This window comes from Drosophila obscura, unplaced genomic scaffold (genome assembly GCF_018151105.1).
Source record: "Drosophila obscura isolate BZ-5 IFL unplaced genomic scaffold, ASM1815110v1 contig_14, whole genome shotgun sequence".
In the NCBI taxonomy this organism is placed as follows: Eukaryota; Metazoa; Arthropoda; class Insecta; order Diptera; family Drosophilidae; genus Drosophila; species Drosophila obscura.
In genome coordinates this window covers 1253704-1391431 of record NW_024542724.1, presented here as the reverse complement: position 1 = coordinate 1391431, position 137728 = coordinate 1253704, and the positions used below count along the sequence as shown (strand labels likewise).

General features: G+C 42.5%; 20 protein-coding genes and 1 long non-coding RNA gene across 43 annotated transcripts; 8 read left to right on the top strand and 13 right to left on the bottom strand.

Moving 5' to 3' along the window:
- Positions 1-21941: 21941 nt before the first annotated feature.
- On the bottom strand, positions 21942-23512 carry LOC111075184 (beta-1,4-glucuronyltransferase 1). Its single transcript, XM_022368306.2, has one exon. The coding sequence runs from the start codon at positions 23478-23480 to the stop codon at positions 22266-22268; it is 1215 nt and encodes a 404-aa protein (XP_022223998.2). The 5' UTR covers positions 23481-23512; the 3' UTR covers positions 21942-22265.
- Positions 23513-40964: 17452 nt separating this feature from the next.
- Positions 40965-56981, bottom strand: LOC111075163 (multidrug resistance-associated protein 1). Of its 17 annotated transcripts, none has more exons than XM_041596312.1 (13): positions 56873-56981; positions 54049-54174; positions 52435-53952; positions 52220-52357; positions 51916-52062; positions 50482-50566; positions 49606-50425; positions 49157-49533; positions 48192-48412; positions 42956-43173; positions 42382-42888; positions 41941-42322; positions 40965-41884 (listed from the first exon to the last, which is right to left on the bottom strand). In XM_041596312.1, the coding sequence occupies exons 2-13, from the start codon at positions 54100-54102 to the stop codon at positions 41693-41695; spliced, it is 4659 nt and encodes a 1552-aa protein (XP_041452246.1). In that variant the 5' UTR covers positions 54103-54174; positions 56873-56981; the 3' UTR covers positions 40965-41692. The 17 variants fall into 17 exon arrangements, with proteins under 17 accessions (XP_041452246.1, XP_041452248.1, XP_041452245.1 ...); XM_041596314.1 differs by lacking the exon at positions 48192-48412 and adding an exon at positions 47727-47947; XM_041596311.1 differs by lacking the exon at positions 48192-48412 and adding an exon at positions 46760-46980.
- Positions 54602-63531, top strand: LOC111081799 (PIH1 domain-containing protein 1-like). The gene is made up of 5 exons (XM_022377947.2): positions 54602-54803; positions 54905-55019; positions 62499-63124; positions 63187-63330; positions 63402-63531. The coding sequence occupies exons 1-5, from the start codon at positions 54735-54737 to the stop codon at positions 63435-63437; spliced, it is 990 nt and encodes a 329-aa protein (XP_022233639.2). The 5' UTR covers positions 54602-54734; the 3' UTR covers positions 63438-63531.
- Positions 63532-64195: 664 nt separating this feature from the next.
- LOC111075168 (nucleoside diphosphate-linked moiety X motif 19-like) lies at positions 64196-65674 on the bottom strand. The gene is made up of 4 exons (XM_022368294.2): positions 65547-65674; positions 65276-65487; positions 64869-65211; positions 64196-64796 (listed from the first exon to the last, which is right to left on the bottom strand). Exons 1-4 carry the CDS (start codon positions 65640-65642, stop codon positions 64392-64394), a joined length of 1056 nt encoding a protein of 351 aa, XP_022223986.2. The 5' UTR covers positions 65643-65674; the 3' UTR covers positions 64196-64391.
- Positions 65675-65678: 4 nt separating this feature from the next.
- Positions 65679-66964, top strand: LOC111075167 (nucleoside diphosphate-linked moiety X motif 19-like). Its single transcript, XM_041596317.1, has 2 exons — positions 65679-65867; positions 65926-66964. Exons 1-2 carry the CDS (start codon positions 65772-65774, stop codon positions 66919-66921), a joined length of 1092 nt encoding a protein of 363 aa, XP_041452251.1. The 5' UTR covers positions 65679-65771; the 3' UTR covers positions 66922-66964.
- LOC111075166 (cytoplasmic tRNA 2-thiolation protein 2-like) lies at positions 66936-68251 on the bottom strand. Its single transcript, XM_022368293.2, has one exon. It carries the CDS (start codon positions 68177-68179, stop codon positions 66962-66964), a length of 1218 nt encoding a protein of 405 aa, XP_022223985.2. The 5' UTR covers positions 68180-68251; the 3' UTR covers positions 66936-66961.
- A 246-nt stretch (positions 68252-68497) lies between these two features.
- On the bottom strand, positions 68498-69846 carry LOC111075183. The gene is made up of 3 exons (XM_022368305.2): positions 69552-69846; positions 69282-69495; positions 68498-69214 (listed from the first exon to the last, which is right to left on the bottom strand). The coding sequence occupies exons 1-3, from the start codon at positions 69802-69804 to the stop codon at positions 68647-68649; spliced, it is 1035 nt and encodes a 344-aa protein (XP_022223997.2). The 5' UTR covers positions 69805-69846; the 3' UTR covers positions 68498-68646.
- A 3004-nt stretch (positions 69847-72850) lies between these two features.
- On the top strand, positions 72851-76067 carry LOC111075149 (putative uncharacterized protein DDB_G0286901). 2 transcript variants are annotated; one of them, XM_022368273.2, is made up of 4 exons: positions 72852-73546; positions 73610-74750; positions 74812-75680; positions 75757-76067. In XM_022368273.2, the coding sequence occupies exons 1-4, from the start codon at positions 72986-72988 to the stop codon at positions 75811-75813; spliced, it is 2628 nt and encodes an 875-aa protein (XP_022223965.2). In that variant the 5' UTR covers positions 72852-72985; the 3' UTR covers positions 75814-76067. The 2 variants fall into 2 exon arrangements, with proteins under 2 accessions (XP_022223964.2, XP_022223965.2); XM_022368272.2 differs by having other exon boundaries at positions 72851-74750.
- A 236-nt stretch (positions 76068-76303) lies between these two features.
- Positions 76304-77367, bottom strand: LOC111075152 (phosphatidylethanolamine-binding protein homolog F40A3.3). Its single transcript, XM_022368275.2, has one exon. It carries the CDS (start codon positions 77270-77272, stop codon positions 76508-76510), a length of 765 nt encoding a protein of 254 aa, XP_022223967.2. The 5' UTR covers positions 77273-77367; the 3' UTR covers positions 76304-76507.
- A 73-nt stretch (positions 77368-77440) lies between these two features.
- On the bottom strand, positions 77441-78966 carry LOC111075150 (magnesium transporter NIPA2). The gene is made up of 2 exons (XM_022368274.2): positions 78632-78966; positions 77441-78561 (listed from the first exon to the last, which is right to left on the bottom strand). Exons 1-2 carry the CDS (start codon positions 78897-78899, stop codon positions 77705-77707), a joined length of 1125 nt encoding a protein of 374 aa, XP_022223966.2. The 5' UTR covers positions 78900-78966; the 3' UTR covers positions 77441-77704.
- Positions 78967-79133: 167 nt separating this feature from the next.
- On the top strand, positions 79134-82178 carry LOC111075176 (ATPase family protein 2 homolog). Its single transcript, XM_022368301.2, has 3 exons — positions 79134-79739; positions 79801-80286; positions 80343-82178. Exons 1-3 carry the CDS (start codon positions 79232-79234, stop codon positions 81848-81850), a joined length of 2502 nt encoding a protein of 833 aa, XP_022223993.2. The 5' UTR covers positions 79134-79231; the 3' UTR covers positions 81851-82178.
- A 2014-nt stretch (positions 82179-84192) lies between these two features.
- LOC111075159 (thiamine transporter 1) lies at positions 84193-85971 on the top strand. The gene is made up of 2 exons (XM_022368284.2): positions 84193-85154; positions 85223-85971. Exons 1-2 carry the CDS (start codon positions 84396-84398, stop codon positions 85772-85774), a joined length of 1311 nt encoding a protein of 436 aa, XP_022223976.1. The 5' UTR covers positions 84193-84395; the 3' UTR covers positions 85775-85971.
- Positions 85972-86429: 458 nt separating this feature from the next.
- On the bottom strand, positions 86430-90016 carry LOC111075153 (PRKCA-binding protein). Of its 3 annotated transcripts, XM_022368276.2 has the most exons (4): positions 89899-90016; positions 89541-89753; positions 88830-88941; positions 86430-87831 (listed from the first exon to the last, which is right to left on the bottom strand). In XM_022368276.2, exons 1-4 carry the CDS (start codon positions 89943-89945, stop codon positions 86473-86475), a joined length of 1731 nt encoding a protein of 576 aa, XP_022223968.2. In that variant the 5' UTR covers positions 89946-90016; the 3' UTR covers positions 86430-86472. The 3 variants fall into 3 exon arrangements, with proteins under 3 accessions (XP_022223968.2, XP_022223970.2, XP_022223969.2); XM_022368278.2 differs by lacking the exon at positions 89541-89753 and having other exon boundaries at positions 89899-90014; XM_022368277.2 differs by lacking the exons at positions 89541-89753; positions 89899-90016 and adding an exon at positions 89084-89274 and having other exon boundaries at positions 86431-87831.
- Positions 87869-88848, top strand: LOC111075155. The gene has a single exon (XM_022368280.2). The coding sequence runs from the start codon at positions 87953-87955 to the stop codon at positions 88760-88762; it is 810 nt and encodes a 269-aa protein (XP_022223972.1). The 5' UTR covers positions 87869-87952; the 3' UTR covers positions 88763-88848.
- A 35-nt stretch (positions 90017-90051) lies between the features above and the next one.
- Positions 90052-91185, top strand: LOC111075156 (intraflagellar transport protein 43 homolog). The gene is made up of 5 exons (XM_022368281.2): positions 90052-90166; positions 90225-90454; positions 90514-90537; positions 90601-90720; positions 90778-91185. The coding sequence occupies exons 1-5, from the start codon at positions 90080-90082 to the stop codon at positions 91040-91042; spliced, it is 726 nt and encodes a 241-aa protein (XP_022223973.1). The 5' UTR covers positions 90052-90079; the 3' UTR covers positions 91043-91185.
- LOC111075158 (PITH domain-containing protein GA19395) lies at positions 91093-92043 on the bottom strand. The gene is made up of 3 exons (XM_022368283.2): positions 91642-92043; positions 91386-91576; positions 91093-91327 (listed from the first exon to the last, which is right to left on the bottom strand). Exons 1-3 carry the CDS (start codon positions 91959-91961, stop codon positions 91203-91205), a joined length of 636 nt encoding a protein of 211 aa, XP_022223975.2. The 5' UTR covers positions 91962-92043; the 3' UTR covers positions 91093-91202.
- A 253-nt stretch (positions 92044-92296) lies between these two features.
- On the top strand, positions 92297-94736 carry LOC111075154 (T-complex protein 1 subunit delta). Its single transcript, XM_022368279.2, has 5 exons — positions 92297-92526; positions 92841-93493; positions 93558-93697; positions 93757-94441; positions 94505-94736. The coding sequence occupies exons 1-5, from the start codon at positions 92421-92423 to the stop codon at positions 94520-94522; spliced, it is 1602 nt and encodes a 533-aa protein (XP_022223971.1). The 5' UTR covers positions 92297-92420; the 3' UTR covers positions 94523-94736.
- Positions 94737-95304: 568 nt separating this feature from the next.
- Positions 95305-96583, bottom strand: LOC111075162. The gene is made up of 2 exons (XM_022368287.2): positions 96344-96583; positions 95305-96285 (listed from the first exon to the last, which is right to left on the bottom strand). Exons 1-2 carry the CDS (start codon positions 96549-96551, stop codon positions 95423-95425), a joined length of 1071 nt encoding a protein of 356 aa, XP_022223979.2. The 5' UTR covers positions 96552-96583; the 3' UTR covers positions 95305-95422.
- A 5008-nt stretch (positions 96584-101591) lies between these two features.
- LOC121405516 lies at positions 101592-102295 on the bottom strand. Its single transcript, XM_041596331.1, has one exon. The coding sequence runs from the start codon at positions 102182-102184 to the stop codon at positions 101693-101695; it is 492 nt and encodes a 163-aa protein (XP_041452265.1). The 5' UTR covers positions 102185-102295; the 3' UTR covers positions 101592-101692.
- Positions 102296-103767: 1472 nt separating this feature from the next.
- On the bottom strand, positions 103768-112131 carry LOC111075180. Of its 2 annotated transcripts, XR_002607899.2 has the most exons (3): positions 111976-112116; positions 110137-110312; positions 103768-103991 (listed from the first exon to the last, which is right to left on the bottom strand). It is a non-coding gene; the product is annotated as an uncharacterized LOC111075180 (long non-coding RNA). The 2 variants fall into 2 exon arrangements; XR_002607896.2 differs by lacking the exon at positions 103768-103991 and having other exon boundaries at positions 110093-110312; positions 111976-112131.
- Positions 112132-127833: 15702 nt separating this feature from the next.
- Positions 127834-128650, bottom strand: LOC111075173. 3 transcript variants are annotated; one of them, XM_022368298.2, is made up of 2 exons: positions 128357-128650; positions 127834-128083 (listed from the first exon to the last, which is right to left on the bottom strand). In XM_022368298.2, exons 1-2 carry the CDS (start codon positions 128603-128605, stop codon positions 127880-127882), a joined length of 453 nt encoding a protein of 150 aa, XP_022223990.2. In that variant the 5' UTR covers positions 128606-128650; the 3' UTR covers positions 127834-127879. The 3 variants fall into 3 exon arrangements, with proteins under 3 accessions (XP_022223990.2, XP_022223989.2, XP_022223991.2); XM_022368297.2 differs by having other exon boundaries at positions 128273-128648; XM_022368299.2 differs by having other exon boundaries at positions 128438-128646.
- Between the last annotated feature and the right edge of the window lie 9078 nt (positions 128651-137728).

The following is a 137728-nucleotide window of genomic DNA, read 5'->3' as shown; positions in this document are numbered from 1 at the left end:
AATTCCTCAACCAACAACCCAAAAATTTCCTCGGCCAAGAATATTCAGCATAAAACTCAAAACGCAAATGGTAAACGTAATCGAATTCCCCGGCAATGATTTAACCAAAAATTGCATGTCCGTGTTCTAATTTGGGTTAAGCAAAATTGATATTTTAGTTTTTGCGCTCATTAGTGGCTAGCACACTCACTGACAACTGAAATGAACTGCTAATTGGGTCTAATAACCAAGTTATCTGCCACCAGATTCATTATAGTCCACATCCCATAATAGGTATCAGTTGATTATATATTTTTGCAATTTATTCAACATTAATTAGGAAATTATATTCTACAAATGTAAAGTATTTAGATTGTATCGATTTCGGTGACTGACAAAAAGGGGTTTATCAAACTATTTTCATTGATAAATAATTGCTGATTAGATGAAAGTCAATTCCAGAAGCAAAACAACGCAGAAAGTTTAACTTATGTTGTGGCTTTATGTAGCCGATATTTTTGATTGCATTGTTAAACACACATAATATTCAATTTAATTGCAAACACAACTGATGGTTACGGGTATACTATAATGCTACAGAGACTTAAACTGGAACTTGAGGAATCGATACATAATCATATTTCCTCACCCATTGATTGACTCGAACAGCTTTTGGCTCTTGTGCCCCAAATCTTGTTGCTTGCTTGGTGGCAATGTAAAGCGATTATTTCGCCTTTGCTGCCAGTTAGCCAACAGCACAAGCAACATATAATATTTCAGCTTCACATGAAGCGTTATATTAGCACGGACATATAGAGATAGAGACAGAAATACACAGAGTGAAAGAGAGAGAGCGACTATATATGTATGTATGTACACATATATATATGAGGTGGAAGTGTCCGCAAGCAAAGCGAGGCAACGAGGCAGCATCAACTAATCGCCTAATGGTCACTTTGCAGATAATTACCAAGGCTTATAGTTGCTTGTAGGATTAGGGCGCGGCGAAAAGGAAAACGCCAAATAAGGATGAACACGAGACAGTCGGAGACCAGCAGGACGACTCAAAATTAGCGAAGGCACAGGCTTGGGAGTATGACCAGGGCCACGATGAGGAGTGGGACGGTACCAAGAGCAGGATGAGGAATGGCTGTCCGGAATAGGACTAGACTGAGACTGAGACTCCGACTGGGAGTGGGAGTGGGAGTAAGAAGCTCTTGGCATTCGCGCATGCAACAAGCAACCAAAAGGGTCATAACTAAGCATAGGACACCAAAGGAAAAGCGGTGGAAAAGCAAAGGAAAAACGCTGAAAAAAAAGAGGCCAAAGAAAAGGAAACAAGAAAAAAAAAAATAAGGAGGTCAGAGCGCGAAGCTTTTCATACCCTTGCAGATGTAATGTTTTTTTGATTGGAAAATCTTTCGATTTTCAAACGATGATTTCATAAGCTAGACACATGTGTATATAAATCCATGATCCGATCTTTAGCTCGGTGTATCTTCAAGACATAGGCGCAAGTCCCTGTGGAAGGGTATGCAAAAAGGAACACGAGCACAAAGCACACGGACATAAAGCCGACCAGAATGAATGCTCCAAATGAGTGTAAATGAAGGAGGTGGAGCCCTCAAAGTGCAAACGAAGTGTTTAGGCTCGCTCTATCTCCATCTATATCTGCCTCTCTCTCTCTCCTCTCTCTCTATCTTTGCCACTCTCTATCCCCCTTCTCCAGGGACATCTGCCAATCTGTAGGAGCCGTCTAACTAAACCCAATTAGGTCACATTAGGATTTGCGTGGTTTAATTAACTCAAATTGGTTGCATGGACTGCAAATACGCCCAACTGTGCTGTGCGCCACATGAAGGCCAGGCCAGCAGCCAGTTCGGAGTTGTCTTGGCCAAAATCTATTTCCATTTCCTTATCAGAGCTCCTGCGCTGGGGAAATATCGGGTAAGCTCGAAACACAAGAAGTGGGCAGGTTGTGGTGTGCAGGCAGTTACTTTAATAAGATGGTTGGATGGTACACCAGAAGCTCAGGGAGGTATAATATATCTTATGTGTCTTTAAATGAATAAAGCTCAAAGCAGAGACAACCAGATTTATGAATAACTTAAGAGTTTTTATTTCTAAGCTTCTCAAAGATATTCCAAATTATGCAGAACTTCCATTCACTTCGCTGTAAGAACGAGAATTTTAATTGCTTTAACCTCTTTAAGCTGCTTGGCCTAAAATCTATTGACTCCTACATATATGTACTACCTTTGGAGCTTTGCCCCATAATAAAAACTGTGAGTTTTTCTTGCAATTTTTTTTGCAATTGTGCTGCACGTGGCTTACTGGTGGGTGGATTTGGCTGGTGGTTGAACGGTAGCTACAGCTACTGGCTTCAGTAACCGCCACCGACAAAGGCAACACCGAAAAACTACTCGAGAAACAACTGGGCAAAGTGGACTTGAAAAAGTTCGAGCACTTGAGCGTCGTCAGCATGTGTAATAAAGGTTATTTATGTATATTTTATCGCCCCACCCATTGGATTCAGCTCCTTTGCCACCACACCACGCACTCGAGCCTTGGAGATTGGCCCGGCCAACTTGTTTGAGTAGTTTTAGCCAGGTCTAAGATTTATTTTGGCCATGCTAGCTTGCCAATTAGATGAATGAAAAGTTGCTCATATAAATGCTAATTCCCGGGCAGAGAGCGAACAAAAAGAAAGGAATACTTTTGGCCAAATTGCAATTGCAATTTATGCTTCGTCTTGGGGGTTGGAGGGAACTCCCACTCGCAGCTCATTACGAACGGAGTGAAATAAATTAAAATTCAAACGGTGACATGAAATTAAGCTCAAGGACCGCATGGACCCGAGCACCTTGTGGCGCAATGTCGAAACGGAAGTAATAAGTGATAAAACGGAAAGACAAAGACAAAGTCGTTCACACAGTTGGAGATGGGAGATGGGAGATGGAGATGGAGGCGGAGACAAAGAAGCTGTTGGAGGCCGAGGCACGCCCATTCCGGATGCGCATGCAGTGGCAGAACTATTGCCAAAGCTAATCGCAACGTGACGGTCTAAAAAAAAAGAGATCTCCCTCCTGATGCTAGTCGGTGGGTTTAAGAGGTGGCGAATTGACATGCAGCAATCGACCTTTATTAAAAAGTTTTTTTTTTCTGTGCCCCCCACCCCAAAAACCTCACAAAAAACTAGACAAAATGTTAGCTCTGAGGAACGAAACATAAGATACCCTTACAGATCCATCATAGAGTTTGGTTGGTTTATCTCCAGAAATATTCTTTCCTTAGGAGCTATAGGGATCAGAATACTTTGGAATTCGATTGAAGTACCAGTGCATAACCATAACAAGGATCAGGACTATAATATAATATTGAAAAACTTCCCTCTCTGCGTGGCAAGCAACTCAAAAATCTGGCTATATCCACTGCAAGGGTATAAAGAGAGACGACACACAAATGGAAAAGCGGCCCACAAGACGCAATATATATGAGAGGAAACTTCCACTAGCTCTCCTGCACCCTGAACTCCACCCACACATACTCGTACGAGTATCTGAGGGTGACCCCTCGGGGCGCTGCTGGCAAACCAATAGAAAAATGTTTGTTTGCCGCAGTCGGGAGCAGCAGTTGTCGTTGTTCTCTGACTTCCAGAATTCAGGACCACGACCAGGACCCCGAACGATGACAAAAGCTTATTGACAGATTATTCAACTGTTGGCACATATTGCCGCCATAGTTTGGTACCATTGGGCAACGGGTGGCATGCCACCAACAACAGCAACTACCGCATCGACTGGGGCAAGGACAACAAATCAACGGCCAACATCGTACAAATCGACAAGCGTTTCAAGCAAATAATTAAAAAAGTTGCCAATATTAAAACCGAGTCGCCCACCCACCAGAACCACAGGCCACCAGAAATAAGCGTTCAAGATGGAAAGAAACGTATTATCATACATATATGTACTTGGATGGGGTACAAATGCTTTTTTGATGCCCTCCAGCTCCAGTAAGAATATTCTCAATTTTTGCAATCGAAATAAGTTCCATTAAAGTATTTTAATATTAAAAAGTCAGAGGTATGAGAACATCAACACACATACATATTTCCAATATTTTTCAGTTTTCTACAATTAGTAGAATATTCTGGCATCTTTAAGCTAGACACTTTTTGATACTTAAACACACAAAAACTAATCAAAAATATTGCTTAATATACCACAAATTGTTAAGCTTTTTACTGTTCTCCACACTTTGTGGCCTGTTTTATTTTATGCAGCTCAATAAATCCATTCCAGTGGCTTCTACTTAATTGCACATCACTAGCAGGGTATCCACAAGTCTTTTACCCACCACATAGCCTTTTAAAGTCCCTCAAAGAAAATTCTGTTATTCCTACTGAGCCATTCGGTGCTTGGTGTTATAATCGGTCAATTGCTGTGGCCGGGGACATCAACTGTCTTCTCCCCTTCGCCCGAGGCGAAGTGTCTGTGCGACCCACCTTCCCCCAGTTTCAGTTCCCATCCCAAACCGAATCCCAGTTTAGTCGCAGTCGCAGTCTCAGTCCCAGCACGGTCTCAAACATCCCAGCTCCCTATCTCCCCACACACTGCAAGCACTCAAACACATGCGGGAAAAGCTTTCAACTGCCTTATTGCTTCTCTGAAGCTGAAGTTTTACTATAAAATATAATATCTCTCAGTATATGTACATATATATGTGCATATAAAACAATATGAGATATATTCGGTATTTGATGTAATACTCTATTGAATGGCAAGTGTAGGCTGGGCAGGGATTTTGTTATCATTATTTTTTTTAAAGAAAACTCTCAGAAAACTGCTAGATATGTAAAAGTATTTTAACATGTACTTATAACTTCATCCTTTTGTATTTGAAACTCATTTATTTTGACTATTTCCGAGTAATTCTACTAGAGTATTTCCACTTCATTATGGTTCTCCTCCCTCACGTATCATGCAATCATTTCAATCTTGTGTGTATATTTGTTTATGTGGGCGAGATAGTATATATCGTCGATTGTTTTGGCATATTGCGCAATATTTGCTGAAGCAACATTGATGCAGTGGCAACTATGTTGAGACGAGGCGAGGGGAGGCCTTCATCTTTCCGACCACTTGGCGAATGCTTAATATGCAACTGCAACTCAAACAGACACACACACACATGCACATACGTGTGAGCAAAGAAACTGCAGGTTCGGTACATGCCCATTCCTCTTCTGGTTCTTGTTCTTGTTCCCATTCTTGACAGTCACTTTGAAATTGGGTTGATGTATGAGCAAAATCTAATAAGCATTAGGCAGTAGTATCTTACCAGCGTCTGCCTCTATATCATCCTCTGCCTCTGCGGACCATAGGTTCATGGACCACAAAAGCCCAAAGAGCAAATGCACAAAACCAAAAACCAATGAAAGAATAGCGAACAAAAAAAAAAAATATAGAGAGAAACCAAAATAAATGAAGGAAATTCAAACAGTTTTTCCGAGAGTTGCCAAAACCGTTTTCTTCTGACCAGCAAACACACACACACACACACACACTCGTACTCACACTGAAAATTTAAGAGAGAGAAAAACAGCGTGAGCGGGCTAGTGAGAGTGAGAGAGAGAGAGAGAGAGAAAAGCGAAGAGGAACGAGTGAACCAGTGAAAAACAAATCAAGTTGAAGTTTTCTCATTTCCATAACTAATGCAAAAATCCAATTTCTTATGCAAACATAAAATTTTCCACTCGCAATGGGCTGGTGCTTTGCGATGCCAAAAGTGGGAGGGAGCGGTGTGGTGTGGTGTGGTATGGAAATGGAGTGGGGACGGGGGCGGGCAGTGATATGGGTAGGGGCATGCATGCATACTATAAAATTCAGGTCAAGCAAACCATAAAATCATTCATCATTTTCGTGTAAGTGTTGGGCTACACACGTACAAACAAAAACACTCACAGATACACTCACGCATACACACATGAATCTTAGAATTCTCACCAGCCATCAGAGTGTATGTGTGTGTGTGTCTATGGGGTGTGTGTGGGTTGCTGGTTCCTGGTATCCTGTGGTGGCTTTAAAAAAAACGGCCGACGTTCGCATTTCCACAATAAAAATCAAGAAGGAACCACAAAGAAACACAAGCCCAACCCATGAATACTCCCAATATAAAACAAAATAAAAATAATAATAATAATGAAGGCTCCCACCCCAATGTCTGTGTGTAAAAGAGAGACAGGTGACAAGCGGCCTAGACCACACTCACACTCCCAACCAGGACGTCACACAAAGCCATTTGCATACACTGAAAAAAAGACATTGGAAGGAAATTTACTTTGCCTGTAGCTCTCTAAGCTGATGGACTATTTTCTATATATATTAAATATGCATACCAAATGGTTTTTTATTTAAGTATAAATGTTCTTAAAATTGCAGAAAATGGAATTATATTTATGATTTTTTTTTGCTATGTGTAGACGGATGAAATCGAGAGGGAGGCAAGGGATAAGTGTCAAAAGAATTTGGCAATGCCTCGCTCGTTTCGCACTCACTCTCCTGCCCTCTATATGGCCGTCACTCTCTCGCTTCTATGCCCATTTTTTATGCGTGTGTTTGTTTTAATGGCAAATAGGTTCCAATCTCCCACACTCCATAGACGGGAAAGGAGCTTCCCCCTGTTTCGACCCTGCCTGCGTAGGCAATTTAAGCTTTGCTGACTCGACCGCCAAAGAAATTCCCTCGCTGTCTCTGACTTCATTCCACTCCCCCCCATCTATGTCTCTCAATCACCGTCTCTTTCTCGCTTCTTAATTTTTATTTTTGTATGCCGCCCTCACATACTTATTTATCAGAATTTATTGGTGTCTACCTCAGAGAATAGATAAAAAAAAAAAAGGAGAAGAGAAGACCGCGCCGTAGAAAACGGAGCCAAAGAAAAGCATAATAAAAGTTCAATTTAAATTCGTTTAGAATTTTTCTATTCGCCTTTTGCTATCTTAATTGCCGTCAATATTGCCCACAAATCAAATAAATTATACTCGTACTCGGAATTCGCCCGTTGCCAACAATACGATACTCTCAACTAAATTGAAAATTGCCTTTTTTCGATCTAAATAAATCTTGTTTTAACTGATACAAAATTAAAGCGAGAAATGTCCTTATGGACCAACTTAAATTGCGAAACAAAATGCTGCGCATTGTTTTTTTAACCACAAAAGGATACATTTCTGTTGGCTTCCAAATTGAAACGATTTCAATTGTTGCTTTTGAGACCCACAGAGATTGTACCCACAACCAAAGAACATTTTACCAACATCCTGAAGACGTCAGACTAACAATTGTTCAACTAATAAGTGGTCAATATCTACCACAAGTTTTCATATTTAATTAAAAATTGCCCATTAATTGATGGAGAAGCTCGTGTAAAGTGAGCTTTAAGTCGGTTAGTTAATTCATTTTACTAGATACCGTTGGTTAATTGCATTTGCTTCATTGGCTTTGAAGTCTCGGCGATATTACTACATGGCCACAATTCAATTATTTTATTAGACAAAAGGGGGCCTAAGAAGCAATTGCTTTGATTGCCGACGGCACTAACCGCAGTACAGCAGGCTGTGCCCGGATTCCACCCATCGCCCCAACCATCAAACATCGACCGCAACTATAAGGATGAAAGCTGGGTGTGGAGGGTGTGGAGGTCGTCGAAGACTGATAGCAGAAATGCGTTTTAAATATGAAATGCTGTAGACAGACTTTTGAGTGAGCTGCACGGACAATAACCGACAAGAGGCCTTGGTTGCCTGGCTACTCCATCTCTCTCTTTCTATCGTTCTGTGACCCCTCTCCTTCTATCCGTATCCACCCGTCTCACTCTATGTATGGGCTCCCAAATTCAACCGCTACGCTGATGACAGCAATTAAACAGAAAATGCCAGGCCAGAAAATGCTCAAGAATTTGTGGTACAAAAATTCAATTAATTTTTGCCCCAACTTTCAAAAGGGATTTCAGTGGAGTGGAGTGGAGTGGAGTGGAGTGGAGGGGCTCTCGTGGCCCTCGTGGTATAGGACAAGGACATTGTTGAGTGCCTTGCTTGGTGGTTAGCGGTTGGAAAACTATAATAAATTATTGTACGACATTTTCTCCCCTTGATTAGCCTGACATCAAGGATTCTCCACTCCACTTCTCCTCTTTCCATGCCCATTAAATTTCACCAACAAAATTAAATAAATTACTTTCCAGGAAGTCTCGCCTTTCTTTGTATCGATGGGAGCAGCGTTAGCAGCAATTGACCAAAATAGTGGCCACATATTGCACATCAGAAGCTAACATACCAGTATACATATATATTTCATCGGGCAAGTTTCGCTCCATCTCGTGTGGAGGCTATAAAATTAAGTTATAAACTTGCTCGTGTAAAAAAGATATGGAAACTCTAACCGTAATTGCTTCATTGTGTTACACAATTATAGCCAGAAGAGGGAACTGAAGAGTTGTGAGTGTGAGCATGTGACTCTGGCTGGGACCTCATTAGATTGCTAGAAAGTTAATAAGTTGGTTGCATGGCTGCACTTCTGCCATTGATCAAATTATTTGACTTTCATTTAGTAATTAGTTGGTTTTGTTTGCTATAGGGGTTCCACGTTGAATATTGCGTATACAAAAATGCATATGAAAAGAATAAAAATACAAAGGGAAGCGACTTTTACATAGCAATTCAGTAGAGCAGGTTTGGCTGAATTGAATCCCTTTTATATTTATATAAATAGTTTGGACGCTTTAATATAATAATCTTAGCTTGAAAATTAAATGTGAATTATTAAATCTGAAAGATCACCTTCGGTACCCACCCTCTTCTCCCAATCTAGAACAAACAATTTTGTGAAAATATCCCGGCAATTACCTTGCATCATCAGCTGCTTACTAGCAAAGTACAGTCACGCTCTGAGGCAATCTTTGCGCTCCGTTTTGAGCACTACAAATTGGTATAAGGAGCGTCAACAGAGAGTGAGAGAGACAGCGAGAGAGAGAGGGGCAAAGAAATCGGCGAGGAGCTTGGGGGACCGATGGCGGCTTGACTGCAACAAAGTGTTTGCTGTCGTCTCCGTCATCTCAGTCGCTGATGCTCCACTTTACGCATATGCAAAACATTTAAGTGCAGCCGGCAAAGAGCAAAGCAAAGCCTCAAAACATACTCCCATCCGCAGAGCCCAGTCTCAAACCATTCCCTCAAAAACCCACCCAACCCGAACCCCATTCGCAATTCCAAACCCCAGACTCACACCCATTCCGCATCGCATACCAATCTCCATTGCCTTCCCAAAAACAGCTCCCACCAAGCTCCATTCCATGCACATTCCCAACCTTCATACCATATCAGCACCGGAAGAAATAGCTCAGCCTCATTTCCATATATCTTCATATAAGTCTGAAATAAATAATAAAATTAACTAATAACTAAATGATAAATGATATTCCCTGATATTCCAAATTTCCCTGATTCCAAGGCCAGTCTTCCTTTACTCACCGACACATAGTTTAATTTTTATAACAATATATTTTTTCTCAGTGCATCTCCGTTTCCCACCAAAAACTGAAACCCCCCCATCTCCGGGCAACCCCAATTCCACCACGCACTCAAAAATGTTAACCGTCTTATTTTTGCCACGCTGATGATGACGAGGCTGCCACCACTGCGTGCCTCCTCTCGTGTGCTGCTCCTCTGCTTGCCACAGTCTCTGCCTCTGCCTCCTCTGTCACTACATTCCTCCTCGCCTCCTCTGCTGCTGCATTGCGTCTGCAGCACACATTTCAAGTGCTGCACAAACATTTGCCGAGTGAAACGAAGCGTGGCAAGGCGGGGGTAAGGTGCCACGACGCCTAAATGTATGCAGCATATAATTATTGATGGAGTGCGAGTGTTAGAGCAGGCCTGAAAATGATGAGTAGTCCCACACACACACACACACCGACAGAGAGGGACTATATAGAGAGAGCTGGAAAGAGAGGGAAGGACTCTGCTAGTTAATTTTGTTAGCAGGTGCTCCAGACATTTGCATATGTTTGTGGTTCATTGCAAGTGCGAATCCATTAACATCAAGTGAAGCATTAGATGGAATACAACATACTTTTCGAAGCAGGGGAAGACATTCTCGCCAGAGACTGATGGAGCAAGATATAGAAAGAGGTTGAGAGTGAGGGTGGCTGATGCCGAAACATGCCTGGTTATAATTTTCTCATTAGTCGCGCCAAAAGAATTTCTATATACCACAAAAGCAATAAATCCACAGAGGCCCTCCAAAAAAGAAAACAGGAAGAGATTCCAATGAAATTCTAAAGGCAAGCCAAATGTGAGAGGGTGTAGGTGTAGGAGTCGGGGCAGGGAATGAAGGGGAGTGAGAAAAAGTCAATATAAGGAAATTAATTTCCCAAGACCAGAAGCGAAACCAATGAAAGACAAAACCGAAAGTCGATCAACTGCCGTCGATGGCTTTGATACCCTTAAAGATTATATGGCGATTATATGGCAGCTATATGCACTTCATTCTATTAGTATCTGATTGTATCTGATTTAGTGTACAAACCTGTGCCCAATCTTGTAATATCCCCAGAAAGTGTATACCAATGAAAGGGTGTGAGAGAGACAATCTTAAGGATTGGCGACCAACACATAAAATTCAATTAACCCGCAAACACACACGTACACACACACACGCTGAAAGGCAGGGGAAAAGGGAGGGTGACTGCATGTAGAGAGTGGGGCTGGCACCCCCGCTGTAGCACTTGTCAGCTCACTTGAAGGAGTTACTTGGACCGGCTAACACACATACTTACACCCCCAGACACACACACACACACATAAAAGCAATTGAAAGAACATGCGAAAAACAATAAAAAGAAATTAAGGTAAAGTAGCCAACGAAGGGCTGGACACAGGAAGCAAACTAAAGGGGGGATGGATGGTAGACAGTTGGCAAAGGGAATCATTGAATCATTTAATTAGCGTTTAGATTGTACATACACACGTACACAACCATATGGAGCTTATTGAAAATGTACATGCACTCAGAAAAAAGGAACGATCTGAAAGTAAAAGATCTGAGTCATCAGAGTGTGAATAATTCATATTAAAACATTTCCCTAATATATTAATATTTCGCCTTTCCCCTTTCCTATAAAAAATTAATTACTTCAAACAGGATCACATAAATAACAAGCAGCATCCAAAATGTGTCTTTCGTTCATTTATTCCTTATTAAAAATTCAGTCTAGGCTCATTACAGTGTCCCCCTTACGGCAGGCTTTTTTCAGACCTCTTCCACATTACTAGTGCAAAAACCAGCTCAGAATTTCAGGGCACGAAGGGAGCTAAGACACCCAACCCAAAGTAGGCGACACTTGTAGCACTTCTGTGCAGCTTTGGGACAAAGTGGTTTTATTTTGAGAATGTAGACTTCTTTTGATAACAACTAAAGTGGGAACGATCTATTTACAGAAAAAAGCATTTGGTTTTGAGGTTCGGCCCTCCTTCTTTCTGCAAGTGTATTCGGGGATGTGTGGAAAAGGGACAACCACTAGCAGCAGAACCATTTTCAATTAGTTTGCCAACCAATTTATGCGGCTACTACAAGAAACGAGGCAAAATAATGAAAGAAAGCGGATAACATGGGAATGGGTCTCCACGACATGTGTGTGTGTGTGTGTGTGTGTTTGGGTCTGTCTGTCCCACTGTCCATGGGTGTTGGAAAAATAAATTCAATGTTTTCGTCACATTTTCAGTTAAAGGAAGGACGAACCGGACCAGACGACTCTCTCTCTCTCTCTAGCCAAAAAGGATGAAAACCACAAAAACCATCGGCAACTACAAATAGGCCCAGCGGGCGGCTGCTGAAGACCCAACTCTGGAGCCCCGTTCGGAGCCAAAACCACTACAAGCCAAATAAAATGTGTTCGTCTTTCTTTGGCTCAGCACTTTTAATACGAGTATATATATATAAAAATACGTATAATACTCGTATACATTTTCCTTCCGAGCTCAGCGGGAAATAAAGAGGCAGACAGAGACAAGCACACAAAGTAGCCGCGGGCATTTCACAAAAGAGTACAAATTATTGATTTATTTGCAATGGTTTCATTACTCACCCACAACTCCCTGCAGTCTCTCTCTCTCTCACCCACCAGATGCGAGATCGTTTCTATAATAAAAATCCAACAACGAAATAAAGCAAAAGAGCATCCTTTAACAATTATTATTCAACATTTACAGACAGATGTGTGGCATTGATTATTGAGATTAATGGGAGAGAAAATTTCAGTTAAATTTGTCGGAAAATTTCTGAAAAATTACTAGTATCAGATCTTTTATTGAGGAAACTTGAAGTGGAATGGTGAAATTCGTTGGCGAAATAATTCAGGTATTTTAAATGAGCCAAACAAATTTACGCATTTCGAATGGTATTATTTTAAAGTTTATTCGTATTTAAAGTGCCATTCCATTTAAAATTTAAAAAGAGAAAGAAAGATTTATTAAATGCTTTAAAACTTGGTACTAAGAGAAACAGAGACAATCATGCATATCATTAATTTTTTTTATTTTATTTTAGGCCTTTAATAATTTCATTTCACTTCTATGCTCAGACACAACCTTATTCCTCAAGGAATTAATATAAAACCATTAATAAAGCCAAATTTACGATTGATTTCTGTACCATATATAACCAGAAATGATGTGTTGCTTTGTGGATCGAAGCTTAGATACCCTAATTTTTAAGATATTATTATAATTATTGAGTTTGATTATAATATGAGTTAATTAAATAATCAGTTATTGGCAGTAAAAACAAGTTTTTGCGAACTAGTAAACTAAATATATCAACCTCAGCTAAACTTCTTGATTTTCACCAACCGTTAATTTTTAATAGTAAGTAACTAAAAATAAAAATACCTTATTATCAATATGAACTAGTGTCTTAGATAAAATAATTTTTTTTTAATGTATACTTAACCATACAAGGGTATTTTCTTTTCGTGGTGGCAACCCCCAAACATTAAACTAAAGATTTGAAAAAATTTTGTAATTTTATTAATTAACAAAGAACATAATAAGGAGGTGTCCGCTTGAAAAAACAAAAACCAAATTTTGATCAAATCTTGGACCAGCCTAATGTCTATACGTCTTGGTACCTTCAGTAGATATGTTACAAAACTACTGAGAAATTGTATTATACCCTCTTTGAAAGGGCTCACAAATTTTAAAAATAATTTATATACTTATGTTTGCACATACCCGTACTCAAACATCGTACATCGGTCCGGGCCGGGCCGGTCCTGTCCGTTCTGTATAATGTGCATATGTAAAGTACAGAAATACAAAAATCCAACAAGCCAATCATATGCAATGGCTACATAATAAATAATGTCAACACTTATGGCTGGGAGTCCGATTTCCCGATGTGCCGGTGTCCCGGTGTCCTGGAGTCCCTGGATGTTGATGGGTGGCAAATCATATATACACAGTATTATATATGCATTGGCTGGTCAATTGAAATGGAATTGGATTCTGTCAAGGCGTATATCGATAGTGCAGGGATGAATTGCTCTGGGTTCGATGGTGTGGATAGAGTGTACGTAGTGTGGGCCGTGCGGCAGGTCAGTTCAATTCATCGTTGTCATCGCAGTTGAATGACACAAATTTTTATTGCCTTTTCAACGTTGGATGGACATGCGGGAATATTAATATACATAGTATGTATATACATATGTACATCCTCGACGAATATGTAGTTGACCATTCGATTGCTCGTACATCAGGTCAAAGCACTCACTGTACTTGTACGTGAGACATTGCGTGTGCAGCAGACCAAACCGCAGACAATAATGTACAATAATTATATAATAGAGCTATTACCTGAACACAAAATTGCCTTCGTCAAGGCTCTAACCAAAACTCTCGACCACAATTCAAAAATTTCTTTGATAGGTTTTCGATGCGAATTATGGGCTGGAGATACGATAGGCCGACTGCAGCCCTCTAAGCGGACAGCGAAAAAATGAACCAAAAAAAAGAAAGTCGAGAATTTAAGGAAAGGCGAACCCAAAAACTGTCACAGCAAATATTTGTCGACGTCCCATCCGAAATGTGCCGGAATCAGTCAGACGTAGCTTAAGAGCGGCCCCAACATACACACACACATACACACACACGTGGCATAGCATGGAGGAAAAGGACTCCAGGCAGGACCTGGGATCGGGTTTGGCATCGAGAATGGGAATGGGACCACCGCCAGATGAAGGCAAAAGACCGCACTAAAGCTATTTTAACAAGGAAAGGGACTGGAAACAACAGCAGCAGCAGGCAGACGAAAGGAGAAGAAGGAGCTGCAAAAACTCCATTTACGCTTGCTTAGTTCCTTTTAGTATAAAGTTTAAGCTTAATCCAGCATAAAATCAACTGGTAAATTTTGTATGTCCCCTCGCCAGGGTTTCCGGGTCCAACTCCTCCATCAAAAAGATTAAAGAGTTAAATGTTAAACCCGTGGAGAGTCGCAACGAATCGAGCCTGAAACTATGCATTCGCTTTGATTATGGTTATAGAGGTTCATTCATTCATGACGTCTCTCTTACTTCCTATTTCTGTATCTCTCTCTGCTTTTATCACTCCATCGTAAGCCAGTTATGATGAGAAGGACATGTGATATAATCAATTGGCTTACAGTAAATTTGTCGATTCAGACACGCCTTAGCTCAGAGAGCTAAGCTTTAGGCACTGCGAGAAATCAGCAGTCGTCGCCCTAAGCAACTATAAATATGGACCTTTCTATAATACAGATAAAATACCTAAATACAAATTAATAAAATCTTATTAAACGGAATTTTAAATGTATCTTTAAAGAGCGTTGATGCATTGTATACATATTGTATATAGCGAAGCTAATGCATAGATATTATGATAAGTAATGCCAAGATACAGTCAGAGTAGTTAGAGATAAGATGCAACTATTAATTTGGCTTATGGAGAACAAGATAAGATTGGTTTAAATTTACTGATAAGGAACAGTAGTCTACCAAAAACGCCATAAAATGCAGATAAGACACAGATAGTACCAAGAACATCACATTGAATATTTTTAGTGCACGTGGAATAAAAATTTAATGCTACGGTAAAGTGCCACAACCAAATAAATATAAACAAAAAATAAATGAAATTCTTTAAAAATTAATGAGAACTTATATTAATTTTTGTTCTTCAAATTTTTAAAACGCCACTTAGTTGTGAGTCTTAAAATAGAATGCAAAATTTCCAAAAAACTTTCTTCTAGTGTATGCGTTGGCTGTGTACATATGGATGCGTCCAGGTGCGTATAGCTGATGGCGGAAACACGTCTGCCGGCCATTTTGTTTGGAATGTGAAATCAAACCGGAAATGTTAAAATATGCAGCGTGCTTCTGACTCTTGACTCAACCACTCCGTTCGGCTGTTGGGCCATTTGCATTGTGCTTGCACTACCACTGCCACGGCTATGGATGATTTTGTGGATGTTGGCTGGTGTCGACAGGCAACCAACCAACCAGCCAGGCAGGCAGGCAGAACGGCAGGCAGGCGGCAGAACGTCAGCAACAGGCCACATTAAATGTCATCTGCAAAATGCCACAAATTTCTATTTCTCGATTTAAAATAAAATACAAAATACAAATACAAAAGCACTTGAACCGCTCTCCAACTGAACAACCATCCGGTCTCGCTGTGTTATTGTTTTCTGGCTACGAAGATAACCGGAGAAGAGAAGAGAATCAGCTCAGAGCTGAGCTGGCTTGAACACAAAAACAATCAACTCACTTGAAAGATAAATGCGAACACCGAAATTAAATTATGGACTAATCTTGAGCATATGTATAGAATATATATGCGTATGTTGTGTATGCTCTCCCATAGAAGGCATTTCACTTGGAAAATATAAACTTAGCCCATAACAAGGAATGCATTCGAATGGATAACTGTTTGCTTGAATGGATTCAATTGGGGGTAAATGTGAACAAGTTGTGCTTAAATGTTAGTCAACGCTTTGGTTGTTAAATGCAACCAGTTGAAGGTAGTTATCAGACATGGAACACGTATGGTACAGTGGAATATTTCAATTAATTTATTTGGAAATATTATTGTATTCATATGAATGACTTGGGTCCCTCTTAATTCCCCTAAGTATTTTACTTAATTCAAAAGTTTCGCTTTATTTTCAAGTACAAGTATTTTTATAATGAAAGGAAAAATATATATTCTTTAATCCTTCTATGATATCCATTCTCTTCATTATACATTCCATTATTCCCATATCTTTTAATGAAATATCTTCAAGACTTTTCCCTTTTCTGGATTTGATTGCAAACTCCCATTTGTGGTTCTTCGTTTGTCAACCTGTACAGACAGGTTTCTGTCCCCGTGCCTGGGATTTCTTCATCTAATTTATCAATACCCCCCATTTCAAGTATAAATATCTTTTTATTTCTAGATCATTTTTGCACCTTTCTATGACTCTATCATCCATCTATTACCTCCCCCTTTTCTATGTTTCTCTATGTGTATACACAGGTAAATATAATTTTCTTTTGGAAAAAAAAACTCTCAACTTTCTGGGGTCCGTTGATCTCCCTTCCAGCAGCATGCAGAAAGCGTCAAAAGTTCAAACTGGCTTGGATGTTGTAGTTATTTTTTGCTCATTTTTTTCCTTTGCTTTTGGCATTATAAACTGATTTATTGGTTCATTTCCAGGCGCCTGTGTGAAGGACTAAGTGCAGGTACGAGTAGCAACGGCAGACTGGGTATAGGATAGGTGGCAGGGTGCCAAAGGTAGACAAAGTAAATTAGATTTGGCATGGCTCCGCTGCCTTGATGATGATGCATGCGACAAGTGAGTTAAATTTCCAGAAGGAAAGGCAGCGCGATGAGGAGAAGGAGAAGGAAGTGTTTACTCAGCCAGCAGTGCAGCAGGCAGAAACAATAAGAGCAACAGACGACGGAGTGGGGCGCCGAGTAACTTTAAGCCGATATCAAATCTTTCAATAATTAATATGGTACACAGCCACCATCCAGCCCACACACACACACACACACACCAACAGTGGAAGGAAGTGGAAGGGAGCAGAGACTGGGCTGAAAAAGCAGAGACCCTGGCTCATAAATAAACACAGAGCGTTTCAGTTGGTAAAGTTTTCCCTGCCGCACACGCTCGCACACGTCAGCACGTGTTCATTTCCGGCTACAGCATTTACCGTGCATATCCTGGCTGCTTTTCCCGGCATCCTTGGCCAGCCATTGCTTCTGTTGCGTTGCCTTGTTGCTTGTTGCCTGTTCCTGTCGTTGTTGTGGCCCTGGCTCTGGCTCCGGCTCTGGCTCTGACTCTAAGCCGTCCTCCATCGATACAACAAGCTTTCAGATTTAATTTTAATTAGGTGCTATTGAATTTATAAATTTTTCAGCTGCTGTCGCCGTTCCGAACCCCGAACCCCGAAGCCCTTCGTCCTGGGTACCCACCGCACACACAAAACTTTTACCGCCATTGCCAAAAAGTTTGCGTCAGATTCGGAGAATGGTGAGTCGGAGTCCCCTTGAGGAAGGTCTGCCTGCCGCTGTTGCCTGCCTGCCTGTTGCCTGACACTAATAACAATAATCGCAAATTGTATTTTCATGAATTTTCAACTCATAATTACTAATATTTCAATATAGCTGCACACACATACACAAATACAAAATATATATAAATACATACATATGTATATACAAATCTGGATACGCCCCGACACCAAACCATCGAAACCTGGAATGGCGCATAATTAAAATTTGTTGTCCACGCAGTCAGAGGGATAGGGTGTGAGGTGTGTGGGGTGTGGGAAGACTTGTTGGGATTGGGTCTGGGGGATTTACCTTTTACAATGAATAACAATGAACAATGTACATTAATTTTCCGTATTAATTGTTTATTTGCGCTGGCCGCATATTAAAATGTCTGCTAATCAATACACCCATTAAACCCCATTCGAAATAGATTATTTTTTTCGTTGCTTGGTTTGAGGGAAGCTCCATCAGGGAATGACTAATTGAATTTTTAAAGGATCCTTAAAGTAAGAAAGTTCTGCTACAATTTATGGATTAGAGGAGTGCCAATGCCAGTCCATAAGAAAATGGAGCAGCAATTTCTGGCAAGCGCCGCTTATTGAATGTGTCCCATACAACTCGTAGGGTGCTTGGAGATGCTGCTACTAGAGTGTTGAAGATTACTTCTAGTCGGACTCTGTACGCAGGCTCTGTGACTGCTACAGAGTGATTCAGTGGATCCTTTTACATATACTTTAAACATTTTGCAGAGATGACAGGCGCTCATATTGTGGCTTACACACCCACAAGGTATCAATGGAGGCTGAGTGGATCTGTGAGGTGTGAGATGTGAGATGAACGAATTGTATTTCATAAAGGAGTACGAATGGGCGCTGATCCGCAGTACGAGTAGCATATAGCCTTCGACAAGGAGACCCAAGCCTATGCCGTGTATGCTTAGACTATGAACTCCTTATCCGCGACAACTCTTTCGTGCTGCACATGTCATTCAACTTATCTAAATGCTGGCTAAAACTAAAACAGAGAAGAGTAACACTCTCATGCGGTACCGAAACGTGGAAAAGCCAATCGTACGGGTTGCATTCTTTATTTAAAATGTTGCCAATAGTGCTAAAACTGCACCAACAAGGCTATAATATTGCATTGTTGTAGTACAGATAAATATCTTTCGGAATTTCCTGCAATCAGTACCAATCAGTACCCCGAACCATGTTCAGACAATGAAACTCTCTGGCACAGAGCATTTAGCATTCGTAGTGCCGCGGGGCACACCAACGATTCCCCGGCATCCATCAATGTTTGCTTAACTTTTTTTTGTGCTGTACTCGCAGTCAAAAGCAACAACTGGACGTAGGACGTACGTACTTGCCCACATCAATAGTGCCATATAAAATATGAACTGCAAACCTAAATAAATATTTATTATTTGCTGCATTCTTGTCCGTCCGGTCTCGGTGCCCGCTGGGAGGGAGCATTTTTAGCTTAATTGAATATCAATTCATTTTAAAATGCGCGCAATAAACGGGGAGAGGTTAGATGGGGTCCCGTACTCGTAAAAAGGAAAACTAACAGAGCTGAGGCCTTTATGATTTCCGCAGCGTGTAGGGTTTCGGTCGAGGGGGTTCTGGCAAAAGTTTATGGAATATTTATAGCGCAAATTATTAGCATACAAAATGCAATTGATGCCCTCCAGTGATTAATTAAAATGTTTCCGAGCGCATATAAATTCATATTGTTTATTGCGGTTCCTGCAGACACACACTCACACAGATGGTCATATGTACATATGTATATATATGTGACTGACTGCGTGTGTGGGCAATAGTTTGGCGGGGTCATTCGCCATTTTGTGGTTCACTGCACGCCATATTTGCGGTTAGAACAAGTGTCCGGAATGATAGAGCTCTTAATACCCTAGAAAGCTACAAAAAACCAATCGGATTTTGAGCTTTGATTATTATCTCAATGCTAAACTAAACGATTATACTTGCTACAGCTCTGTGAATTTTTTTTACCTATCTCTAAAGGCCTGATAACCCTGTTTGGCTTGGCATCCCAGAGTATTCTAGACCAGGCTGAGCTATCCTTGCGGTCTGTCTGTCTTTCGAGCTCTATAAAGTTGGAAATTCCTTATGAAATTCTCTGACCAACATGAATATACACATACCATAAAAAGTGACCAGACCAGGGCGGGACGATGGGCGACTATCTACGAGAATGTCCCATCCCATCCCGTGCCCGTCACAGTGACATGGCAACTTGGCGAAACAAAGTGAGACGAAAGTTTTCGCAAAAAGACAAATGACCCTTAAAGTTGAAACTAACAGTGACTAAATGGAGACAAGAGCAAAAAATTTGTGTGTACTCATGGCGGAAGGATAAGAACAGAAGAAGATCTAGGATTTTGGGTCTGGTCTGGGTGGCAGTGGGTAGTGGATGGGTGGATGGATGAATGGATGGATGGATGGATGAAGGAGTAACAGAAAACGAAAGCAGCTGAAGCAGCATGAAAATCTTTTAATTGCTGCCACCAGTAGCCAAGCAAGAGAAAGCCTTCCATTTGTCTTCCAGCCAACTGCTGACGTTGTTGGATCCACTACTACTACCACAAAAAGAGATGCCCAATGCGATTAAGTCGAGTGTGTGTGAAAGAGAAAGAAAGATAGGGAGAGACAGAGACAGAGAGTGTGTGTGTGTGTGTGTTGTGCCGAAGAGAACAGAGCTTGGGGCCGCGTGAAATTGCAAAACTGTTTCACCTGAATGCATGGGGCAATGTGCCAGCTGCCCACCCGCCCATACAGAACAGAGTCCATCTGAACCCATCTTCTGGACAATAAGACAATGCCAGAAACATAAACAAGAAACTGGTTAGAGAGTGGTCCATTGTAGAGTCACAGAATGGGACTGCTTATGGCGAATAGTCGACAATGGATGTACCTTGTCAGTTGTCTGTCTGCTGTTTGTCTGGCCTAGCTCGGAAACAATTGATGGCTATCGTGCAAGCAAGATGCCACTCGTACACATGTATTTTATCTACTACATGTGGTGCTTGTTTCCAAGTATTAAAATCTGTACACCAATCATTTTTCTATCGCTGCAGATGCTGTTACGTCGCTCTATCCTCTCAGCATTTTTTGATTTGATTATCAAAACGCTATTCATTTTTAAATCTTTATTTCTTTAAGGACCGAGAACGCATTGTATATTAACTTACAGCTAAAACACTTAGGGGTCACCGAAAAGACTCGAAAAGGCTGCTCGACCCAAGATGCCCCATCAGCGGCCTTTTGGACTGACCACAAAAGAGCCCAAGAGCCGTTCAATAAAGTCCTGCCCCACAGAAACCTCTCATTTTCTCAGCTACCTCCTTTGTTAGAGAGTATAAAAAACTAAAAAAAAAAAAAAATCTAGAAAACGAAACAAGCAAAACAGGGGAAACACACAAAAGTAGCAGGAAAAACACTATACACAAAAAAAAATACAAGAAAAATACAACAAAAATGTAAAAGAACAGAGTAAAAAATGAACAGAAGAGGAAAACTTCAAACAATGGGCAGCCGTCAAAGTGAGCGATTGTTGGAACGTGTCGGGGCATCAATAGAGAGGACAAATCCAAGTGGACACCGAACAAGGGGGCTCTAATTCCCCAAATGCCAGCTGGAACTGAAAAATGGTCAGCAACTGCCGGGGAGAGATCAGTAGTCGTCCATGGTGTGCAAAATTAGCCCCGTCCGCAATTCAGGAAGTCCACATAGCATAGTTCTTGATGATGGACAAACTGTGGGCTACATACATCCAACCCCACCCCCCCATCAGCCACCATCCCCTCCTGGGAACCATTTGCGGCATCAATTTTCAATTTGACTATGCAAAGATGCGAGGGCGAGAGACTCTTTTATGCCATAGAAATCGTTACAGAAACTTTCTTAAGATGTTGCCAGTTGGCAGCAACCAGCAACCAGCTACCAGGACCACCCGAGGGCATCAAAAGCAGGGCTTAAGCAAACATGCCACAATGAATGAATATCCTTTTTATTCAAATGCAGATGGCACAAGGCAGATGGAAGACGCAGAGATAGCAGAGATGCAAGATGGATGGGGCCGTGCCGTGCCGTGCCGTGCCGGTGGTGCCGAGAAAACATCTTAAGAAAATTGTAATTTTGATGTCAAACAGCGATTAAAAGCAACGAGATTACCTGATGCATATTGCATGAATGCATTTATTGTGTTTGCCCAACGCCTTCTGTCTACGCTCCGCTCCGCTCCATCCCCATTCCCCCATCCTCATGCAAAGAGGGGAATCGCATCACACCAAATGCAGACATCGTTGAGCTCATTTGCACTTTGACGCGTTCTCATCGCCCGGGTATCCTCTGGCATGATGGCATGACACGACATGCCCTGGTGTGGCACAGGACGAAACTGCAGCGTCAGCCAGGTGCTGCGAGTGCAGCTGCCAGGCGCCACTGACGCCAATGACGATGTTAACGAGTCCACAAAACATCACTCGCCAAACCATCCACGAACTATTAACAAACACTCCCCATTGTGGGGCAGACAGCCCCAACCCAATCGATGCAAATAGGCAAAAGGCAGAGCTACTATATTGCGCAGTTTTGAAGTTAAATAGTGCACGAAAGATCTGATCTAGCTAGAGATTGCTCTTCGATTCCTATGGCAAGCAGCCCGTACGACTGCCGTAAATGATGCGCATCTCTCGAAAGAATCTCATGCGGATAACCGACTCTGTTCTGAGAGCCAGCTCGTGACGTTCGGGACTATCCAAGCTGAGCTTAATGCCAGGCTTGTGCACCAGAAAGGAGTTGTCCAATATGTGAAACTCATAGCCCAGAGCACACATGGCATAGGCTTGGGTCATCTTATCGCTCATGCGCTCCCAGCTCAGGCGCTCATCGTACGGCGGATCGTTGGTGGTGCCAATGAAAATGGGCTCCCAGCGGTTCTCCCTGCCAATCCGCACGCCCTTGTGAAAGACATTCAGTTCATCCGAGACGCTGGCATTGATCCACTCCTCCAGCTTGGGTCCCTTGTGGCAGTGGGGGCAGATGTTCATGTGGAAGGGCACCGCCTGAGAGCTCCACAACATGCTCTGCAGCTCCAGCTTGTTGCTGGGTACCGTCGCATCGGACTCCACCTCAAAGATGCGCAGCACATAGACCACAGGTACCAGTGACTTTACCGTGGATCTGTACGTGGGTCGTCCGAGCATATTAAAGAACCTGGGCACCAGGTCCGGCGTGGGATACAGCTCGATGTCCGAGGCCAGAACGAAGTAGGTGAGCGATGCCTCCCGGGCCACATTCCGGCCAGTGTTGACGGGATAGTCGAGGTCTTTCTGCGAGCGATAGGTCTTGTTCCAGGCCATCACCTGGTAAGGTGGCGGCCTAGTGCAGTCCAACTTCCGTGCGAGGTACGTCTCTGCCTTGAGCATTACCTTGGGCGTGTGTGCGACTTCGAAGTAGATGTGAAAACTGGTCAGACCTCGCACCAAGTCCCGACCACCATCACACTGTAGTAGCCACAGGATGCTCTCGATGGTGGGCTCCCAGTCCGTTCCGGGTGCGTACATAGCCAGACTCAAAGGCGATCGCCAACGCTCCAGCAGCGGCACCAAATTATCCAAATACCTATAGTCCGCATGGGTTGTATAGGTAACGTTCGATGAGCAGCGCATGCGGCCATGATCCGCCTGAATAAAGTTCTCCAACACCCAGAAATTTCGACGCAATCTGTTTTCGGATTTATACTCCCGATCTTTACAATTTAGAAGCTTGCCGAGGATCACCTGATCCCGATCATTCAGATTGGCATTGGAGGTAAAAATCTGATCAAGAAATAGGCAAACAAATGCTAAAATTATGTACATATTTAATAATATCTGAGTTAAGAATCAGTTCAGTTTACTTTTCTACGATTTCTTTGCAATAGTAAATTACTTTTGGATCTTCTCGTTATATCAACAAAAACAAAAAAATTTTAAATTGCCATTTTCATTTGATAATTGCCAAATTATTATCTTCAGTACTTCATGGCTGTCTGACTGTATATATGTGTGTATATGAATTCATATATTACTCACACTGCCTGCTTTGCCCTAAGGTCACCAACCTTACAGTTAGTTACATTAAAGTCCATTGAAATACGACCATAGGCAAAACATCCTACAAAATCGTTGGTATTGCTATTTGTTATTCTTATTCTTTTCATTCCTGCAGTGTTGCTTTTCAGTTCGTGTACCCAAAAAATCCAGAAAGATCAGGTTCTACTAAGAACGTTCCCAAAAAAAACCAAGATGAAAGCATTTTTAGCTAAAATACTCCACTAAAGCTTTTCTCCCTCTTTTTTGTTTGCTGTTCATTTTGCTATATTTTTGTCCTGTGTTGCTGTTTTTTAGTGTAAAGCTCCACCACAATGTTTGGCTCAGAAGCGGAGTGGGTAGCGAAAATCTGTTAAAATTTCAGCAGTCGAAAAGCGATGGCAACCGCGATGGCAATAGGCTCTTAAAAAAGGCTAATGGAACATATGGCAGCCAGAGCAGGGCCAAGCGAGTCTTAGCCCTCACAACCCCACCACGCACACCCACAGCAACTCACTCCTCACCTCATTCCAAGGGAGCCTGCAACGGCCCCACCTTTTGGTTCTCTTGTGCACTTAAAAAAGCCTTTCGTCTATGATTGACCTGATGATTTTTTCATATGATTTTATTTATTGATTCGAATATTTTTTGATCGTTTTTAGCTACATTTGTTTCTCTGGTTACAAATTTCTCTTGCAAAAGGAACTACACATAATTTACAATTAATAAAATCTTTAAATAGCATCTATGGAGATATGGAAAATTCGCTCGAGAGCCGTGTGGATCGTCAGAGCGGTTACAGTGCGGTGCACACAGGCGACTGTTAACGGAGAGCTGGAACGGGCTGTTAAAGTAGGATGTTAACAGAGCTATGGCTCTGTACAGTAATTTTCTTTACCTTTTTGTTGTTTACCTTAATTGTAATCAGTGCCATAATTGCAGGCTTTTGTGTATAGTTCGGATAATCTCCAATCAAATTGAAACCACTGAGCCCAATCGTTTCTCTCAGTGCACCCTCTCCACGTACAATTTCCGGCTAAACACATTTTGTGGTCGGGCGAAAATGCATTTATATTTGATCAGCAGCAACGGCCCAGAGTGAGAGAGAGAGAGAGAGAGAGAGAAGGGGAAGAGGATGGAGGATGGGGAATGGGAATGGAGTTACCATCGGCGACGCTTTGGAAAGCTTAAGCCATTTCATTTTTGGTTCGTTGGCGCTTGTGCTCGTAGCATTTGCTATTTTGCACTATTTTTATGAGTCACTGCGGGGGCAGGCATCAGCATCAGAAGGAGCTGCAGGATAAGCAGCTGAGAGAGTGGGGTGTGGCTGTGGGTGTGGGTGTGGGGTTCGATGTATAGATGGCAGCTGGAACTTGGAGCAGCCGTTCGACCAGCCACGGGGCACTCATATTTCTTAGAACTCCTACAAACACTCACAAAAACTAATAGAGAAAGCATCGAAGCCAAACGAAATAAACATTCGACAAGCGAAGAAAAAATACAAAAAAAACAAAGTATACCATCAATAAGTACTTATACTTATAAGGAAAAATATGGAAGAATGCCTTACCATGGGATTGTAATTACTATGGAAACAGAGTCCTTTAAGGGTAAGTGTATTAAAGACTTGTGGCAAGAAATGGGGCTGTAAGGTCAGCAATTGGTCACTGGCGATGATTGCAGTCGGTGAAGGATTTAATAGCCGTAATAAGTAGTAGGGTTAAGTATGTAGGACTTCAGCCAGTTTGGAATATTCTTTGACAGTTATTATCCAAGATGTTTTTTAAGTATTTCTATATATGTATTAATAGATGTGCTGCTGTGCATTTCCTGTATAGAAGATAACTATCATCCATTATTTAACCCATATTTTTCCTCCTTTAATTTTCCATTTATTGCCCAGAGACCCAGGGATCCCCACCTCAATATTGATGCAAATGCTGTTAGTGCCCATAGATTATCTAGTCAAATGAGAAGAAGCTACAAGACTATCCTGCTTTGTCATGAGCTCAATGCTAACTCAATTCCGGATGGAGAGCGGAAGATGAGGCAAAGTTGCAAGTTCATTTGTAATTTATTAAACGCAGCTATAAACAAATCGAAAGCGAAATGCTCGCCCTTGGTCCTGGGCCCCCAATGACCGCATTTATGTCGATTTAAGCCCTATTGGCTGGACCGATAGCCAGGGCAGGAGAGAGTCACTAAGTCAGTCGGCTGAGCTTATGTCCTCCTCTCCTTTTGTCCGTCCGGCAATGGAATTGTGGCACGGCGTATTTTGTGGACTGCAGACACGCACCGGCCTATGGAACATGCATGGGTCCCCGGCCCCTGATGGAAAGGGGCGCAGATTGCACATAAATAGCTGCCAGAAGTCAGCCGGGTTCACTGAGCGAAAATTCATTCTGAAAAGGAGGAAAATATATAATTATTTCAGTGCATTAATAAATTAACCATGTCCTCACGGATAAAAATGTAGAAAGTCTGAAAAAATAGGAAATTGTTAGATCCAACTGTATCGCGATTTTTATTATTGTTGGAGCTATGAATATAATCAGGTTAAAGTCGTGAGCTATATTTAAGAAGCATAATTTTTCCGATCTTTTTACGAATAGTTTTCGAACAGAAAAAGCTTTTAAAAGCACCTACATTTGTACCCACAAATACATTTATCATACGACAGCGCCAACCGAGTTCCGGGTTATATTAGGTTTTCCCAGTGCATCACTGAGCACTAAGCTAATTTACTTTCATATGAACCGAACCGAACCGCACAGACCCGAACCGAACTAGAGCTGACCGGGCCTGGACGGGTCGGGTGGTGGTAGGTATGGGTTTTTGGGATGGTATCGGGGCGGAGTAGGTCCAAAACCGAATGCAATGAGCATCTACATAACGCCCAGGAGTGATTTTCTGTGTCATTTGGTTGTAATCGTGTCTGTTGTTTGTTACTTATTAGTATGTGTGTGTGTGTGTGTGTGTCTCTGTGTGTGAGTGTGAGTGTGCGGTCCGTGTGTGGCATATTGCATGTTCTATGCCATATTGCGGCATTTGCATGGATGAGTGTATCTATGAGGTCCCTGTATCCCTATATCCCTGTGTGTGCATGCGTGTGCGTTTGCAGTTTGACTTGTCTTAATGGTCATGTTAAACAAATGTTTATCAGGCCATGCAGCTGCTGTTGCTGCTGTTGCTGTTGCTGCCTTTACTGCTGTTGTTGGTGGTACTTCCATCTTTCATCCTTCCCCATGGCCTAAGCTCCGCCTCGAAGCTCGTAAACCCCACCTTCAGTCAAGGCCATTAGTCAATTTGGTAGTGGTTGTTGTTCTTCCTGTTGCAGAGCATTAGCTGTTGCAGCAACAGCAGCCGCACATGAAATATGCACAAGAAATGGCTTCTAAGAAATGGCTAAGGTTAAGGTTAAAGTTAAGTGTTTTGTCATATGTATGTGCAGGAGGCCAAATGGCAAGCTGACAAATTTCATATTCAAACATCTAATAGATTGTACACACAAATGCACAACTGATATACATATACATCTGCTCGTACTTGGATGAATTCAATCGCCAACATGGATGAACATGTGTTTGTCCACATGCCAAAGATCTGGCAAAACACGATGCACTTACAAGCGGGTTCCAGTAATTCAATTACGAAGCTCCTTATGCTTACTCTAGGAATTATAACTCAAGCTTATTCCATAGTATTTTATTTAACAGCAACAAACAAATATACTTACTTAAAATTTATGTATGTATGCAGTTGAAAGGGTTCCCACTTACGTTAAGAAAAAAAACCTTTAAACTTGTTGAGTTTTTGTTTAAAAGCTTTTGAACTTTTGACACAGGTCTTCTGACAGTTGAAAACTCTAGCAAAACGGTGCATCTGCCAGTGCTGCACATTCGACCCAATTAAATGTATGCTTATCATAAATCTCTCTGCACCTGCCCCGAGCAGAATTGTTCATTTAACTTCGAGCGAACAGTGCAAGTTGTGCATTGCCCTCAAGCAGACTGGCAATTAACATTTCATATCAGTTCGAATGCATTTTTTGATACATATAGAGTTATTCACGCTCTGGCAGTTTTTGCAATTTGTGGAAAGAAACGCATCATAACAGCCCGAAGGGTGTTGGAAAGCCGCTGCAAGGCCAAATAAAATATTTTCATTTGAAAGAGAATTATATTTTCTTAAATACTAAATTGGTAATTGTCCCCCGGGTATATTAATAAAAATTATTTGATATTTAAAATATTTATCAGCTGTCGAGAGCAGAAGAGTGCACTAAAAGTACTCATATTACTCGTATATAATATAAAAAAAATTTAAAATAGTAAACAAAGCTTGAACATAATACCCAATTAAATCGTTTCTTATTAAGCAATGATAATGATTTCGATATAATTATTTGGTTATATATGCTTTCATTTCAAAGTTCTGGTCCTTTCCTTTTACTGTCTGCAAGGCGGACAAGACGCAAGTCTGCAAGCAGACTCTAGAAATTACAGTCCTAAAATCATCAAGAATAATCCTTTTACGTAAGTATTACGAAAGATAATCGTAAAAAATACTTTAAAGCATGATTTTGATTTAATTCTGGCACCTCGTGTGCCACACTTTGACCATCCGGGTGGCCTATCGTCTTAGCCATGAAGGTGAGGCAGCAACAAGTGGAAAATGACTTTTCACTTTTTCATTCAAGTCCCACTCTGTAGCCCCCCTCCTAAGCATACTTATAAGCACAAATCAAACTCAATGCGCTTGTCAAATAAATATTGCACAGACAGATACACACATACAGAGGACTCTCAGTCACAGTTACACAATCAGACACACACACACACACACACGCGCATATGGAAAAGCGGAAGCTAAATGCTATAAAAGCGCTTCCCTGCCCTTCTTTTGTCCCCCACCCCCCCAGCTCCACACTGCTGGCCGTCCTCCTGTCTGTTTGCGCTACGTTTTCAGTTGAAAGGCAAAATTAACAATATGCAAAATTCATGTTAAAATATCGGAAAAATATATATTTCTTTCCTGCGCGCAAGCAAGCAATCCCTTTTTCCTTTCATTCTCATGATGGCCCCAACCCCCAGCCATTGCCCGCCGTCTGGCTCTCCCTTCCCTCCTTTTTTTTCTGCAGCCTTTGCGCTCTTTTCGTTTGGGTTGGCAGCACGAATAAAAATCGAAATAAGCAGGAAAAGGAAGTAAGGCCAACGGGCAATGAACGATGTTTGTATGCCCTTCGACTTTTATTACTATTATTTTGGGTGGATTAATCCAACCTGGGGTACATTGGAATTCTTGGAAAAATCCAAGAATTTAAGTTTGAAATTATCGGAAAGAATCAAGAACCAGACGGTCCCATGTCTTTTTTGCTATTTTTTTGTTTGAATCTCTGCCCCCATTAATCAAAACCGCACTGCAAACCAATTGCACCAAAGTGCAGTGATATGCAAATTATGAATATACCAGAAATTATCTTTCTTCTAGGAAAATATTTTTAGCCGCTACCATTGCTGGATCTATCGTACAGGATATTTTTGTATAGGATTTTATGGAGAAGATCCCGGTTTGCTTACGGATCTTGGTGAAGGTTACAATCCATAGTTACACATGTATATTTAAAAATTCTAAAGTTCATGTTACACATATATATTAAAATAGAATATGTTCCTTTTCAAGCCATTCTGTCTGGGGCCTTATTTCTTTAAAGAATATGACCAGATTGCTTAATATTCGGCATGTTCTGAGAGCACGAATTTCTCACCTGGTGTTTATGTATTTAAATGTGTTTATATTTTTATTGACGAGTTTTTATTCAGCTTTAAATATGTGCATATGAAATGTATATCATTGCTTTGATTAATCATTCAGTTGCATGCTCCATATAAAAATAGTGCTACCCTCGCATAAGGTATGTATATCAAAGGGTTGTGGGGCGTTCCAAGTGGGTGGAACGGGCTCGTTCGAGCGGCTTTCATATGCTCCATGCCAAGCAATAAAAATGTTACTGGTTGTTGGTGGTGTACTGATGCTGCTGCTGCTGCTGCTGCTGCTGATGCTACGAGTACTGTTGAATGAATGAATGAATGGAAGCGTCGACCCATCGCCGAGTCGACTCCACGAGATGCGGAATCGAATCGAATCTCGAAATTCTTTCGGTTCCCGGCAAAGTGAACGGCTCCACTGTCGAAGTATCTGTGTGTGTGTGTGTGTGCGTGGGTGATGGAGGTTTGAGTGTGTGCATATAAAAATACAGTTATCTGTTCTATTTGCGCATTTATAAATATTTGTTTGCATCAGTTCTCGGCATGAACATTAAGCCAAATGCTGCAAGCCCATCCTCTACATTAGACCCCGAACCAGAACCAGATTCAGCCCCCATAATATTCAACCCACAGATCCAGTTCCCAGTTCCCCGAGACAGTCAGTCTCCCTGTCTCTGTCTGCTTTTAAGGTCTGAGTACGTATGCGAGTATGTGTGTCGGCGAGAGTTATTGAATTGAGCTTTAGTCGTGAGCGGGTTGCCGACCTTTTGATGCCATATCCAACCCAAACCCATCCCGACCCCAGGGATGCTGACACCCCCAAAGAAACGAAAATCTCTACTCAACCTTTCCCACTTTTGCTTTTGTTGCTCTTTTGTTCGGCCCCGTTCCAGCGGTCTTTATTTGAATTGTTTGGGCATAAGTATGTCAAATTTCAAACCATTTACTGGACTCGGGCAGTGCATAAAGTGGGGCAACAAACACACCAAAAAAAAATAGAGTGAGTGTTGCCATTTGATGGTTTTAAAGCGTCTTTGGGGGGGTTTCCGCCTGGGCCCAAGGTCAGGGTCCCAGTGTTTGCCAGTCGAAAATTTAATAAATATTATATATATGAAGGGATTAGGTTAGGGGAAGATACTGTAATAAAATGGGTACTTTTTTAAATATTCAAAGGATTTTTTGGGTCGCATGCGAGTATACCATTTCACATACTCATACTCATGTGTACTTATTAGTAAGTTGAGTGTAATTTAAATTTAATTTTGTATATGTAAATGAATAATGATCCTTTTAATTGGGGTAACATTTTGTATATGTATTATATATAGGTTCATATACATATGTATAGTATGTATATCGATCATTCTGTAAACTGATTGAAGTCAATAACTGACTTCATTTGATATGTTGCTGTAATTAATTTTTTTTGGGATATGAAGTCAGCTTTAAGCTAACTGATGGCTTGAAATTTCGTACTTAACGACTGAAATTTTTTTACATTTGATACATTAATAATTAATAATATTTATATATATAAATTTGTAGAAAAAAATCTGTGTGTAAGCGGATATCTCCGCAACGCGTGCACGAAATTACTTTTCTATACAAAGGTTCCTCAAGAACTAAAAATTCATCAAAAAATCTTAAATTTAAATCTTAAAGTGTGTTTGAACGTCTATTTCATTTCATTTTGTGTTATTCTGTAGAACAGAAGATTTTATGATAGATTTGGTTGCTATACCTTTTTGTATGAAAATTATTTTTCTGAAAAAATTGCGATTTGTGTAAGTATATTTGTTGCTTTGAATTCCTAAACATTAAATGCATTTAGTAAGTTGAAAAGAGCGCGGGTCTGCTAGTTACTTATGTTATTATTATTATTCGATTAAAAACGCTATGCGACCAATAGATTTTCATTTCTAAAAATGAATTTTTTCTTTGACTTTAAAAATAATTATTTTGTTTTTTACATTTTATCATTGGAAAATACCTACAATCTCAACATAATCCTCTACTCAATGACATAGTTACTCCCTCTTATAAACTAACTTTAGTTCATTATTTATAATCCACAGATATAAATGTTCTTTACACTTGAATTCCAGCACTTCTAAAAACGTTCCAAAATTCAGTGCATTTTGAAAGGATCGATAAGTTAATAAGTTTTAATATTATATTTAATATTTAATACTAATCTCTGAACAAATTCTACGATTTAATTTTCATTGGCAGCTTCAATGTCATGAATTACCTGAAAATTTAGGTAGATTTAGTGACTTAACTAGCTAACCAGCTACCATTCCTTAGTCTTCTAAATATAATCAATATACTTTAAGATATATTTTTAATTAAATATACAAAATGAATATGCAAAAGCTAAAACCTTCGCTTCGAACCTTGAGTGCTATATCTCTGAAACGCACTGTCGCTCTCTGGGGTACAGTTTGTTGCGGGATGAGCAACAAAAAAAAATAGTTTCTACTTGCACGCTTATTGGAAAAAATCAAATTAGTTGACTCTGACTCGGCATATACATAAAAAGTTGGAAAGTTGAGAAACTATCTCTGGCACACACACACACACACACAAAGCCCCCGCCCCTTCTCTCAAGGTCATATGCCGGCAGAGCGTTACGAGAACGCAATGGAAAAGTAAAAATAAAAACATAAAAAAAAACCAAATGTTAAAAAAGCGAGGAAAAAGTACAGAAAATTTCATTTTCAAATTGCACCCCAGTGACACATTTAGCCGAACTCCTAACCTAACCTTTCACTGTCTCCTGCTGCCCGGGTCTCTGGTTTTGCCACCATCTCTGTTCAAACATCATCCAGAGAGAGAGAGTCTCCAAAGACAATCGGAAAACTTTCAGTCGAATTTCCCCGTTTCTCGTTCCATTTCCAGGGAGTTTTTCATTGTTTTTCTTACGACTCATTTCACGTTTTAATTTCTAGGCGCTTCGACGACTTTCTGCGTCATTTGACACCGACGACAAAAATTTGTCGAGTAGTTGGATCGCGAGGGGTCTATAAATTGGGGGGTGGGATTTTGCAGTATATATGTATACGTATGTATACATAGTATGCATTCGGGAGAGATTTTAAATATTTGTCTTGTCGGCACTCGCACTAAAAATCCAAATTGCTTGGCTCACTAAGAGTTCAATTACGAGGAGGAGCTCCCGGATCCGGATGGGCATAAGAATGGGTGTGATGATGGGGCAGATGACGATGATGGCCCACATTGATGGCAGCTGCGATTGATGAGACCTCCTCTCTGTCGTTGGGGAGTAGTATATAGGTCTAGGGCCTGGGTCCAGCAATTGGTTTAAATTTTATTTATGAGCTGCCATCAAATCAGCATAAGTAGGTTAAACGCAAATGTCAATCGTAAATTCGCTGACTTTGGGGCGGGTACAACACCACACCCCACCCCACCGCCACCGTTCTGCAAAGCGACCAAATAAATTAAATTGTCGCCTTGTCTCTCTCCGCAGCTGAGCTGAAATGCTAACCAAAGTACGTGCCACCATCGATGTGCAGCCGGATGCGGCATCTCCATCACAGCCAGAGCTGACACTGCCACCCACTCCCACTGAACACTGTACCTCTACTCTTACTTTCCCCTCCTGGAGAAAGCGTACCGCAATATTTCATAAAGTCATTGGACTGGTGTAGGTTGGTTGGGGGGGGGTGGTGGCAGCTTTATAGAATTAGCTAATGCTGACATAGATACCCAAGAATGGAACCTAATCCCACGGCATCGTTTGTTTAGCCTAAAACAGGGCACCAAGACCAATTGTACCCAAGGAAGGAGAAGGTGAAGATTGAGCAACGATACAGAGTGGAAGTGGCATGAGGTGCGGATAAGTGGTCAGAAGGGAGTCAAGTCAAGCTAATTGGCAGCTCAATTTTATATTTTTCCTCCATAATTGCCGTTGATAGGATTTTCTGAAAGATTTTTCGTAGGTTTTTTATATTTATAATTAAGGTAAAAGGTTACCCAGTGGTTATTTAATTGCACAACCAGAAATAATATATATATCTCTGAATTTATGAGTCCTTGCCTTTTTTCACCTGCCAGAGATACATCCATGGCAATGTAATATATTCCAGCTATAAAGGGTCTACACATTCAAGACATCATATCTCCATCGCTTCACTCGCTCCAACCCTCTAACCAGCACATGCATATCTGCAGGAGTAAAACATTTCATGCATGAGAAAGTCTTTCTTAGCCCCTTAGAACACGCTATTTGCACCCCACAGAAACAAAGGCAAATATATATCAGATGTGCTAAACATTTTCCACAATATTATACAGATTAAAGTGAAGCCTTTCAGTGTAAGGTCTGGGCTGGGGAAATCTCTCCTTGGGAATCTCTATGGTAACCATGAATGCACACTCACATGGAGTGGATGGCATGGATAGAGGACAGTGGACAGAGGACATGTTCATCTAAATCTTTCAGTTAAAACTCAAGCATTTCTCACTAATGATGAGGGTGCCTCATCATCATCTACACCCTCGGTTACACTGTCTCCACACTTGTCCTTAGCCTGGTTAAACCTGTTAACGTTAACTTTTGCCATAGCCCCTCCCCTTCTCCATATCCCTCTGTGACTGGGGACAAATTGATGGAGCCTCCTCTGTAGCTCCCAAAGCCAGCAGCTCAGTCGTGCGCACTTGACCACACATTGGCGCATTGTCACGCGCCAGCCTCCACTCTCTACTAACCACTCTCCCTTCCTTCCTCTCCCTCCAGCACTCTCTACCCTACACATATGAGTGACCCACCAGCATATTCATCAATAGAGTAGCAAATGCTGCTACCATCAGCCTCAGCTCCGCACCTACTACTACTACTGCTCCTTTCGTTTCTACTTCTCTTTTGGGTTAACAAAAAATCTGTTAAAATAAATCACAACAATTTGTACATTTTCGCCTCGTTGGAGATGAGTCTTGAGTCTTGAGAAGGGGCTTCTGTTAGCCAGGGGTAAGCTTCCCACAGCTTTGAAAATGATGGCAGAAGGCGACACATGGCAGCCAGCAGGATTCCTAGAGCCTGAGTATGGGTAGAGTTGTGGGACAATGTCTACGCTTGGCTTGATTTTTTGGGCGATTAAGCTGTCATTTGGCTGCGGGTAGGTGTGGTCTGTCCCGGCGCAGAGGTGGTGTCAAGAGGGGGGATATAAATCAGGTACAAAGTCTCAAGGTGATAGATATTTATATACAAATTTTAATTATACGACTAACCCAAGAGCAACTAAATGAACCTACATATAGAGGTAGAAATAAAAGAGAGACATCGTTTTTATATCTTGTTTAACCTGCACCCTTAGCAAATCCCTCTTCAAACTACGCTACTGGACCCCTTAAGCGTGACCTCAGTTATCAGTCCTTTTGGGCACCCGGCCTGGGTCTTGACGTGGGCGTTGTCCCGCTCAACTTATGACAACTTTGATTGCAGTCAATTTATTAGCAGCTTGTGCACACCACAAAGAGAAATCTGTTTGCCAAAGGTGAGCCACGGCACTGGCATGGGAAGGACGGGGATGGGCGGGATTCCCCTTTGGAGTGTGATGTACAAATGTCTGTCATAATTGCTTAATCCCATTTTTTAATTAGCCGCCACCTGTGGCCACCACAAGCAAAAAAGCATACAAACCAAAAACAAAGACAAAAAAATCAGGGGAAAAAAAGTTCTGCGAATGTTTGCCAGGATATGCTTAAAACCCTATTACCATGGTAATCCTTTTGACAAATGAATTTTAACATGAGAGCACACACACGGCAACGCACACATACCATCACACCCACACACACACCCACACACCTAGACAGTCAGCTGTCAGAGGGAATAGAAAGAGACATAGACAGGGAAATAGACAAAGACAGGAAGAGAGACAGCGAAAGCGACAGCCGCGTAGAAGGCGGCGCGAAAAAGTATGCTATAAAATCCGTATGTTCGCTGTCACCTCAGCCAGCGAATGTGTGTGTGTGTGTTTGTGTGTATGCGAGAGTGCGGGAGTTTGTGCTGTCGTTTTCCATTCAAAGACACACACACACAAATGTACACACATATGTCTTGCATCATAGACAGGACATGAACACGAAATGGAAACCATTTTTGGGGCCTTTCCCACCGACAGTGATTCGGTTTCTGGATAATTTGCGGTTTTCGTTTGGTGGCATTTTTGCTAGCATTCACCAAAACTGTTTTTCATACGAAGTTCTTTTGGTCCTTAGCCGGAGTTTAACACACTTGTACCTTGGGTGTTAATCTACGGGAGTGGGAATTGGTGCTCCTGATTCCTAGCCTAATTAGCATTACAAACAGATTATATGAAAGTTTGTCGGATAAAGTGAGTGTATTAACAGTTCATTAGAAATTGCATGGGGGAGGTTCTAATGAAGTTGGATTGATGTAAACATGTACTTTGATTAATACAGAGATAAAACACAAATTACACTACCCGACACCATTTTTCCTCAAGGAACCAAACCCACTTTTTCTGATAGATTTGGGCCTTTGAAATTGGTTGATAATGAGTTTTTTTTCTACGGCAGAACTTTTTTTTTTTTTAAGCCTTTTATTTTTTTTAGCCTTTTTAAGAGGTAGCTCTTTATTTTTTCACATAGCTTAAGTATCTTACATCTGGTTGTATGGAACTTTGCCATTCTGAAAAACTACAAAATGCAGCTATAAATAAGACACTTTGTGATTTTAGTTTAGTCTGGGAAATATTAAGCTCTCAAATGCAAAAATTATTATTTTTTTGAGGTATTTTTTTTTTAATTGTGACTTTAGTTATTCCATTGAGAAACCACTCAGCAAAAATTGGTTGACCAACCCACCAAAATTACATTTTACCATTTATAACGTAGCTTAACTCTACGTTTAAAAGTTATTTGAGTTCCATTTTTGTTTTACATTTTTTTTTAATAAGAAGTTCAGATAATTTTAAATTTAAATTTAGCTATTAAGAGCTAAGCAACAATTTATTTTATAAAAATTGACAATTAAAATTTTTCCTGTACCAAGTAAATTTCTAATAAATTCGGGTAGCTGTAACTTCTTTGTCTTTAATTTGTTTAAACTTAATATGAAAATATCTCGAAAGAGAAAACAATTTTCTAAATAATATGCACATAATGACATGATGGATTATGTGCATATGTCACTTTCTGTAAAATAGTCTTTGCTGAGCTACTGAGATTTTTTAGTAGCGTTGTTTTGCGATGTTGTTAACGAGACGATGGTTGTTCAGTTAATATATTCATAGTTTATTGTAGCTTAGTTATTTTATATGTAGTATCGAAAAATAGCGAAAGGTAATAGATTGATAGATAGTTCACGATGGGTCGATTGACCGATTCAAGACGGGGTCGATTGAAGACGCGGGGCCGGTTCAACACTGTGTCGGATTGAAGATCAGGTCTACGATATGCGATAAGTAAGTGCTAGATCTAGATTGACTTCAAGGGCAGGCGGGCAGAATTGCCAGTGCCCTAATATGAGCGAGAGAGCGACAGATCGAGATATAGAGAGAGCGATGGCAAAGAAAAGGAAAGGAAGAAAGGCGCGAGGTGAAGCGGCGAAAGAGAACGGTTGCATAGGCTGCTGCATAGACTGCATATGTATGTAGATGACAAAATTAAGCAGTGGGCAGTATAAATTACGAACAATAATAGATATTTACTCCACTGCTGCACCACTGACTATGATCTACGGATTATTTGGCTGCGTAACCAAACAGTCTTTATTATAAAAGTGCTGAACTTTTAATTTCAACAGTGGAAGAATATTAACATTTTAATATGGGCCTTCATCGGCAAAATAAAAGTAACATATCAGTGTTTTTCATCAGGGTATACAATAGAGTGTAAAATACGAGTGTGCGGGCTTAAAAGGTTATGTGCAAGGTTATCGTTTGTGCAATTTATTTTAATCATTTATATTTATTTCAAAACGTAAGCTGTTCATATTTGCAAAAAGTTTTCAAATGCTTCACAATACTCGTAATAATTCAAGCCAAATGTAACAGAAATTGTTTAAAATTAAATTCCGATTTAAATTAAATTTAAACTTTTGTACAAATGAAAAAAGTTGAGAAATTTCTCCAACTAGCTTTCATCCTGGTCGAGCACGCACTTTCACTCGGCCAACTCTCACTTTAGCTCTCTCTCCCCACAGGCCACCGTCAGTTCTCACACCTCTCCGCACCCCATCTCTGCGAAATCACACTTCTCAACTTACGAAAAAATAAAAAAAAAATGTGAAAACATTTATATTTTCCTTTTGATTTTTCCACATTTTGTGGCATCGCAACGGAACGCGCCACATGACATCGGCTGGTATATCCGCAATGGCTCCTTTGATGCGTGCGTCGCGATCCGCTGGAAGACCTGCCTGCCCCCCAGGAGCCCGCAACAGGAGCAGCATCATCGATGAGGAATATTTGGCAAAAGATTTGTGTTGTTTAGTTGCGGCCCACGCACACTCCCAGAGCGACCATAGAGGATGCCTCTGCAGCTTTTGTTTTTTTTTCTATGGAGCTACCCAACGCACCCGCCTGCTAAAGGAGTCGCCTATAGGGGCCTCCAAAACCCCTCTGCTAGATCTGCCTTCTGGAAAGGGTTCTTTGAAACTGCCTTCTCTGCCACTCACTTTCTTGAGCAACCTCCTACTGCTTCATCCTGGAACCACCTTCTGTGAACTGCTGCACAACGGGTAGCAAATTTTTTGGTAGCAGCCTCCCATACATCGGGGAATCCTTCACTCACTTTCGTTTCTCGGTCGATGCGCGGGCAATAAAATATTCATTTACATTTTTTTTCGGATGCAACTTTCAAAGGAGTTCGAGACGGGCCTGGGCCACGCCTACCCATTCATGTCAGGGGCAAGGGCTTTGACACTCGACACAAGCCCCCAAAACAACCAGCACCCCTCATAAAAAATGTAATTTCCAAACAGAGGAAAAGAAAAAAAAAAAACGTAATGCAAAATAAGAAAAACATTTGAAAATTTCAAATTGAATTTGCCGCGCGCTTGAATTTTTGTCCCCACCTCTAATGAATGTATGCAAAAGGCGTTGCCAAGATTACCCAGCGAAAGACCAGGAGGCACACACATAAAAGCCGACTCAGAGGGCGGACTGGCATGGCGAGTGCTATGGGGAGATGCTTGGGCCGCTTTGAAACATGGCCAAAAGTGTAAGTGACATGAAAGCGGGCACACAAAGCGTACAAAAACCTTTAATAACTTTACGCTTTTTGTTTTCAAGTGCACTCTCTGGCCACGCCCCCCACCAGCCGCACACGACCATTCACGGAACACACCCACCAGCCGCACACACACCAACACGCCACACGCCCCCCCACCCCAAAAAAAAAAACGAGAGCAACAACAAAGGCCTTGAAGGCCTTGCAACTTCCACTTTGAAGTTCCTCTCAAATAAAACTAAAACTTACAGGAAAATAGTTGATTTTTTTTTTTGGCATAGCTGTGGATGCTCTTCCAGATCCATCGTTCTAAGAATGGCTTCAGACTTATGCCGTTTCCGGCGTAAGCAAAAATATTGAACAACTGTGAAAATGAATAATATCATAATATCAATAATCAAGAATATATGTACATATATATTTTTTAGAAAATGTATCCATCTCTGTGCAAGCATCTCGTCGAAAGCAACGAGTCGGAGCTCGCTTAAGAGTGTAACAAGGACTCTTCGGTTCAAAACATTTCTTTGAAAAACATTTTTGTGCACTCAAGTTTCGGGGACTTTTATTTTTGAAAAAAAAAAAAACATTTTTTGGCCTACTCTTAGGGTTTTCCCACACCACCAATCCTCAGACCATTCAATGTGTAATTTATGACCTGTTTATTGTCAATAAATGCAGCCTCCGAGCAACCATTTTGTGTCTGTGGCCAAATAAAGACAAATGGAATGCTCATTTCCAGGGAGGTGGTGCCCGGCAAATATCAGAAATAAATATATATTGTACGCACTCATACTATAGTATGCGTGCAAGTGGATGGGTAATAAGTTTCTTGAAATTGTCTCCAAAAAGCCTGGACCTGCTTTTTAGGTGGTTTATAAATCTAATTTATGACTTGGTACCGGCCACACATTAGTCAATGAAAATATGAGAGAAAAGCTTTAAAGTGTCAAAGGGGATTGCTGAGATGACAAGACTGCTTTCTGTAATATTCTTCCGTATTTATAATCTTTTGACTGTGCGGATTCATGCAGTTATTGACCTAAAAGCAGTTAAGCCGTTGTCTATTGTCGGACTTTCACATAGAGCTAACTGTATAGTGGGCAGAGCCCTTTGATACCCAAATATAATGCGTGGTCAAAATTAATTAAGGCCAAAACTGTTGCCAGACAAAATTAATTCCCCTAACAGGGAATCAACGGACTTTATAACAGGATTCACAAATCGAATCAACTGTCTGGCTTAACTCTACAAAATCATTAAAGTCATCAAAGAAATCAAATTGTGTCCACCTGTTTAATCTTTATTTACTTCCAATTCAGTCTTTGTCTTCAGGAAAGATTAGTGATGAATATTATCACATATGTACCTTCACGAACGTTACATATATAATTTAAAAAAAAACCTAAATTTAATATTTTCAGCTTTCAAATAAATTAACTTAAATCTGCTTCTCGCAGTATTTTTCCCTTTATTCATTTTTTTTGAGCATATTTTTCCCAATAGAACTATAACAATTATTTTTGCTTTGATATTCAACCTTACAATTGCTCTTTCCCCTTTAGACTAAAAATTCAGCTTATATTCATGAACATCCTTGACTCAGTATTAAGCTTATTCGCTCTTGCTCTTCCTTGTTTGAATTCCTTTTTTGGCGGTAATTCCTAGACCAATAGTTTTGCTGGCCTATCGAAAAATCGTATTGAGTTGGCAGCCTGCCAAAGTATTTGCTGAGTGTTGTACAAGACACTTTTTGTTGTGTCAACCATGAACCGTTATTTCAAAATATACGAAAATCCTTTTAACAAAAAAGATTAAACTATAAAATAAAATAAACTATATTCCATTGGAAATATAATTTTAACTATAAAAGGGGCAGTCGTAGAAAAAAGAATAGGCGTAGATATGCTTAAAAGTAGATTCGATTTGTTAAGATATATGCAGGGTATACTTAAATTGTAGGACACTCATTAAAATAAAAATAGTTTTCTATATTATAATTATCTATCCTTATCCTATTCACTACTCCAAATTAGTTGTTTTATTTTTAAAAAAATGTGATTTCCAAATCTTTCCATTTCCTTCTTAATTAGATTCTTAATATTCGTGTCAGACGTTTAAAAAGGCATATGATTGGAAATTCATAACCGGAAATATTTTAATTATTTCAGCCAAAAAAATAGAACTCAAATTAATCCCCCATTACCATTTCAAATGCGTAATCTATTTAAATATATCCCCCTGTGTCCTAGACAAATTACAAATAATGAATTAAAACACCTTTATTTTTCAGTGGGATTTTGTAGGGTTTTTTTTTTTTTGTTACCACATTATTTTAATATATTATTTAAGTATACATTTTACAAACGTTTCAAAATTGATTTAACTACGTTGACCGTTATGTAACTGATTGCATCAGTCAAAGGCAGAAAATTCTTGAGTGAGAGTTTTGGATTTTTTCGTTTCCTTCGTTTCACTTGTGATTATTTTAAGTACATAAATACGTGGCATACATAAGAGTTTTCCTTGATCTTTCTTCAAGTTTACATCGGTTGTTTTGTTGTTTTAGAAAACTAAGTACAATAGACAATACAAAAATACGACTCGACTATGTAAATTCATACATAAATGTTAAATTACATAAAAAAAAGGACGCACGTAAGAATATTAAGTAACCGACGAAGACACGCCTGGTTTTTGAATGGGTTTTCGCTTAAGCTATGAACATTAGTTGGTATTTGCTTATCTCTTGTTTTTCATCTCTTTCTGGTTTCCGTTTCGGTTTCATTTTTGTTTCTGTTTGCTTTGTTTCTAGTTGCTGCCGCTACATTTAGCCATGAGGTAGAGCCAGTTGCCATTTGCCAATTAATTGATTTAAAGCTACCGTTCAATGAATTAGTTAGTTTATCTACTCGTCTAGCGCTAGGGTTTTTTAGTTGTTGTTGTTTAATTGGTTTAGGGGGGCAGACACTTCCATATGAGTTTCGTGGTTTGCAAATTGACATTCGTAGATCCTTAAACTAGATTGGCGTCCTTGGCCATGCTGTAGAACGCCGACTTGGGATCGCCCAGCAGCTCTGTGGGCGAGGCGAACTCGGAGATCTGTCCCTTGTCCAGCACAATCACCTTGTCCGAGTCCAAAATGGTGTTCAGCCGATGGGCAATTGTCAGGACAGTGCAATCCTTGAACTCCGAGCGAATCGTTTTCTATAAACATACGAATGTTACTCCGAATTTCAATTATTCTTGACACTAATGTTTACCTGAATCAAATCGTCTGTTTCCAAATCGACGGCAGCTGTGGCCTCATCCAAAACCAAGACCTTCGTCTTGCGCAGCAGGGCACGCGCCAAGCACACCAACTGACGTTGACCCACCGAGAGATTCTCTCCGCCCTCGGCAATCTCATGATTGAGACCCGCAGTCAAACTCTTGACAAACGCCTTCAAGTGGGACAGCTCCAGGGCCTTCCAGATCTCGTCATCGGTCTTTATCTCGAAAGGATCGAGATTGATGCGCAGGGAGCCAGAGAAGAGGACAGGATCCTGGGGAATGATGGTCAGGCGAGAGCGCAGCATGTGAAGACCCATGCCAGCTATGTCAACGCCATCGATCATGATGCGGCCGCCGGCAGCCTCAATGATTCTGCAAGCCACAGAGCAGATTAGCCAGTGTCGTGGGCTATAATCAGAGATTGATCTTACCTGAACAATGCCAGCGTCAGACTGGATTTACCGGCTCCAGTGCGACCCACAATGCCGACCTTCTCGCCGCCGGTGACGTTGAAGCTAACGCCACGCAGCACCAGGTCCAGACCCTCGCGATACCGCACCTGGAAGTTCTGGAACTCAACGCGACCCTCCTCGGGCCAGTGCTTGGGCTTGTTCTTGTCCTGCTCCAGCTCCCAGGCAGCCTCCTGCTTGGTCTCTCCATACTCTTTGATGCGCTCCACGGACACAATGTTCGTCTCGATGTCCGAGCTCATGCGCACCAGCCAGTTGAGCGTCTGTGTCACCTGCAGGGCATAGGTCACCGAAAGACCCACTAGACCGGGATCGGTCTGTCCGCCGAGCACAGCGAAGAGCGAGGCGAACAGGATGATCAGATTGCCGACCATTTCCAGGCGAATGGCCAGCCAACGATTAGCTATCACCGACGGATACTTGCACACCTGGTTCTTGTCCACCTTGGCGTCGGATTCCTCAATGAAGCTGTTCGGAAATATCGGAAATGAAATTAATTTCAATTCAAATTCAATTATATTCTATTGAAACTTACCGTTCGCCGACGTTGTAGGCACGAATGGTGGGCGCTCCAGTCACGGTCTCGCCGAAATGCGAGTAGATCGGGGAACGGGAAACAGACTCCAGGCGCATCAGCTGACGGGATGTGGCCACGTAGAAGCGCTGGGCGAAGTAATACAGCAGGGCGATGGGCACGATGACGGCCAGGAAAATGGGCGTGGACATGCTAATAACCACAATGGTAGCCAGAACCTATCCAAAGCAACACAGCAGAACAATATTAATATTCGAAATTCGGTGGGTAAAACTCGTTCGAAATGTGCGATATAAATGCGGCAGATTAGTTGGAAGAGAGAGAGAGAGATGATGGATAATATTGGGAATCGAATGCCGATACTTGATGGGAGAGTTTTTCGGGGGAAGGGAGAGAGTCTGGAGGCGCCGCCAATGGATAAGGTTTCTGTTAGTTTCGTATGAATTTTTACTTGATTAATTTGGATTAAAAGTTTTTGTTTTTTTTTTGTAGCAATTTGAAGACTAGAGAGTGCCGAAGGACGCAAAAATTACCTCAAACGCACACCAGATACAATCATTTATGACCTGCGGCATTTTCTGGTCAACCGATTCAATATCTTTCGAGAATCGGGACAGAAGGCGACCCACCGGCGTCGTATCGAACATTGTCATGGGTGCACGCATTACATTATCAAGGAGCAGCGTATGGAGCACATTGGCGGCGTGCAAAGTGCCCAGGGCCGGGGCCAAGTCCGAAAAGAAAGACGTTATACCTGCGATTGGTCAATTCGGAATGGATGGATGGTAGATTAAAATTCTGTTTAAGACTCTGATTTCGATTGCGTGGCAATTGCCAGTCATCCAATCAACAAATGTTCAGTGCTCGAGAAGCCTTCTGCGAGTCGGACAACGATCCAGCAATATACCCAACCAAACCCCGAATCGGCTTAGGATCGTTTCAGGGCTCAATCGGGCTCTGTGGATGCGATCACCATTAAGAGAGAGAGACAGACAACCACAGGATAAAAGGTAATGGTAGAGTCTTAAGAGTCTTAAGTTAAGAGATGAGCTTTGAACGAGAAGAAAACATGCTCCCGCTCCAGTCAAACTATCATTTATATTTGTATATACAAGCCAAGTACTTTCTAGTGATGTGGAGTACCGGAGAAAGCTTCAAATTGCTACGATATGATGAGTATCATTTAGATTGTTAGTTGAGGTAGTTGGGGCAGTTGGGGATTAGTGTATGTTAGTCACTGGGAACATACCCGAAACGCTTGCGAATTAAAGACGCGTGTTAGTTCTGGCAATACCAAATCCAATTTGTATATATCGTTAGCCAGACGATCGAGTATTCGGGCCCGAGGCTGGATGTCAAAGAATTCTTGCGGGGCATGCAGTATACGACCAAATAGATGGGCAAACAATTTCTGGGCAGCAGCCAAGCCGCCGAGGTAAACGAGAACTACACAACCTATATAGCCAATGACTGCGGATTTCGAGGGATTGTATTTAGAAATTTCTTTGGACACAAACAACTTGTACCAGCATTAATTCTTGTATAAGACAAAATTAGGACACTTTTTTTTGGGGGGTGTTATGATGGACCAATACTTGGGTTAGTGCAAGGAACGGAAACAATATTGACATTTCGATCTTTAAACTGAAGAGTAAACAAACGAAAGTTTCGGTGGAAATATACCTGGAGCCCTGTGCTCAGGACCATTCGTATATTGATCGGCATTACCAGGTCCAGACAGTTGATATCGTTCGAGCAGCGATCCAATATGCGACCCTTGGGCGTTATATCGAAAAACTCTGACGGACAGTGCATGAGATTGTTAAACAGTCGATGGAATACTCTGGATGAGGCATGTAGGGTGCATGTGAACAGTGTTATGGCGGCGCCGTAATTGCAGAGACCTGACATTCGTTGAATGATTTGATTTGATTTGATTTGGTTTGGTATTTGGTTTTGAATTCGATTAAAAGAGATAGTAGAATGTGGTTCATGGAATAGAGTATAAGAGTTGAGTTCATATGTATGTAGTATAAGTCTTAGTATCGAAAACTTGTGCCAGTACAAACCATAACTCATAATAATTCGCTACAAACCAAAAATTCTTTGTAAGAATCATAACAATAACTGGGAGGATAAAACTGGAAAAATTAAGGTAAAAGTATATGTGCAAATACCATCCAAATGAAGGTCATAAAGGAGTCCAGGGTGGCGGGTAACTCTTCGTCGACGACTTCCATGTCACCGCTGAAACTATTCAAGAGACGTCCGATCGGAGTCACATCGAAGAAGCGACACACGGAGCCCCGTATGATGACGTACAGCAGTTCATTGTGTATAAACTTGGCCGCCTTGAAGCCGCCCAGGTAGACGACCACGACCGCAAAGTAGGCTAACACACCTGCGAGTCGAATCCGAATGGATCGCAAAAAGGGAATGGAAGAGTGGAACGTTGCGCGCAGGCACGCATTGTGAATGACAATGGATATCGTTCAGGTTTTATGGCTTTATCTAAATGAGGCGATCGATCTCCTACAGCATTATCTCTATCGTTTACCAAAGCGTTTAACTTTAGTTCTCTCACCTTAAAAGGCTTAAACATTAGGGGCTCTGAGACCATGGACATCTTCAGAGTATGCTTTAGAGACCGTAACCCCTGGTTAAGGCTGGGATTGGATTATGTTTAATTAATGATAAGTTCCCCTTTTGGGCTTTCTCTCTCTCACATCAAGTAAAGGCGTTTTCGAGTTTCAATGAGGTGGTTTTAGTGTATGGATGAAGCAGAACTGAAAGTGGTGTGTGGGGATGCATGTTAGGTGTTGGTTGATAAGAGTGTGAATTAGATTGCGGAATTTTTGTTTGGGTTAGTAGTTATTAGTTTTGCACAGCTGGCGGTTACGTTTCGGGCCAATTTGTCATCGGGTTGCGTGTGCGTTCATTGGGATTTTAAGCAATTTGTAAGGTTCATTCTTTACCCCGAAACACATGTGCAACAAGGTTGCGAACAACGATGGCAGCGTACTGTCAACCGTGTCAATATCCTTGGAGTAGCGACTGAGTATGCGACCAATTGGCGTCGTATCGAACAGTTCCATTGGCCATTTGAAGACCACGTTCAGCAGCCTGATGAAAACTTGCTCTGAACAGTGTAGGCCACCCACCGCCAGGGCCAGTCCCGAAAAATATTTAGCTACCACTGCATGGATCGTAAGAACACAACGTTTTAGCCACACATAGTAGTACGAGTATTCATAAAAACTAACCCAAAAAATATTATCATAATTCAACTGTTTTGTTATTCATGCTCATGTTTGTCTTTTTTTGCATTGCTACAAGTGTACGCAGGATAGTAGGTGTTAGCTCCCGGAAAGTTAGTGATTCACATTTATAGGACTGGAGTTAGTGGCAGTAGTACGAGTATTCGGCGGGGATACGACGGGGTTTTGAGTGCAGTGCCAGGAATTCCAATTAAAAATATTTTGTAATTGTATTTACAGTCTCAGAAAGATATTTTATGTACAGTCTAGTCCTAAGCTACGATATATACAAGAGCGTCTAAATGTTTGCCGAACTTTTTTGGCCAAGACTCGAAAACGGTTGAGGTAAACAGTGGCTTTGAGATACAGATTCTTCGATGAATACTTTCGGGAGCGAATGTGAGGAGTACTTTGCGTTTCAGAGCCATAAACAAACCATTTCGATTGGATAGTCGATTAATAATCGTTCTAATCTTAAGCATTCCGATTAATGATTGAAAATTTCTTTATGGTTATGAAAAGCACTGAAAATTCAATGGACAGTTACCGCAAAGGCTTGGCTAATGACCATGCGCCACAGCATGGGCAGGGCATTATCGATGGTATCGACATCTTTCGAGAATCGATTAACAATGCGCCCAAGGGGCGTGGTATCGAATAGTTCCATGGGCCAGCGGAACACATAGTACAGCACTCGCTCGTGCAGCTCCTTGGAGCAATATATGCAGCCAAGGGCCAACGAGAGCGAACAAAGAAAGTACGCAGTAACTGGAAAATAAAATCATTTATGTTTTGTTTTTTAGAATGTTATCGCTTATCGGAAGCATTTGCAGCGGACACAGAGACAGGACGGGCATGATAACTTTGGTACGCTGCGAACGGGACTGGAACTACTCAGCTGTTTATGTACAGTCTTGGAAAACTATTTCCAGGGATACGCCTGATTCGAAAACGGTTGAGGCACAGTGGCTGTGAGATGCAGATTCTTGGATGAATATTGTTAGAAGGGAATGTGAGGAGTACAACGCGTTTCATAACTATAAGTCAGTGTAAAGTTTTCGATAAACTATTGACTTTCCTTTCCATAACAACTGCCTTATAGTTATGAAACACACTGCTTATTGGATGGACATTTACCGCAAAGGCTTGGCTTATGACCACGCGCCACAGCTGGGGCAGGGTGTTATCAAGTGTATCGACATCTTTCGAGAATCTATTGACAACTCGCCCAAGGGGCGTGGTATCGAACAGTTCCATGGGCCAGCGGAACACATAATACAGCAGTAGCTCGTGCAGCTCCTTGGAACAATGTATGCAGCCAAGGGCCAGCGTGAGCGTGGAGATTAAGTAACTAAGAACTGGAAAATAAAATCAGGGTTTTTATAGGATAATTGCTAATTGGAAGCATTTTCAGCGGACGTAGAGACAGAACTGGCATGAGAGAGGGGACCTGACCTACTCAGCTATTTAAAGGGAAAATTCGGATGGGTTCGGAGCTCCCCATAGATAATTACCACAAACAATTGCATCACGCCGAACCGCAAATTGAGGGGCAGGGTATTGTCAATGGTTTCGATATCCTTGGAAAATCGATTAACAATTCGGCCCAGTGGCGTGATATCGAACAACTCCATGGGCCAACGCATCGTGGCCTGGATTAGGATATTGTGCATGTACCGGGCGCTGTACACACAGCCCAGCGACAGTACCAGGGTGGAGAAATATCCGGTTATAACTTTTAGAATTGGAAGATTGACAGACATTAGATCCATTAGTCCGGAAAAAAAACACCCACAAAACGATTGCCCAAGGACGATTATTAGTATTAGTTGTGTTGGATAATGCATGATGAGCAGGCCGAACCGTGATTGATGATTGATAGTAAAGATATTCCTCAGTTGTTTGGTGCCGTGCTAGGATTAATTTTTAGTATCAAGTGCCATTTTGATTGGCATCGTATCATCATCAACATCATTTACCATGAAGCCCTGGCCCATGACGACACGTATGTTGAATGGCAGTACATTATCGATGGTATCGATATCTTTCGAGAATCGATTAACAATGCGTCCTAGCGGCGTCGTGTCGAACAGTTCCATCGGCCAGCGTAAGTTGTAGTACAAGAGCGTAGTATGCAAGGATCGTGAGCACGCGAGGCAACCCAATGAAATGGCCAACGATGAGAAGAAATTCACTGACACTACATGTGTGTATTCGATTGTTTTGGTTGTTGTCGATAATTTTGTTGTTTGTGGTGGGAGGAGGTCGGGTAGGGAGAATATAAATACACAACGTCGTAAATTAATATGGGTAGAAATTATTGAATTAACAATGTAGCACATCTACGCGCACCACACACACACACACACACAAAAGGAGAACCGTTAGATTAGTTGAATGTTTTGAGCCACGATAACAGGATATCGATTGTTACATTTGGATTGGTTCCATCTCTAATTAGATCGATTAACCATTTATGCCCTGTACCGCAATTCAAAACATTTGTTTGTGTAGAAAAACTAGTGTTACAATTCCATTATAGGGAATAACGATAATTATAGAAAGCCTAGCTAGTGTGTGAAAGCCGTGCAGGGCGCATTCGCAACAATCTGTGTGGAGTGTTTTTGCGTGTTCTGTGTTGTTTCAAGCCAAAGTGTGAGTGTGGTTTAGGGTTAATTGTTTAACGAAAGATAGAGGCAGTGGGGAGCTGTCTGAAAGGTAGCTGAGCAGCATGTGTTCTCTCGGCGCCAAAGTTAGAAGCAACAATAAATAAAGCATAAAAACATAAAAACAAAATTCCAAATACCGAAAATAAAAGCAAATAAACTATAAACAAGCGAACTACAAAAAAATCAAAACTTAAACCAACAAAATGGACAAAACGAACATGAAACAAATACTTATTTGGCAAATATAAAAAGAGATCGAATCACAATGGACTCACCTTGACCGAAACCGAATGCACCATAGACACCGAGATACATGTCCCTGAGTCCAGTATCATCTTCCACTCGTTTATCATTGGCCCACTTGGCTAGCCACAGATTCGAGCCGATTTGGAATGCTTGGAATACAAAGTTAAGCACGAGCGTGGCCACCGACAGGAAGATGCCAACGCTCTTGATATAATGCTTGTAGACGGCAAAATCAACGCCCCCAGTCTGGGACTTTTCCGTCTCGATGAGCTTGCCCTCGACCTCCTGCTTCTTTTTGAGCGAAACGGCCGAGGCAACGGAATCGTGCGAGTTCTGACGCCTGGTGCGACGTCGCAGGCTGCCGCCACTGCCGGTGCCCATCAGACTGTCGGCAGAGGTAACCGAACTAGAGATAAACAAACCAAAAATAATTATTATTATAGTGTGATGGCTTAAGGGAAAATTCCACTGCACTCACATGGAGTCTGATAGGCTTTCAGTGCGTGCCAGCTTAATGGCCTTCTCGACACTTCCAAGCAATTCAGGGACATCACCGGTGCTAGAGATTTGGCGTTTGATCTGGTTGAGCTCTTCCTCCTCGGCATTGCCATCTTGCAGATGCTGGATAATGAAGTCGGCAAAGGCGCCCTTGTTCTTCACCAGCTGATCGAACGTGCCACTCTCACTGATCTCGCCCATTTTCAACACATAGATGCTGTCCACCTGGGGCAGGAAGGTGACACCGTGCGTGACCAAAACGCGAGATTTGCGTGCCAAAAGTCCTTTCGGTCCGATCACTTCTTCGAAGATGTGTTTGCCTACATGCGAATCGACGGCACTCAGGGGATCGTCCAGCAGATAGAGATCTGCGTCGCAATAAACGGCTCTGGCCAGGGAGATGCGCTGCTTTTGGCCACCTGAGAGATTAATGCCCTTCTCACCGATTTCCGTGAGATCTCCGGCCGACAGAATATCGATATCGGCACGCAGGGCGCAGGCATCGATCACCTTGTTGTAGCGCTTCCGGTCGTACGTCTGGCCAAAGAGGATGTTGTCACGGACCGTCGCATTCTGAATCCACGCCTGCTGCGGCACATAGGCCAGCTTGCCCACCGTGTTGACTTCGCCCGCAAGTTTCTCCATCTCACCGAGGAAAGCCTGCACCACCGAGGACTTACCGGAGCCGACGGTGCCCACCAGAGCCACCAGATTGCTCTTACGCACCTCAATGTTGATGTTTCTTAGCGTAATTTCATCGCCCCACGAAAACTCGCCATTCTCAATGCTCATGGGATGGGCTGCAATTAAAGAAAACATTTTAGATATAATCTTTCCAATTGTAATATTCAATTACGTTTGGAGGAATCATGGAGTACGCTGTTGGGGTCCAGTTCTTCACTGTTCAGGAACTTGTTTATACGCTTCACAGAAACTTGCGTCTATCGATCCGCACATGGAAAAGAAAATCGATTAGAAATGCTGAACAACACACGGAAGTTTTCACACAGAATGGCGGTTAGTAGATGGGAGTTTTGTATAGGGGGAGAGTTGGGAAAGAAATGCTCCAGTCCAGAATTTAATGAATGCGTGGTATCCTCGACATCTACCGAGGTCATTAAATACCGCCTGCAGAAAGACGAGTATTTAAGGCATAAGGAATGGGAAGACAAAAGGGGAATGACTACCGCTAAGCAGAAATTTTTTCTGAGAATATTAAATTAGTTAATTTAGATAAGTTCTTTCTATTAATATTAATATGAATATAATCTCAAGGCGAGTACACCTACCACATGACGTGGCACACCGATGCTAGACTCGAGACACACAAGTGAAAAGAGAATGCTCGAGAATGGTAAGTACATTGATGCTAGAGTCATGTTTTGCTTATATTTTTTAACTGCTTCCTAATTCATTAATTTACGATAATGGAAAATAAGATTTTAGATGGAAATAAGAGTAACGGACAAATAATGTATATCAAAATATTCCCACCCGAAATACTACCTACTGCAAGAGATATCAGAGATAAAGCCAACAATTATATTCAAATGGAAAAAGCAGAGACCCACAACCAGAGGTCAGAGTATGGGGAAAATCGGAATTTGTATTGGTTCGGACAATTGTAGATCCCAGAGGATGAATGAGATGAAATAAATTTGGAATATCTTTTGAGGATTTCCTAAACGGATCGGTTCAGTGGTTAGAGGAGGTGTACGGGTTGGGGTGGGGATGTAAATTTGTTTTCGGCTAAAAAAAGAAATCAAATTTAATAAAATAAACATAAATCACAATCACAAAAACGTCACAGTAGCTGGGAACCAATCACAATGGGGGGCCCGGGGAGAGAGATCCAAAGTGTGGCAGAACCCCTTTCCATCGAGGGGCCCCCCACTGTGATCGAATTGAACGATATTGCAATTGGGATTAAACTTACTTGCACCAGGTTGGTGATCAGCATGGGCAACATTGTTAGCGGAAAACGAAGAATGTTGAATAATGATAATGAGACAAAGGTTTTGGTGGCATCAAGCACATTATTTTCATCGATTAGAACGTAAGTGGCAAATGTGACTAATGAAACCTAAAAGATAATACACGAGATTGTTTTAAACGATTTGCATTTGAATTCAAAAGTTTTGATTTTGGTTTGGTTTTTGTTTTGGTTTTGGTATGGATTTTGGAGTCGAGTCGATTGCGATGCACCATAGCCGAAGAGTAGGAAAAGATGTTTGTGCCGCTTCCATCACTATCACTATCTTTCTATCATCCTCATCATCACAGCCTTTACCTCGGCTATGTCAACTGTCAGCATGGGCAAGACGGTCAGCGGGATTTTCATGATGTCGAATAATGCGAGACTGACAAACACTTTTTCGACGCTCAGCTGATTCGCCTCGCTGGTCAACACGTAAGTGGCAAATGTGACCAGGGAAACCTTTTGTTTTTTTTTAGATATTGTATATAGACACATTCGGATAGTTCCAAGATTAGTCCAACAGTCCAAAAATTCATCGGCGGCGCACTGCCACTGCCGGCTGCTGTAAAGAGATTTCAAAGTTTCGCCCGCCGTCCGGGACGTGGGCATATCTTACCAGGAAGGGGGCACATGACCACAGGAATGATGTGCTGGCATTCAGATAGGCCGTCGATCGTAGTGTGGCTATCTCCTTGTCACGGATGTCCAGCACTTGCTTCTCAAAGCTCGGCTCCCAGGCATACAGCTTGAGGACCTTTACATCCAAGGAATATACAATATATAGAGCATTAGAGAAATATCTTTAGATAGCATTTAGGTTTCGCGACTCACCTTAATGCCACTCAAAACCTCATTCATCAGCTTGACACGCTCATCCTTGTACTTCATTTGACGTATCTGATAGGTCTTGATGCGACTGGCAATCACACCATTCACCGGAATGAGTATAATCATCACAGCCAGGCCGGCGAGCACAGAGGGGCCCAACTGCTGCCACAGGAAGAACAAAGCCAAACCGATTTGCAGTGGCGCCGACCAGATCATGTTCAGGTACGTGGTCAATTCCATGAAACGTTGCGCATCCACGGCCATCAGGTTGACAATCTCGCCGACAGTGGACTCCTTTTTGGTGGCATTGGAGATGCGCAGGGCCTTGCGATAGATGGCATTGATGAGGGCGGTGCGAATGCGCAGGCCCACAATGAACATGCGATGGAAGTATTGGCCGAGAATGAAGGTCTGGGCAGCGGCCAGGATGAACAGCACAACGGAGTACAGGATGCCCTTCCATTCGGGCTGGGGATCGGTCTCCTGGTGCTCCACAAAGCTAATTATCAGGCTAAGCACCTGGGGCTGGGCAAAGGTCAGGGTATCGGTGATGAGCTTCATGAGGGCTCCGAACAAAAAGACGCCGCCAAAGGACTTGTAAATTGGCGGCATAATGCTGGCCATGCCCTTCTTGCGTCCAGTCTTCTCTCCGTGCGGATTCTCGAACGTCACATTGCCATTGCTAAACTGAGCCTTGGGCTCCACCTTGGCGCGGCCCTTGTAGTTTTTGCGCACATTCTGGTTCCAGTGATAGGCAAAGATGGGCATCACCTCGGAGCAACTGTCCTGGGGACGCAGATCCCACAGATCCTTCTCCTCCAGCGGATTGCGGTAGCCCTTGAGGGCCATCTTATCGAACCACTGGTACGTGATTCTCGACAGGAAACTGGCCGACAGTTCGGGTATCTCGTTCTCGCCTCGCTGGTACTTGGTCTGCCTGGGCTGGCCATCGGCGAAGCAGTTCAGCAGCAGCATACAGCAGTAGAAGGTGAACGACACGAAGAAGCTCACGTACATGTACTCCTCCCAGGAGAAATCCGATTCGGATGGCTGCTGAGAGTCGTTGATCTTGCTGCGTTCCGATGCGGCGCTCACCTCGGTGCGACAGCGCGGGATAGCGAACACGGTCAAAAGGAACCAGAACAGGAACTGGCAGCCGGTTGTCTGCACACCGTACTTCCGATTCAGCGGTATGAAGATGAAGATCAGCAGGAAGGTGGCAAACTTGATGATGGGACCCCACACATCAAGGTCGTACAGAGGTAACTCCGAGTCGCCGCCCTTCTTGACCAGCGCCATGATCAGGTCGAGGGCATTGATCACCAGAAGTCCGAGATTCACCAGCAGCTTGCTCACGCTCAGCTTGTTCCATGGTATATTCCTGTCCAAGCTGGCCTTTAGATAATAGAAATCAAAGACCACAAATAGCCAGTAGAAGGCGCAGGGCGTCCACACGAGGGCGGTCTGTTCGAAGCAGGGCGTAAAGTCCGGATTGTTTGTATACCAGGTCTCTGTGGAGTTCTACAACAGACACGACACACAAGAAAAACCAATTAAAAAATAGTTATAGTTAATTGATTAGAGGAATTCGATCGGTAGATCTATGCAATGACGCACCCAGAATGTGGATCCACAAAACCTGTCCATCGGCGAACCAATATCCTCCGCCATTGCTCTCTGATCGTCTTTTAGTGCCTACACCACGTGCAGTTCTTGCGGGAATTGTTGGGATAAAACTTGCAACTATAATAGAAGAAAAAAAAAACAAAATTTAACCAGCTGTTCCGTTCTCAAGCGGCGCAACAACAACTTGCTGTTGGTATTTTTTGGATGGTATTTCAGTTTCTATAGTAACCAGCGCTGCCAACTTTTTAGCAGAAACTAGCTATTTCGGCTTAAAAGTGAAAAAATATCTTTAAAAATAGCATTATTTTATAGCAACATATAATAACGCTAAAATTATGTTGTCTATTCCGACCGGCTCATGTATGCAAATCTTGACAGCAGATACACATCAGATGCCTTGATTAGTATCGAGCTAAATTATTTTTGCGAGAAAAATATTATTAAAATCTAGCATATATATATAAGTATTAAATCCAGCTAATAGCCAGAACTAGCGCTAAAAGAGCTGATTTGGTATTATTACCCTAATCACATACGGTCACGCTTTATTAAATTGTGACAAGTTGTCAGCCCTGCTGGCAAATTCAGAAAAATTTGTGCATGTAGAAAATAATCAAAGTTATTTAACGCTCTATTTAGATTGTGATTTGAACGCGCGAGCTGAGTAAAATATAATCATGGCACGCCGCACAAATTTCATCGATGGCAACGACAGTTTTCGCGATCAGAATCTACGTTTTGTTCGGGTAAGCCACAAACACCGCAGCGAAGAAGAAGAAACGCTTTTTTTTTCTACGCCAAAAATATATATGTATGAACTCTTTCTTGGTTTTCTTTGCCGGCACAGAATGAGTTTGAGGATAATGTTAACCAGTTCTTCGGGGGCGCCAATCCATCTGGCAATATACAGCAGCAGCAGCAGGCGCCACCGCGGGATGCCCTGATTGTGCAACCCACACCAGGTGAGTCCGACCGGGTGGTGACTTCCCTGCCGACGGTGGAAGCCCAAGAATGTGCGAAATTCTTGCCGGCCAGGCATGACACCAATTTTATTGTGAACAATTGCGCATATCTTTTGAACGAGCTCTTGCCGTGGGGCTAATCTCTACGAGTGCGGAATCATGTCTTTCAGATAGCCATCTTTTCGCCTCTTGTCGCTATCGATTGCGCGCGCGGTACCGTACCCCTAAGTATAGTACAGTGAATGCGCGCTAAGTTTTACACAGGGCAGGCCAAAGGTGTCACTTGAATGGCTTTTTATTTAAGAACCACACCACTAGCTATAGTTTTTAATCTTTGTTTATTTTATTTTTTGGTAAGTGTATGGGAAATCCGACCCGAAGGTCTCCCCTCCACCCACTCCAGTGTCGCTGGGCAGTCTTTTATGTCACTGTCAATGCCAAATATGCAACAAAAAACTAGTTTTTACACAAGAAACAAAAGTTAATCTTGGACCACCAGACGAAGCCCCCGGGAGGAGGAGAATTTTAAGGCGGCTAAGGCGGTGTGGCCTGGCCGCTAGTCACATTTTATGAGCACTAAAAACTTGTTTTGCCGCGTCGTCCCGTGTTTTAAGCATTTGGCCTTAGATAAAATTCTAGCCGTTGAAAACAAGTATTAGATTTTTGATATAATTAGCAGCGAAAACCAGTTCCCCCCCATCCATCCCATCAAGCAATTATATAATTTTTTCAACAAAATAAAAGTTCCCCTCTTTTGACAAACATTTTCAATTTCATATAAGTTTTCGCTTTTCCTGAAATTTCACTAACGAAATTGTGCACTGTCATGATGAGATGCTGGTTAGATCTGGCTAGATCCCCAGAGATTCATCTGATAAAAATACTGCCTGGTTCATAAGACCTTTCCTTGTTGAATGGAAATTTGAGCTTAAATTTGTTTGCTTTTCAGCCGGTATATGTATGATGTGATATGCTATATTTATTGTTATTTCCCCTCAACGCTTCTTGATATACAATATTTATAGACACTTGACAGTGTTTGTCCGCAACCGAAGCGATAAGGCGGAGTGTATATTCTGGCCCTCAAGAAGTCCTCTTCCCGGTTGCTCACTGTTTTTTCCAGTTTCCCCCTATCTACTATATCTTTTTTGTATTTTGTCACGAAATGGCTTCTTATCGGCTCTGTTATACTAGATGCTTCTTTCAGAAAACACTCCGCAACAGTCTCTTTCTAGTTTTGAATTGCATTTTATAATCCTGGCCGCTTCTTATCGCCTTCACACTTGCTCTAGTTTGTTGTTCCTGTTCTACGAGCAACAACAATATAAGTTTCATGGCTACTTTATGTTCCGACAAGCCCGCGATTATCAAGACCTCCAGCTGAATCTGTCGAAGCTACTATAGATACCATCGTTCCAAGGCCTGTTAAAAACGCGTTTGCCCATGACGTCAACACGAATTACAGAAATCTAGCCATAGCCATAGCCTATTAGTTGCTGTTTTTGTTTTTGTTTTCTCTGCCATTTGTACATGTGTAATTTCATTCGTATAACCTTGCCAATACCAATTTAATTATTTTTGTATTTTTTATCAATTAAATAATCGCGCTTGAAGCATGACAAAACACTAATTGTTGTTATCAAACAATTTGGAACGTGATTCACCTAACAACCACCCCACCAAAAAATGCGGGAGAAATGTTTGAGCGCGGGAAATCCGTTTGAAATATTTCACAATTTCTAGAAACAAAACTCACGCACCACCACTACGCACACACACTTGTTACGCCTCGCGAACGGACGAACCAGAGAATCGATGCGATGCGATGCGACCAAAATGTCACTTATAATTACCTCTACGTATACGGCGGGCGGGGGGAAAGAATCAAATCGAATCGGTTGAAAGGCGGGGCACACAATGAAAAGACTGAACCGGCTCGCAACGAGCTGAAAAGTTAACTGAATGGCAGCCAAACGTTGCGGACAAACTTATTTGTTTGGCATTTCAATATACGAACGAACCGCACACACAAAAAAAATATATGCACAAAAGAGAGCGCTGATATACCCCACAACGACGCAGAGAGGGAGATAGACTAAACCCTATATAAAGAGAGAGATATGGGTGAAACAAAAAGAAAAAAACCCAGCAACACGATAGATAGCGGGTGTTAAAAGAGAGAGAGAGAGGAGGGCGCCATACTCTCTCTCTCAGACTTTGATCAATGAAAAAGCTGTAAAGCCCGGCTTGAAGTTACAGTTAAAGCCAGCATGAGAGCTGGTCACACTGCAAAACACTGGATTAACTGTGTATTGGCACTGTCATTTGTCGTGGCCAGAGATAACGCCAGCCTACACTCAGTCTCTCCTCTCTTAATACCAAGAACCTCTCGAATTGAGTGATATACATACAAATATATAAACACTTTCCAGATGTGATGAAATAATTTGAGCCCCAAAGAGAGATAACTAAAACAAAAGCAGGCAACTCTTTAAAACAACAAATCAAATCAACTTCAAAGGGGCTGTGAGGCGGCAGCAACCCCAAATGTGGCATATTTAATGGGTATCTTTGGTGTATTTGTAGCTGTATATTTTGTAGTGTTTTTGCTCACGTTTTATTATTACTGTTATTTATTTATTAATGAAAACCTTGAAAGTTTCGTGTGTAGACAGGAAACCCCAGTGACTAGTCTTAACCAGAGTTCTTCCTTCCCTCCTTCTACACTTTTACACAGACGGCAATGAGCTGGACAGTCGCCGGCAGTTTCTGCGCCACTTGGGCGCCAGTCCGGCAGTGGCACACGCCCTGGCCATGCGCACCCTCGAGGTGCCTAATTTTGATCTGCGCCACTTCCAGAGGCGCCGCTATCGCCTCAGCGTGGAGCTGGGCGACTGTCGGCAGCCCGAAGTTGATGCCGTTGTGCTTCAGTCGATCGGCACTCTGGTGGAGAACTCCGAACAGAATCGAATCCAGAGTCGTCTACGTCCACGCACACCGTCGCCGCCGCGCAACATCAACTGGCACAACAACCGCGAAATATCGCCGCAGCAGATTGAACGATCGCGTCCACGCACACGCAATGTCGATGATAATATTCGGGGCCGTCCCAGGGGCGCACCAGTTTCCAGGGAGAACTTTCCAGCAGCTCCAATGGATGCTGGCCCACCCCCAGGTCGCAGGAATGAGATACCATCGCCAGGTCGTCGGGATGATGTCCCACTTGCTCCCAGAATGAATGTTCCACAAGGTCGCAGGAATGATGCACCACCGGGACGCAGAGATGTTCCACAAGCTCGCAGAAATGATGCCCAACCTGCTCCCAGAATGAATGTTTCACAAGGTCGCAGAGATGCTGTCTCACCAGGACGCAAAGATGTGGTTGCTTTTGATCCGAGAGACAATGTTCCACCAGCACGCAGGAATGATCGCAGCGATGCTGTTCCACCTGCTAATGTACCACAAGGTCGCAGGAATGATGGCCCAACAGGACGCAGAGATGCTTTTCCACCTGGTCCCAGGGAAAATGTTCTACCAGCACGCAGGAATGATCGCAGCGATGCTGTTCCCCTTGTTGACAGAGAGAATGTAGGACGCAGAGATACTGTTCCTTCTGGTCCCAGAAAGAATGTACCGTCGGGGCGCAGAGCACCGGCTGTTCCAGCAAATCCCATCAGGGCGGCAATCCCAACAGTTCCCATGCAGTCAATACCACCTCGTGGCAAACAGACGGCTGCTGTTGGTCCCAGAAAGACCGTTCCGCCAGTTCGCATGGATCCGGTTCCACCTGTAGTTCGGACACAAGATCCTAGTGAGGTCCTACCACCAGTGCGAGGGAATCCTGGTGCCCCAATTCGCGGAAAGCCAGGCCCCCTCGGTCGCGGGAAGCCTGGTCCAACCGGTCGCGAACCTGTCGCAGGTCGCGGCCCTCCAAATCAAGGAAAGCAAAATCCAAATCCTGGTCCCAACATTCGCGGAAAACCTGGCCCATCCGATCGCAGGAACAATATTCAAGGTCCAGCTGACCGCGGACAGTTTGTTGCAGGTCGTGAGGCACCTATTCTTCCAGGTCCCAGGCAGACAGGCTCACCCGGTCGCCGAGACAATAGTCAAGGATTTGTCGAACGAATTGATCTGACGCAGATGTCCAGCCATGAACGCAGTCCTTCGCACTTTGACGGTGCTCGCAATGATTCCTACCCGAATATTCGCCCAGAGCGTAACCCAAACAATCGTAATGACAATTTTGAGATGAATAATCGTGGCATGGATCCAGAGTTTTGCGGCCAGTCGGACTTTAACGATCCACGCTTCAACCACGCCCAACGTGGACCTGGCCCTGATGAATTTTTGGCCAACCAACGTCAGAACATCGATCACGACGACAGCGACGACTTTCAACGCCAGCAGCGCGGCTTTGATCGTCCACAGCCCCCAGCCCCTTTTATGGGCAATCCAAACACAGAATTTTTCGATTCTGAGCCCAACTTTGGGGGACAACAGCAGCAGTCAAGAAACATTGGTGGACGCCCCCAAATTGGGAACAACTATCAGCGCATTTTCCACAACGATCAAGTAACGATCCTACGTACGGACATGGTCGATCTCAACGAGCGCCATTTCGATCGTAATCCGGATAACATTGGTCCAAATGATTGCCACTTTGAGGGGAACTTTCGTGATCAGGAACCACGTTTCAACGATGACAGAGATGGCCGGCAGTTTATGGACGAAGAGCGCCATCGTGGACAGCAGCGGGCGGACAATTTTGGACGTCCGCACGAGGATCAGAACGAAAATTGGGGCTTCTACAGCCGCGATACGGAGCGATCTGATAATTTTGATCGTAGCTTAGAGCGCAATGATCCGCAGAACAGAGATGTTCGCTTCAATTTGAACAACGAACCGAACCACCGAGATCTTCGTTTCAATTTAAGCAACGATGATCGTAATGCATACAGACGCGATCGCAATGATCGGTATGATCGCAACGATCAAGGCTTCATTAACGACAATTGTCGTGATCAGATGATTTTTAATGACTCTGGACCTGGACCCCATCAATCCAATCAGAGTCGGTTCAGTGGTGATCATCGCTTTGAGAACGATCGTGACTTCGATCAGCAGCAGCGCCAGTATGATGGAAATTTCAATCAATCGAACAACCAACGAGAGTTTGACACTTTCCCCGACGATTTCCAACCGAATCAATATCAAGACAATGTTGATATTGATTATCAAAACAGAGGAGACCAACGCTCGTTGGATCGTGGTAATGATCGCTCTGGCAGTGGTTACCGCAACACAAATGCTCACAATCAAGAACGTAACACAGCCAGAAATATAAAACCTGATGGTCCACCTTCAAACCGTTCGAATCAATCCCGAAAGGCTCCACGGAATGCCATTGCAGGTGGTCCCAATCAATACCGAACCAATTCATCTGTAGATCGTGGTGGAAACGCAGCAAGAAATTCCAATCAAAACCGAACAAATTCATCTGCAGATCGTGCTGGAAACGCAGCAAGAAATTCGAATCAAAACCGAACAAATTCCTCTGCAGATCGTGCTGGAAACGCAGCGAGAAATCCCAATCAAAACCGAACCAATTCATCTGCAGATCGTGCTGGAAACGCAGCAAGAAATCCCAATCCTGTAGCTAGAGCCTCTGGTGCAAATCAGAACAAGCAAAATCCATCAACAATCCCAGCCAAAGGTGGCAAGAGCACTTCTGCTGCCAGCAATCAGGCCAAGACAGCCAAGAATCCAGCCCACCCTGGTGGCCCAGCCGCCAATCCAGAGGCAAATACTTCAATGCAGGCCAGGAAAATGCCGGGCAAGCCGCCAGAGGCAAACCCTCGTGCTGGTAAGGGTTACAAAACTAAAACATAAATCGTCTCAAACATTGCCAGTAAATGTTTTATTTCCTGTAAAACTTTTACTGGGAATGAATGATGCGAGTATGAATAATTTCTGAGGGCGGCAGGGATGCAGTCCGGTTAAAGAGAGCCTTGAGTTGTGGCTCTCACTGTTCGAAGATAAAAAAACTCTTCAAGGGGAGTATTTTTCTATTGATGCCTCCTTTAAGAGACATTCCTATTCATATCTGAATAGATATGAATCCACTTCAGGGGAGTATTTCCCCATTGGCAATCCATTCGGATTATACCGAACCAATCCAAACCGACTTGCATCCCCGCCCCGTGAAGAATATTTGTAAAGAATATAACACCGGGTATTTCCCATCATTTTACAGGGCAAAAGCGAGTCGCTGGGGATGCAACCAAGCCACCAGTTGGGGACGAGATTAAGCGACGCAGAGTTATCAGGGGTAAGGGCTTCCTTATCGGCGGCAGAAAGCTGCCGTATGTGGAATACAGTCAAGAGTTGCCCCAGGCCGAGGAGGCGTCCTATGCTGTGACCTTCTTCGAGCAAAAACCCAACTACAATACGAACATCTATGCCAACGAGGATGGCATAGTTGTGGAGGAGCACGACGGCGGCGACGACGATAGTTCGGACAGTGAAATTGAGTTGCCCGAAACCACAAAGGGGGGCAGGCAATATGCTAAAAAGAGAACCCAAAATCGCTTGCGCAAGGAATGGACAGATTTGTATCGTAAGCAGAACTACAAGGACTGGCACAACTGGTGGACGGACTACAAGTGGTGTGGACACGAGATCAACAAGGTGCTGGAGAAATTCCCCAACCGAAATCTGGAGCATCGCTTCTTACCCATATATAAGAACTCCACCACCGAAGGTGTGGTTAGAAAGGTCCTACAATTGGGGCACCTTGCATTGGACAAGAACACGTTCAATGTGCAACGCAACATGCGGGCCATCTTCTTGCTAATGAACGACACTTTCCTGAATAATCTGAAAATGGAGAATATTGAACAGCTGGAGAACCTAATTCGGCGTGTGCCCAACCATCTGTGGCTGTATAAGCTCCGTAGCATGGTCTATGTGTGGACGAAACATCAACAAGTCTTGAAGGACACCCCAAGCAATATAAGGAAAGCGTTGCTCAATTCATATGCCAAAAAATGGAAGACTCCCATGTTCCACTGGCTGGCCAAGCAGGCCTTTGATGAGCTCAAGGTATGTTCTAAAAGAAACAAAAAACCAGTATTCCCCAATAAAACCAACATTAATTTTTATTGCTGTACCCCATCCACAGGCAATCAGTGAAATCTCGTGGCCGGATCACAATCGTTTCTATCCGGGCATAAAGAAGCCCCTAAAGAAACAGATGACATGCGGCAAATCCATCATTTAAATTGCGCATGCATTTTTTAATAGACTCGTAGTATTGATGATATGTAAATTGAATTAAAATAAAATAAAAATTTCCCTCCACCTTGACTCAGATATGCAATGTGCATATAATCCAGTTAATAATATCTCTATAAACTCCTTAATATCCCGTCAAATTAAACCACTAATGAGCCCACCTTCCTTTCCACATTCCGTCAGGATTCTGTATGAAGAGCTTCAAGGTGAACACCAATGAGAAGTTCTTTATCAATGTGTGCCAGGCCCCGGAGGTGCCAGCACCCGAAGACGTCACCGAGGAGGAGCTAATTGCCATACTGGAATCACCGACACCGGGCTCGTTTCGTGTGCCCATGAGCATCTCGGATCCGCGACAAACCAAGGATCGTTCGAACAAGACCGTCGATGTCTGCGACATTGCCATCAATCCGCAGTTTCTGGTCAAGTTGCAGAAATCGCAGCTGTTCAAGAACTTCTTTCAGCAACTGGCCGCCGAGGCACTCAGCGAGAAGTACAACGTTCAGATATCCATGGAGAAGACCATTATCCTGAACAATCGTAAATTCATGGGCACCCTGGTCTCACATCGAGTGCGCAACGCTGATGTGAAACATGTCCAATCCGTGACCGGTAGCCCGGCTGCTGCCATTGAAGCCGGCGAGGATCAGCAGAAGGCGCCTTCGAAATTGGTCCAGGAGATCGATGCCAAACATGCGGCTGCAATCAGGAATAGCCGCCAGACAGAGGAGCTGCAGTACAAGCTACGTGCCCAGATCCGCGATGAAGCTGTTCATGAAATCCACGCCGAGATCTATCTGCCCAATTGTGTATGTATTTTTTAAATAAATAATACTGTATATATTGATCATTAAACTCTTCAATTTAATAGGTCTCCTCGCATGAGGTCAACCTGGATGTGGGTGAGGACCGCATCTTGGTTGAATCCAAGAAACACGGCTATCTCTTTGACAAATTTGTGAACTATCGCCTGCAACAGGATCGCGCCCGTGCCCTGTTCGACAAGACAAGCAAGGTGAATAGACAGGAATCCCCAGTTATCCCATAAACTTTTTTCTATAATAAATACTTTTACTTGTCTTTCAGATGCTTCAAGTCCGCATTCCTGTTTACAGTCAATAGCCATAGAAAACCATAGAAAAGGCATTTTCGCCTTATATATTTATAATGTTTAAAAATAAACTGTTTCATTTTGAAAATGTAACCAAACTGTGAACATTTTTTCGGTTTTTTATTTGGGAGAAATCTAGTTTTTTTCCCCCTATAAATATATTAAACTGTTTAAGGACTTTATTCCCCACAGAATGGAGAAGAAAGGTAGAGAATTTTGTATAGATTGTATATCAAACTTCCTCGCTCATTATATCCATTTTTATTGTTCCATGTCGCGATGAAAATATAGAAATTTTCCATCGTTTGTTTTTCTAGTATCTATCGGTATTTTATTTATCTTGTCGCAAAATTTCGGTAGCTAAAAATTTCGCAGGGATGAATTCCGATCGTTTTCCAAACTAAATTATACCTGTTTTCGCCAGCGAAATTTGTATATTGTCTTAGTGGCAAGCTGAAGATATAATGCAATAGCATCTTTGGGGAATTCTTGCTCCATTCCCACTGTCATCGTCACGTTCAATATATATGTTAGTGAACTAATAGATATGTAAACATTTTCCTACAAAATTACTTCTATTTGATCTGCATTTTTAAACATTTCCAAAAAATCAGCAGTGAATTTGGCCAATATAGTCTGAAAAACTGGGGCTGTAACTTAATTCTGTATCGCAAGCAATAATGAAAATGGCCTCCAGTATGGTTTTTTTAACAGATTAGTTATAGTATCTTTCGATATAAATGCTACCGAAATAAAAGGCATTTTAAAATAGGGTTGAAAAACCATTGATGGTCGATATATCCATAGAAACTAATAAAATAATTTAAATAAACTCAATAAATTGCGTTTCCAGTATTGTAGCGGATCATTTCGCTGTTCCAAGAATTTTTCTGCGATTGGTTTTTCATAATTTGAATTAAACCTAAATAAATGCACATTCGATCAAACATTCTGTTCGTTCTGTTCTACATCTTAGCCGGGTCCAAGGGGTTCACCTGTCCATCAGTCGGAGCAAAGTTAATGATTACTTTCGCTTGATGCTGGCTCCTGTGCTCCGAACGATGCAGGTTGGATTTCACTTGTGCACGAAAGTCCTCCACACAGAGGCCAGTCTCTATTTGGTCGCTACTGGCATCTGGATTCGCCGGATAGGCATCGTCGCCGGGAAGCAGATGCACAACACCATCATTGCATTTGTACATGACAGGATGGGTGAGCACGATGCCATTGGCTGCACGTTGCATGGCAAACTGACGCAGCTCCTCCAGGGAGCGAAAGTTGAGGAAGCGCGAAAGTTCATAGAACTGAGGGGGAGGCAGCCAGAGCTCTTTTCGCAGACAAGCCTGAAGATAATCCAAGGGTGAGCGCCACTGTTTTGCGCATACAGAAGAGGTTAGTGGGTGTTCAGTGTTTCTTCATTGGAGCTGATTCACTCCACTTACCGCACAGTCCTTGACCTCATTGGGCTCAATGTGCAGGCTGGGCGACTGTTCGAGGGTGGTCAGGAAGAAGGCCGTCACAAATCGCTTCTTAAACGTGGCAGGCGTGCGCCAGGCAGACCAATCGTGGAGTGACCAGATGTCGGGCACCACATCCAGCTGCTTGCAGAGCTCCAGGAATTGACTGGCATCATTGTGCACCACATGCTGCCAGTGGGCGCGATCGAACTGCTCATAGAACTGCCCGTAGCCGCTGGCCGAGGTCAAGGTCTTGGCATCCCGACACAATAAGATGCCCAACTCCTCAAAGGTCTCCCGTATGGCAGTCAGACGCAACGACAAGGAGCTGCACAAAAGATCAGAGGCCGTGACAATAAAGTTTCGCACTTGCGACAATCTAGAAATCTCACGTGTCTATCGCATCATCCGCCTGCGCATTGAATATCTCGGGACGTGGAGCCTTTACGTGGCAGACGTCCCGCAGCATGGCTGAACTAATGTCGTGCCTCTGAAAGTGCGACAGCCAGGCTGGCGAACTGTCCGTAGTATCGCACACTCCGCCCGGAAAAACGGACGAGTCCGGCATAAAGCTAGATTTTGAAGTGCGCGTAAGCAGCAGCGCCTTAAACAACAGATTCGATATTATGCACTCTATTATATGGTGGGATTGAATTGTCTTACATTGTAGTCGAAGGATCGCTTTGTAGCTCCTGCATCCTTGGCCAGTAGTATCAGGCTGGAGGACGGGCGTATTTTGGCCAGCACCTGCTTCGACATATCGCTTAGGTAACAACCGATACCGACTAGATGTAATCGATAGTAATTTCAGGTCTCACGGATCGGGTCAAAGTTTTTTTGTTTGTACCGAACCGATGTGGAAACTAACTGATTTCCACTCATGATACAATGATGGTTGCTCCCCAAGATACTGGAACGTATAGAGCCTCGGCTAGCCTCATACTGGCTGCTAGAGAGGATTCCTCCACGAAGTTTGACTACAGCGTGAGTAGGGCGGGAACAAAAGGGAAACATTATTTAATTTATTTGAATTTTCCTTTAGTTACTTTTAATCAAACGCAGCGAGCGCACTTCTTATGCTTTGAACCACTGCGTCTTTCCGGGTGGCGTGTTTGACGCTGGGGCGGATGAGTCTCTAGATTGGCTGTCGTATTTTCACTCCTTTGGCGTCACAGATGAGGATCTAAAGCGTTTGAGCTGCGACCAGGTCTCCGCCCGACCGGAGTTCCTTTCCTCCGGCCAGAATTTTTCAAGAGACATCTCGCTGAGGCTGACTGCTCTAAGGGAAACTTTCGAAGAAGTCGGCCTCCTGCTTTGTGCCAACGAGGAGGACGTTAGGAGTTGGAATGCCACCACTGGGGAGCCACGGACTTTGCTCCTCCAGCCAGACGATCGCTCCTATTGGCAGCAGCGAGTGCATGACGATGCCACTCAGTTCCTGGCACTATGCAGACATCTGCACGTCCTTCCCAATCTCTGGTCCCTCCATGAGTGGTCAGTTTGGAGGACTCCGGCCACTGCAAGCCGCAAATACGACACGGTATATTACATTACCGCTCTGGTGGCGCAGGCGAAGCTGGTGAGCCTTTTGCTAGAGCCCCAAGAGGTGGCCTCGGCGCACTGGCTGGACCCGGAAGAGGCATGGACCCAGTCCCAAGGCGGCACTATATGGCTGCCGTTCATGCTGCTCTATGATACGGCGCGACTGATGAACCTGCACCGATGGGATGACCTTTTAAGGTTCTCTCGCCAGCGCAGTGTTTTGGGAACCACATTGATGCAGCCTGTGTACTACCGCTGCGATGGATGTATGTTTGGAGTGCTTCCAGGCGACGAACTCTACGTGAGCCAGCCAGAAAAGTGCGCCCAAACCATAATCCTGCCCTGCACTGTTGTCGAACTGAACCGCAGTGCCAGGCGGTACAATCGGTACCTCGTCTACGACTTTCACAAGGTTGTGCTGGCCTCAAACGTTCCTCCCTTCGATGGCCATCTCCAGCTTCAGTCGCGCGTCAACATCCAGCTAGCGAAATTGTAATAGAAACGGCCGCATTCATGGGAGAATATATATTCTTTTGCTACGACAAAATATCACTTCCCAGCTCCAGCTGTATACAGCGGCAGGCGTGGCACAGTCCATCCTTAAACTCTAGTCGCTGCTTGGCCAGACGCTCCGAGGCGTCGCCTTCCAAGGACAGGCCCACTCCAGCCTCTGAAACGGCCCTCGAGTACTCGATGGCCATAAGTGTGTCGGAGAGCTTCGGGTCTCGTGGGGATTGGCAGTGAACACAAGCAGCCTGCTCCGCATTGGCATTTGCAGCAATTTTATCGCCGGTCCGAAACACCGTGGACACTGTGGCGGGGTAGTTCTGTTGAAGGTTGGCCACAAAGACGGCGGTCAGGTTCTGCAGACTGGCGGTCTGCCCACGCTCCTGTCCATAGCTGCTGCCACTCTCCCGCAGCGGCTTCAGTTGGCGCGCATGTACATAGAACCGCACTTCCTGCTCGTTCAGATCCCTCAGGGGACGCAGTAGCTTGACTCCGCCTGCCAGCCTGTCGTCCAGAAGGGCCACGTCCAAAGCGGCGCTGCCTCCGCGACCCAGTGCAATGGCCGTCAGCAGCTGTGTGGCCAGGTCGCCACTGATATGCGGCTCACAGACGTGACTGCAGCTCAGCTTTTGGGCCACAGAGGCTAGGAGGTTTTTGCGTTGCTGCTGGTGGTAATCCTGTCGAGCTGTCAGGCTGCGGAGTTTGTTCAGATTCGTGTGGAGTTCATTGGGCTCCCTTGGAGATGTGGAGTATTCCGCAAGCCGCTGCAGGGAGCAGGGCGATGCTCCAAGCTCAGTAACATAGAATTCAAGTGGTTCGTATCGCGTACTGAGAGCTTGAAGAGCCTGCAGATTTACCGATTCGCCGCCATGCACCGACTGATCGTCCACGTAGACCACTCGTGCATTGCAATGCAGTCGCCTGAATGTGTTTTGTGTCTGCGCGAAGTGAAGCATGTCCAGGAGCACCAGTGACTCGGCAGAGCCATCCACCGCGAGGAGGACTTCAGCGTTGCGGGGCAGGACCTTGGCGGCCCCCAAGGATGCTCGAAACTTGTGTCGAGCGTACATCAGAAAGCAATCACGGCACTCGGCCACGCGGAAGTTCAGTTTGTAGAGCTCACTGGAGGCCACACCGCACTTGTTGCAGTCCCCTGGGCTGGTCACAATCCCGGTGGGCAAGGACTCTGCTACCATGCCATGGGCGGCGCCCTCGTCGCCAAAATCATCCTCTCCAATGCTGCACATGCCAAAAAATGCAGTTAATCAAATAGGTTTCATAGGTAAACGAAATTCCCAGGGCTGGATAGTCATCGATGACGACAGAGATGTATAAAGGAAAACTCGTTCCGTAGAATTTTTCGTGGGGATTTTCATTGCAACAATGTCCCAACATTCCATTCCCACTTATGTTTTAGGCTTTAATTATTTGTTGACCTTTTCTATTTAAACCTTATTTTATAAACAATCCAATAATAAATAAAGTCTTTAAAAAAAATCGTTTAAAACTGTGTGTTAAGTGCTAATACAAAACATTATTATTTTCTGTGGTTTAAATAGGGGGTTCGTTTTTTTCCTCGGTATATTTATCGTCGCTATGGCCTGAAATATACATAATTCAATTAATTTTACATAGCATAGCTATTTTTATTACATTTTAATGCACTTATTAGGAATAATTAGGAATATTCTTAGAACAGAACACGAAATGCTATTTACTCTGCATCTAACGTGCCGAAATATTTCTCGTATTTCTCGTACGGACGCCTGTCGACAAGCTGAAGGCGTTCCTCCACGTACACGCGAAAACATTTCATTTCAATCGACTCCTCCTGTATTAGTTTCGTCTCCGCCTTGAAGCACTCTTCCAGCAGCGTCTCGCTGTTCGAAGCATTTCCCTTGATGATCGACCTGGCCAGTCGCGAACGGATTTGTTTGCATATTTTGTCGCTTTCGTAGTCCATGATATTTTTGTAGGCGCTGGACGGCGTGCGGCGCGTATTGAGAGGCAGTGGAGGAACACTCTCAGTGGACAAACGTCTGCTTGTAGACGCGACTGGCTCCTTATTTTTGCCAGCAGCACCCAAGCGGATAACCTTGGATGGTGGGACATCATCTGGGTCATCTGGGATGTCATCATAATCTGAGTCGGAAGCGTGCTCGTTTTGCCTCTTAGTTGCTGTGGCCTTTCTTTTGGTCATCTTTGGCATCTTCAGCTTTGCCAACTCTTTTTTCAAAATTTGTGGATTGTTCCTGAAGAATCGGAACATCTTCTTTTTGTATCTATTAGTAGGAAAGGAAAGGAAACAGAATAATTTTTGCACTGTAAAAGGTTTGTCACTTAACATACTCAGCTCTGCCCTTGGCGGCCGCTTCCATGTAGGGAGCCTTGCGCTCCTTTGAAAGCCGCTGCCATTCCTCACGTTGCCTGCTGTGCCATCCAGGCTGGCAGCGTTTCATTTCGTTGCGTTTTTCGATCGTGAACCGCACAAAGCCAGTCAATGGGAATTGTGGGGCTCCAGGGGCATTGATGCGGCGCCAAAAGAGTTTCTTGATATCTTGATCTATAGAAAAATGAATCAGTAAAACATTGTTCGAACAATGTTCCGTTCGTACTTACAAACTTCGTCGTCGTCGTCGTCGTCGTCGGTGCTGTCGGAGCTGGAGCTGGAGACCGAGCTGCTGCTGGATTCCGAGTCCGAACCGGAGATTACGACAGGCTCGTCGTGGCATTCATGGACATTCATGAGATGCCTTCTGCTATCTGCTGATTTAGCGCTCTTATATGGACAGTATGGACATGCGAAGTTTTTTTTCTTTGACCCAAATTCACAGAACCTTTTTTCGTGGTCTCCTAAAGATGTTTTCAGCATAGTTTTTCGGCATCTTTCGCATCTTACGAATCCTAATTCTAGTTCGCTCTAGAAAATATAAATAAGTGAAAATATAAAATATACTTACAAATACTTTAATTTACTTACATCGCTGGAAGAACTGCAACTTGAAAAACTGGACGCATGACCATGCACTTCAACCCATCTTTCGAATGTTACGGGCAGGTCTTTGTTCCATGGCCTTTCGTCCCATGGAGGTAAGCTGGAGGTTGTTGGATGGTCTTCATCGCTTGAAGAAGATGAATTCATGTTTAAAAGTTGTTTAGTTTGTTAACAAAACTCTAAACGAAAACCGGCGCCGGCTTGCAGAAAAATGAGTGTGACCAGATAGGCAGATGAGATGATGCCAACTCGGTGGAAAAAGGATGGACGCAAAGTGCTCAAAATGAGCCATTTATAAATGGCTGACTTTGCGGGTAATTTTAAATTTACCTTAAAGTTTGTTCGCTATAGAAAATATAAACAAATGAAAATAAAATGATATGTAATCCAACAATATATGATATGTAGCTTGGCAGGTCAATTTAAAAATAAAATATATATATTTATTTTGTGCTCAATAATTGAGCCGCGCCGCTCATTTAGCTCAACTGAACGGCGTCGATGGCGGCCGCGGTCTTCTAGATTTTTCGGCGGCTGATCGCATTTTTTGAGCGGAGCTCATTTTGAAAACACGTGTCAGAAGTCAAACAACAACGTAAGTATTACATATATTATATATATTATATATTTATATATATATATATATTATACATATACGTATAATATATCCTTTTTAATTTAATTTCCTTTCCAGATGTCCATTCATTTCCATTTTGGCGGCGCTGGTGTTGGCCGTGGCGGTGGCCGTGCCGTGGCGGCGGCCGTACGACGACGCTAAGGGAGAGGCAAGAGCGCCGGTCAGCCATTTCTGATCGGGCTTTTGCCATGATGCTGGCCGCCCACCATGGCGAAATGGGCGGCATGGCGGACGAGGGCCGCGCCTTGCTGCGGCGCCTGTGCCGGCACAACATACTTGTAATGGCCCAACCCCAGCAGGCCTACCAGCAGCAGGCCCCCCAGCAGGCTCAACCCCAGCACGCCTACCAGCAGCAGGCCCCCCAGCAGGCCCCCCAGCACGCCCTCCAGCAGCAGGCCTACCAGCAGGCCCCCCAGCAGGCCTACCAGCAGCAGGCCCTCCAGCAGGCCTACCAGCAGCAGGCCCCTCAGCAGGCCCCCCAGCAGGCCTACCAGCAGCAGGCCCCTCAGCAGGCCCCCCAGCAGGCCTACCAGCAGCAGGCCCCCCAGCAGGCCTACCAGCAGCAGGCCCCTCAGCAGGCCCCCCAGCAGGCATATGTATACATACATTTTAGCACCGGACACTAGACATTAAGACACTATAATCAAATAAAATAAGTCAATTTATAAGTCAATTTCTCTTCTACCTCTCCATGGAGGTGCGTCGGGCAAGTGTGAAGACCATTCTGGTGCTGGGCAAGGACAGGACACCACACCCGTCTGTCTGCAGCTGAAGGCCGGCGGACTGATCCGTGTGCCACAAGTTGCTGGTCATCAGCGAGGAGACACGCTACTAGCACTTAAACTAAGTAACCAATACATAATACATAAATACATATTCAAGCAGTATTTATTTTGTTCTTAATTTTTCAAGCACAGTGGGTATTATGAGGAGTGGGTGTTGCTGCTGTGCTTGCCGCCTCCGGTATGGTATACGCTTAAATACTATCGATTGGTTCGCCTCGCGATGAGGATGAGCCAATGAGCTTCTGAGTAGAGTTTTCAGTTTTCCTCTGTTTTTCGCGCAAAACGGCTTCGGCCATTTGGTCTTTAGTTTCTTTATCCATCTGAAAAGTGATGGAGATTAATAGCAATTAAAAAAATGGCGTTGTTCACCTTACACTTTGAAAGCTGGTGTGTTCCAGCTCTGTAAAAAGTCTTCCTTTCACTTTTTCCATTCGCCTTCCGATAATCTGTCTTCACCATATTTTCTCTTCATTTGCATCCATAGTCTCTCCTTCGTCTCTTTTTGCATTTTTTCAGAGTTTTAAAGGAAAGTGAAACTCTATTTTATTTTTTGTTGCGCCGATCAAGTGCCGTTGGGATCAGTGTGACCGCGGATTTATCAAAAAAATATACCGCCCGACCCTCAGAAAAATACCGAAATATTTATTCTCATTATCAAAATATACCGAGGAAAAAAACCCACTTAGCCCCGCCACTAAACATACAGTATATAGATGTGCCAGTTCATACAACGAAAGGGGCGCAGCTGAGTTTTCAGCGTATGTTCCCAGATCTTCGGCTCTGGGCATGATGCAATTATATAAGCCCTCAAAACAAAATGAAAAACCAATTCAAGCGGCCAAAAATTGTAGAGCCCACACAAGCACAGAATGTGAGAATACATGGCACACACACATTTACGTAAACTGAAATCTCGAACAAAGTCGGTTTCGGCAGCTAAAAATTATTCTCTCTATGCATACAATCATATATTTTGGAGTGTACACGTACACAACACATGCATGCTTGCTGCCAGTCGGCTCGTGTGACGTCATGAGCCGAACGCGGCCATTCCCAGAGCCGAACGCGGCCATTCCCAAAGCCGAAGATCTGGGAACGTACGCTGCAAACTCAGCTGCGCCCTTTTCGTTGTATGAACTGGCACATCTATATACTGTATGGTTAGTGCCTCCAGTATGGTTTTTTTAACAGATTAGTTATAGTATCTTTCGATGTAAATGCTACCGAAACAAGTGGCATTTTAACAATTGGGCTGCAAAACCATAGATGGTCGATATATCGATCGAAAATAATAAAAAAATTTTAATTAAACTCATTAAATTGTGCTTCCAGTATTGTAGCGGATCATTTCGCTGCTCCAAGAATTTTTCTGTGATTGGTTTTTCATAATTTTAATTAATTTATTTCCTACTTTTCTTTCTCAAACTATATATCGAAAGTAAAAATTCTCAATCTATCGATAGGACGATCGATAGTTTTACTACGCTTGTATTGCCGGTAATGCACCCCTGGCAGACGATTGTGAAAAAAATTGGTGAAAAGTATTTTTGAGGGTAGGAAATTAAAAGAATTAACTCGTATATTAAAGAATTAGTAGCATCAAAGTGTCCTCTGGCTAAAGAAAACTCGTGACGCAATGGACTTTCGCAACAAGAATGACGTTTATGGCACTGGCCAGCGTCGTGTGGGAATTGGTAACTTAGGCGGCTCTGGCTCTGGCCCTGGTGCCGCATTTTATGCGCCAAACTTCGGCAACGATGGTGGTGGCATCAGCTACAACAACAGCAACAACTTGCAGCTGGACCGCGGCAATAGTCAATTATTTGGCAACAGGAGCCCAGAAATGGGTGGCAACTTTGGTCGCAGTCGTCCCTCAAACGACAACAATTTTCCCTACAACGACAACAATCGCCAGCGGGACTTGGAGATGATCTCGCGGGAGACAGCAGGCTCGAATAGCTATTTGCGGGGCCTAGAAAACCGCTCCAACTTCAATTCCAACAACCAGAACCAGCGCTATAGCAACTCCAATGATAACTTTGGCGATAGCCAGCCGCGTCGAGACTTTGATGACAATTTCCGTGGTGGCGGCGGCGGCGGACCTTCGGGAGATTTAGGCAATGCCCGGGATCTGCCGAGCAATTTTGGTAACTTTGGCGGCCACAATGATTCCCCGAGCTTTGCCAACCGGAATTCGGTGAGTTCAAATTTCAATTCCGATTTCCGTAACCTGGACAACAACAACTATCGTGGCCCACAGTCGAGCACCAGCTTCGGCGACAACAATGGGCGTTACTACAATGATGCGCCACGGAACCAGAATCGTTCCAGCAACGTTGGCCTCTCCGACGATGTGGCCAACTTTAATGACAATTATCGAGGCGGCTCCCGGTCGCAAAACTTTGCGGATCAGCGCCCCAACTATAATGATGGCGATCGCAACTCTTATGGCGGTGGTGGTGGCGGCGGCTTCAATGATAATTTCCGTGGCAATAATTACGGAAACTCTGGCTCTGGCAATGTGGACAACTGTGGACCTTCTGGTACCAGCTTCAACAACAATATTGGCATAAATAATGCCGGTCCATCGGTTGGCAATTTTGGCCAGAACAACAGCCGCAACTTTCAGCCGCAAAACGATCGGCGCAACTATAACGATGGCATCTCCCGTTCTTGGAACAACTCCAACACGCAGCAATCGTCTTCATTCCAAGACTCTGGGTATCAGTCGGTTGGCAGCGGCAACGGCAACGGCAATGGCAATGGCAATGGCAATCTGTCTGCCTGGGAGGCCAGCCAGCGGGCCTACAACTCCAAGAGGATCCAGAATTCACCCAAGAAGAACCTGAACAATGGCGGCGTCATCCGCAAGCCGGCCCCGGCACCAGCAATCAAAAATATTCAGGGTATTCGCAACAACCCGAAAACAGTGGCCTTGATCACGGCCAATGCGGCTAGAAACCCAGCAGTACGGAATCCCGTCGGTGCCGCTGGCAATCCTCGCATCGCAGGAGGCGGTCCTGGAGCCAATCCACGCAACGTAGGAGGCGGTCCTGTTGGCAATCCACGGAACGCCTTGGGGCCCGGGCCCAATGCACGCAATGCCGTCGCACGTATTTCTGGAACGTTGCAGAATCGACCCAACCAGAACCAGAACAATGCTGCGCGCAATCAAATCAAGCCGAAGATCATCGGACCCAATCAAAGGAAGCCCAACAATGTCGGACCGAATCAGCCGAGGGCAAATAACGCCGCTGGCAATGCCAGTAGGAATCCGCAGCCAGCCCGAGCCAAGAACGCAGTGCCAGCACCCACTGCTGGCCAACCCAAGGCCAAGCCCCCAGTGGTCAACAATGCCCAGCCAAAGGGTCAGACAGTCGCTGGAGGAGCACCACGACCTGGTAAGCCTACAGCTTACCCTGCAGCTGAAGTTTCCTTGCTAACACTTTGTTTCATTGACAGGACAAAAGCGTGCCGCACCAGCAGCAGTGGCCCCAGCAGCAGCCGTCAGCTCGCCGCTTTCAAAGTCTGAGAGAAAGTGGCTGAAGGTGGCCCGAAAGCGTGGATTCCTTATGGGCGGCTTTAAGCTGCCATATCTGCTTAATGGGGACCCGAAGAAGTTGCCGCAGTTTGAGGACGAATCGTATGCGGTTGCCTTCTTCGAGCAGACCTTCATCTACAGTACAAACCCATACGCCGGTGAGGAGGAGTTCACCGAGGCAGCTGTCGTTATCAACGATGATTCGGATGATGAAGAGCTGAAGGCTGCGCGTAAGATCCACAAACGCACCAGGAAACGCCTGCGCACTGATTTAGTGGCCGTTCATCAGTCGACCAGCACCATGGACTGGCCCAGCTGGTGGAAGGATCACAAGGCTCTTGGGGAGGAGATCGACAAACAGTTGAAGGCCTGTGGCAATCTCAATCTCGAGCACAGCTTCTTGCCCAATTTCCCGAAGCTAACCACCGAGCAGGTGATCGACGCCGTCATCAAGTCGGCCCACTTTGGCTTGGAGAAGAATGCGGATGTGCCGTTCGACACCATGAAGACGATTTTCACGCTGATGAATCTAACGTTTTTGGAGAACCTGACGGACGCGAACAAAGAGGAAGTCCAGAACATTATACGCAACATACCCAATGCCCTTTGGGTACGCAAGATGCGCTCAATGATCAATCTGTGGGCCAAATATAAGCACGTCGCGGAGCCGTCGACGGCCACAGAAGCCGAGGCCAAGGAGGAACATAACCGCCTGCAGCAGGCCACGGCCCGTGAATGGAAGAGTGCCTGCTTCCACTGGGTGGCCAAGCAGGCCTTCGATGAACTTGTGGTACGCATCCAAATGCTAGAGATCGATTCTGTAAATGATTCTAATGGGAGCCTTTCCTTCCTTTCTTTCTTTGCAGTCTATTAGCGCAGCCGAGTGGAAGGATCATGCCACACTCTTTCCAAAACAAGATTAATCCAATCCAATTCTCACGCATCCTGACACTTCTTCTCGCCTGAACATTCTACTAAAACACTGACCCCAAATCCTCCCCATTTAACTCAGCAGGCAGATCCATCCCCCCGCATTGGGATTTACTTGTTTGCATGCATTCAGATTGTACGAATGAAATTTATGCACATGTATTGATGAAAATCCTATGTACCAATAGGAGTTAGATTTTAATTAGATCAGATTGATTGAACAAATAAAGTACCGACCCACAAATCGATGGGATTTTGATTTACGTTCCTGTTCAAAGACGCGGAAAATCGATGCTTGACTCGAAATACAAAAACAACATACATTGCGCGTGCATGACTGCAGCCAAATACTGTAAAATACCAAGATATTGCATCAGGAAGAAATTAAATTTCAAATTTCGCTGCCTCGCGGTAAATTGATGCCCGATTCCTGCCCACCGCTACTCTAATCCCTTCCTGAAACGCTGGTATGCACGGGTATTTGATTTATTTAACAATTTTATTGCCAGCAAAAAGGTTCTACATTTTATTATATTCACAATTGGTTCGATGCTGTTGTGTCTGGTCTGTCTTTTAAGGCATTACGTACAGGAAATTTGCAATTTGTGTAACGCATCCAAATGGACGACTACTAGTACAGTTATATAATTGTTTGTTTACGTGAATCGCAGGGTTTTTTTTGCGAATTCAGGCACCCAGCTGCTTGTACAGAATGGGCACATAGTCATCGTACTCGGCCTGGTACAGATTGCCGGCCACCGGGTCGCCCAGATTGTATTTCTCGGCAAACTTGGCAATCTTGAAGCCGCCGCGTCCATCGCCGCTGTTGTTGGGCAAACGTTTCTCGTCAAAGTCGAGCTTGCACTTTTGCTCGTAGATGAGGAACACGTAGCGATGCAGGCCAGTGTCTGGCGGGGGACCGGAGCCAACGTAGGCCGACAGCACCTCGCCCTTGGCAATGTCGCCGCCGGGAATGTTGCCCACCAGCCAGTGGTGCCACTCACGGAACTTAGGCTCCTTGCGGCTGGGTGCGTCCGGGTCCGTCATGCACAAGGTGTACAGCTTGCTGGCGTCGGCGTCCCACTTCACGCACGGCTGGTCCTTCACCTGTGTGGGGGTCAGCACGATGCCGGGCTTTACGACAATGTCGCACGGATATTCCACAGTTGCGGTGGCCTTTGGTGCCTTGGCAATGACATCGGGTACCACACAATTCTCTTCCATGGTTTTTCCAATTGATCCGCACGAATACTTGCGTAAATTAAATGCAGCAGACAAGCGAGGAGTCGGGCGATGATTTTCTTTTACTGCAAATGTTGTCGCCGTTCTAATGGCGGCCGGGGCTGAAAAGTTGACATTCGCAGCGGTGGAGGCCTTAAGAAAATCGCTCCAGTGGGGTCCAATGGGGCATCGTTGGACGTGGCGCAACAGCTTCAAGCGCACAAGACTCATATTTCAACTATAGGCTATAAAATAAACGTATCTTAGCAATTTTCCGTTTACAAATTAATAGATGGCAACTCTGCTATTCACAGCAAGTGGGTGCTATCGACATCGATAAAATTTAAAAATTTCGATTTGTATCTGACAAGAAATCCAAGAGAAACTTCAAGAGAATTAAATTAAATCGTTTTAATTAAGTTAATATGCCTAAACACTAGTCCTTACACTACCGATTGGATTGACGGGATAACAAGAAAACAAGGAACAATATAGGTATGGTATGTGGTGGGTTGTGTGTGTGGTGTGATGATGGGCAAGTGTTATGCAGAATTATCGTTTTGTTTTTTTTTTGGGCCAAAGCTACAAGTCTGCAACTTAAGTTTCTCCTCAGGTTGTCCGCTGCTGTGTGGGATAAAACTAAACCTGATAACGTTGCTTTTGTCATGCCTTGCGGAAGACATCGCCGGATCCGTATGAGAGTCGTCGCTCCTTGATGTTGGTGGTCACCAAAACATCGTCGTCGTACTGGGAAACCCGCTGCATTTTGGGCCGCATCAGTCCCCGCACATCGTTGAGCGTTATGTCGATATCCTTGAAGGCGTTCAGCAGGAATACGGCTGTAATGACTATGAGAAAGCCGCACACATCGCCCAGGATATCGTCGAATCGCATGTGAGTAAACTCCTTGAAGAGTATGGCCGATGCGGTTATCACCAGAGTCGTGAACATCACATAATACACGGGCGTCACGATGCTGGTGTTGAAAATGTCCAGCGCCTTGTTCAGATAGTTCATCTGGATGGCAATGAAGGTGACGGTGATCACAATCAGGAACCACGGCATCCAGGTGAGAAAGACATTGCCGCCATTGGCCAGGGTCTGCCGGATAGCCAGACCGAGCGCCTTGCAGGACATGACGGTCAGCGAGCCAATGCCCGAGCACAAAAATATGTACACCACAACGTTCGTGTGGCCATGCCGAGGCGCGATGAAGCAGGCCACAAAGGCAGTGGAGCCAATGATGCAGATTACGTACAAAATGAACACCGGATCCTGCAGCATATCGAAGAGCAGTTGCAGGTCCTCCACCTCCTTCTCCTTGGGCGAGTGTATCACTATGATGGTGGATCCGAGTATGCACAGAAAGCAGCCAACTTTGCCAAGCAGATTGAGTTTCTCGTTGAGAAACCTGGAGGCCATCACCGACGAAATAATAACACTCAGCGCCCCCAGGGGCGTCACCAGGGAGGCGGGCGCAAAGGCGTAGGCCGCAAAGTTGGCCGCCTCACCCAGGCCCACTGCAAAGACAATGACAACAGACAATGGAATGCTGTGATAAGCGAAAGTGCTTGTCTTTACTCTACTCACTTGTCAGCAGCCCCGCCCACCAGATCCACTCGCGTAAATAGCCAAATCCGCCAGCCGAAGCCCGCACCTCGCCGAACCTACTCAGCCGAAGGAGAGCCTTCTTCTTGATGATGAAGCTGGAGCCGATGAAGAAGCAGGACGAAATGGCCAGACCCACTCCTATGTAGAAGTCTGTGTTCGTCAATGGTTCCGCCAGTGGGACGGGCGGGCCCAGGCTGGGTCCAGCCTGTGTCTGGTCCATCTGCAGTGATGAGGCTTCGCTACTCATTGAACTTGTTTCACCACTCGCTTTATGTTATTGCACTTCTTTTCAAAGTCTGCGTGAGTCACAAGCCTTCTATGTAAAATATACCGTCAGACCCTCCGAAATATACCAAAATACACCTTATCATTTTAAAAATATACCGTAAATATACCAACGGACACGACGAGATGCGGTGATATTCCTCGATTTTGATATTCGTTATAATATTACTAGCTAGATGGGACCCTAACCACTACACACATAATTTTATACGATTGATGAATCAATTTCCCACGGGATTAGTCAATTGGAAGGACTACTTTTCCTCAATTATACCATTGCACGTAAATAAATAAATGGTAAGAGCGAGACTTCATCAATCAATGTCTTCCTGCCACTTGTGGCATTTCGGCGCTATCGCAGTGCAGCCGCACATTTTGGCCAAAACAAAACAAAAGAGAAGAATGCCGCCAAAGTCGAGTAGCAAGAAAAACCAGGCCAGTTGGTACCACTGCGAGACCTGTGGAGTGCACATTACGTCCAAGGCACGCGACAATCACGATGCCAGCTGTCCCATAGCCAGTGAAGGCGATGCAGAGGCGGACTCCGACGCGGAATATGTGCGGAATGGAACGCTGTACACGAGGAGCCTGCAGCAGCGCAACTTCGAAGTGGAATCCCTCAAGGATTTGCCGGCAAAGTATGCCAACATGCTGGTGTTTCTATCGGAGGGTGCCATGCGGCTATCCCAGCTCCACATCGGCCAGCACGTGGTGATTGAATCTACGTCACAGCCGCCGCTGGTGCGGATTGTGTGGCCCGTATCGGAGCAGTTCCTAACCACAGTGTTTGTGACAGACAGCGGTAGGAATCGAGAGTCGAAGATGGTTGGAATATCTGTGTATTTATCGCTATATTCTCTTAGATTACAAATCGAACTGGAGGAATATGCGTGGCAAACTGCTGAAGATCCGAGCATTGGACACCAAATGCCTAACAGCCGCCGGCAGCATCTCCCTGAGGCAGATCAGCGAATCGCGTTTGAAGTCTGGACAGCTTAAGGATGCCACCGCCTTGCTGCAGCGCGCCATGGTCAACCAAATCTACAGCCAGGGCACTGAAATTCATTTCAATTTCTTCAACAAGTCGCTAACATTTCGCCTGGAGAGCTGGCAGGGCGCTGTGGAGGACGCCCTAGCTGGCCTCAGCCTGGAGGCTAAGCCCCTGCAATTTGTACAGGTGACAAATGTTACACGACTGCAACTGATACCCCCGGAGGAGGCGGAGGAGCAGCAGCAGCAGACTAGATCCCTTCGCATTACAAAATCCCAAATTGGAGGACTGGATAAGCAAGTGGAGCTGGTGGAGGAGAGCATGGAGTATGCTCTCGGCCTTAGACCATTGCCTGCCGGTGAGTGGCTACAGATATATTCCGCTTGAACTTGTAATATTCCCAGTGCTTTACAGGTCTGAAGGTGTCGCGTGGCATGCTGCTGTATGGCGCCACTGGCTGCGGCAAGTCCATGGTCTTGGAGGCCATGACCGCCGTGGCTGAGGACCGCAGCCACAGGAATGTCCAAATCATTCGCATCAATAGCGGCGAGGTGTTCAGCAAATTCCTTGGCGAAACGGAGCAAAATCTGGCAGCAATTTTCGAGCGTGCCTACGCCCATTATCCGCAACCGACGCTGCTGCTTATCGAGGATGTGCACAATCTCTGTCCCAAGCAGGAGAGCAATGATCTGGTCAAGCGTGTCTCCCTGGCGTTTCTCTCGCTGCTGGACCAACTGAGCAGTCCCAGGCAGCTGCGGGGCAGTCGCACCTTCCTGCTGGCCACCAGCTCGCAAATCGATGACCTGCATCCGGGTATACGGAGAGCCGGACGCCTGGACAGTGAGCTGGAGTTGGGTGTACCCAGTCCGCAGGCACGTCAGGCCATCATCCAGTGTCTGATTCAATCGGTGGAGCACCAGCTGAGTACCGAAGATGTGGGACAGATTGCCACCATTAGCCATGGCTATGTGGGCGCTGATCTGGCGAATCTGGTGTACACAGCCATGCTGCAGGCCCAGCCGCAACCCCTGCAACTCATGCACCTGCAGGAAGCTCTCATCAGCGTCAAACCATCGGCCATGCGCGAAGTTCTCATCGAGTGCCCCAATGTCCAGTGGTCGGACATTGGCGGCCAGTCCGAACTGCGGCTGGCCATGCAACAGGCCATCGAATGGCCACTGCTCCACGCGGAGAAGTTCCAGCGTCTGGGCATCAAGCCCCCGCGGGGCATTCTCATGTTTGGACCGCCCGGCTGCTCCAAGACGATGATTGCCAAGGCCCTGGCCACCGAGAGCAAGCTGAACTTTCTCTCGATCAAGGGACCGGAGCTCTTCTCCATGTGGGTGGGTGAGTCGGAGCGGGCGGTGCGCGAGGTGTTCCGCAAGGCTCGCCAGGTGGCACCCTCGATTGTCTTCTTCGACGAGATCGATGCCATTAGCGGCGAAAGAGCAGAAGGCGAAGGCTCTGGCTCCGGCTCGGGTTCGTCCGTTAAAGAGCGAGTTCTCACCCAGCTCCTCACCGAGCTGGACGGCGTCGAGGCCTTGCAGAATGTCACCATTGTGGCGGCCACCAATCGGCCCGACCTGATAGACAAGGCGCTACTCCGTCCCGGACGCATCGATCGTATCCTCTACGTGGGCCTGCCCAAAGCCGACGCTCGTAGCGAAATCTTGCGCATAAAACTGCGCCCCATGCCACTGGCCAAGGATGTGGAGTTGGACAGGCTGGTGGAGCTGACGGACGGCTATTCGGGTGCAGAAATTCAGGCTGTCTGCCACGAGGCAGCTATGCGTGCCCTCGAGCAAAGCTTCGACGCAGAGCAGGTGGATTGGTCGCACTTTGAGCATGCCCTGACGGCAGTTCAGCCGCGTACCAGTCCCGACCTTTTAAAACTCTACGAGGACTACTTGAAAAGGAAGTGACCTTGAGAAGTAAACTTCCACAAAGATTGTACAATAAAAAGCATTTGATATGCGTGAATCTATTTACTAGATACGAAATTTACGGTCAGCAGATTAGGCTAAATAGATAAGATTGCAGTAGACTTGGCTGTAGACTGCATGGAAAACCCTCCCCATGTGGGTTTTTATTAAATCAAAGATCGACACTTGATTTGGAAATATATACTCGGTACTATCTGGAATCGACTGGGCGCGACCGTCGCCATCGATAAAGTTTAACTAACAATTAATGTCACAATCAATTGAGAGAACAAATTAAATGTCTCATGTTTTCATATGCTGTAAGAGAGAGGAGAGCGCTAAAGAAATCGCTAAAGAAAAACATATGGGTCGGGTCGGACCCATGTCCCACAAACAGAGAAAGCAAAGCGATTGTTTCTGATTGATACAGTGGAACGCACTGATGATGAAATTACATAATATTTAAATTCCTGAGAATTAACGAAGGTCATGCTGGGGGGTTTTTTTTTAAAAAAAACGCCAAAAAAAAAAGGGGGAGAAAAAAAAAAAAAATTTTTTTTGGGTGGGGGGGGGGGGGGGGTGTTTTGGTTTGCAAAAAGTTGGGTCCGCAGGCAGCAAGAGGGTTTTTTTTTATATTAAGTTACTTTCAACCGTGATTAGTTGAAAGATTTATTGTATAATATTTAAGGCCAAAAGTTCAAGCACAGCAAGAGGTTACAATATATTTATATATACATATGTATCATAAATATGTAGATATATTCGCATGTTGTAAGACTTTTAAAGATTAATGCAGCCACTAAAAATTTCTATTAATGGTCATTAAAAATAAATATGTATAGCTTTTCCAATAGTAGCCTCATGTTACAACTAATGAAAAGATTTGTATCTGATATGGCATTTATTGAATGAAGACTAAAAAATCGTTTAAAAGAAAACACTTTACCAATGCTAATATACCCAGTCTACTTATATTGTCATCAAGTTTCAAGTAAATATTTAATTTAACTTAGGAGCATTCAGTGTCAATATATGTTATGTATTCTAATTTATTCGTTGTCAAAGAATTTAGAGAAAATTCAAATTAAATCAATTTTCAGAAATCTATATTTATCAGATTTAAAAAAAAAAACTTTGCACACCATATTAATATTTAATATTTTAATATATTATTTAATGTTTAATTTCATTTTTACAAATTATTTATTAGGAAGGAGGTTTAATCTGATGGACTGATTGCTACATCGACTTCTATTCCTTACAAAATGATATTTTATTACAGGGTATCAAATGAATTCACAATAGATTGGAACTAATAAGTTACAAATTTACATATAAATTTATTGCAAATTTCCACTGAAATCCAAACAAATAAAAATATTATAAAGATCGTTAATTTTTTGAATTATTTGAAATCAATTGTGGAATGGAAAGAATTTGAGCAATTCATATCCCAATTTAAATCAGCCATCATCATTTGCTTATCGATCAAATTCTTTATCAAATAGTGTCAATTAACAGAGATGGTCAGTACGAGTACTCATCCTTGGAACAAAAATTCCAGTTGCTGAGACAAGTTATTGCCATCTGTTGAGGCACTGTGCTTTTTTTTGGAGTGAATGGCTTATTAAATTCGAGTCACTAAGTTAATAAACTCTCTTGTATTTTTAAAAGCTCGTCTGTCAATGAGAACTTTTTGAGAAACGATCAAATGTAGCACATATGTTCACGTGATGATGCTCTGTACGATTTTCGAGAGATTGGTCGTAGGTGAGAGCCAAATTAGTGGTTCTCTCCCATCTTGTGTACACTGAGAGAAAAATAGCATAGTAAACAGAAGTACAGACAAGTTGAAATAAAATATATGTAATATATAAATATATCTAAAAATTTTACATAAATCATAAGATCACAAATTTATATACGGAGTGAGTACGGTTAAAAAAGTAAAGTCGCGTCCACAGAAGCGACTCACACGTTCCTTCTCGTTTTAATTTAAAAATACAAAATTTTCAATTAAATATATTAATATTATGACATAATTTGAAAATATTTATTTAAAAAAAAAAATTAAATATTTTGTGTAACTAAGCTTATATACCATGTATTTTTGATGATGATAGGTTCTAGCTGACGCAGTAAAAATTTCTGTACACAGAGACATAATCATAGCCAATAAATAAAAACACGTTTTTAATTTAATATGAAATAGATTAAGTTTAAATATGAAATATATACAATTAAAATATGACATATTTAATTCAAATATGAACAATTGATATATTTATGTCAAAATGCAAGTGAAAACATGTAATGGCAAAAATATCTAAATTTAATCATAAATATTAAAATATCATTGATGTTTTTCTTTCGGTGTAGGAATAGTCAAAAGCGTAAGACAGAGAAAGCGTCAGCGCTCTTGGCGGGCGTTCGAACAGTTGCCGGTTAGCTGTTCAGTGCGTCGCATGTCGCATTTGTCGCATTGGTGGGGTTACGACACAGGGAAACACCACGCGCCGAATTCTTTAGCACCCAGCACTCAACGATGAAGTACTGGCTGAAGATCTCGCTGCTGCTGTGCACCTTCGGCTTCCTTCGCGAGCTGCGGCCATCGGAGCCGTATGTGACCGAATATCTGGCCGGAGACTATGGCAATCTGACCACCCAGCAGGTGTACCAGCAGGTCTATCCCTTTGGCACATACTCGGTGCTGGCGCAGCTGGTGATTGTCTTTCTCATTACGGATCTGGTGCGCTACAAGCCGGTGATCGTTCTGTCCGCCGTTGCTGGTATCGTGCTCTTTGCCATGCAGATATGGTGCGATACCCTCGGCATGCTCCAGGTTGCCCAGCTCTTCTATGGCTTCTTTACGGCCGCCGAAGTGGCCTACTACACGTACATCTATGCCAAGGTGGACAAGGAGCGCTATCAGATCGTCACCGGACACACGCGTGCCGCGATCTTGAGCGGAAAGTTTCTGGGCGGACTGTTGGCCCAGATTCTGGTTTCCACCGGCAGCATGAACTATGGGGAGCTCTACTACATATCGCTGACCACGCAGATCATATCGCTGGGTGTCTCCCTGGTCCTGCCCAGCGTGCCACGCAGTCTGTACTTTTATGCGACTGACGCCAGTCCGAGTCAGAGTCAGAGTCCGACGCCTGGTAGCGAGGAGAATGCGCCAAAATTTTCAATTAAAAATGCCTCCCGCCTGCTGTGCTATCATCTGGTGTCCTCCTACTCGAACCCCATTGTCCTGCAGTGGAGTTTGTGGTGGTCCCTGGCCACCTGTGGTCAGATACAGGTACTCTTTACGTGATTATCATTATGTTATGTATGGTCCTTTAATAATTCGATTTCTGCTTCGAATAGGTAATATCGTACATACAGTTCCTGTGGAAGGAGGTGGCGCCCCAACATCAGAGCAGCTACAACGGCGGTGTGGAGGCACTGGCCACTCTCCTGGGCGCCGTTGGTGCCATTGCGGCCGGAATGCTGAACTCGAACAAGCGACGCAGCTGCTACATGCTGGCCAACTCTATTTGCGCTGCCGTTCTGGGCGCTCTCCTGCTCTATGCCTCCCAAACCACCGTCCTGTGGGTGGCCTACATCAATTATGTGCTCTTCTGTGCCATTTTCTTCTTCATCATCACTGTGGCGGGTGCCATTGTCGCGGAGAATCTGGTGGAGGATAGCTTTGGCCTCGTCTTTGGCATCAACACTCTGGTGGGACTCTTGCTGCAGACAATCCTCACCATTGTCGTGGTGGAACCGGATACGGGCTTTGGGTTGGGTCTGCGAGATCAGTATCTAGTCAATGGAGGCTATTTCCTCTGCTTGGGGATCATCTATGGAGTCGGAATTCTCATTAGCAAACTGTGCGCCCGCACCAGGAATTCGAAGCAATTGCAAATAACCACGTAATGTGCAATATTTAGACTAATTTTGTATGAAATCGGAGCGCATTAGCCCCACCGAATTTTGAATACCCTACTAATTCGATTGTTAGTCTGAAATGTATGGTAACGGATCGTTTTATATAGAGTTCTGGGATATGATCTAAACATTGGAAAAATATATCATACATATATAATAATGTTAATTATTTTTAAGCAAATAAATATTTAAATAAATTATCATAGGAACGCAGAATTTTAAAATGATATGTCTGTGATTTTTCTGGAGTTAATGAGCGACAAAAAGACAAATAGGTGTTCGTAACCACGACTAATGGCTTTCAGTTGAACAACTGAGGCAACACTTGAGACAAAACGATGTTTTCCAGCAGAACACAGCCAGCAAGTGAGCGAAATTGTATCCGCAAAGTATAACAATCGATTAATCGCTGCTCAGCAGCCAGCTTGACGCATATAGTTCTCTCGCTCTGACTGCAGGCAGTTCCCCAAAGGGCTATCTCTATTTTTCCAGCTAGTAAGTTAGCAAAGTCTAACTTCTCGATCTTGAATTTCCTCCAGCTTTCGGATACTTGGCAGCCCTATCAGTTATTTTCATTCAACTGTAAGGCCGGTGGCAACTCTATCAGCTGCTTGCATCCAAATTTGAGCGCGCGGTCTTTTTTTGTAAACACATTTTATTAAACACAAAATTGTACTATAGAAAGATTATTGCAACAGCAGATCCATCTCCTCGGCATTCGATGACATCAGATCACGCTCCAGACTGCTGGATGCCGCACTGGCCTGATTCAGGAACAGATCAAAGTCGTAGCCATCGTTTTGGGCCGAAATGGAATCCTTTTGGTTGCTAATGGTTTGCGGATTGGACAGCAGATCCACATCGTACAGACCCAGTTCCTTGAGCAGCGTTTCGTTCTCCGTGCTGTTTGATTCTGTGGCCGGGGTGGGCTCCACGGCTTCCTTGAGTTCCACATTGATAATGGCCGCCGGCTGCTCGACAGCCTCGAGGCCACAGACAATATTGGCGGAACGAGAATTGGGATTGGCATTGGCTTCGATCTCATCATCGTCCAGCTCCTGGGGCTTCAGTGTGCTGGACTTGTACTGAAAGTCGGTCTCCTTGAAGTCCACCTCGATGGGGAAGAGCGGCGGCAGGGACTCCAGCCGCTCCACCAGACTCCGATGCAGCTCGGCCAAACTCTCGAGCAGGCTGCGCAGCTGTTTGTTCAGATCTGTGGCATGCTTGCACTCCAGCAGCTCCATCTTCTCGAGCACATCTGTGCGCAGTTTGGCAAACTTGCTGCGCGCATCCATGCGACAGCGCAGGATCAGACGGTACTCGTAGTTGCCCGTCTCGACGCGGTAGAGCGGCTCCTGGAGCGACGCAAAGCCGTGCTCTTCGTCGTCCATTTCCTTGACCTTCAGGCAGTACGAGAGGTATGTGAATTTGGCATCCGCATAGCGGCGAACAGTGAGCTTTGTGTCCGGTATCGCCTTGTTCAGATATGTACCAAGGTCGGCCAGGACTGGCTTGATCTGTTTGATGATGCCCAGGCCGTCCTTCTCCAGCGTCCGATGGAACTCGCCAAAGGTGCGGAACGCCTCCGACGCCCGCTGTTGCGGCTCGTGCGCCGAGATCTGTGTGAAGCAATCGCCAAACGACTTGTAGGTCCGCAACAGGTCGTAGTAGGCCTTCAGCATGCGGCGGGCATGCTCAACCAGACCCTTGTACATCAGCTCGGTGCCCTCCAGCTCCTCCAGCCGCTTCACCAGCGAATCGTTGCACAAAATGGCACGCGACAGGCCCAATGTGTCCGCCGTATTGCTCGACATATTGTCCACAATCCGATGCTTCAGTTTCTTCAGAATGATGTCCAGGGTTTTGCCCTGTTCCGGATCTGCGTGGAGTTTGTTATAGTGGACGATCACCTCATCGGTGGCCGTTTGTATCATCTTGGCCACCTCCACTTTCGTCTTGCCCTTCACACTGACGGAATTCACGGCCAGCAGCTCGTCACCGGACTGAAGGGATCCCTCGCGGGCAGCAGGCGTTCCATCGAAAATCTGTCGGTGTACAAAAATTCGAAACCTTAAATCACATTTCAAATATGTATTTTGGGAATTAACATTCAAAATTTCCTTTCAGTTTTCGGAGACCCAACAAAATTCAACAAATAATCCGAAAATGATGTCCAACAGCAACTGGTACAAGTGGATCGATGTGGACTACAACAGCGCGCCGCGGAAGCTAACCAAAAAGCCAGAGACTATTCCTCGCTGCGATCAGGTGGGCGCCCAGATAAGAGCCATCCTATTGGAGCAGGACGCCAACCTGCCGGGGTTTAGTCGCAAGCAGGCCGGCCTGGACAGCCAGAAGCGGAAGAGCAACAAATTTAGGCTAACGAAAATGACGCCCCGTGTCTACAAATTTCAAGATATCTACGAGAAGCACAAGAAGGAGCTGCGCAAACTGTATGACAAGTCTATGCGCACCAAGTACCAGTTCCACAGCCACCCAATGCCCGACTTTGACCGCTTGCACAGGCGCCTGGAGAGGAGCAGCCTTAGCTTGGCATCGGGTCAAAATTTCACCACACCACGCACGCCCCACACTCTGGTCATGTCCATGCAGGCCGAGCGGAGGCGTGAGCTTGAAATGAAGGAATACAAGAAGAACACGACACCCAAATTCGTGCCAAAAATCAATCGATATCCGTTGGCCTATATGCACCGACAGCCCTTTGTGCCCCGCATCGTGTCGTCCATTATCCACGCCAAGCCCTTCCATCTGCGCAGCGAGGAGCGGGGTGTGCGCCGGAAAGTGTTTGATCAGCAAATCAACCAGAAGATGGAGGAGCGCTGTCGAAGAGAGGCCATGGAATGGGCCAAACAGCAGGAGAAGGAGTACTTTAAGCAACGCCGGCAGACTGTCTTCAAGGCTAGGCCGAATCCCTGGAAACGCACAAGGGCACCTGATGCAATCAGCCATCAGTGATGGCTTCCCTCTATCCACTTTTATCAGTTGATTTCGGTTCAAGCAATAGAGAGATTAATCGACATACCTGTACAATATATAGACAGGGACACATGGGTGCTCCACCGCCAATGCTGATGCCAATCAAGTTGCTCTGATCCTTAGTGATGACGACGGCATTTGTGGTGACCGTCATACCCCTAATAAAAACCGAAAGAAACTTTAATTTGAATTCTATGAATGCCATATATTTCAATTGCTAGACTGAAGCGTGCTATATTAAGATATATTACGAGTACGAGTATGTGAATGATGGGGTGTATATCCTTATGGTATACTCACATAGTAGGCGTTGGGTGCAATTTTCTAAATAGTAGCCATGATACCTGTTCTAGCAAGGCCATTTGATAATAACTATGTATGTGTGTAAATTACCTACGGCTGTCGATGGGGACAGTTAAAGCTAAGGCAACGATGTCGGTGGCCCCCCCCCAAGGGAAACCTCTTAGCAGCAAAATTCAAAGATTACTCGTACCATTCGCATTGTATAGCTCTAAGCCTAGCTCTAAGTTCGAGTTAGTGGAGGAGTATAAGCATCTAGACATCTACACACACAATGAAAAACAAATCATAATATTTCCTTAATTCTGCATAAAACCGATAAAGTAATACCATTAGTTCTAGGAGTCTGTCGGGTACATTTTTTGGTATGGTGGGTAGGATTAGTAGTACAAATACAAATACCATTTGATATCAAAACGATTCTTGGGTTAAGGGTCAAACTCTGGAATGAACTTACAAACGATCTAACTCATTTTTCTGCCTAGTGGACGACTCGCTGCCAAACCTGTCGGAGCCAAAGCCCGAGGAGCACAGGACAACAGTTGTCTCGTTGATCGAGGAGGAGTGGTGGCTCTGGTTCCTCGGCTCCTCCTCGAGTACATCCTTATCCCGTGGGCAACTCTCCATGGCATCCCCATCTAACTGGATGAGCAACGGAACTGGCCCGGGTCTAACAATATGGTTTGATTTTTGTACAATTATTGATTTATAACAGAAACTTACGCATCGCAACAGTTTGTTTTCTGTTTTGCCAATAAAAGAAAGATCTATGCAGAGAATTTTTGGGTAAATATTTACCACAAATGCCTACTCACATTTTATCCTCCTCGAAGAAGAAATCATCGTCGGTGTCTGTCAGCATTTTGCTCCTGGATTTAAAAGTATATTTTCGAGTGCTTAATTTTTTGGCAAATTGAATTCCTTCAAACTGACTATCGATACTATCGATACTGCCATCGATGTTTTAGCAGCCTACTAACTTACTACTAACCCCCGATGAACACTTGTTGCCTTGGTAACGCGGAAAAAATAAACAAATTAGCTATGGATTGGGCTGAGGAGCTGAAAATGACTATAAGAAAGGTAAAACTCCAATATTATGGTCGATTCTGAATATGAAATGACATTTCCGCCCGTCTAGACAACGGCCCGCAAGGGTCGTCGCTCCAAGAGTCGAGATGTCTTGAAGGAGGAATCATCGCAGCCGGTTAAGGACATATCCATAGATATCACACTGAACGTGCAGGCACAGGGCAGTCCCACAACAACAGAGGCCACCTCGTCCACATACAACAATGAATTCGAATCCCATCGGCCGCCGATACGACGCATATCTGGAGGCTGGGCGGATGCTGGATTCAAGGGTTTGAAGTGAGTGTCCGCTAATAGCTGCCATTAATCTTTGTATAATTATGACGTTCCTTCCACAGATCCAAGAAGAATTCTTTCGATGAGTAAGTTGTAGTCCCGGAGATCTAGGAGGCATAATTTAATCGTATTTTTTTCTATGTATTTAGCGAGCGTTTTCAACAAACAAAATCGGCAACGTCCGTACCAACTGATGATATACCTGTTATACCAGATGTGGACGACTTCAAGGATGAAATCATGCTCAACGAAATTGTTGAGCCGCCGACGTAAGTAGATGCCCAGCAACCAAGTGCGTATTTAATTCAAAATGCATCTTCCCCTAGGGCCAGTTTAAATCGCTTGGCGGTTCTCAAGGAGATCAGCACGGATTTGCTTTCGCAGCACGCTTTCAATGCAGTTGATAATTTTAATCTCTCCATATTGACCGATTGCCTGCTGCCCCAGGAGACCCTCAACGAGGTCGATGAAATCTGGCAGTGGGACAAACTCTTCACCGAGGTGTCGGCCGATATCCATTCGGATAAGGCTCCCAATATTGGTGTGAAAATCGGACCCGATGTGGTGCCACCAGCTGCACAACACGCTTGAGAACTAATCGGAAAGTACGAGAATAGTGCAATAAATACTCAATTCAAATAGTTACACATATAAATATTTCATTTGATAAAATTCAATTGATCACAAAAATAAATTAGAGAGAAACTCAAAAAGCACTCTAGCATCGAAATAAAGACTGATTCTCTTTGATTTATTGAATAGGGCGTCCAACGCCATCAAAGGCTTTGTCCTTGTGATCAGCGGCATTGGCACGGGCTTCATAATTGCAAATGGTCACGCCATGATAGTGGGCCTCGCTAAACTCTCCACGAAGACCTACAATAAAGGCGATTTTATAGTTTCTGGATACATTTTTTCCTATACCCGAACCTACCGATATAGTAGATGCGCGTGTTGTCATCACCGAAACTGCTGGGAAAGTACATGGACAGATGATGGACCGAGGAAAAGTTGACCACTTTGGGTGAGTATTCAATTTCGCCGCGAGGGTCGCGCGTTAGATCAAACTCCTGATCCGGCTTCATCTTGGCATCATCGAATGTCATCTTGGGTCGATTCTTGAAGCTGCAACAAAAAAATTGTCCATTAAATATGGATTCAAACAACGTTTCCCGCCAGTATCCACTCACATTTTAACCTTATTCGGATGCGAGTCATCGTTGGCGCCACAGATGATGATGCCCTTGAGTTTGATGTTGCCGGTAAAGGGTATATTGAAGAGCAGCTCCTCGTCGGCATCGCTCTGAACAAATTTGCTCATATCCTGACGCGATTCGTACGGCTTAAAGACGGTTTTCCCGCTGCCTTCGGTCTCCTCGTTCAGACACTCCAGATTTTCCGAGTCAATTTTTGTGTACAAACTGTATTCGATGCCCATTTCCAGGGCATGGTCCACATCGGTGGCCTCGTGGCCACAGCCACCGTGGTCGTGGGAATGTCCATGCGACATTGTGTTTCGAGACTTACAATTTTATAAATATCACAAATAAAATAACAAAAATCAGTCGAATCATCAAAGGCGGCTGAATGAATACGGTCACACTTCCGCTTATTGCACAAAAATACCGATATTGTTTGCAGTTACCCTGTGAAACAACACTCATAGTGTCGGTTTGCTCATTATTGTTTTGTTGGCTAAGAGGATGGTGGAGTGGATCTACAAGAATACTACGCAAACAATATTTTATTCCGCGGTTTCACTTATTTCGGTATATAATTGGGTATTTCATAAATTTGTTGGTCTATTACGGTATGTTCTGAAAAATGACAAGTTTTATTTCATAGGGTCACACTGACAGCACGGCAGCCGAACAAAAATAAAATTGGACATTTTTTAATCTGTGTTAATCGCTGTGAAAATCGTTGATAATAATTGCATCTTGTTTAAAAATTTATAATTAACACTACAATGGCGCCCAAGGCTAGAACAGTTGGTATTAAACCGAAGTCGCAGACCTTCAAAGACAAGTCTAAGCCCAACGATGTTCGTATGTCGAACATACAGGCGGCTAAAGGTAAGAATTTACCAAATAACCAAAAGCAAAAGCTAAACATCACATAAATTCCGTGGAAAATGGTTATTTGTGCTGCATATTAGACCTGAAGTAGTGTGGGAAGTGGTTTTATGGTAAATTTCCATGGATATTTGCATTTAAAAATCGCAGTTGGACGCCGGCTGCGTCTGGAAATTTCTTAGAGAAGAAGAAGAGCAGCGCATTACTCATGTGACGAACTGTGCTGACGATGTAGCATTTTTCTGGCAAATTCTAGCTTTTATTTTCACATTTTAAGAGAGAACTAAAAGAAATGCGTGATTGATGTCTTACAGCTGTCTCCTCTGCCATCCGCACGAGCTTGGGTCCCCGCGGCATGGACAAGATGATTCAGGCCGGCAACGGCGAGGTTTCCATCACCAACGATGGTGCCACCATCTTGAAGCAGATGAATGTGCTCCACCCGGCCGCCAAGATGTTGGTCGAGCTGTCCCGCGCCCAGGACGTTGAGGCCGGTGACGGCACCACCTCGGTGGTGGTCATTGCCGGTGCCTTGCTGGAGGCCTGCGAGAAGCTGCTGCAGAAGGGCTTGCACCCGACGGCCATTTCGGACTCGTTCCAGCGCTGCTCCAACAAGGCTGTGGAGATTCTCACACAGATGGCCACGCCCATCGAGCTGACGGATCGTGAGACCCTGATCAAGAGCGCCTCCACATCGCTCAACTCCAAGGTTGTCTCGCAGCAGAGCAGCCTTCTGGCCCCCATCGCCGTGGACGCCGTGCTGAAGGTCACCGAGCCGGGCAAGGAGACCTCCGTGGATCTTAAGAACATTAAGGTGATCTCCAGTCTGGGCGGCACCGTCGAGGACACTGAGCTGATTGATGGCTTGGTCTTCACCAGCCGCTCGGCCGGCACCAATGCCCCCAAGCGCCTCGAGAAGGCCAAGATTGGTCTCATCCAATTCTGTATTTCGGCTCCCAAAACCGATGTGAGTAGTGGGGAAGGCTTTCATCAGTTGATCCATATATGATTCGATGTGCGTTCTTTTACAGATGGATCACAACGTGATTGTTTCGGATTACGCCGCCATGGATCGTGTATTGAAGGAGGAACGTTCCTACATTCTCAACATTGTCAAGCAGATCAAGAAGGCCGGCTGCAATGTTCTGCTGGTCCAAAAGTCTATCCTCCGGTAAGTCGAGATTAAGCAGAGCCTCTCTGAATCACTAATCAATCTGTTTCGTTCCACAGTGATGCTGTTTCGGATCTGGCGCAGCATTTCCTGGACAAGATCAAGTGTATGGTGGTCAAGGATGTGGAGCGTGAGGACATTGAGTTCGTCTGCAAGACCCTGCACTGCCGTCCGATTGCATCGTTGGATCACTTCACCGCCGAGAATCTGGTCAGCGCCGAACTCGTGGAAGAGGTTGCCAGTGGCACCAACAAATTCGTGAAGATCACCGGCATCCAGAACCAGGGACGCACTGTGTCGATCATTTGCCGTGGATCCAACAAACTGGTGCTGGAGGAGGCAGCCCGTTCCCTGCACGACGCTCTCTGTGTGGTGCGCTGTCTGGTGAAGAAGCCGTTCCAGATTGTGGGCGGTGGCGCTCCCGAGATCGAGATGTCGCTGCAATTGGCAGCTGTCGCCCAGACTGTGGAGGGTGTGGATGCCTATTGCTTCCGCGCATTTGCCGATGCCCTGGAGGTCATTCCCTCGACGCTGGCCGAGAATGCCGGCCTCAATCCCATTGCCACTGTCACAGAGCTGCGCAATCGTCATGCCCAGGGCGAGAAGAATGCCGGCATCAATGTGCGCAAGGGTGCCATCACAGATATCTATGCAGAGAATGTGGTTCAGCCGCTGCTGGTCAGTGTTTCGGCCATCACCTTGGCCACGGAGACGATTCGCTCCATCTTGAAGATCGATGATATTGTAAGTACTTCTTTTGCTCTCTAAGTAATCAACTCTCACCGCTTAATATCTCCTCTATTTCAGATCAATACCTTCAGCTAAATACTGGGCCTCCGCCGCCTGCAACTTCAGTCTCTGATCACGATCAAGCATTTTCCCCTTAACGCATCCTCATCATTTATTCTCCTCACCTCTTACACCCTTATACATCATGCGGCTGCGCATTTAATTTGAATAAAATTCACACTACACTACGCCTTACCACTCTAATATGTATTAAAAAGCGAACTAAAAGAATTAAATATTGCGCTAACACAACACAACACAACAGAGAATGTGTTTACTCGTTCTTTAAAATTTCATTATATACAAGATATGAAAAAGTACAAATATCTGACGAATGGCCCCGTTTAAGGATGTTCTTCCTTAAATTTGAATGGAAATGGATATACTAGGAGGTATTCAAAAGAATTGCAGATATGATGCGTATGATTATGAAAGAATAATCAAAGAAAACATTCGAATTATAAGCGAGAGGAAATCATTCACACTGAATAAGAGGTTTGAGAATAAGAAAAATTGAGAAAGTTTCCAAGTAGGATAAAAGAACAGAGGATGCATATCTTCTTGGGGAAAACTATTGAAATCTGTTCACGCCATAATGCTATAATGTTTATTCCCTGATCAACATGTATGTACTTGTACCCCGACAACATTATTCAGTCCGTGCGTGCTTTGTTCCATTAAATAATAGCTGGATATGGTTCTGTTATAAGCGGAACCTTTACATTTCTTCAAATAAAGTAAAATATGTAGAAATAGCTGCTGCAACTCGTTGGCAGATAATAACGCTGAAAATCGGAGCACTGATCCAGAAAGAAACTAAAACACAATAAATTTTTCCGTTCAAGATATGAATTTATTTGAAACAAAATTAAATGATATTTTCGTTGTATGGTTTTACAATACTAAGTGATTAATGCAAAGAATAGGTGCTCTTGTTTAAACTTTGAAAATACGGTCGAGCATCCATATTTGTGTTTCAGCCTGATTAAGGTTAGACATTAGGCGTACAGCTGCAACGCGACATTTTTCAAGCTCCCCATGTTGCATGCGATCAAAAATGTTATTTCCATTGGCCAAAAAGAAGTCCAAGTTTCCAAATTTGAGATGATTCACCAAACAGGACCACATCTTCACAAAGAGAGTGTGAAGATTTTCATTCCAATCAACGCGTCCCAGTTGATGGAGCAATACAGTTTTCAGCATGTAACTTGATAGATGCGGCAAATCAGACTCGTGCGCGTCACGCAAACCCTTCATAAGGCGTAAAACATTTTTGAAATTATTCAAATTCCTTGTTGTTTCACGCTCCCAATGCGGGGCACACACTATAAAAGTGCGCTCGTCCCAGGAGCCCCGCTTCGATTGCGGTACAGCGAACCACGGCCATTTAGAGCGCACTTCGGTAGATATTGGTGGCACGTCCAACGGCCACTGAGCCCAAGTAAACTCGAATGCTGGCACTAAATCGAACCATATGGTGCGACTCCTTCCTTCAGCTTCAATGGTGTGGGCACATCCGTAGCCTTTCGCAGTATACCTTACTTCATAGACTTCTCCAGTGCTGCAACGAAGACGTAGGTTTGATGTGAACACCTCATTGAATGCATCGCGTAACCACGCCTGTAAATTCTTGCGATCTACGTAATTGTTGGCTAGGATCGGATGCTTGTAGTTATTTGCACACAAGAACACGAATCCCTTCTCGTCTTTCTTCGGGATGATTGGGAATGGCAATTTCAACTTCATATGCAAATCAAATTCATCAGGGGTCTTCAATTTCACCCTATCCAAGTAGCTTCCTGAAAGCAACAAAGAATTACCGCCTTGATTGGGGTCTCCGCGGGACCAATAACTTACCTGCAAGGCTAAGGCCATCAAAAGCCTCGCGAAAGCTAGAATCTGCCGACTTTAGCTTTTCAATCACATAATTTTGGATTTCGACAGCATCCTCTGTGTAATTGGAGCGTTCGCCGTCGGAAATACGCAAATTTTGCAAAATACGTTGAAGTGTGTGGTCAAAACCCATGATTAATTTCGAGCAAAAGAACCAAGAAACAGCCGGCATTTATGGTATCGATAAAGTACTTATTCTTTAAAATAGTAAAGCCTAGTACTCAGATCGAAAAAAACACCTCGCGAACAGAATCAGGGTTGATATTCGTATGAAACCGATAAGAAATGTTTTACGGAAAAAACTGTTTTCTAGGCTCTGTACGGCCGTTTTCACCGTTTTCGGCTCGTTCAATATTTAAACAAATTTCTGGAGCCCTGTACTCAGATCAAAAAACAAAAAGGTCGGTATATACTGGAAAAGTATCAGAAGTATTTGCTTGTTTTTTTGGTATGTTTCGACCCACCTCGAAAAAGATATCAATTTGATATCTTTTGCCAGCAAACACAAAGCAAACATTGCAATAAGGGAACAAAAAACCAAATGAAATATTTTAATAATGAAGACAAATAGAATCTAATTAATGCAGCATTATATAAAGGGCAATTATATAATATCCATATAATATATATAATATATGTATAATATACTATAATAATATAATATTTTTATTAATTTTCATAAATATAAAACAAATATTTCTTTCAAAACAGTGCGTCGCCATCTGCTGCTGCTGATAGTCAGACACATTACCTTGCCAATAAAATATTGGGGAGCCCAGGATATGCCTGGGGAAGAGCGGCCCCAGCCGAAGAAGTGCATTTTGTTAACTTAAATAGTAAGGGTATACATCTCAAGAAATTTGTTTAAATATTGAAGGAGCCGAAAACGGTGAAAAAATATATCGCTCCCGAAAACGAGCTGGCAACAAATTATCTTTTAATATCTATATATATATTCATCACTGCCAGCTGTAAGCTAACATTATCCTGCTATCTGAGTCTGTCATCAACGGTTGTAAAACACAAACAAAATTAAACCAGCTTCTTCAAATTTGGACCGAAATCAGTGGACAGATGCATGCTGACAGAAGTAAGTTGCTCTATCAGATAAGAGGCGGGAAACATTTGTTTGTTTATCAAACCTATGTATATGTATTTGTACATATCTCTCTTTATGTGGTATGTACATATATATCTTTTTTTCCCCCTTAAGTACTAAGAATTTTGTTTCCTGCAGATCTTCCAGGCCTCTATCTCCCAGTCCTCCCTTCATCTGTCACCCATTACCGCCTGAGCCTGCTTGAGAAAAATTGGCAAACGATGTCAACAGCTGTGACTCAACAAAATATGACAAGAAAAAAAAACTTAAAGTTTTCTTGTGTAGTTTCATAATTTGCATAATGCGCCACGCAAACAATTGACTGGTGGAGGGGCTGCGCCGGAAGCTGAATCAAAATTGTTCAAGCGAAAATTAAAAACACCCGAGACATCTTGCAGTAAGCCTTAGCAGTACTTACCATTACTGGTAAAGAAGGCAGTGAAGTGTGTGGGGAATTGTACACAAGAGTGGGAAAACTATTTAATTGAACGACCAGAGCATAATAGGTCCTTTATTTCATTCACATAGAATATATTTTTATTGGTTTTTAGCTTATTTCTTTTGTTCTGAAGCGTTTATCGAAAGCGAAAGAAATTGTGTAGTAACAAATCTGGATTGAACTGCCCTTGGATATTTTCTTTATACGAACCACTACTGCCCCAATCTCTCTTCATCACGATACATTATATACACAAGTATACCTACTGTATAACGAATGGGAAATAACGAAAAAATAGTGCCCTGAACCGCAGTAACAGTAAGTTAGTCAGAAGTCTCACTCATCAATTAGTCAAGACACCGCCCAGCCATCACTTATTACTAATTCACGCCTACAGCAAGGTTTGGGGAAACAGGACAAAAAGAGAATAAGGACCTAGAGAGAGAGAGAGCGGTAGACCAAGTCATTTGTCACTGTGAAATTTATTAAAATGATTATCTCGTATCTACATTTCGCACGGAATGCCTAATTTTTTCCTCAGGTCAACACGACACGCTCATTGTACTTTTTCTACGGCCTCTTCCGTTGTGGTTTGTTTTTATTATTTTTTGTTTGTGGCTCCTAAGGCTTGAGGCTGCCTATCCACCCTTCGAGCCAAACTGTTTTTGCCATTTTGAGGCCACTGATAAGGCCACAAGTGCGTACGGTGTGTAGATTCGTTGGGTCTTTTGTCAGGGCCATAGTTTAAGCGTACAATTCCCATTCCAGACCTACCCAGGAGCCCCCTCAGGGCAGGGCAATTAGTTCAACTGCGCCCTGGGGAATAGTGATAATTAAAATGCCTTTGCTGTTGCCTCTGCTATATGCGGAAATATTTTTTTAACCAACTAATCTGATTGTTCCTATATCAACTCTCTGCCAGCTCTCCCCGAGTGCGTCTTCGTGTTCTTGTCGTAGTCTCTTTGTGCAAGTGAAACAGAACCAACATTTGCATTCAATTTGATGGTAAAAAGCACTTTAATTTATTTACCCCCATTGAAAGTCATTTCATTCTAATCCTATTAATTCAAATTCAAATTCAAACACTTTTACCCCATCAAATAGAATTGCTTTCCGAGGGAATGGCGATGGATGATGAAGGGATGGCAATGCGTGTTTGCTTGGCAAAGGGACTTGGGGCTGTGCTTTTTGTTTGCCAAAAATATAAAAAAAATTGAATTGCATTGTTTTTCACTCAGAAAATATTTTGTCCGTTACCAGTCCTGAAGCGAGTGCTGCGCAGCGCTGTGCTGCGAATCCGAATTGGCTTTTGTGTTCTCAAAAGCGATTTCTTTAGGGCCAACCAGCAAGACCAGGACCAGGAAATCGACAGGGACTTGAATAGGGACATGAAAACGGACACACACCCTGACTGGGTACCTGATGCAATCAAAAAACCAAACCAAAAACCCAATCAGAGCGACAGACTTCTTTTCGAATGACTTTTTGAGTGTGCTCGATTTTGATTATTACTGAGTCTCTCTCTCACTGAGTCATAGTGATGGAGGAAATGGATTTACAACAATGAAAATTCTTTCAGGTAAATTACCAAAATTATGGAAATTACCGAATTTTCTATTTACTTCTGGCAAGGGCAACTCTTAACGTATGTTAAAGATCTGTAAACACACTACAAATTTGGAGAAATGAGAATTTATTTGTTTTAGAACATTTACATATTTTCCCACATTTGGGTTTAATTTGCTTAAGAAGGAGTAACAATTATGGCTAAATTTGGTAATGGAATGAATTTCTAATTTGATGCAAAATTTGGGAAGAGGAAGAGCTCCTCCTTCTCCTACCACCCGAAAATCAGCAATCCTTAACTGTTATTCTAGCCAAAAAATGTATGAAAATTTAAATTTAATTTCTACCACCACCCTCTCTTTGATCCCCAAAGGCCATCCATGGCGATGCCTCATTTGAATGCAGTTCCTACTTCAGCGAGCCGCGCGCCGTCCACCATAATGAAGATGAATTTTTGTAGATTGTGTATTTTTCCAGTTCGTATAACAATTTTCTTGCCAGAATCTTTCTGTTTGGCCAAAGTTACAGCCAAGTTGATTTTTGGGGTTTCATTATGCTGTAGGCATGTAATGCCAAGCGAAATGGATATTTATCTATAGATACATACTCGTATACATATGCATATACCATGCTATATACATTTTTTTATAAAGCTCTATATATCTCTCCCTCTTTAAGTTGTTCTGCTGGCAGCTTTTGAGGCTGGGGAGCCCCATTAAATATGCAGCAGACGCTCCTAAAACACGTATCATCCTCGGATGCTCCTGCTTCTGCTGCTACTGTGGTTTCGCACTTTCGTTCCTCTAAATGAGTTTCAGCTGCAAAATTAAAAACTTTATCAGAAGCAGTCAACACACAGATGGGGAGGGGAGTAAGGTGTGTGTGTGTTTGTGTGTGTGAAAAAACTTGAAACTTTTTCATGAAGTTAAAGCAAAGTAAAATCAAATTATTGTGGTTGCTCGCAGGCTGGCAAAAGGATTACGCGATGGCGGCTGCCGTGGGAGCATTCCATATCCGAAAGCAGCTCCTACACGATACCTTTACCACTGAAACATTTACACTATTCACATGCTATTCATACCTAAGTCCAGTCATTCCAGAACAAGTTCTTACATTGTTTCGGTAATATTGCTGAAATGTGTTGATTTTATACATTTTTTCACGAAAGTTGAGAATGGTTTACCCTTGAAATATTGGTGGTGTATATTTCTGGTAAAATCACGATGGAAAACGAATCGTGTACGACTGTGTACGCCCCTGTCTTTGCCTTTTTCCACCTGCTGTATATGTAACATTGCCGGCATTGCATTTTGGGAGCACAGACAGGCGGGAGCCGAAGCCGAAGCCGGTCGTGGCCAGAGCCACAGCCAGACAGTTAGACTCGCCTGGCTGCCTGTTCACATGGAGTTGGCGCATTCTAATTGAATTTTCACTTTTTTCCTCCCAGCCGCCCAGCCGAAGCCCCGAAGCCTTGCAGCCCCAATCTCCATCCCACCCTACGGCCCAGGTAGGACTACGTGACGATGGCATGGCACAGAAATTGAAATAATTATTTTTAATCTTAAGTACGACTTCGCGTAATGAGATTTGGATTATCTCTGCACCCCTTTTTTGTCGGCATCCAGAAACATATATCCCTGCAACACATGGATAAAAAAAAACTGCTTACTACGAGACGCATAAAAAAGCGCAGGGTGCGTCTGTGTGTGCTGGTATTGTTGGGCTGTGCAAAGTCTGAAATAAAAGTATATTTTGGGGTGTCTAAAATTGTGTGAAATTTGTGAAAATTGAAGGACTTGTGTGTGTTGCAGTGAATAATGCCAGCAAGTCGAAAGAGAGCCCAGTTGCAGCGTCGCGACGGATGAATAAACCAACAAACATGCGAAATAGTAGAGCAGAAATAACAGGCGAACACGCTAACGAAAATGTGCGTGTGAGCATGTCGCAATGGCGGGAATCCCTCTCACTAATCAACAACGACAATTGTAACGGAAACAAGCACGCTGGAACACAACTGACATTCTCAGAGAAAATGATAGACAACGCACACAAGTACATCGAGCATTTACATCCGCTTCGTTTGTTTGTCTCGCCGGGGTTTCTCGGTTTCCGGGAATTTAGAATTCCATTAAGAACTATATTTATTTTTATCTATAACTGAAATTTACATTTATAATATACCATAATAGACAAATTCAGTTAAATTCATTTACTTTTTGTCACACTTTTGAAGGTTGCGACGACCGCAGCTGCGGCAGCGAAGGAGACAGTTGCTACAAAAGCCATTATTTTCCTGGTTGATGGCTGCAAGGCTCCTGATAGCACTACGATTACGATGACGCACAAGAACCTGTGAGAGAGAAACAGGTGTAGTAATGTCGTCGCTGTCGCTGTCCTCGAAGCCCTCGACGAAGTTCAGCAGCTTCATGGCGGTGGCCACACGATGTCGAAGCTTCTTTTTGCTCTCCGACTGTAACGACTCTATATCATCTGGCAGGAAGTCGTTTAAATTCTCCTTCTTCTCCTTCAAATTCTCCGTTGCCAAATTGGCTGCTGCATCCAGAGCGGATGCCACTCGAGCCTTTTCCAACTCGTTCAGATCCCCCAGACTGCGAAGACGTACTGGGTTGGGTTTTTTAACACGACGGGCGACAACAGAGCTGCGGGGCTTGCTTTTGGCGATTTTTGGTTTATTTGCCATTGTTAGAAATTAATTTGGACAATTTTCTAGACACACAGAAAAATGAAACTGAATGAAATGTACTTTATATTTTTGATATCGTTTTGGGATCAGGCTTCCGTTTTTGATTTCCTTATGTTGGCCTACGTTGATGCATAAATTTGAGGCAGGCGGGGTGGAAAAGTTTTCCCCGCCCCGGCAAATATTGCATTTTCATTAAGTTAAAGTTTGGTTTTTAGTTTAATTTTGTTGGCTTACCCTTTACTCCCCGAATTCTGTGGCTGCTGCTGCTTTTTGGCTGCGCGTTTACTTAAAAAGTTTTTGCGGCAAGTTTTTCGGTTCAAAGTTTCCATGCGATGCGTCTGTCTATCTATCTGTCTGTCAGTGGGTGTGTGGGTGTGTGCGTGTGAGTGTATAGGTGGATGGATCTGTTGGTGTGTGTTTCGGGTGTATAGGTGTATTTGTGCGAGAGTGTGTAATAATCATGTGCGCAGTCAAAGCCAAATGACGATAGCATTGATGCCATGCCATGCCTAAAAACTTTTGACAGGCATCTTGCCACAGGCCAAGTTGCAAGCTGCCAGCTACAGAAGCTCAAGACCTCTGACATTTTCCTAGGGCGTCTTCTCTGACGTGCGTGTTGCTGAATTCTCAGTTCTGATAAGCTGAAAATTAAAAAAGACAGAGTCAAAGTTAAGGTATCCAAGATACCAATTCATAGATCCACTTAAAAATACAATTTAAAAGATGAATTGGGATTAATTTCAATATAATTTAGAGAAGTTCGAATTTCAATCAATATAAATCTATCTTTGATTTCCTGGGAGAGAACACAATTAACATTGGGTAAATTAAGGAGCCAAAAGAGATTTTTTCTTATTTTATTATCCATAATTTGATTTGAGAGGCGATTGTTTTGTTTATATTAATGTATGTATATGTATATGTATGTATATTATATTATATGATATTATATTATATTATATTATATTATATTATATTATATTATATTATATTATATTATATTATATTATATTATATTATATTATATTATATTATATTATATTATATTATATTATATTATATTATATTATATTATATTATATCATATATACATCAGTTTATATATATGCATTAGTATTAACTTACATTTGTGTCTCGCTTTCTTTTTTTTGAGAAATAGACTCAAGTACAACTATTCAATGATAAAAAAGTTAATGTTAAATAATGGTAAAATAAATAACTTTTTTACTTTATTTCTTATTCATTTCTTATTTTTCATTATTGGCTCACCAAAAACTTAAACAAACAAAATTCTGTGAGTTTTCATTATATTCATTTGCTGACTTTGTGGTTGCTTAAAAATAAAGGAAAAAACAAAAATTTAATAAAACTCAAAAGTCAAATTGAAATTCATTTTCACACTTGGCCGATCGCATACAATAACTAAAAATTTAACAATTCTTTCTATTCAATCACTTTTCCACACTCTTTTTTCGATTTATACACATACATTTTTTTTTAGCTTTCTTTCAAAATGAAATGAATAAAATATTAGCCAGCTAACAGACGAGACTCAGAGAGAAGTCCGTTGCCTATTTGTCCTTTTTTTTCCTTTTTGTTAATAAACTTTGGCAAGTTCATCAAAAATCTTTGGCTATCAATGCAGGAATGGGGAAATAAAAAGAAATTGCATTTTTTATGTAATTTTTGTTGGTCCATTGCAGTTGGGAAATGTGATTGTGAAATGGAAAAGGTTCCGGCTAAAATATTCTTTTGTGCATTTCACGCGCTGATTTTTGGTTTGGGACTTGAATTGATCTCCTCTCTTTTCCATTTTAACATTGTGTGCGGTGTGTGCCATAAAAAAGAAATTAAATGAAATTTCTATGATGAATTATTTGTTATTTTAGTTGCATTTTGGGGCTAAAGAGATTTTATCCTGTCAAGGGATGAATATTTGTGTAACGTATTCGATTTTGAGAGGAGTCACAGGTTTCAGAACGATTCGAGATTTGAGAACCAGACAGCAGACCACGTAGTCGTTTTATATTTATACACCCAGAAATAATTCAACTTTACCCCATATTTTCCTAATAATTACAACGATTTTCGCTGGTTCGATTATAGAAATTTTCATTAAGCTTATGTAAAACCAAACAGAACAATTAAAGCCATAAATTATGCAATTCCAAGGAGAACAACTTTAATACTCATCATTAGAAATATATATGTATCATGTTTACCCCAACCAAAATCCGGACTTTCACATAATTACTTGCTCTATTTATTTATGTGTACGCATACATATGTAACATGTATGTGGCTATCTCTTCGTGAAACTACACGCTCTCTCTCCATACACACTCTGTGAGTGTGTTCCAACTCGTTGACCTAGATATTGGCACAGGCCCTTGAGCACTCAACAACTTGTTGGGTCATCGCTTCTGCCCAACGGGCAAAAAGTGTTACGTACTGGGTACAGGACACTCGTAGCCTGGACATTGAGCACCGAGGACCGTGCATCGTCCTCTCGACCTGCACTAAGCACGTCATTACGTTGGCTCAACTCTCCGATCATTTTTAATTACCCGCCCAACCGGTTCGCCTCCTCCTCCTCCTCCTACTCCTACTCCTCGTCCGCTCCTGCTCCACAGTCTTTAGTTCTTTTTTATGCCATTAATTCCTTTAATGGAATGCTGCATTAATAAAAAATATGTTATGAGCGCATAATAGAAATAAAAGCTAATGTAATTACATGCCGCACTTGCTTCCCCTGTTGCACTGAAAAGTATTTCCCATTCTCATTCTCTCGAAAAATACTCAAAGTTTAATTCAACAGTTAGAAACCGTTGAACGGTGAAAAGGAGCAAGAAAGGGTATATCAGACTTAAAGTAAGGCACCATGCGACCACCCGCTGTTGCCATAACAAATACGACTAGATCCAAAACAATATTAATTATATTATATATTATATTATTGAATATAATTTAATAATGGTGTGTACTAAAACCTAGAGACCTTCGTTGCCCTACAGGGCATCAGCTAACTTTTGCATTTCTTTCACCAGCGATTTCCTATAGTTTTTTTTTCCTTTTCCTTTTCCATTTCCATTTCTTTATTTTATTTGCGACGTTTAGTCCCGCTGCTGTTGTCGTCATTCTTGCTGCAGTTGCTGCCTGAACTTCTGTTGGGTGCTTAAAAGCTTTGCATTAACTATTAAACGCAACTTGAATCGCATAACGGCACTTGGCACACAAACAGAGTCAGTGGGTAGAAGGCAGAGAGTGGGAGTGGGTGAGGTAGGTGTGGGAGAGTGTAGGGGAAGTGCAAACAAATAGAAATTGGTGTCAGCGAAAATGGCCACGGGGGCCTCAAACGGCGAAGGCGTCCAAAATATGGCCAAAGGCAGAACATTTCCGCGCTTATTGTTGGATGATTTGCGCCAATAAATTGGAAGCCAACCAAAAAGCAGGTAAACAAATATACAAAAGACATGGGGAGCGAAGTGGAGAAAGAGCGAGGCGAAGCACCGAAACTGAAGGCTTTCCACTAAATAAATTTTTATTATACCCGCTATACATAGAATGCAGGGGTATATTGTGTTCGAGCAAATGGTGGCAACAGCTACAACAATGCGCTTTTGTCTGTTTGAACACCTGGTTTTTTTGAGAGGCTCTACAGAGACTAGAAACAGATATTAAAATTATAAATTTATTTTACAGTAAATCCCTATAGTACTATATCTACACATTTAAATATATAGGCATCCGAATAATTTTTTTTATATATTTTACTAAATTTTATAGATAATTATCTATAATTTAATCAAAGCTGTAATGTGGCTGTAAATATCTACGGAGTACCAGGTACCTCAACATAGAGACACTTGACTATAGCTTTTTCTGATGTTTTTATTTTGTTTCTTGCTCTCTTTCTCTCGCCTAAAAAGAAGGCGGCACGCGAAATGTCCTGAAAAATTCATCGAGTTGGGAGGTTGTTGTCGAGCGCTGTAGAGTGTTGAAGGGATGTAGAAAAAAGTAGCGCGTGCATTTTTCCCGGGAAAAGGAGTTGGAAATTTGAAGCTGTTAGCCTGACAGGTTGCAATGCTATAAAATGCAATCAACTGCAAAGAAAATAGGTTTTGCTTCACCAAACAGATACACGAAGAGCGGAGAGAGAGAGAGAGAGAGGGGAACGAAAAGAGCAGAGACCATCCGTAGTAACTGTTTCTGCTCCTGATTCTGTTGATGCTGCTGCTCCGGGATCCTGGCTCCTGGATGGCATAAATTAAAGAGCAACAAGAGCAAACAGACGCGAGGCATATTAACCAGCACACACACACAGAGGATAGAGGGGAAAAAAGGGAGTTGTAGAAAGACCGAAGGACTGAGCAGACAAACAGATTGTGGGTTGACTGCGGACATTCATGGGACACTGGAACTACTCGTACGTATAGAGCAGGGAGCTGACAGAGGGGAATAAGTAGACAAGAACACAATGAATAGGCGTGTATTAGGACTAAAAAATACCCACTACTGAAACAAGAACTGACATTAAAATAGGAAAATATGCTCAGAATTTTATCGGAGTGGCAAAGGCCTATAAGTAGCACATGTATTAATTATTTGAATATGTGTAATGTATTTATGAATCGAATGGAGTGTAAAAAAAAAATTAATCTGCTTATATTGTACATTGAAATACATTCAATGTATATAAAATACAATGTACCCTTGAAATCCACGAGTACCGTGTAGAACAATACCAGAAGGCTTCAAAGTGCTGACAACTTTCTTGTTGAATCTTGCCAGAGGCTCAGTCGAGTTTAATTGGTGCCTGTCATCAAACTAGACAAATGCAAATTGGCGTAGTGAAATGTGAGACAAGAAACTAATAGAACACACATTATTGCACCTATTTATGTAGTATGTACAATATACATAGTATATCTGTATATATGTACACACATATATCCGCAACAGGGTGTAAAACCGTTTCCGATTTAAACTTTAAGCTTTCTGTCATTAAATTATTAAAGCTGGGTGCTATGAAACTAGTGGAGCTGGTTGCTATGAAACTATAAGAGCTGGTTGCTATGAAACTATAAAGCTGGCGGACATGAAACATTGGGGATGTGCAATTTGTTTCCGTTTTCTATGAAATTAAAATTCATTCTACTCAATTGACACTAGTAAAAATGATTAATCTTGCTCTTTAACAAATTAGACTCTACTTTCTACAATCGTCTTATTCTAGTACGTAATTCTGTAGTATTATTTCTCTCCGAAATCAATTTCGATACTTGAGTTTATCCCATTTATCCGACTGCGACTAATTCCCCATCTTTAATTAAAAGTATCCTCCTGCTTCTCTTACTACTTCCACTGTAATTACTCCTATGGCGACTTCGACTCAATCAATTGATGAAGTTATCTTTAGTTAAGAAAAAACTGGGAGTATTCTAAAGACCAGTGACAGTTATTCAATTTAATGTCCGTCAAATGGCTTTGCTGGAAAGAAAGGGAGTCCAGCTTTGAGTAAGTAAGCCAAAAACGAGAACCCATGGCCTCAACCCAGAACATTCCGCTGCAATGTGAATTTGAATTGCAATTGCGAATGGCCGCGTGCTGGAAATTAAATAAAACACTCCCAACGGGGGGGGGATTGGGTTGAGGATTGGTGGCTATGTACGACGTGGAGGACGTGGAGCACGAGCCACAGATACAAACTTTGTCATAGGGAAAAGTTTTTCGCTGCACACTGAACCAAAATGAAAACGTAGCCGAGCGTGATGAGCCATGGAAGGGGAAGCGAGCACCGCACCGCACCGCCACGACGAGGATTGAGGGATGAGGGATGGGAATGGGACCAGGGTCAGATCCCGTCCTGCACATCTGCACACAGAACAATCAACATCAAATAGAGCCACAGGCTGATGTTGCATCAAGCACAATTTAATTGTGTTTTACCAAAACTAATCTACGCCAAAATGTGAACAACAATCCATGAATAGTCAAAAACTCGAACATGATAAATCATCAGGAAGCTTTGGCTCCACAATTCCATATTCGAAAGTTCTCTCTACTCCCATAGATTTATCATCCCGTACTGCCAAAGCTGTCCAGTCCCATTCCCAGACGGTTGAATCAATTGCAGTTTTTGGTTAGCAGCTGTCCGAATATGATTTTTGATGAAACACCAACGAAGTGCCCGGGCGGAACCACTTAGACCTGTTATTAGGCATCATAATTCTTGTGTAGACAACGAGCAGCTGCCACTTTTGGGTCCTCGAACGGACAGGACATCTATCAATTTGCTGCACACCCACATAACTCTCATCCCACAGTCCATGGCATCTCCCATTCCGTCGCTCACTCACTGAACGAGAGCCTGCATAAGAAATTTAAATAATTTGCAGAACACAAAAAAAATGGATGAAATGTGAAGAGAATGCGTGTTGCAAGAGAGACGACTCGCTGGTACTCAGTAGATTGAGAAGTGTATTTTTTTAGTGGAATAAAAATAGAGACGAACAATAGGACAACAATTGTTGGAGTACATAATGAGAATAATCGAAAAGCGACGGAAAGCGAAGGAAGCTTAGTATAGGAAGCGGACAAAGAAAAGCAAGGAAAATTTAATTCGTAATTCATTTGCTAACATTTCCCAGTTTCTTTGAATTCGTATTCATCCAATTCACTTTACAAACTTCAATGGGTATTTAGAGGAAAAAAGAAATCACATCAACACGTTGATAGGTGGGCAGAGCGAAGGATGAAGTTACGGCCATTTGTCAGAGTCATGGAACCATAAATAAAACAAATAATACGAAAATATGCAAAATAAAGAATATAATAAAAAGAACAAGTATCGAGGAGCAGAAACGGCAGGAACAGGCAGGAAAAAGGATCAAGATTGGGGGACCAAAAAGCAGAAATGGTGCGGATACATTTGGTCTAATAGATGGACTGAACGAAATGGGACCGAAACCCCTAGGCTCGGAATGTGTGTGTGTGCGGGAGCGTCAAACAAATGGCCGATGACCCATAATAAAAATTATTATGAATGATACAAGAACAAGAAAAACCCATTGGGCTACTGGGCTGGGCTACAGTCTCCCATAGCGGTCTCTGGTTCCACCCAATAAATTGAGATGCGTACAATGGAGTGGGTGTGAGTGGAGTGCCCCCTGCACCCTTTGGGACTTGGGATGCCTTGGACGCGATGCCATCGCAATGTCCGCTTTAGAATTATATTTGGGCTCTGTGCCAGGGCACGTGCATCAAGATTCAATTGAGAGTTCTAAACACAAAAATGGAAACTGCGCTACAATGTTGCCTCCTCTTTTGCTTCCTCTTTGTGTGTGCACTTTTAAGAGGCATTTGAGTTTTTGTGGTAACACTTTGTTGCGATTCAAATTTAAATTCTTGGTAAGATTTTCGTATGATTGATTTAAAGGAATACACGAGTGCAATATCAAACAAAATATATATATGGTATATGGCTATTGGAAATTGTTGTTCAATCGCTGAGTAGATCTGGGGGATCAATGGACTTTCAAGAATAAATTAGTAAATCAGTAAAATCATTCACATTCTGACAGTCTTCTAGTGCTATTCGTTTGCCAAGTTTTGCCCATTTTAATCCCTTATATTTCTATATGCCTTGTCAAACTGGTTGCAGCGCATTGAGTGGGACAAAAGGGACACAGCTTGATCCTGTCTCTGGACTCTTGTGGACTCTAAGTGTAAAATATGAAAAATATACAACAGTGAAAAAAAAAATCACAGGAAAAAAGTAAAAAGGAAGAACTCTCTCTAAACACATTCCGCACGCTCCATTGTGCCCTTACCCACTCTCCCACTGTGTTTGTGTGTGTGTGTGTGTGTGTGTAGGGACAGACGAATGCAAATAGAGAGTGTGAGTAAATAAATAATAGAAATATTTTACTCGCAGCTATTTTGCATACTCGTATTTCCCATGCCCTGTCCAGTTCCAGTGCCAGCTCCACTTCCACTTCCATCTCCAGTTCTGGGATAGGTGTGATTGTGGTGTTCAGAGGGGGAAGCCGTTGAACCGCTTTTCGGGATATGTGAAGTGAAATGTTGTTCTGCATTGTTTACGCTGCTTTTCAAGTACTTTGGACTGTAAGTGAAAATAAATACATAAATATCAGAGAATATACATACACACAGACATCTACTAGTATATATCTATATGTCTGTATGGATTGGGTGGCTGGGCAAACTGAAATCCATTAGCTGCTGCTGCTGCTGCTGCTGCCGAGTCTCAAGAGCAATGATAGCAGAGCAACAGCGGGAGCAGCAGGGCAGCCCTGAACCTAATAGCCTCGACTCGACGTGTTGTCCCTTTCAATTATATGAGAGGCCACACCCCACACCCCACACTCCCTATTCTCCTCAAGGACTCTGCGGTTTTTATGCCCTTTTGCAGAGGGTATTACTTTTATTGCTAGAATTTCGTAATGCATTTTCTATAAAACTAAGTACTGTGTTCTTTTTAAGCATCAGGGGTAAGGATGCGAACAGCATTCACAGAATATTTATTCAAATCTTGAACTAACAATTTCCTTCTTAAACATTTCTACAAAAATTCTTTTAAAATTGCATCCACTAATCCTGCGCCTCGCCAAAGACTGTGTATTGCTGGATTTTTGGACCGAGACCGTGGTCAGAGCTATTACAGCCTTTTGGTGCCTCAAATATACAAAGATAATCATACGAGTATGAACTCCTTGTGAGAAAAATGTTACTTTTAACACAAACTCACAGCTTGAGCTTCACAAACTGCTCTTGAATATGTCTCGAGTGGAGACTCTCCACACAACCCTGCCAAAGTTGATAAGAATAGCATTTCCATAGCACATAAATAGCTATCTCATATTCAACTCATAGTTCTGCCTCATAGCTACTACCCTTACTAGCTAATGCTCTCTTAGAGTACGTAAGTCTTCGGCAGCTATTTCGAATGTTTTCGCTCTTGGTTGGCTACTCGAGAGAATTTTTCAATTTTACACGTTTCCCCAAAAGAAAAAGGCGTTGCCATAGCAACAACAACAAGAACCACCGAATCGAAGCCACCGTGGCGTTAGCTCATTGCTATTGTTAGAGGGAGTCGCGAGTGTCGGGGGAAGTAGGTGAATGGAGTGGGGCAGGCACCGATGGGAGGTGAGGTGAGTCCCAAAAGTAGTAGCCGGCAGCCAAGTGGGGGGACCCAGATCCAATCCTCATCTATTTGCCTCATGAAATTTATTGGCAACAGAATAATGCGAGGCACGTTCATTTGATTACATTAAAACGAAAGTGGCTAAAAAGGTTGGCCAACACAGAAAGAGAAATCGAGAGAGAGAGGAGAGCTACTGAACGAAAGAGAGGGAGAAAGAGTCGGGGATAGGCAGAAATTTTTAAATAAATAAATAATAAACGTGGAAGAAAATGGCATGGGAATGGAAGGGAACAGTTCCCCGGCTTATTATGCTGCAGAAGAGATGCTGCTGATACCTTGAATAAGAGGATTTCCCCATTGTCTATGCTTGCCCCGAAACAATGGCTCCAGATAGGGATAGTGTGTGCGTATGTGTGTGTGTGCTATTGGGCGTGACACTTAAACAAAGAACAGAACAGCAAAAGTGTGAGGGCCAGAACTAATCGCAAATAAATTACAGGCACTGCAATAGAATTTCACCCAACAAAACAATAAATTAACAACAATTTTTCTGATTACTCGTATGTTCAAAATCCCCACCACGGCCCCTCATTTCCGAGAAAGTGTTAAGCATATTACTTACCCGGCCTCTTTCCGTCCGGATGCGTGAAGATTGCATACTTTATCATATCGAGAAAAATCGATAGGAAGAATTATCTTAGAACCATAATGTCCACAGTGTTGCAGATTCTTCAGTTGGCTTCTTCAAAGCTTTTTCTCTACTTAGGAACAACCAAGAAATAAATTTTATATAATCCATGGAAAATGTAACAAATATGGCATGAAGAATGTCGATGGAATTTTTAGTCAGTTTTCAGTTTGATTGGTTTAATTTGTAGAAGAGTCGTTTGGAAATGTTCTGGATATATATATTAAAATAAAAAACTTAACTGTATTATTATATATATTTAATAATAATTTATATTAAATTAAATTATTAAATTATATAATTTATACATTATAAACTCCTACAACTAAATATACTGTATTATGTTTTAAATACAAAAATATAGCCAAGCAGTGGAAAGAGTACAGAGTTAAGAATTCAGTTTATAGTTCAGATATTCTTATACATATACTCCCTCAGATGGGCTCAAAATATGGCATTAATAATGGCACAATTTAGTTTAACTAGTATCCTCTGCTTCCGGTCTAAATAGTCTAGAGGAACATACATTTTATAGAAAATGATACGCATTTTAATATCTTAAAAATGAATCATGACTGGGAAGAGAACGTAAATAGAATGGAAAAAATGCGTAATAGGTCAAATTATAAAAAAATAAATTATTTCTTATAACGTAATCCTGTAATCCTACATCAAGGACATTTATTTATGTATAAGCTACATCAAAAATATAACGATGACTTTCCCGTGTTATGTTTCATGTTTCCCCTTCTTTTAGTACATATAAACTCATGTTTATATTCCGCATGGATCAATTGCCAATTAATTTGACCACAAAATGTTCCTAAAAGTTCAATGAACTAGTTAAACAGACATCTCAATTACCAGAAAAGGCATTTCTATGCACATCACACGGATAATTATCCGTGTTTTGTGTTTAGCATCACAAAACCTTCTGATAAATGATACATTATACATGTTTTTATTTATTTAACTCTAAAAAAATGTACGACTTTCAGTGGATATAAAATCAGGCACTCGAGTTAATTGCATTTAAATTTAATTAGCATTAAATGCGCACATACATATGTATGTTTATATTGTGCCATAATAGAGAGCAATCAATAGAGGCCAGAGGGATAAGGTTATAGGGTCAGAGGGACAATATAAATCCACATAATTTACCTAATTTGTGTTTTATTTAACGCTTTGTTTTCATTTTATTTATGTACATTGAACCGCAAATTAATTTACGAGTAAACTACAAAAAAAGTACCTAACAAATTTTAGCAAATCAAAATATAAAAACTTTAATACCTCGCAATAATATGTTTTTCCGTTATCTCTTTATATTTCTATTAGTTTATATTAGTGAAAATTAAAGATTAATCTAATATTCCAGATTATCTACAAAATGGGTTTTCAAATCCTAGTCTTAGATATCCGAGTTATAAAAATATTAGATAATTATAATAGGTAGATAATAGTAGATAATAAACTATAAATAAAATGTATGAGAAAATACCTAATACAAATAAGGGCATTTAAGTGTTCGGTTTTTTCTTGTACATCCATTTGATCTTTTGTGTTTTACTTTTAATTTGCTTTCATTTTTTTCTTGCAGCTATTCATGTAAATGCTGATTTATTATAGAACAGCCACTTTTCCCCAGCCCCATTTGTTGGTCCCATTAAAGTTATTAAACAAAGTGCATAAATTAACCATAAAGAGGAAAGGCACAAGAGAAAAATGTGCATCAACATTCTGATCAATTTACATGGCTCGTCTCCGCATAAATAATAAATAAATAATTTCGCTGCCTCATTACAAAAAATAATAGCAAAAAAAAAAAAAAACACTGGTATATGCGAAGAGTTAATTTATCTATGGGATGGACTGCAACTGGATGGGGACTATAAAATGCAAACGAGTAGTAAATTTAATAAATTCATTATCAGCTCATTAACAGCGCAGTGTGCAATTAAAGTATTGGCCGAAAAAACTAAGGGAAAAATGCTGACGGCGAATGAATAATGCTGTTGGCTGGACCTGCATCTGCAAAAAACGTTAAAGCCAAGCCCCACGTTTGTTTTCATTTTGTTTTTGCTGGTTGTGGATTTCCTTTCCGTAGAGCCAAAAGTGTGTGGGCGTTGCTTGGAGGCCCAGAGTCTTAATTGCAAAATAATACACACACAACCAGAGTCAAAGTTCTGGTTCTGGGACTGGGTCTTTCATCAATGCCATACACACACATAGTGCGCCTCACGCACTAACACAGATAGGCACTAATACACAGAGACACATCCATACATACGGGTGGGCGGGTGTAAGAAAGGGAAGTGGCAAAGTAAGGCGTAACTACTAGAAGCGCATGTTTCGGTTAATTAGTAAACATCGAAAAAAGGGAGGAGAGAACAAAGCAGATGGGAGGAATAAAGTAGAGAGAAAACGAACAAGCATAAAATAGTAAAGGGGAGTACCAAACACATATTTGTGTTTTGCTGTTGGGAGTTCAAACTTGGGAGTACCCCTTTTATCTCAATAACTAATTAGTTGGAATATAAACAAAGGCACCTATGAGTTTGAAGCAGTGTGGCAGAAACGTGCAATGGTGTACCAAAACATTAAGCAAAAACTAATTTAACTAGCACGATAGCTGTACAAAATGTTGAATATTTAACATTTATATTATTCTCACTCGTACTCGTTCTTCTATACTTCGGTTACTTTGTTCTATCATTCAACGATAAGGGAATAACAACATCTGTGTGGTACACCCTTACGTCTGCAGTAAAGTATTAGCTTATAATACACTCCGGGTTGTTTTCCGTTTAAGTTAGAGGGTTATAACGAAACATTTTACTCAAACATTTTCATTATTAGAAGCATAATCTTAGAAGTTTAATTGTCACTTTACTGGTTTACATGTAAACCAATCTTTTTAAATGCCTTTCAATCCAGTTAAAGCTATAGAAATTCTATAGAATACTGCTTTTGGCTTATTATTAAATATGTATTTACATATATGTATGTATCAGAAAACAGCTTTACTGAACAACCCTTCAACTGCTGGGTATTAGGCCAACAACTAAAAGAAACTGTTGCCAAAGCAAAGTGTAACATTGGCAGGTGGTAAAGGGTCAGGCGGAACCAAGAAGAGGCAAAGAGTGTTAAGCTTGAACAGTAGTTAAAGTGCTGTTGTACACTTGGAAATAAGAGGGATTTTTGTATTACTCCATCTTGACTGGAACTTTCAACAGTAATAATGTATTTATAATCGTAATTATTAATTTAGAGAAAGTGGTTTATTAAGCGTTATTTAGTTAAATTCGTCACTTTGTTTTCAGTGGATATTCTGTTGGCTATGTATATTTTTTGCTCTTTGCAGGCTCGGCATGGACACTGTACCCAATGCTTAATTTGTTGGTGTGGCCAGGAACTGCTGGGCCCAGGGCTCTCCGCTCTCCTTGAGGCAATTGAATAACATCCATGTGTGTCCGTAAGAGCACTCCCCTCTGGAGGCATTTTATTAAAGCATTAAGCATTGTATTTTATGCCAGCCATTTGTGCTCTCACTGGGGTAAAGAATGGGGATGCTACAACTTCATCTACAATAATATTGAAATAGTTGTTTCCGAAAACGTTAATTTGTGTGAGGCAAATTGTTAAGGGAAATGTTTCATTAAATGATACCAAAGTTGTTTCCCTGAATAGCCCTACAGAGGGCTTTGGGAATATGGCAGACACACACAAAATCCCGGGAAAAACAAAGTGCTTCGGGTAAATCAATCAAATTATAAATTTATATTTTTAAGAATAATGCTATTAATGTTCCATAGTTCCCCAAATGTAAATTAATTCCAAAATCCCTGGACTCAAAACAGTCCTGAGTAAAAAAGAGTTTTCAATATACATACATATTTGCAGTATGATTTCCTTTAGCACACATCTTTTAGGCCACACTATGATACGAGGATAAGTCTGTTATTTAAACGGGTTTAAAAGACACTGTAGATCAGGCCACCAGATATTGAGTACATCATCTGGCCACTTAAACCCGTTACCAGTCAGAGTTCCAAAGTAATTGGCCATCTCTCTCCCTCAATGGCCCTCTGCCATGTCATCCATCAGTCTGACGAGGACTGGCCAATGCACTTACGACAAAACCTTCTTTTCGACGAGTATTAAGAAAAAATATAAATGTGTAGGTGTGTGTAACGAATATACATACATATGTGTGTGTGTCTGTGGGTGTGTGTGTTTATGTGGTTATATGTAAGTGAATGTCTGCATAAATTGCGCCCAACGTGGCGTATACACAACGCACACCGCAAGCATACACATGGAAACATATTTCTCGCCTTATGAATACGTATTTCATATGAAATTTTTTGCCATGCCAAGAGGAAGGAAGGTTTAGGGGCATAGAGGGATGTTGTTGCAGTTTTGCAAAATGCAACACACCAATGCATAAAAATGCCATATTTCAGAATGCAAATATATTCTTTTAGCTTTTTTGATAAATGACAACGCGGTGTGGCAACGCTGATGAAAATGCCCCACACACACACACACAGAGGGAGAAAAGAGGAACAGAGAGAGAGAGAGATACGGAGTAAAAGTGTGGATAGGAGAGAAAGGGATGTTAGAGGAAACATCCTTCGTCCTTTGCATGTTGCTCGAACAGAAGCCAAACGCGTGAGCAATATGAAGCGTGCTGAGGCTTCTATTACTGTTACTGCCACAGTTACAGACTACACTCAGCGAAAAAAAAATACCAATATGTATTTTAAACAATAAATAATGTATTCCTTAATTAATGGCAATCGAGTCTTTCGTTGCCAGAATGTTGTTAAAGCATCGGCTAACCGCTGAAGATCATCCCTTAAACCTCAATGGGAGGTCCAGCACCTAAGCATACGTTTTAACATCCTGACCTGACATCTAATAACTTATATTTGTTTCTTTTGAAATCCCCAAAAACCCCTTTGATTCATGGTGCAAATAAATATTTTTGAGATTCATACAGTTTGATCTTCATGTGGCACATCTTCAAGTTAAAGATATTAAAACGATTGGAATAGTTTCAAATTAAAGAAATCAAAAGGATAAATTAATTTTCTACCATTACACTCAGGAGAAAATCGTCACAAAAATGTCAGCAATAAATTCTTACTTTTACATTATTTTTATTTCCGGTGCTTAGGGAAAAAATATTCATAAAGGGGAACTGCAGTACACGAAAAAATACTTTAAGTTCGCTTAATTTCTCTAAGTGTACTGCTACTGCTCCATCTGCTGGTGATTCTGGCCAAAGCACTAACCACATGCACACACACAGCCCCAGAAATATCACACCAATAACAGCAAAAATAGAAAGAAAATGCATTTCTTTTGCCAACATTTTGGAGCGCTGGCATTTTAATTTAATTTGCACACAGAAATTCTTCTTCATTGATGAAACACTCTGGTTCGGCCATCGTTATTTTCTCTCTCCCTCTCTTTTATTTTGGACGATTATCTTGTAACAATTTAATTTATTTATCCCATTTACAAATGTGAAAATGTCAAGTGCAGAATTGGCTTTGGGAAAAACGAAAATATGTATTGAAATATTTAAGAATTTAATTCAGTTTATGTGGCTGTGGAGGTGTAGGTGGGAATGGGCTGGGATTGGAATTATGAATGTATTATTGTGTTGCTCTACATAGGAGTAAATGCATACAACTTTTTTATGTATGCCTGAATATATGTATATGTAGGTGTGGCTTCATTTATATAATGATCAGATGCTCGGATGTATTTCAATGCTTTAATAGTTATTTTTTTCTATTTGTTTGTATAATCGTCGTTTGAACACCCTTTATTTCATTGCAAGCATTCATGTTTTTTTAATCTCATACGTCTACTTTTGGATATTTATTTCGAGCCTTTCGATTTTATCTTTTATTCTCTTATTATCTTCTCATCATCTTTCAATGTGACTATTTGTGAAGCAAAATTGTATCTACGTATACCTACATATTTTCATGATTTAATTTTCCTTTGTATGTGCTTCTGTTATTAATTATTTTTTGGCCTTCGTACCAATGATTTTAAGCCCCCTTCAAGACAAACCCCAAAATCCCCGGTTCATTAACAGGAGCTCTGCTTCCGCTTAACTCGGCATTTTTAAGCATTCACGCTTAAAACGTAAGTAGCCAGAGTGCTTAAATACCTGATGAAATATAAAAATAATTTACAATATTTCAGCCTGCCTCTGTGTTGTATTTTATAATTTTTAATTTATCATGCAGCTCCGCCATTCTCTTTTTTTGTATTAAATTTGAACGTTTACTGTTGACATTTGAGTGCTGACTTCAGCCACCCGCGGCGTATGCGTAACATTTATGAAAAACGAAAGCATAAAAAGAACGTCCCACGTGACGTATGAGCAATTTTTTAATTACCAACCGCAAAGTCAGCGGGTGAGCGCAGGAGCATTAAGCTGCTGCTACACAGCAGGTTTTTCACCACCGAATTTTCTGTGCCGTTTTTATATAAAAGAATATAACAGAATGAATATAACTGGGATTTTACATGGGTGAGATTAAAGTCGGAAAATTAAACTAAACGCGTTATTCTGAAAAACGAGTCGGTGGAAAATTCAACGTGCAAGCAAGCAGCAAGCAGCTTTATAATATTTCAGTCAGTGTCTGCACGCAGCCTGCATGTCTGTGCGTGTTTAACGGGCTTCATTAAACGAGCATTTCGCGGGCTACTCAACCTGCAAGCGCGAGAATGTACAATACAGCTGGAGAGAGAATGCAGCAGCATTGTTGAGCAATCTTCGAGTGCCTTGACATTCCATTTAATGATTTGCATGCCAAAACCCGAGAGACTTGGTTTGACGTATCCGCAATTGCACCACGTAATGGTAGCAAGGGAAAATTGGCTTCACTTAACGCTGGAAAAAGGATTTTACCCTCAACATTGTCAACTGTCATCTTACTCTCACTCTGTATCTGCGTGTCTGTCTTTGTCTGCGTCCCTGCCTTTGTGCGTGTGTGTGTGTGTGTGTGGCCAAATGATGCAGATGATGATTCATGGCCAGCGATTTCTTAGGTAAGACCAACCGCAAGCCACAAAATGCAAAGCAGCTAAAGCCACCGTAAAAAGCAACAACAGGAGCGGAGCGGACTGGAGCAAAAGCCAACGAAAGAGAAAGAGCAAAACAAAAGCAAAAGCAGAAATACAAATTCATGCAAAATGACATAAGTCACCGCAAAAGTAATTTTTCACTAATGAGCTTCCCAGGTGCCGGGGATGGTGGAACAAATGGTGAGAAAGCAGGTAAGGATGGGTACATTGCTGCTGGCACAGTGGTTGGGAGATAGCTATTATAGAATTTGATGACATTATGAAAATAACTATTGGCTAAATATTTTTCCCAAATAATAAAAAGTAAACGCAAAGATTGTTTTGCTCGTCTTGAATTGAAGTTTATGCACATCGATGTTATCCTCTTACTCATTAAACATTTAATCCATTAATATATCACAATCATAGCGGGCCGAAAGCGGGCTGAGTGTGTCGGGTTCTTGGCGATCCCGACAGCCCCCTCAACCTAACCTACATACATATATCACGAAGCCGAAAATTAAATATCATCGTAAACATTTTTTTTGCATGTAATTTCTCCTATACGAGTATGTATGTACATATGTACGTATGTTTTATATTTTTTGTAGTAGTTTTTTTTTCTTCATTTTTACCATTTTAATTGAATTCTGTCAGCTTTTTTATTATTATACCTTTTTTAACATACTTACATAGCTATACATATGAGACTTGTAATTAAATTATGTATTATTTTTTTTTTTAATGAATTCATAAGTACACTTCTCTTTTACCTTTTTTAATACTCATTGGCTTATATCTTTCACAATTAATATACCTTTTTTTGCATCGTTATTTGGTTCCACTGTTCGCTCTCCTGGAACGCATTCTCTCAAAAATCCATCTCTGTCGCTCCTTTGTGGACTCCCTTTCCCCAACCCAAACTGTTTGTCTTCATAGTATCTTTGTATCTTTTGTGTTTAATCTAATGATGTATCTCAGGTGTTTGTTTGTGAAATTTATCGTGAAAACTTTTATGCTTTTATTCGTTGGCTTAAGGCGGATGTCTCCCCCAGATTTATAACCGGCTATTAGTTTGGATATAAATTTATATACATACATATACTTATACACCCAAAAGACACCACACCACCTATAACAAGCCAAAAAAACCTCCAAGCTTCGAGAGCTGGTGCGGAAATAGGATGACTGGGTTTAGCGGTTTGCTTGTATTTGCAATGCCTATAATTAGCTTGCAATCTGACGCATCCAATTACATGCACTCTCTGCCCATCCCACCCTCCTCCTCTGTCTCCCTTTGTAGTCCTCTCTCCAATACAGATACACACACAAACATTCGCACCTAATTACCACAGCAGCCATAATAACAACAGCAACAGTACAGTGGACAATCGATAAAAGGTTATAAAGGATCGTTTTCAGATATTCTCAGTTTTCAGAAAGATATTTTAAAAAACACTCGGACAACTAAGCTTAAAAGGTTCAGATATATATTCTTTGTATCGTGTAATCGGCAAAAAAAATTGGAATCTAAATCTAAGAAAAAGTCGGGAATAAATAATTGCTTGCTGAAAAATTTAATTAATATTTAAACGAACTTTATTCTTAAAATTATAATTCATTTTTAAACCAGAACACTTTCTCATTTGGCAGTATTCACCGTACAACAATTACCAGGACTAATGCACAAATTACAGAATGAATATTCATATTTAGAGTGGAAAACGGAGAGTGGGGCAGAGAGTGGTTCAGAGCTGATATTACCCCAAAACTTCATAACCGTCATTCCGATCGTCATTATCATCAGGTGGTGGAGGAGTAGGTGGAGATGTTGGATGGCTGAAGCCACAGCCGTTGCCGCAGCTTATTGCAAATGAAAGCCGGTAGTTTTTCATTATTTTCCATATCCTTTCCCTCGTTGTTGTAGTTTTTGTTAGTTTGGTTTGGCTGTTGGGTTGTTTGTTGCCAGTGCTTGGCTCAAAATACAAATCTGCATGCAGCATTTTTAACCCCTTTCGTTTTTTTACAACATTTGCAAGGGGTATAGTGAATTTAAATAGAGATCTTTCCAGCAGGAAGTTGATCATTTTGGAGCAGTGTAGTCTGTATTTAATTTCCGTTGAAAAGACACATATGTATCTATATAGTTGAAAGTTTTTTACATAGTCCAGGTAGATTTTATAGAAACAATTCTTCCTTAAAAGACATATCTACTTTATCAGATTGACTTTTTAAATATTAAAAATAAGCTATTAATCTTTGCCAGTGGTTGCAGCAGATTTATTTCATTTCATATTTATCGGAATATTTACACCTGAAACGATCCAAGGGTATTCTAATTTTCGGTGTCCCAACCCACGTAACCGGACTCTCCTCTTTTTTGGTCATGTTGTAGTTGTTGGCTGTTTGTTTGTTTGGCGAACGAACACCTGCACTGAGCTGCCGCCGTCGCTGCAGCTACCTTTAGCATAGCTCTGGCTTCGGCGCTTAACAATGAAATTTGCGCATAACCACATGCAAATTGCCAACCCGCAACAACAAGTACGGTGCATGCAAATAAACTCTGCACACACACACACACATGCATGCACACACCCAAACGCACAGAGATAAATGTACAGGCGAGTGCATTGGTAAATGTACAAATAATAATCTACGAGCATCTAGCGAAAAAAAGAGTGGTCGAGGGAGTGAAAGAGTGGAGAGCAAAAGAGATGTCAAAATGAAAATTGCTGCTGAAACCGCACAAAATGCATAAAAACGATGCAGTCAAGTGTGAGGACTATGGGATAAGACATAATCTAAATGATATAAGGGCAAAAGGGTTGGGTAATATTCTGATAATGATTACATCCATATGCTACATACTAGTAGGTAGTTTTGCACTAAAAACAATATTTAAATATTATCTAAAATAATTTGCAACAATTAATTTCACTAACATAAATGGCGAACAATTTTTAATTTTTTGTTTCGTTGACTAATTCAAAATAATTATAAAACACTTGAATATCTAACAAAATTGCACAGTCGTTGATATTCTCCTTTTTTATAAAATTTAATGAAGTACCTTAGCAACAGAGAATAGGGAACAATGAGATAAAAAGCTTCTGGAATCTGATTGTAAATAACAATTAATAATGAAATAAAGGTATTAATGTTAATACATATTTTAGCCATGCATTATATACTCCAGTAATATTTTAAATAAATATTTTAAATCAAGGAACATCTTGCATTTTAATTTCTGTGCTATCTGCTGTCTTATATTCACTAATTGAAAGCTTTTCACCTACAGTTAACCTACAGTTAATATCCATACATACATGTATGAAAGATGTCATAAGCTTTTAGTTTCCTTAATAATTATCGTTGATTATATAAAGTATTTAAATTATTTATTTATTCCTTAAACTCTGTTCTCAATTATAGATTTTTTAAGATTGTTTAGCTAGTGAGCTTTTTCAGTAGAGTTGTTTTGCGATATGTTTATTAACGAGACGATGGTTGTTCAGATTAAATATGGTTTATTGTTGTAAACAGTATATAAGGCGATACAGAGTCGAAGGGATAGCGAAAGGTTCGAGTTAGGTTGATGACGAGAGTACGACGAGTCGGTTGGATAGTTAGCTGGATTCAAGATGGGGTCAGATTATAGACGCAAGGGTCGGTCCAAGACGGTGTCGGATTGAATAGCTCAATTCCAAGACGATGTGCAAGACTGACTTCAAGGGCAGGCGGGCAGAATGGCCCGTGCCCTAATATGAGCGAGAGATAAAGAGAGCGTTGGCAAAGCAAATTAAAAAATGGCGCAAGATGAAGAGGCGAAAGAGAACGGCTGCAAAGGCTGCTGCCGTGCGGGAGCATGAATATGTACATATGTATGTAGATGACAAAGTTTAGCAGTGGGCAGTATAAATGACGAACAATAATAGATATTTACTCTACTGCTGCACCACTGACTATGATCTACGGATTATTTGGCTGCGTAACCAAACAAAGATTTTGAAGAAACATTTGAATTTTATTTTAGTTTGGTTTACGAATGATATCTCTCTTGGAGATTCGTTTAATATCACTACGTGATTTTAAAAATTATTTTAATAAAATCAAATAAAATCGCAAAAAACAACCACAATCGATTAACCTTTTCACGAATTACTCTTTTGAAAGTATGAAACCGACAAAAAATTATTATTTGTCGAACATAAATTTGCCATGAAAATGAATCGAGTCAAGAGTGAGTCAGCGCAAGGGAAAAACTGGGCGAGGTAGCATATTGAAACATACAACAGGGCAGGGCCATGGGCCATTTGCAATCGGTTGAAATTGGGATTGGGAGAAGGGCCGACAACCATTGGTTATGCCATGTTTTACACATTAATCGATAAACTTTATTATAATTTGTTATGGTTGCATTTGCTTTCGGTTCTTTCTGCTGTGTGTGTGTGTGTGTGTGTGTATATGCCCTTTCATATTACACATACGCCATGTTGTCTGGTCATAACTTTTTTCAACGTCTGACCCCGACCTGTCTGCTGCAGCTATTTTTGGCAATTTTCGCAATGTCAAAGCATCTGAATAATATTTCATTTTTGGGCGGTGGGGAGGTGTACACTCGGTACAGCTATACCAACTTTTTGTTTATCAGTTAATTAGAATTTTCGGGGGATTGACGCTTTTTCCTCGGGATTGAAGTTTGAGCGGAAAACGGTGCAAAATTATTGCAGCAACATTTTTTGCCCCCAACATCCGTTTCGATTTAACTTTCGAGCCACAGCAAGCTCTGGACATGCAAACAGCGTTGGTCACATTTTTTTCAGCATTCCTTTTTTCTTCTTCTTTTTTATGTTTGTTGCTGTTAAAAGTCCACACAAGCTCATAAATTTAAAAAATGTAATATCCCTCTTACGGAAATGACAATTTATTGGTGGTTTTTACTATTCGCAATTTATTTTAACTCCGCAAGGAAATGCATTGCGGATGTAACACCGTCGCTCTCTCTCTCTCTCTCTCCGCTCTTCGACCCTGCCACCATCTGTAGTAAAAGTTGCCAGCAAACAGAGAAAGCGACAGACGAGCAGACAAACAAACAAACAAACAGTCGCTTGTCCACTGAAAATACAACAGCAAAAAATTGGAGGAGGATAAGAGTATGGTAGGGAAACTGTAGGGCAAAGGGAAATGGAAAATAAAATAAATACAAATATCGGCTGCAAAGTGGCCTGTAACTGTAACCGTTACGGGAGCAGCGGTTGAGAGAGAGATTCATATTTTGGTTTGGAACCTTGTGATATCCTATTCTCTTTTCCCAGGACAATCAGAACAAAGATCAATAGTGACAGAGCAGATAAAAGACGAAGGCAGGATATAGTAAGAATATTTAGCACAAAGAAAGGTGATCCAAAAGGTGATATAAAATGTCATAGAAAATGTCATGCTCGAATTGCACCTGTCCCATGACGGGTTCGTGGACTACAAAATGTGACCATCTGTTTATTCTTAACTATGTATGTGTATAGTAGTGGAGGATATACTTGCAAATCCTTTCTGTCGCTGTTCGTCTCTGTCCATTTAGTATTTGTATCGTACACATGTGTAATAAATAAAAGTCATTCTCTATCTACTCGTTTACCTTGACCAATCAACGTTTAAGTGTAGAGAGACCCGTTTATCCGTTTGATACCTCGCAAAACCAAGCTCAGCTGCACTCGCCGAATCGGTCTGACTGGTAGGGTCTCTAGGGGGGCGGCTAGAAGCAGTGCAGGGGCCAGCGGCTGAGATTGAAAATCCGTTAAGTCATCGCCAGTGCTAACCGCTGTGGCCAGAGCTGCATATCCTTTTACCACCCATTGCCACTCCCATTCTTCCACCCTCTCTCGCTGCCTATCCCTGTGTTTTTTTTGCGTGTCTTCTTTCTGAGTGGCTGTCAATGTGCTTGTTATACCCTTGGTGCGGATATTATGGCTTTGATCAGATGTTGCAACACGGAGAGGAGTACCTCCGACTAAAGAACCACCACGACGGGTACCGTAAGGGTATGTTGGCTTCGGCCCCAGAACTTACTATACTTTATTGTTTGTACTGTTGCTTTGGCTGATGCTCAATCTCCGTCTCCTCTCTGCCGCAGCTCTGTTCGACTAGTTCACCAAATCCTATGACAAATAAGCGCTTCTCCTGCAATTTGTACTTTCAGTTGAGACTGGCTTTGCTTTTCATTTAACCAAAGCTGGGGACGAGCGCTTCGGGAATTGAATTGCTCGATGCGATTTCGATTCTCTATCTCTCTATCCATCTGTCTGCTTCTCAGTCTTTAGTCTCTGTCTCCACTGTAATGCAAACAAGCCAATGACAGGGAAACATTAAACTTCCACCTTCAGTGTAAAAAAGTTTACAAGGTGATGTCTGGTGAGTCGTCTTCAATTGAGATCGTTGAAAAGGTTCACCAATTATTAGGAGAATACTTTGAGCTTTTTTGCAGGATTAAATATGGTTCGAGGTGTTAAAAAACACTTAAATGTAATTTAATAAGAGATACAGATATGGTTCAGTTTTGACTGTGAAGTCGCTTTATTAGTACATCTCCACGTGCGAGAACAGAGCTGAAGGAGCAGCAATACTAAACAATTTTTGTTCCTGCAGCTAACGTTCTATGCATTCAATATACGCAGGAATTCTTTAACCCACTCATAGCCATTGTACCCAAGCGAGTACAGCAAAAAGGCCACTTTCAAATAGTCGTTACTTTAACTAGACAAATCGTTTTGCAAAATTATTATTTGCTTTTCAATCACATACACTGTGCTTAACAGCTGTGTATACATAAACGAGAAGGAACGTGTGAGTCGCTTCTGGGGACGCGACTCTACTTATACCCGTACTCAGTCAGTATATACATTTTTGAGCTTATGATTTTTTAGAATTTTAGAATTAAAAAAAAAATTTTTACATTTTACAACATTTTAGCAACTGAAAATGAATTTCTTCATTCTGGTTATAATTATGATCCGATGTGATTCAGATGCCTGGATCTCAGAGACTATATGAGCTAGAGAAACCAAATTTGGTTTCCAGACTCATGTGATATCACACTGCTACAAGTGTATTTCAAAATTTCGCCCCGCCCCCTTCCGCCACCACAAAGAACGAAAATCTGTGGCAGGCACAATTTTGAAGATACGATAAAACTGAAAACTCAGTATCTTAAGTCTGCCCATATCTACCAGATTGCCGAGTCTGAATCAGATCGGATCATAATTATAGCCAGAATGAAGAAATTCATTTTCAGTTGCTTCCCCCGCCCCCTCCACGATGAGACTCGTTACTCATTCTCTTTCTCGCTCGCACACTCTGCCGTGTTCAGTGCGCGAGCAACCCCTAGCGGAGTAGATGTAGAATATAAATGGTACATGGTACAATCTCTATGTTAAATGTATAATATACATTGTAGATGTACATAACAGATGTAGCAAAAAAATGGTAAATTTTTTTTTATTAAATTCTAAAATTCTAAAAACTTTATAAGCTCAAAAACGTATACATTGACTGCGTTACGCACATCCACGTTTACCGCAATCCAGAAGCGACTCCCCTTACTCTCGTTTTTTTTAAGAAATATAATAAAAGACTTGTGTTTCCGTAGCCGTAGACTGATAGATGGCGTACAGATATTCCACAGTTCTCGCTAATCTTTTTGTAACCCTTTAATTAATACATAGATTTATGGTAGGCTGTTGGAGGTTATTTACCTATATTACATATTTTAGCTGCAAAACCATCAATGGTCGTTCCATTTATATCATAAATAGTGCCATCAATGTCTTTGCAGTTCTCAGTTTACCCTCTCATGTTTCTTTTTCCTTTTCCAGGGTTGCCCTGCGACAATATTTCAATAAAACTAGCAGAGAATTTTGCATTTTAATCACTCACTCAAAGAAAGCTCACAATGATGTAATCTTTTGGGTCCGTCCCGGTGCTCCCTGATTCCGTCCTCCGCATCCAATGCATTGGGTTTTGCTCTTTATCAATGTATGCATATGAATGCATACATATGGGTGGGTGCCTGTATGAGCATGAGTGCATATGCGTGTGTGTGTGTGTGTGTGTGCAGATGCTGATGCAAATATGCTGCGGCTGTGCATATGTATGAGTGCAATTCCCATGCATGTTCAACATGATTAATTTCTGTAATAACTCGATTGGAATCACGCGCCAGCAGCAACTTTTCTTCCATCAGGCATTCCACACAACCACACACACAATCAGACACACATATGGCATTGGCAGTTTATGTATGTATGGCTGTGTGTTTCCCTGGTGGACATGCACGTTCCGTTATTCGCCGCATACGTGAGGCAGAGTGAGCAAAGGCAAGCAGCGAATGGAAGCAGAGGAAACGACAAGAAGCACGAAAGATAAGAAAAGCATAGGGAAAGTATATTAATATGAGGTGAGGCATTCTAAAATAAAGAGCGGGAATGATTCACCTTATACTAATAAACCTTGAGCAACTTCCAGCCAAGCGAGAGAGCGAGTAGGCACACACAATCCCATTTGTAGAGCGAGAAAGATACATAGCTAGCTAGAAGGACGGTGGAAGAGACTCGGCAAAGTACAAATGTTGAACGAACCCTGCTATAGCAGGGTTCTGCCTGTATTAATATTTAAGCAATTTCAATAAACAAATCAGTTATCGAAAGGAACGAATATTTTAATACAGTTTAATCCGGCAAACAGTTTTCTAATAGTTAATAATGATGTGAGAACCGTATGTGAAATGATTAGGTATTGTAGAAGCCTTCATCAATGGAAAAAAATGGATTTCACGGGAGGCGTGTAGGGTGATGGTTATACTTTCATCATTGATTTGCATGATGGCGTCATTCATCTGCTCCACCGTCTGCTGCTCCGAATCCACGCGGTTGTCATGACAATCCTCGATGGCCTGAAAGTACAGTAACGCAAAAATAAACGGAGTAAGTACACCCATCGGGGACTAGCGGGTCACAAACAACCGCACAGACTCAAACTGTCTCGTTTATCACTGTTCTCTCTCTCTCTCTCTCTGACTCTTGCTACTCGCTGCATTCTGCTGAGTTTGTATCCGCATGCGTGAGCGTATTTGTAAGCTTACCGTTGCTTCTATGTTGTTCTCCTGTTTGCAGTGGGGGACGGGTTCCAAGAAGCTCATGAACGGGGTCCACCAGCGCTGAGTTACCTTATTCTGACGCTGCTGGCGCCGGAACCAGCCCGTAAGGTATTTTATTTTCTGTTTTACATCGGTCTTATGCATCTGTACCTCGTTTGCAATTGTCGTCCAGGCGACATTTCTGGCCATCGGAAATACAAAGTCCGGATTTTCTTTGTTCCATAGAACATTCTGGGACTCGTAGGCCCGGATGAGCTTTACGGTTAGTTTTTTGTCACGAAGAGACAAACGCTCAAATTCAGACCCGGCGGCGTTCATTTCTAACACGCTTCGGAACGAAAATCACTCTTAAACACTGAAAGTAGAGGTGGACACGCGGTCGATGTTTTTTCAACAACATCGATGTTTTTCATCTCCATCTGTCAGTCTACACTTTCACTAAAGTCTAGTTGAGTCCCAATCACTTTTGGCAGACTACTAGCAAATACCATTTATCTTTAATGTGGGGAACACAAGAGAAAAAATGGAAGTCACTTTTCTTGTCGTGTTCGCCAATCCAATCCCCGCATAGAAACACAGTAAATAAGAAAAAGTAAAAGAAATACATACATGCATAACTATTGAAAGGGTAAACATTCATTCATAATCAGTTCACTAAGTTCCAGTAGATCTTGGCAAAATTCATCCCCCTCCTCTAATTCTTCCTTCTTTTTAAGTTCGTATTCAAATAGGCACGCTGGACATTCATTCCAGAGGTACGTGTAGTCCCGGAATGTTCTCATCCACTCCGCCATCGTACGCTCACATTGCCAGCATTTGGCCTCCATGGTTTCCATGAAAATTTTCTGCTGGGCCGTCTCGTTAGTTGGTTGGTCCATATTTAGTATGATGATTGCTGAGGATTATCCAGAACAAGGGGTAAATTATGTCCACAAATATTCTCAACCTTTCAATTGATTGAGTGACAGAAGCATCTTCCGAAATACTGCATGCCTTGTTATCGTTTCCGTACGAATATCATCCCTGATTCGGTCGACGGATTATTTAGCGCTTTTGAGCGTTTTTAGTATTTAGTATATTTTTTTTGGCTTGCAAGAATGAAAACAAACAAGGAATGTGTAAATGCAAAGTTTTGCTTTTGTATTTATGTTAATTTGAGACTCGCATGGTCTGGAAAGTATTAATACGTTTACAACTTGTTGAGAGTGGTAGATAGTGTCAAAAGGAATTGTGGAAAAAAGCGGAGTGGTAAAAGGCGGAAGAAGGATGACGAGAGAGTGTGCAGTAGAGCCCATGCTCCAGTTAAATCATTTGCTTGCCACCCATCCTGCCCATTCTGCCCACAACCATCATGCAGTTCAATAACTTTTAATGCACTTAATTAATTCCCACTGCGTCTAAAAGAAAGAGAGAGATAGAGGAAGCGAGCAAGGGTAAAACAGTCAGAGAGCGATGGCATTTGCCATTTCAAATTGGATTTGAACAAGAAATAAAAGTCTCGCTGCGGAAGCCGAACTAACATATACTCTCGCAGTTTGATGTTTTCTATGGTATGTAGCTACATATATGATATACATATGTATATTGTACCCCTTTATGGGGTCGCATGTGGTTCGTTCTCTGCGTTCAAAGCATCATACCCTCTAAAAGGGTATGGTGGAAATATTTCTTTTTCCTTTTATTGGAGTTTGTCAATAACATTAGCATTCCTAGCGCTGCACCCACTCGTCACCCCATGGACCTACTCTGTCTGTTTACCTAATTTAAGTTATTCTAATTCAATTAGTTCATCTTCTAATTAATCGTCATGGCTGCCTCCTCTGTAGCACTGTCTGCATCTTCCCCCCAGCTCGTGCCCGTATCCGTGCTCAAGTCAAATGGAAAATGCAATTTAGTTGAGTAAATATCGAATTTGATGATGGATAGATAGATGCTTATGTAGATCCCTGAGGATTTGCGGATTGAACGAGTGGATGTTTGCTACTCGAATAATGCACGGAAAAGAAATAACAAAATTTGCCATCTTTGTAATTACATTTAGCATGTGGCGGTTGGCGTTTGTATCTATGGAGAAACTTTCAAGGAGAGTTCTAAAAGTAAATTTAGAATTCAAACTAACATAAGTTTCAAGTTAAGTGAAGTTAAGTATTAATTGCTAGTTTCGATTTTCTCTTTTTTCCAGGAAAGTCAATGAACTTTTCTACGGTGTGGCAACGCCATACACAAAATGTGGCAGCGCTCTTCACAAACAGCTGCTTAATATTTATAGAAATTCTGGAATTTTGCCATCGAATAATGAAAGGTATTTTCGTCCATCTTTCAGTCGCCTGTGAATACGCTTCGAGAGACTCTCGTGGAACCATCCCGTGCCACCCGAAGCATGTGTTAAGCTTTAAGCGACGTCACAATCCCATATAGCAGAGGGCACAAACGGAGATGGAAACGGCAGAATGGACGGTAATTTGCATTGATTTACGGCCGGTAGGAGGAGCCGCCAGCGAGTTACAACTTGCAACAGCCACGGCCACGGCAACTGCAACTGTGCAACTGTGCAACAATGCAGCGATGTGAAGGTGGGTCAGGCACTGACACTGTTAATGCGTCTACGGCTGCATTCCGATCCATTCCGGGCCGGACCTTACCTGACCGGACTGGACCGTGCCGTGTCACGTACATTCAATTAAACGCCCTTGAGTGCCGCCACAGCAACGCCTTCTACCTCTATCCTGCATCAATTCTCTGTGCCTCTTGTCTCTGTCTCCTTGGGTTCAGTTTATTGGCATGCCAGTGCCAGTGCCAGTGCCAGGGACAACGGCGACGACTCCGGGCGAGGAGGTGGACAGTGATGGCCAGACCCCGGGAGCAATGAGCTAAAGATAAATAACAAGCCATATAACGCATACGCACTGTGTGTCGCCCGGCACAGGACAGGATGGGAGGACAGACACAGCAGCACAGCATGCAACAGCAGAGGCAGAGCCGCAGCACCAGTTTGTCTTTGCCTTATGCCGAAAGGAAGCGCATTTGGGCGTGCCTCCACCCGAAACACCCATCCCCACATACAGTGAGAGCTCTCTGGAGCGGACACTGTTACAGATTTAAGGAAGGTAACCATATAAGAGTGGACTTAAAGACAACTTAACAATTTAATAATTACCTTTTTTTTTACGATTCGAACAGGTAAGGCACCTGCCCGTATAATCCAACAAAGGAGGATAATCGGTTGATAATGGCTGTGCGCCATTCGACATCCAACGTATTATTCATCAGCCAGCGAATCGGATCTAAAATCTGGTCGACTTTAATACTATTTTACAGAGCATAAGGTTAAGGATAGCCAAGATTTTTTCCAGCAAAGAGAGCATTTACTGTACGTCACTCGCGCTCATTTTGTTCGCCATCGTTTGGCAAAGCCCGGACAACAGTAAACAAGCACGGAACGCTGCTAGCTAGAGCCGGAGCCATACCCAGGCCCGGAGTGAGCGATAGAGAGACCTGATCCCCATGGTCCGGTTCCCCCCGCAGCATGAACATTTGGGGCCCCCTCATTGTGTCGCATGCTTTCGGGCGTTGATTTCCACAGCTGCCAAACGCTTGTCTTTTGATCTCCAAACGAAACCGGAGCCCCGAACTCATCCCGGGACGCAATACCAGAACCCAGCCCCACCTGACGACTCCCCCTTCGATAGCTCTCTACAAACGCAATTTCAATTAAATTTTAAATATTTATGCAAGAGCAACAGCCAGCGACAGACACAGACCCCGAAAGAGATACACACACATACGTGAAGGGAGGGACCAAAGTCCGGCCAGACCAAAACAATTACAACATGGCTTAATCCTTTTTTACTGTTGTTTCCGTTTTTCGCCCATTTCAATTGCGTTTTCCGCTTTTCCACACCCATACATAAGGACATATGTACATACATACGTATGCATGTGTTGGCATGGTTTAGTGACTGTGCAGGGCATTTTCACTTGATCAAAATTTATTCTTCTGTGGAGTTTTCATTTTATGGCATTGCATAAATTTCGTTTTTGCATAGCGAAGCGATGATCTATATTTTTGCTGTGCTAAGACTTAGCAGCAGCAATAAGAAAATTGCTTCGACCTATTGAAGGCTTTGATAAGACCAAAAGAAAAATACAGGATTACAGGGCTTACCCTAAATCTAAATAAGAATTCTATTAATATTGTCTACTTGTATTTATTTTCTTTTACTTATTTAAATGCATGTATCAAAAGAGCTCATTCAAAAGCATTCCCAAAGTTCCTGGATGTCTCGTACTTTAAGCCAGAACTAGCTTTTTTATATATACATCATTCTCGTAATATTCTGGCTATCCCAGTAAATATTCCTCTTGAGATTAACTTGGAGAGATGGAAAAAAAAAGATATCCACTGTTGATTCAAGTCTTTTATACCTATGTATGCACGCATTATTGCTGGTGTTGGCTCTTTGCTGGATGATAACAAGAATTTAAACAATTAACAATTGAAACGTGTAAATGAAAAAAGGTCAAGGATGCCTGCACAATTCAGGGAGAGATCTAGATAGAGGCTTCGACTACCTATTTGATCTTCTCCTTCCGGCCTGCGCTCAGCTCGTATCGGGAGACGTACTTCTTTTCTGTGCCCTTCATTCGCTTTTCAATCTCTTGCTGGCGCTCTTTCCACTTCAGATTTACAAATTGCAATCGTGTAGAATCCGGCGACTCCTTTTTAGTTTTTGTGGAGCCCATTTGCATATCGGCAACCGTCTTCTTCCCCTCGGGGTACATCCGGTTCTCCTTGTAAATCTGTCGCAAACAGTCACGTCTGTTCAGTTTCAGTTTCTTCTCATCTTTGACAATCTTTGAGTCCACTGCGGTGGGCTCCTTTTCCTGCATCGTCTTGATTACGGGTTCCCGGGAGCAAGGCATGGGGACCCAAGGTAAAGATTGACCCACAGTGGCGACTGACCATATTCAGCAACCCTGTTTTGCCAAAAAGACTCTCGTTCGTAGCCGTCTTTGCGTTTTTCCTTTATCATCTGCCTCAAGGCCTCACGGCGGCTCATCTTGCTGTTTTCAAATTGTCGCGACTGGTTCTCAGAGAAGCAACCATCTTCGGACTTCACTGACGCCTCTTTTGTTGTGATGGTCTTCTCCTTCTTCTTCTGCAGCAACACGCCACGAGTCTGAGGATCCGTTTTGGAACTGTATTTGGTCCAGTGCAGTGGCCCCACGGATAAGTGCCGCTGCGCACCTGAAGCTTTATGAAACCCATCGTCATAATTGCCCCGTCTCTACCCAATAACATGCAAATACTCACCGCGAGTCAACATTATGTTTATTTGACGAAACATCCTGCTTGAGCTTGATGTTTTGTGGTTGCGTTTGATAGCTTTTATAGCATGTCCGTTGCCGCAAAATAAATATGGCTGGTGTTTTCCTAAGAAGAACGTTTTTTAACTTTTGGGAATAAAAATTTATGTCGAGTTTTCTAAGTTGAGTGTGAATCGAAATGCTTTAGAGATTGCATCTGCCTTATAGAATGAATCAATGAGAATCAGAGCCTGCTCAATAAATCTACTTTCTTTTTTTTCCACCAAATAAATTTCATCGTCCAAGCACAGGGAAAATCAGTCATGTTTTGGTGACTAGTCCTCGTCTGAGTACTCAGGCACTTGTCGAACAAAAGTAAAGGACTGTAGTCGATAATGTTATGAATTTCTGGCTTTTATTATTTAGTTATTTGATTTTAGATGTGTTAAAAGCGTATGAATCGATGTTCTTGGATGTTTGGATGTCCAAAATTAATTTGCATATTTGTATGTATGTATCCACTAAGATTATATGCGTATGTACGTCAATTTGTTTAGTTTTCAAATGATTTTGAAGCTTCACCTGAAGAAGAAGCTGTGTCCCAAGGCCGAGGAAAATTCCACATTCGACCAGCAACTGATGAGAGAAATTTTAGTCAAAGCTTAACACTTATATTCGTTATTTAAACATTGGGTGTGTGCTCCCGATCCTGATCACTTTCTAAGGGACACACTCTTTTGTCTACCTCTCCCTGGCTTCTGACTCCCCACGCTAAGGGGGCGGCTCTCCTTCCATGAGTTTCCCCACAATACATACTTGCCACGCCTCCGGCCAAGTGTCACCGCCACCGGCAGCCATAATTCACTGTCTCATAAGCGATGTTGGCCACAGCTAGGACGCGTAAATCATTCCCTGGCTATCCAATACCCAACAAACACTCTCCATTTCCCACTCCTTCAAGCTCTCTTTGTGTGGGAGTTACTTAAAACCGAACTGAAGGCGACATTTCGACTATAAGATACCCGCTACTCATGCTCATATATTTAAGTCTGTAATAAAAAATTCCACAGCATTAAAGAAGAAATTTAATAAATGTCTCTGAGTAGAAAGAATCTCGAAAAAAACCAGCAGAGTAACGGACATGGATATATTTCGCTGTATTTACAGATTATTATGTAATTTATTGAATCCAAAATTTCTAAACCAAAGACTCATAATACCCACTGAAAGTGTATACAAAATAACCAGAAATAATGCTACACACATATTCCAGGATGCCACAAATAAATCTAATAAGGACCGCATGATTTGCATAATTTTCCTATTTAAGAGAGAGAACGCGGAGAGAATGGGGAGACAGCGAAAGTGCGAGAAAGCGGGGGCTTAGCTGCACAGGTAGCAATTGAAGCCAGAAAGCTCTGCCACGGCTGTGACTGTAGCATAAAACACTCAAAGGATATGCTGACAATGAGGCTTAACTCTCACACAGACAAACACACTCTCCAGCATACGCAATAATGGTATTCATGAAAGAGATTTGGTTTAGCTTGAAATTACTATTTAGATAATTATAATTGTTAAACTGAATCGAATTCAGGTCCTGGAACCCGATAGTCTTACCTTGATTTCTTTTCAAGATATTTTATTTTATAAATAACAATTTCTCCAGGGTGGTAGGCGTTTCTGCAAATTGTTTTTTTGGGCCATAATCAAATTCAAATCTCTTCCAGGAATACCATTAATGCCATAACATGGCAGAGAGGAGAGCTTAAGAGAGTGCCTTGCTTCGGGATGTGGCCTAACAGCGCGCTTAAATAAATTCAATTTAACGTGACTAATACCGTTTTATCGCATTGTTTAAAGCATGAAAGCACTGCCCCTTCCAGTGCATCGCACCTCAACTCTGCCACGTTACCTGCTGCTGCCCTGTCATCATTCTGTCGTTGCACAGTGGCTTTAATATGAATTTTCATTGTCTCGAATATTCGGTTTGACAATAAACTCAATACATATCTCTCGTTTTCAAATATTTTATTAATATTTTCCGGCAATAAATAAAAATATTTTATTATTTTTTTCCTGGCAGAAAGGGCTCTGGAGGGCCTCTGCACCCGCCTTCGCAGTTGCAGCCCGCTACGTTGCATGGGCCCTTACCGCAATACCAATTACCAGCCCCACGGACCTTCCATCCGTCGCCGCATCTTCCATTTTTCGCACGGCAGCAGACGCTGTCTGCTACTGCTTGAAAAGCTAGTACAAAAATTACGTATGCCAAATTCATGGTTGGAAGTATCCGATAACTGGTGGGTTGACTACTTGAGCGATGATTAACCCTCAAATGTGGCTTCTTAACTGTTCGGGGTCCTCACTCCGTATGTAGTTTATCTTGTTGGGCATTCTGCTGATATGCTCTGTGCCTGAAATCTAAAATTATATGGTCCGAAAAGCGTTTAGCAGAACGCTGATTTGTGGCCTTTAAAACCATCTCAAGGTGATATTAAATGGAATGCATTTTATTATTATATTTTTATATTATTTTATTTATAAACCACCTCTACACCCGCCTTCGCAGTAGCACTCAAATGCACAAGCCACAATGCCAATTACAAATGAAATGGTCATTCCATCCGTCAGAGCATTTTCCCCATATTCGAATCGCAGCATTTTGCTTTTGCACCTCCAAAAATAGATAATGCCAAGAGTACCAAACCAATTCATTGCTTGGACGATGATTAACCTCGAAAGTAGTTTCCTAATTGTTTGAGCTCCCTTCCCGTTCGGCATAGCTGATTGCTGATTTGCTTTGTGTCGTGAAATCGTGAAATTATATTGTTCGAAATGCGCTGTGTCAACGATTGTTTTTGTATCGTTCTGCTACCTTGAAAGAATCAGCCCATTGGGACATTACAAATTCCGCAGAATTCTTCTGCTTTTAGAATGTTTTGGAATAATGTTTTCTATATTTTTCAGCCCACTGTGCGTAGTTCCGGCTGTCTGTGTCTGACTCTCCCTCCCACCCTCCGGACTTACCCCCCCACCACCACTCAACCTGCGCGGATGTTGCCTTTTGTATGCCAACAATATTGTCAAATTTCATGTGTGTGTGCTTCTGTCTTTGTCTGTGCTTGGGCTCCCCTAACACCACTCACCCACCCACCCACCTACCTATCCTTCTCGGAATGTTTAACGGTTCCGATTTACGGATTCACTCCAGTAACATCGTCAGCGCCAGCGTCGACAGCGACAGCGACAGCGGCGGCGGCGGCAACGACATTGCCAAATGCAATGAGGAAATAATAAATACAACATTTTGAGGAAATTGAATTGTATGTGCTACCTATATCTATCTCTGTATCTGTCGCTATGTCTTGGAGTGTGTATTTCATTGGAGTAAATTCGATGGATAATTGTACAGTTGACAAAAGTGGAAATAAGCTTCTTAAATAAAAGAACACCGCCTAAATTTCCATTGGAGACAACTGGGAGTTTTTTAAACACATAAAATTAGTCCAGAAAATTACAAAAATTCGATAGAATGGCAATGCACCTGTTCTAGCCTTTTTCGATTATAAGTAGGCTGAGATTGTATTCTAGGGCCAAACCAAAAATAACCACAATTTGTTTTAATCAGAGTTCCGTCAAACATTTAAAAAGTAACAATATTTGTGCACAAAAAAAAAAAAAATAAAAGTAGAGTCTAGTTTCGCCTTTTTTTGTTGGGTTGTAGAACCAGCAGTTGCTACGGGAACAAATTTGGAAAATTAAAAAAAAAGGTATAAAATAGGTGTAAAATATTTACGAGTCGTTAGTGAGATGTTTCATTATCTTGATTTTCTAGACAAGGGTCCAAGCAATCTAATTACAATGGTCGAGAACAAAAAGAAGAAGATCTCACTGGAATCCATTGTGGACATCGGTGATAAATGCTCGATTTGCAAGGGTCCAAAGGCAGATCCAGTGTCCGCACACTGCGGCCATTCGTTCTGCTGGGTGTGCATCAACGAGTACTTGTTCTCCACTCGTTCCAATGACAAGCGCCGCTGTCCAGTGTGTGGCATTGACATGGAAGCTCATGTTCCCGGTTACGGAGAAAAACTGAAGTCAGATGATCGTGGCTACCGTGGGTCATGTTAT

What these genes read in the sequence shown, in the direction of transcription:
- LOC111075184 (XM_022368306.2), bottom strand. Translation starts at nt 23,480, where the DNA reads ATGTACATAATTTTAGCATTTGTTTGCCTATTTCTTGATCAGATTTTT.
- LOC111075163 (XM_022368288.2), bottom strand. Translation starts at nt 54,102, where the DNA reads ATGGCGGAGGATATTGGTTCGCCGATGGACAGGTTTTGTGGATCCACA. An exon ending in TTTGTGGATCCACATTCTGG is followed by an intron (nt 53,953 to 54,048) that starts GTGCGTCATTGC and finishes TGTCTGTTGTAG; the next exon opens with AACTCCACAGAGACCTGGTA. An exon ending in AAACAGACGATTTGATTCAG is followed by an intron (nt 41,885 to 41,940) that starts GTAAACATTAGT and finishes GTATGTTTATAG; the next exon opens with AAAACGATTCGCTCGGAGTT.
- LOC111081799 (XM_022377947.2), top strand. Translation starts at nt 54,735, where the DNA reads ATGGCACGCCGCACAAATTTCATCGATGGCAACGACAGTTTTCGCGAT. An exon ending in GATTGTGCAACCCACACCAG is followed by an intron (nt 55,020 to 62,498) that starts GTGAGTCCGACC and finishes ACATTCCGTCAG; the next exon opens with GATTCTGTATGAAGAGCTTC. An exon ending in TGTTCGACAAGACAAGCAAG is followed by an intron (nt 63,331 to 63,401) that starts GTGAATAGACAG and finishes CTTGTCTTTCAG; the next exon opens with ATGCTTCAAGTCCGCATTCC.
- LOC111075168 (XM_022368294.2), bottom strand. Translation starts at nt 65,642, where the DNA reads ATGTCGAAGCAGGTGCTGGCCAAAATACGCCCGTCCTCCAGCCTGATA. An exon ending in GCGGATGATGCGATAGACAC is followed by an intron (nt 65,212 to 65,275) that starts GTGAGATTTCTA and finishes TCTTTTGTGCAG; the next exon opens with CTCCTTGTCGTTGCGTCTGA. An exon ending in ATGAGGTCAAGGACTGTGCG is followed by an intron (nt 64,797 to 64,868) that starts GTAAGTGGAGTG and finishes TGCGCAAAACAG; the next exon opens with TGGCGCTCACCCTTGGATTA.
- LOC111075167 (XM_041596317.1), top strand. Translation starts at nt 65,772, where the DNA reads ATGATGGTTGCTCCCCAAGATACTGGAACGTATAGAGCCTCGGCTAGC. An exon ending in CCACGAAGTTTGACTACAGC is followed by an intron (nt 65,868 to 65,925) that starts GTGAGTAGGGCG and finishes ATTTTCCTTTAG; the next exon opens with TTACTTTTAATCAAACGCAG.
- LOC111075166 (XM_022368293.2), bottom strand. Translation starts at nt 68,179, where the DNA reads ATGTGCAGCATTGGAGAGGATGATTTTGGCGACGAGGGCGCCGCCCAT.
- LOC111075183 (XM_022368305.2), bottom strand. Translation starts at nt 69,804, where the DNA reads ATGCTGAAAACATCTTTAGGAGACCACGAAAAAAGGTTCTGTGAATTT. An exon ending in CGACGACGACGACGAAGTTT is followed by an intron (nt 69,496 to 69,551) that starts GTAAGTACGAAC and finishes ATTTTTCTATAG; the next exon opens with ATCAAGATATCAAGAAACTC. An exon ending in GCCGCCAAGGGCAGAGCTGA is followed by an intron (nt 69,215 to 69,281) that starts GTATGTTAAGTG and finishes TCCTACTAATAG; the next exon opens with ATACAAAAAGAAGATGTTCC.
- LOC111075149 (XM_022368272.2), top strand. Translation starts at nt 72,986, where the DNA reads ATGGACTTTCGCAACAAGAATGACGTTTATGGCACTGGCCAGCGTCGT. An exon ending in TGGAGGAGCACCACGACCTG is followed by an intron (nt 74,751 to 74,811) that starts GTAAGCCTACAG and finishes TTTCATTGACAG; the next exon opens with GACAAAAGCGTGCCGCACCA. An exon ending in AGGCCTTCGATGAACTTGTG is followed by an intron (nt 75,681 to 75,756) that starts GTACGCATCCAA and finishes CTTTCTTTGCAG; the next exon opens with TCTATTAGCGCAGCCGAGTG.
- LOC111075152 (XM_022368275.2), bottom strand. Translation starts at nt 77,272, where the DNA reads ATGAGTCTTGTGCGCTTGAAGCTGTTGCGCCACGTCCAACGATGCCCC.
- LOC111075150 (XM_022368274.2), bottom strand. Translation starts at nt 78,899, where the DNA reads ATGAGTAGCGAAGCCTCATCACTGCAGATGGACCAGACACAGGCTGGA. An exon ending in GTGGGCGGGGCTGCTGACAA is followed by an intron (nt 78,562 to 78,631) that starts GTGAGTAGAGTA and finishes TTGTCTTTGCAG; the next exon opens with TGGGCCTGGGTGAGGCGGCC.
- LOC111075176 (XM_022368301.2), top strand. Translation starts at nt 79,232, where the DNA reads ATGGTAAGAGCGAGACTTCATCAATCAATGTCTTCCTGCCACTTGTGG. An exon ending in AGTGTTTGTGACAGACAGCG is followed by an intron (nt 79,740 to 79,800) that starts GTAGGAATCGAG and finishes ATATTCTCTTAG; the next exon opens with ATTACAAATCGAACTGGAGG. An exon ending in CCTTAGACCATTGCCTGCCG is followed by an intron (nt 80,287 to 80,342) that starts GTGAGTGGCTAC and finishes AGTGCTTTACAG; the next exon opens with GTCTGAAGGTGTCGCGTGGC.
- LOC111075159 (XM_022368284.2), top strand. Translation starts at nt 84,396, where the DNA reads ATGAAGTACTGGCTGAAGATCTCGCTGCTGCTGTGCACCTTCGGCTTC. An exon ending in CCACCTGTGGTCAGATACAG is followed by an intron (nt 85,155 to 85,222) that starts GTACTCTTTACG and finishes TGCTTCGAATAG; the next exon opens with GTAATATCGTACATACAGTT.
- LOC111075155 (XM_022368280.2), top strand. Translation starts at nt 87,953, where the DNA reads ATGATGTCCAACAGCAACTGGTACAAGTGGATCGATGTGGACTACAAC.
- LOC111075153 (XM_022368276.2), bottom strand. Translation starts at nt 89,945, where the DNA reads ATGCTGACAGACACCGACGATGATTTCTTCTTCGAGGAGGATAAAAT. An exon ending in TTCTTCGAGGAGGATAAAAT is followed by an intron (nt 89,754 to 89,898) that starts GTGAGTAGGCAT and finishes CCATATTGTTAG; the next exon opens with ACCCGGGCCAGTTCCGTTGC. An exon ending in CCTGTCTATATATTGTACAG is followed by an intron (nt 87,832 to 88,829) that starts GTATGTCGATTA and finishes GTACACCGACAG; the next exon opens with ATTTTCGATGGAACGCCTGC.
- LOC111075156 (XM_022368281.2), top strand. Translation starts at nt 90,080, where the DNA reads ATGAACACTTGTTGCCTTGGTAACGCGGAAAAAATAAACAAATTAGCT. An exon ending in GCTGGATTCAAGGGTTTGAA is followed by an intron (nt 90,455 to 90,513) that starts GTGAGTGTCCGC and finishes TTCCTTCCACAG; the next exon opens with ATCCAAGAAGAATTCTTTCG. An exon ending in AAGAAGAATTCTTTCGATGA is followed by an intron (nt 90,538 to 90,600) that starts GTAAGTTGTAGT and finishes CTATGTATTTAG; the next exon opens with CGAGCGTTTTCAACAAACAA.
- LOC111075158 (XM_022368283.2), bottom strand. Translation starts at nt 91,961, where the DNA reads ATGTCGCATGGACATTCCCACGACCACGGTGGCTGTGGCCACGAGGCC. An exon ending in CATCCGAATAAGGTTAAAAT is followed by an intron (nt 91,577 to 91,641) that starts GTGAGTGGATAC and finishes TTTTTGTTGCAG; the next exon opens with CTTCAAGAATCGACCCAAGA. An exon ending in CACGCGCATCTACTATATCG is followed by an intron (nt 91,328 to 91,385) that starts GTAGGTTCGGGT and finishes CCTTTATTGTAG; the next exon opens with GTCTTCGTGGAGAGTTTAGC.
- LOC111075154 (XM_022368279.2), top strand. Translation starts at nt 92,421, where the DNA reads ATGGCGCCCAAGGCTAGAACAGTTGGTATTAAACCGAAGTCGCAGACC. An exon ending in GAACATACAGGCGGCTAAAG is followed by an intron (nt 92,527 to 92,840) that starts GTAAGAATTTAC and finishes GATGTCTTACAG; the next exon opens with CTGTCTCCTCTGCCATCCGC. An exon ending in TTTCGGCTCCCAAAACCGAT is followed by an intron (nt 93,494 to 93,557) that starts GTGAGTAGTGGG and finishes GTTCTTTTACAG; the next exon opens with ATGGATCACAACGTGATTGT.
- LOC111075162 (XM_022368287.2), bottom strand. Translation starts at nt 96,551, where the DNA reads ATGCCGGCTGTTTCTTGGTTCTTTTGCTCGAAATTAATCATGGGTTTT. An exon ending in TGATGGCCTTAGCCTTGCAG is followed by an intron (nt 96,286 to 96,343) that starts GTAAGTTATTGG and finishes TGTTGCTTTCAG; the next exon opens with GAAGCTACTTGGATAGGGTG.
- LOC121405516 (XM_041596331.1), bottom strand. Translation starts at nt 102,184, where the DNA reads ATGGCAAATAAACCAAAAATCGCCAAAAGCAAGCCCCGCAGCTCTGTT.
- LOC111075173 (XM_022368297.2), bottom strand. Translation starts at nt 128,605, where the DNA reads ATGAACGCCGCCGGGTCTGAATTTGAGCGTTTGTCTCTTCGTGACAAA. An exon ending in AGAACAACATAGAAGCAACG is followed by an intron (nt 128,084 to 128,272) that starts GTAAGCTTACAA and finishes CTGTACTTTCAG; the next exon opens with GCCATCGAGGATTGTCATGA.